General features: G+C 32.1%; 3 protein-coding genes and 4 long non-coding RNA genes across 8 annotated transcripts in view; 6 read left to right on the top strand and 1 right to left on the bottom strand.

Annotated features, from left to right (window-relative positions):
• Positions 1-6,873: 6,873 nt before the first annotated feature.
• LOC143057639 (uncharacterized) lies at positions 6,874-12,385 on the bottom strand. The gene is made up of 3 exons (XR_012972762.1): positions 12,115-12,385; positions 8,604-11,312; positions 6,874-7,364 (listed from the first exon to the last, which is right to left on the bottom strand). It is a non-coding gene; the product is annotated as an uncharacterized LOC143057639 (long non-coding RNA).
• An 8,360-nt stretch (positions 12,386-20,745) lies between these two features.
• Positions 20,746-38,984, top strand: LOC143057638 (protein SCO1 homolog, mitochondrial-like). The gene is made up of 8 exons (XM_076230992.1): positions 20,746-20,908; positions 23,576-23,842; positions 24,379-24,469; positions 27,412-27,609; positions 28,698-28,790; positions 34,627-34,742; positions 36,481-36,629; positions 38,938-38,984. The coding sequence occupies exons 1-7, from the start codon at positions 20,846-20,848 to the stop codon at positions 36,607-36,609; spliced, it is 957 nt and encodes a 318-aa protein (XP_076087107.1). The 5' UTR covers positions 20,746-20,845; the 3' UTR covers positions 36,610-36,629; positions 38,938-38,984.
• A 7,551-nt stretch (positions 38,985-46,535) lies between these two features.
• Positions 46,536-73,068, top strand: LOC143055851 (uncharacterized). 2 transcript variants are annotated; one of them, XM_076228902.1, is made up of 7 exons: positions 46,536-47,044; positions 63,729-63,880; positions 65,327-65,554; positions 67,104-67,211; positions 67,468-69,887; positions 71,031-71,128; positions 72,651-73,068. In XM_076228902.1, the coding sequence occupies exons 2-7, from the start codon at positions 63,814-63,816 to the stop codon at positions 72,802-72,804; spliced, it is 3,075 nt and encodes a 1,024-aa protein (XP_076085017.1). In that variant the 5' UTR covers positions 46,536-47,044; positions 63,729-63,813; the 3' UTR covers positions 72,805-73,068. The 2 variants fall into 2 exon arrangements, with proteins under 2 accessions (XP_076085017.1, XP_076085018.1); XM_076228903.1 differs by lacking the exon at positions 46,536-47,044 and adding an exon at positions 63,064-63,325.
• A 1,553-nt stretch (positions 73,069-74,621) lies between these two features.
• LOC143055852 (uncharacterized) lies at positions 74,622-78,566 on the top strand. Its single transcript, XM_076228904.1, has 3 exons — positions 74,622-75,341; positions 76,485-76,582; positions 78,100-78,566. The coding sequence occupies exons 1-3, from the start codon at positions 74,640-74,642 to the stop codon at positions 78,251-78,253; spliced, it is 954 nt and encodes a 317-aa protein (XP_076085019.1). The 5' UTR covers positions 74,622-74,639; the 3' UTR covers positions 78,254-78,566.
• Positions 78,567-91,181: 12,615 nt separating this feature from the next.
• LOC143056929 (uncharacterized) lies at positions 91,182-93,640 on the top strand. Its single transcript, XR_012972568.1, has 3 exons — positions 91,182-91,343; positions 92,129-92,265; positions 93,416-93,640. It is a non-coding gene; the product is annotated as an uncharacterized LOC143056929 (long non-coding RNA).
• Positions 93,641-96,624: 2,984 nt separating this feature from the next.
• Positions 96,625-115,906, top strand: LOC143056930 (uncharacterized). Its single transcript, XR_012972569.1, has 4 exons — positions 96,625-96,829; positions 103,907-106,506; positions 108,400-108,482; positions 114,302-115,906. It is a non-coding gene; the product is annotated as an uncharacterized LOC143056930 (long non-coding RNA).
• Positions 115,907-129,239: 13,333 nt separating this feature from the next.
• Positions 129,240-144,179, top strand: part of LOC143056114 (uncharacterized) — a 19,318-nt gene continuing 4,378 nt past the window's right edge. The window contains exons 1-4 of the long non-coding RNA XR_012972247.1: positions 129,240-129,323; positions 131,080-131,226; positions 131,463-131,690; positions 135,712-135,819. This is a non-coding gene — a long non-coding RNA (uncharacterized LOC143056114). The remainder of the gene's footprint in view (positions 129,324-131,079; positions 131,227-131,462; positions 131,691-135,711; positions 135,820-144,179) is intronic.

Raw genomic sequence — 144,179 nt, forward strand, 5'->3', positions numbered from 1 at the left:
GTTATGTCTGTAAACTATGTGAATATAGATATTTGATATTTAAAAACTATTTATGACAAATATTCCATGTAAAGGTCTTGTAAGATACGGAGAAAATACCAAGAAATAATAAACAATCTTTATGATATAATAACGTACCAGGAATTATTTCCCGATGTTAACTGTAAACATTCAATGTAGATAGTGTAATGATAGTTTAAAACATTTACTTTTAAAAACTTTCTTGCTGTCGTAGCAAAAAAAATTAATTCAGATGTTTACATGTACAATTTGTTTGAATCACATTATGGTATATATGTTACAGTGAATAGGTGAAATTAGGAATTACATGTCATCACTAAAATGTAGGGATTACATGTAATTCCTGAAACTGTCCAGTTATTACAAACATGTACCAGTAATTACTAATTTTAAAACGAATTTTTACAGCTATTTACTAACCTTGCCAACGACATTTATTCTTCTATTCTTGTAATACTTTAAGCAAATAATGCTTATCAGCACATTATTATGTGATTTAAGGATATTAGTTTAAAAAAAACCACACAAACATAATGTACCCTTGCTAAATATATTACTATATTTGAAAAAAAAAAAAACAATTTGAAAATGTTTTATTTCTGTGATACGTTATTTAACATATGCTGAGCACTTGCTATGCAAAGATCTTTTTTAAAAACATATATTGAACTGTGTCAATTAACTGAATTCCATTGAAGTGATCTTTAGTTGTTTAGCAAGCAAATTTTGTTTTTAAAACGCAAAAACTAACACGAACGATGATAAATCTTAAGACAAAAAGGAGAATAACTTAAAAATTGCCAGAATCTGTTTAGGGATTGCAGCTATCTAAGAAGTAACCTATACTTATATCCTAAAATATCTGCAATTGGTTAAAACATTGTGAGCCAAACTCCGTGTTGAAGGTCGTACATTGACCTTTAATGGCATGGGCGTATCCAGCCATTTTAAAAAGGGGGTTCCACACCCCAGGAAAAAGAGGGGATGGATTCCATCTATATATCCTCATTCAAATGCATTGATCGTCCAAAAAAGGGGGTTTCCAACCCCTGAAACCCTTCCCCTGGATCCGCCACTGAATGGGTTATTTTTACAAATTGTGGCTTTGAGGGAGAGTTCTGTCATTGGCACTCATACCACATCTTGTATCTATAAACACTCTTAAATAAAAAAAAAAACCACCCATTATCATTTCAGTACATTATAACTTTCATGTAGTTTTTAGTCACAGGCACTTGTCTCAGAAATTTATTTTCCTATATATACCTTAATATAACATTAAGGTATATACGGAAAACAATTTCTGAGACAAATGCCTATGTTTTAGCAGTGTTATTTTGTTTGAGAGATGTTATTTCTTTTGGCAGTTTCAGTTTGGAGCCTATCTTAAAAGTAATTAAAAGAATAAAAATACCGAACTTAATGGATATTTAGTGTCGTAAAGTCCTCTAACTTTTACCGTCAACTGGTAAATTCAAAAGCTGAAACACATCAAATGAATAGAAAACAAACAGTAATAATCCTGACTTGGAACATGTAATAAATTTCCCTGTGTAGACAATGGTGGCGTTTATAATTCCTAGGTAGTAGGTGCTACAAGTAGCGCAGGATCTGCTAACCCACCAGCAGTACCTAGGGTCAACCACATAATGCTGTGTGGTTCATTTTCATAAGTCTTTAGTTATATGTATCTTTGATATTGATATTTTATAGCGTGTCTTTCTCTGTTGTGATTGTGTCGAATAAAAATGAAAATGGAAATGTGAAATCTAACAAAGAGACAACAACCCTACCAAAGAGTAAAAAACAGGTGCTGGTCACTAATGGGTCGGCGTATTTATACCAGTAACTTTTACAGAATTCGAGAACAATGATATCATCGGCATACATGAATAAAGACAATTCCTGTACTGCAAAGGGGGATTTGCCATTGCTTCAAAATTCCATTTCAAAATCATTCACATACAATGAAAATCCTATTTTGTATTTTGTCTCTCTTTAAATGAATGTCTACGAGAAAACCATGCAAAATCAAAAAAAAATTATGAAAGGGGTTGTGGAATTTTCAGCTGATTTTGGGTTCCTAGTAAAGTATTAAGTACATCTAATAGTTCTATGGTTAAAAAATGACAAATTAATTTCAAATTATGTGCATACAGGGCAATTCTAGTTTAGTACCAAATTTGCTGGAAAATGTTGTTGAAAATTGACATTTTGGGTTTTTTTTTATTGAATAGTTCAAAGTATCATATGGCAAAAAAAATTGTTTGGCCTTAAAATTCAGACTTTCTACTAAAATAAACTGTAATTTTGATCTTATTTCGACCTTTATTTTTGTTTTTATTTTTATTGACATAATTGTGTTTTTTTTTAAATTTGAATTCAGCCTGTACTGAAAATGTCCATAAAACCTCAAAAGTCACTCAAATTGAAAAAATATTTTGTTAAACGTTATGGTTCACTACAAACTAGTATTCCTTAACGGGATTTTGGTTGCAAATTGATATAAGCTTATTTGAATAAAAGATGAAAAACTGAAAAATATAGCTAAAATTATCTCCCTTACAAAAACTCTTCAACAATAAAAGGTCGATTTATTGTCAATAACAGAAGGAGGGAAATCAACAAATGTGCAGAAGGATAGGAAATAATGGTATTTATGATGAATATGGTGTAGCCAAAAACTTATTTTTATTGAAAGAGTGTAACAAAGACATAGCAAACCAAGTGGCAAAGACATTCCCACTGCCACTGAGATAAGTCTGATCCTGATCTGATCAGATAGTCTAGACATGACTCATGAGGCTAGACTATCACTATCATGTCTAGATTTCAGACTCACATTTTAGAAATAGGCATATGCTGCAAACATGGACAGGAGTTGGATTGCAGTAGACAAGAAGACAAAATGAGTTGCTGCCATCCTTTCATGATCCTTCCAAAATCTAGCAACGGAAATTCCAAAGCAAAACTTTCAGTTTCAGTTGGTTCTGGTAAGTTTGTTAAATTTTTTTTGTGGTTAGAAAAAACAATTTGACACCATAAAAAGACCTACTATACAAACATCACATTAAATCATAAGTATAGGAAGAAGAGCATAGACCATTTCTCTTTGGGGGAAAAAAGGGGGGGAGGGGTATTTACATAATTTTCTTGAAGCAAACACTGATTTAATTTTTATTGACATACATTTATAATGATTTAAAATTCTTCTGAAACTAAAAGATTTATGTGTTTGCCTTCTAAATTTTAAAAGAAAAACTTTTTTCTCTCTCAGTCTCTCAAGAGATCTATAATAATCATGATAAAATATATATTCTATTACAAAGCCCTCCGGTATCAGGTCTGTTCGCCCTGAGTTTGTTTGCCAAATTGTCAAAAGAGTCCATTGACTCTCTTTTTTTTCTCCTAATTTAAAAATAATGGTTGCTTCAACATGTTCAAATCTATATAAAAAAAAGGAGAAACGAGAAACATGTATAAATTACATAAACATACGAAAACTACTGTACATTTATGTCAACTAAAAAGTTGTGTGTTAACCGCACTACCCTTCCCTACCTTTATTTTTATCACTACCCTAAGGATTTTTGTGACAGGTTTTGATTAAGCACTGTTAAAGTCACAATATAGCTCCCAAAGAGTTGTGAATTTCCTGTCTTTATTCATTCCTTTACCAGTAATACATGTACATTGTACAATGCAGCTAGATTGATACAATATATGGTTCTCAAACTCTGACAAAAAATTGTTTTACAGACTATGAGCTGGTTTTTTTTTCTCTCTAAAAATTGGTTACTGTGAGACTTTTTCTTTACATTTCCTTAGTGCAGGTCATGTATCACAGTTATAAACATGGAAAGAGAACTTGTAAATGTCTTTACTTCTATCGTTAATAAAATAAAATCTGAATAGAATATGCTTACAAATGTATTCCAAATTAAAGGGCCCAGAAGGGGCAACATGAGATTATAACATTACAGTTACTCAGATAAAAAAAATCAAAATAACAATACCGAAGAAATGAATTACTTGATGATTGGATTGATATTATAGCATTTATGACATTTACACAAATTAATTATCATATCTACAAAAAAAAATTTTTCAATGACAATGAACCAATGCATGTTGTTAAGCCAACTTAATGTACAATGTACATGTAGATGTAACTCACTGTACTGATCATGCAAATGTACAAATATACAATATTTTATTTCTTATCAACAGGTTAATGTTGAAGATGGAAAAGCACGAAAATAATGTTAAAATGAAAGCAGATATGATAGGAGATCATATAGGTAAATATATGATATAATTGATAAAAAAAATGAATCAAACAAGTCATAACAAGAGACTACTAAATAGACAGCAAATAAGACCTGTGTTGTGGCATTATTTGTGAAATATAATCATATATAGAAATTGGAAATTGACCAGTTACATTTATTATTGTAAGAACATGATAAATAATCAATAAATTAGATTAACCCTTCAATTTTAAAAGTTCAATCTGGTAAACAAAAAGTAAAAATAACACACAGAACATTCAAATTATTATTTTATGATCAATTAAGGGCCATATCAGTACAATTTACACAACAAAATTACTCATCATTGGAATTTTTCTCTTTATAAGAATTAAACCTAGAAAAAAATATGCGTTCTTGTCAGCTTGACAGATCCTCATTTATAGTAAACATGCATTTATGGTAAACCTGAAGACTACATTTGTATTTTTCATTTTTGAAAAAACACTTTTACCATTATTACAGCTATTTTCCTAATGCGTGTAGAGTAGAACTTTGGTAGGTTTGCTTGCTCTGTTTGTATAAATATTGATTCAAGCTTTGTAATTAAGGTTGATATCTTCAAACAATAAATATAGGCATATTTGAACCTTTATGGAGTACTTTTAAATTTGATTAGACGTTATGTCAATTGCAATTGTACAATATACAAACAAACCATGCAAGCTAACCGAAGTCTTAGATTTACATTCCGTAGGAAATAAGCTGTAAAATTAATTATATATTTGTTTCCAATGCTTATTGTTTTACCAATTTCAAATGTTTTGGCTTGTTTTTAAATTGGTCTATATCAGCTAAAGGGTCAAAAGAGTCCAAAGTTAAACTTGATTTCATAAAACAATTGAATAATTGGTGTTCTTTGATATTATGCAAAATTAAATGGTGTATTGTACTTTTTTGGGTTAAATACTTCTTTTATGTTTAGATTTTTAATATTCGTTTTCACATTGCAAAAAAGATCACGGGGGCAAAAAAAACTTTGTTAGCTTATTAAAATATTATTGAAGTTTTTTTTCTATGCTAAATGTTAGCATGTTTAGATTTATGATTTGGGCTCAGTTTTCAAGTTGATTCAAATTGGGGTCCAAACTTAAACTTTGTTTAAATTCATTAAAAATTGCATATATGGGGTTCTTTGATGTGATAAATCTAATCATGTCTTTTAGACTTTTAGATTTTGGATATTGGTACAAGTCCAATTTCAAAGTCATCAGTTCGTTTACCACATTTATTCTGTGTCAGAAACCTACATGTATAATGTGTCTAATAATTCATCACAATCCAAATTCTGAACTGTATCATGTGAATCATGTTTGAATGTAGTGTCTATATAGTGTCCCCCCCAACATGATGATCATGAAGGTGCAATCTATGCATTTGTAATAGAATGTACCCTTGAGCTGTTTTATTCTCGTTGTTTAAGGTTGTACAGAGGCATTACATTCATTTCATTTGAACTTTTGTGGATATTTGTCTCATTTGCAATCAATACTCATCTCCCTATTTTTGTATTGTCATAACGTCATAAATACAAGATGAAATCTGCAAAATTAACTTCATTACAATTAAGTTTGCTGTAGCTTGGAATAAGAAAAAAATCAAATTTAGGTCCATTTTTAGCTAGTATACTCTATTTCTTATTCTATGTACTGGAATGTCAAAGTTGTGATAATCTAAACACATTTTACACTAAGACCAAGTTAATAAGTAATTTCTTTTTTAGGAAATTTCAATCATTTAATCGATAACAAGAATAAAACAAAAACACACAAAACTACATATTGGATAGACTTAAAATGTATAGACTGACAGAAAGTAAGAATTTACAACGAACACTTTTGTTCCAGTGCAAGCATGCACAAATTCCGAAAAAGATGAGCTTCCGATAACTCTTACATTTTTAGCGGTCCATTGAACCTTGAGCCATCGAAGTTTGACTGTAGTATATTTTTTTTTATTTCTGTGGTTGTTTATCATGTCTATATGTTAGCAAGTATTTATCTATCATGTAGCAAAAGTGCAGAAGTTTGTACACAGACACATAATCCATGGAGTGGCAAATGCCTGGAACGACTTATCTCTAATTATTACAAATGCATAGATTATTCAATTGTTTTATGAAATCAAGTTCAACTTTGGACTCTTTTGACCCTATAGCTGATATAGACCAATTTAAAAACAAGCCAAAACATTTGAAATTGGTAAAACAATAAGCATTGGAAACAAATATATAATTAATTTTACAGCTTATTTCCTACGGAATGTAAATCTAAGACTTCGGTTAGCTTGCATGGTTTGTTTGTATATTGTACAATTGCAATTGACATAACGTCTAATCAAATTTAAAAGTACTCCATAAAGGTTCAAATATGCCTATATTTATTGTTTGAAGATATCAACCTTAATTACAAAGCTTGAATCAATATTTATACAAACAGAGCAAGCAAACCTACCAAAGTTCTACTCTACACGCATTAGGAAAATAGCTGTAATAATGGTAAAAGTGTTTTTTTCAAAAATGAAAAATACAAATGTAGTCTTCAGGTTTACCATAAATGCATGTTTACTATAAATGAGGATCTGTCAAGCTGACAAGAACGCATATTTTTTTCTAGGTTTAATTCTTATAAAGAGAAAAATTCCAATGATGAGTAATTTTGTTGTGTAAATTGTACTGATATGGCCCTTAATTGATCATAAAATAATAATTTGAATGTTCTGTGTGTTATTTTTACTTTTTGTTTACCAGATTGAACTTTTAAAATTGAAGGGTTAATCTAATTTATTGATTATTTATCATGTTCTTACAATAATAAATGTAACTGGTCAATTTCCAATTTCTATATATGATTATATTTCACAAATAATGCCACAACACAGGTCTTATTTGCTGTCTATTTAGTAGTCTCTTGTTATGACTTGTTTGATTCATTTTTTTTTATCAATTATATCATATATTTACCTATATGATCTCCTATCATATCTGCTTTCATTTTAACATTATTTTCGTGCTTTTCCATCTTCAACATTAACCTGTTGATAAGAAATAAAATATTGTATATTTGTACATTTGCATGATCAGTACAGTGAGTTACATCTACATGTACATTGTACATTAAGTTGGCTTAACATAATGCATTGGTTCATTGTCATTGAAATTTTTTTTTTTGTAGATATGATAATTAATTTGTGTAAATGTCATAAATGCTATAATATCAATCCAATCATCAAGTAATTCATTTCTTCGGTATTGTTATTTTGATTTTTTTTATCTGAGTAACTGTAATGTTATAATCTCATGTTGCCCCTTCTGGGCCCTTTAATTTGAAATACATTTGTAAGCATATTCTATTCAGATTTTATTTTATTAACGATAGAAGTAAAGACATTTACAAGTTCTCTTTCCATGTTTATAACTGTGATACATGACCTGCACTAAGGAAATGTAAAGAAAAAGTCTCACAGTAACCAATTTTTAGAGAGAAAAAAAAACCAGCTCATAGTCTGTAAAACAATTTTTTGTCAGAGTTTGAGAACCATATATTGTATCAATCTAGCTGCATTGTACAATGTACATGTATTACTGGTAAAGGAATGAATAAAGACAGGAAATTCACACTCTTTGGGAGCTATATTGTGACTTTAACAGTGCTTAATCAAAACCTGTCACAAAAATCCTTAGGGTAGTGATAAAAATAAAGGTAGGGAAGGGTAGTGCGGTTAACACACATACTTTTTAGTTGACATAAATGTACAGTAGTTTTCGTATGTTTATGTAATTTATACATGTTTCTCGTTTCTCCTTTTTTTTATATAGATTTGAACATGTTGAAGCAACCATTATTTTTAAATTAGGAGAGAAAAAAAAGAGAGTCAATGGACTCTTTTGACAATTTGGCAAACAAACTCAGGGCGAACAGACCTGATACCGGAGGGCTTTGTAATAGAATATATATTTTATCATGATTATTATAGATCTCTTGAGAGACTGAGAGAGAAAAAAGTTTTTCTTTTAAAATTTAGAAGGCAAACACATAAATCTTTTAGTTTCAGAAGAATTTTAAATCATTATAAATGTATGTCAATAAAAATTAAATCAGTGTTTGCTTCAAGAAAATTATGTAAATACCCCCCCCCCCCTTTTTTTCCCCCAAAGAGAAATGGTCTATGCTCTTCTTCCTATACTTATGATTTAATGTGATGTTTGTATAGTAGGTCTTTTTATGGTGTCAAATTGTTTTTTCTAACCACAAAAAAATTTAACAAACTTACCAGAACCAACTGAAACTGAAAGTTTTGCTTTGGAATTTCCGTTGCTAGATTTTGGAAGGATCATGAAAGGATGGCAGCAACTCATTTTGTCTTCTTGTCTACTGCAATCCAACTCCTGTCCATGTTTGCAGCATATGCCTATTTCTAAAATGTGAGTCTGAAACCTAGACATGATAGTGATAGTCTAGCCTCATGAGTCATGTCTAGACTATCTGATCAGATCAGGATCAGACTTATCCCAGTGGCAGTGGGAATGTCTTTGCCACTTGGTTTGCTATGTCTTTGTTACACTCTTTCAATAAAAATAAGTTTTTGGCTACACCATATTCATCATAAATACCATTATTTCCTATCCTTCTGCACATTTGTTGATTTCCCTCCTTCTGTTATTGACAATAAATCGACCTTTTATTGTTGAAGAGTTTTTGTAAGGGAGATAATTTTAGCTATATTTTTCAGTTTTTCATCTTTTATTCAAATAAGCTTATATCAATTTGCAACCAAAATCCCGTTAAGGAATACTAGTTTGTAGTGAACCATAACGTTTAACAAAATATTTTTTTCAATTTGAGTGACTTTTGAGGTTTTATGGACATTTTCAGTACAGGCTGAATTCAAATTTAAAAAAAAACACAATTATGTCAATAAAAATAAAAACAAAAATAAAGGTCGAAATAAGATCAAAATTACAGTTTATTTTAGTAGAAAGTCTGAATTTTAAGGCCAAACAATTTTTTTTGCCATATGATACTTTGAACTATTCAATAAAAAAAAACCCAAAATGTCAATTTTCAACAACATTTTCCAGCAAATTTGGTACTAAACTAGAATTGCCCTGTATGCACATAATTTGAAATTAATTTGTCATTTTTTAACCATAGAACTATTAGATGTACTTAATACTTTACTAGGAACCCAAAATCAGCTGAAAATTCCACAACCCCTTTCATAATTTTTTTTTGATTTTGCATGGTTTTCTCGTAGACATTCATTTAAGAAATATTGAAGTGATCAAGAATTCCTAATGGAGTTAATCCAGAAAAGCGCTTCGGACGTTTGAAATTTATAAAGTGAAAAAATATATGGGTTCTTGAATTATGTCAAAAGTATTAAAACAAAATTATCAAGTCAGTAAATAGCTGTAAAAATGGCAAGAAAAATCAGTGATTACCTGTAATCACTGAATCAATCAGTAAATACATGTAATTACTAAATTGACTAGTAATTACAGGTATTTACTGAATTGTTTAGTAATAACATGTAATTCCTAATTTCATCTATTTACTGTAACATATACATATACATGATATATTTACACGACAGTTTAGAAATACTCAATAGCATTATATATATTATGTCTTGTCTCTTATATAAATCTGACTGTCTTCGTTTTGCCATCGTTCTAAAGTGTACAAAAGGTAGCCGTAAAGCGTGCGTTCAACATCCGGACATTTGATATAATCGTCATGTACACACCATTCGTGTTTGCATTCTGGAAGTGATTGATACTTTTGTTTAATGAACCTTACACACGGAATCATACCTAATAGTATTTTCCGCCTATATTCTTCTTCGTATAATAAAAGAGGATCATTTACAGACTTCAGAACTAAAACTAAACAAGCCATTATTTCAGTCTTAGTGGGAAAAGTTACATTAAAATCACAATTTTCGAGAGCACACTGCAGCGATGTTACGTCTATTGAACTATTGGAGGAGTAAAACGTATTTGCTATATAATCGCAAACAGCATTTAGTTTAGTATCCATATCAAAATGTAGACTATTCTCTGTACTTATACTACTATTCTCACTTTCACATTCAATATCACTAATACTCATCTGTGAATTGTCGTCATCTGAGACGGGAGTTCTGGGAGGATATGTAGTCTTTATTACTGAATGTACGGCTGACAAGCGACGTTTTGTAGTATAATCAAATTTGTTATAAACATTGAGACGTTTACGTACTACCATCCATGCAATTATGCCTGCCAAGCAGTCCTCTTTAGATACAAGCATGCACAAACCTTTCTCTCGATCTAAAACTCTTTTACATTTAAAACGTCGGTGTCCCTCATGCTTAATGACAGAAATAGTCAATTCGTTCCAATAAGGAATTGTTGTCAACACCTCGTCTTCAATTATTATTTCAACAAGATATTTAACTTGCTTCCCATTGTAATTCTCATAACAAGATAAACAGTAAAGTTTATTTTTGTCTTGATATAAAGGAGCATTTCGAGTATAGATATCCATTTTAGGAAAAGTCTCGTATCGCGCAGTTGTTATTAGAAGTCTTGCAACAGAATAAAAATCCATGTCTATTACTTCAATGAAATAGATATTCCAGTTCGAGACCTCGTTCATCATATATTTGGCGTCAACCATAAATTTGACACTTCCATGTGAGGACTGATCGTTAAAAGTATTTTTGTTGAAATTTTCATTTTCGGAACCGTCGCAGTAAAAACACACAGCATTAATATCTTTTGATTCAAGGACAGAAAACTCTTTATATGTTTTTGCTTCTAATTTTTCATTTCTAAAGCACTTGAGTGATGTATCGAGATGCAAAACAGTTGCTAAGTTACCGCATTCCATATACTGTTGTTCTCCTGGTAAATCTGTTAGATTGCTCAGCTTTCCATTATGTGGTCTCCATATACTATGGAAACCAGTTCTTAGTAACTCTTTTGTCGATGTCATTCTAAAATATATAATTTTGATAGATTGCACTGTCTGTTGAAAAGTTAAGCAAAATGGGAATAAACTCGTCATAGATAGATACCAGGATTATTTTTTTAAGTTTATATCAGCATACAAACTATATTGTATTATGATTATGGTTGTCTCTTGATACCCTATCATGAGGTCCCATGGTACCGCCGTAAGTGCAGGGGTTGGGATAGTGGCAACGGTGCTCAGGCAGTGACATCATTTCGTTTGTTATCGTGGGGATCAATAGCCAACCAGCAGTGTTATCGTCCAATTTATAACACATGTATAATACGCGGTTTTAGTCGAAGATGTTAAGACGGTACCCCTTAATCCGCTTTTGGTTTCGATTTCTTTCACCAATGGCGCATAAGACTGAGTCTACATAATTTAGGACTGAACGCTTTAATAATTGTTTGTACGCGGATGTATGATCATAATTTGATGTGCTTACGTCATACCAATACTATAGTGTCTACTACAAAACTATATATGGTGCTATTTTCTATTACGTTAGTCTCACTCTATTTTCGTTTTATTTCTTAAAAACTGTGTGGTTCTTTTGTTTTAATAAAATATATCTGTGAAAAGCAGTAATAGAATATGAGTGTATATTTCAATTCGCGATCTTTCATACAGCGAACTGTTTGTAGCTTCCACTAACATATTTAATTACTATATACATGTAAATGTCGAATTAATATTTAATACATGTATGCATAATCTCATTAAACATAAACCTTCTTTACTTTAATTCATATGTTTATATAAAGTAATATAACATTTAATCTTACCTGATAAACTGCATGTGCGTTCCCTTAATTTACACCTATATAGATACTAGTTTGAATACACATTATCATGTGCTTTCAACCGTTTATGCTGAATATATACCCGTATCAAATCGACTTTCAAATATATATATGGACTTTTTTCTTTACTAAAGCACTGAAATGTGGAATATTCTTTGTCATTATATTAAGATATATTTAAAGGGCAAAACTATTAAATTTTATGATCTTTAAATTATGTAACGTTTCTTTATACATACATGTACATGATGCAATTTACATACAATCAATCACTATTTAAAAAACGAGAAAAATCTATAATTATTACGTTGAAAATTCACATAACTTGTGACTATGAATCAGTTGTATTTTAAACGTAAAGATAACGGTTGTAAGATTACTCAAGGCATATAATTTCCTATTTCATCATAACAGTTTTAGGATTGAACATGTTGAATCTATTTATACTTTTATGTCTTCTGAAAACTTTTAAATGGTTATATATTATTATATAGTCAGTTATATATATAATTGTTTATTTCACTTGATTTTACTCAGAGGTAAACAAAAAAGGAGGTGGGGGGGGGGGGATAAACCTTTCGAATTTTAATGGTACAAGATTTCCACATCTAGTAGTTAGCACCAATTTTCAATGTACTAGTAATCAAAACGCCATTCAACCTTTAGTTCCACATTTCGGCAGTTGGATTAAAACCAGCCCCCACTATCCACTAGCGTTTGTACAAGCTGTGATGATGTAGCTTTCTTAAAGTACACATATGGAGTTATAGCTTTTTAACAGTACACATATGTATATGTGATGCTGTATAGCTACATATAGGATCTCGGTTTTGCAATAAAGTAGATAATATACTAGATCCGGCCTTTCAACGCTTACAAGAACAACATGTGATCTGTTTTATTCAGATGTAATGTGATCAACCAATTTTGGATAAACCTTAGATGAATCATTTTTAAAATGTGAAAAGACAAATCCGCGAGGAGCGGCAAACATATATATTGACGTGCCCATCGGAATGCTTTTCATCTATCCAAGCTAAATTAGTAAATCTCTATCGCTGTACAATTTTAGGAAATTGTTTGATTTATTTTTTAGAACTAAATTCTAGTGTTCTTATATTACCTGAAATTACTGAATTATTTCCAAAAGAAATCAATAAAATAAGAATACGGGTGCACCTTTAAAAATCTGTCAATAATACCGTACTGACAAATATATAATTTATTAATAAAACAAGAGTGTGTATAGATATCTATCATCCATTGTAATTTTTGCAGGGATATTTTAACAAAGTTCGCGTCATATCAATTATAGATTTTATTATTGTGCTTTACATCCAAGCTCGTTTCAAAAAGATATATACCCAGACTCGCATAAAAACGATTACCCCCCTTTCCAAACACACACAAAAAAAAAAAAAAAAAAAAAAAAAAAAACAGCAGCTCAACCTTTCCCATTTTGTGTCAGCAAAACTTGAGGAGGTTGAAATATCTACTGATACTGAATATAGCAGAATATTGTTTGTTCATAAATATACCGAAAAATATAAAACATAAAAATACTTCTAATATTATAAAACTAAAAATACTTTAAACATTAAAACTTACCTTATATATTGACCAGGTTAAATGAATTATGTGTTATCTAAAGTATTTTATTTATTAATCTCTTTCGTAGGTCACATACTTTAAAGTTTATATTCGTTTATGTATATTAAAATAAAAAATCAATTGTTTAAGGAAAACGTGAAGCTCTTTGTAGCTTTGAAGTTATCACATTTTCTTAATTTATTTAGATGGACACGTTCAAATTTTCTATAAATGGTTCTGACTGTGACATTTAAAAAAAATATATAGGTTGATTTCACAAATTCCTTTATTTTCTAACTATAGATTGAAATTTTCTAAACGTCAACTCAGGTGCTTGTCTTCATGGCTCACTTAAACTGTTTAAACTCTACTTAATACATATATACATGTGCAGTACACGTACAAATGTATATTAAGTATACTCAACTAATCAAATGAATTAAAGAAGACATTTACCGGTCACCAAGTCTTTATACATGCCTTATTATCTTAGACTCATCCGTGACGTTCGAATAAAAAAAGTTATAAAAAAGCAAGCAAGGGTCGTGTGTATGCGAAGCGGTCGGATAGAACTGATTATACCTTTTATTGAACATTTTGAAATTAATAAATGAATAGATGAATGTACAACAACAAAACAGAAAAAATAGACATGTATATACATACAAAGAAGTTTTCTATATTCGAACGTTGCACTTCAGTTTACAGAATTTTTTTTTTTTCAATATTGTCATAACATATCAACGAATTCAATATTCAAAAATGTTCTATAAAAATTGTATGCATCTATAGAGCGCACCTGCAAAAACAAAACAACTTACCGTCCTAGTTGTATACGAATTTACTAACACATTTTGTCTAAAAATACAAAATATGAAGTAAATTTATTTATCTCTATACATAAATATTCAATTATTTATTGTGTATTCCGTTGTCATGTTCGCTGTCCAGTATTAGATATACATATATGTCATCAGCCTGTACTTACTGTCACTTTTCTGAATACATACATAATAAATCAGTAAAATTGCTTTTTGTCTTGTTTGAATAGTATTTTTTTGTGCGATCGAAGCAGGCAATAAACCACGACACATGTATGTTAGGACGTCTTATCTTCATACTTTTCCCCGGAATTCGTTTTCTTTAGAAAAAAATCCGAGAAAAGCTCAAATGAATTTTGTTTGATGCTTGTACGCACGCCTGTGGTGTCGCGTAGCTAATAAATTTATTCACTGGATTTTCGTTGAAACTGGCAAATTGTTCGAAATTCTAAAATTTCATTTTTTTTGTAACAATAATATACGAATTTTTTGTGCGATATTGTAATTGTTTTGTAATGAATTGTGCCGTTATTTTTCACGTTTCGTTTGTTTCATTTTTGACATTTCGTGGTTTTTCTCATTGTTGAAGTCCGTACGGTGAGCTATAATTGCTACATTTTAACTCTGGTGGTTTTACAGTTCAATTGTCTCATTGACATCATAACAAATCTCATCATCTTTATATTATTTGTGAATTTCAATAGGTATTTTTTTTTAATTTAATGAAAAAGAATTGTGTATAGGAGAGAATTTCATAGATTTTTTTAGCCCCCCCCCCTTTTTATCTAAACTCTGCTGTTTTATTTTATTTTATTTTAATTTCAGTTGTTTAAAAAGAAGAAGAAAAAAAATATGATTATCAGTAAACTGGGAAACTGATAATTAAGGGGGCTCGCGGGTCGGGATATTGGGCGCATTGCATTTGCGTCAATTTTTAAAAAATCCAATCTTTCACTTGCGCCACAAGGTTATATTTCATTTGCGTCAAAAATTAACTGCTTCATTTGCGCCATTTTACAGGTAATACAGGTAATATATAACAGGAAAGGAATTCTCATCGCTCTATCGTGAATATTAAAGATTTGTTTATACAGTATTACTGTGACTACAATAATAGTAGTCTCAGAGAAATACCCCTGGATAATTGATTCAGTTCAATCATACTCATTTCTAGATTTCTAAATACAAAACTGAAAATCACTTAGATTTAGATATATCTAGTGTTCACATTTAAGATGTACATGTATCAATATGGACATTGTCAATTCAGAGACAAACTAAGGAAATAACTCTCATCCGATGTTCTGAAAAAATTGTGACAAGTCATTTAGGTGTCCTAAAAGACTTGCAAAGGTAGACTAACTAGTAAAGGCATAATAACAACTGATATGGAACACAAAACAATTATAAAAACTTTGAACAATCGCAACCATGGGGTAAACCAGCAGAAAGTATAATCTCAAAAACTCATTGAAAGGTATACTTATGGATTTATGATGACTTATTTCTGAGGAATATGTTTTCACTAACAAGAACTTTATTACGGAAGCCGATAAGGGCCATTCAAAAAAAAAATTTTATGTCGTAATTACGACATAGCATGTCGTAATTTCGACATAACATGTCGTTACAACGACATCGCTATGTCGTAATTTCGACATAATATGTCGTTATAACGACATCGCTAAGTCGTAATTTCGACATAACATGTCGTAATAACGACATCACTATATATATTAAAGAATATGTATTATGATTGCCAAGACACTAAATGACACAGAAATTAACAACTATAGGTCATATCATAATGCCCCCAATAACTAGAAAAGCCCCCGCATAATCAGCTATAAATGAGGGACGAAAGATACCAGAGGGAGAGCCCCCGAAATGCTGTGTGGCAGACAGTGTTATTAATTAATTATTAGCTCCCTTGGTAAAACTCCAAATTTCATATTTAATGTATTTCATTGTTAAATAATTTACATGAAGCTGAATAAGTATATATCTGTTAATTGCATAGCTTTTGCTATTTGAATTCATCGATTAAAGATATTTATTTATATTGTAAAGTTTAATATTTGTATCGTCGCAAAATCTTTGGTCACCTTCTTTGGTTACCTTCTGTGAGAAACATATATATTTTATAGATCCTGATTGAAAGTAATAAGAAACCGGGACTATAAGAACTAATGTCATGTCCTATCAAGGCAAGCAAAGCTCTCCACCTCACTTGAAAGAAGCGCACAACTCCATGGTTTGTTGTAATAAGGGTGAAAGGACGTATCGATTGCTCTGTATTTACTGTCATGGGCACGATGTTCCTAAAACACGACAATACACATAAAAAGCGGCGTCAAAAAGGGTTTTTGATTAATTTTTACAAGTTTTATTCGTATTTTTATATGTTGGTTGATTTATTCATTATATTACAAAATTTTTAAAATTTCTGATTCTGGTTCTGTTCGTTTTGTGATGTCATTTTATCATAAATTACCTCAAGTTGTGGAAATCTATTTAATAATGTTTACCCTTTAAGTTATTTCAACTAAAAATGCATTACTGTCGCAAGTAATGTGGAAAAGAAAGATGGGACGGAAGTAGATATAGGAAGATGTGTTACAGTTTTCCATAAAAAAAGATATTTTTTTTTAGATGTACGAAACTTTTATCATATGATGTTTAACTTTCAAGGTGCATATCATCTGTCATTGTAAAATTTCTATATCTTAACTCAACCCCAATACAAATATATCTGACACTCTGCAAGTACATCGAACATTTTTACCCTTGGTTAAATTTGAATAGAATTGTATTTTCCCTGGTACATAAGTTGTCGAAATACACCCCTTCAATTACTTGAACCTTGGCTTGAGAATTATTTCCGCAAGTCATCTATAGTGTTTAATTTCTGATATACATTTTAAAATATAGTAATCTACTCCTGGATCGTCCGCGAAAACGGCTTAAATAATCCCGGGTTTTTAAAATTCGATGAAACGGTTTTCGTCGCTGTTTGGGATTTGTCTTTCAATTACTAGTACCTCCATTTCATGCACAAGTTTATATTGACGAAAAGTTCCGGCTTCGCTAGTACAGGAATTTATTTCATCACGACAGTTATAACATGAATAGCAGGACAAATCGCGAAGTAAAACACTCCGTGAACTGGTATAAGTCTTTTAATATTGGTGATTGCACCTTACTGAAGTGACGACTTTAAATGATCTATGGAGTACTTCCACAATATAAATTTCAATTCGAATTTTACATTTAGAGGACTGTCTTGGTGTCTAAAATTTGTCTTTGCAAAAGTTGGACGAAGTTCATGTAATGAGATGTTTTTCCCCATTTCACCATTCTTTTAAATAAATCGTTAAAAGCTATAAACGATTAATAAAAATTGCAAAATTTAACCTGTGTCGAACCTATGTCCCCGGGTGGAGTCTATAGCAACATGCGCTATTCTTTTTTTTCGGCAGCAATCATCAACCTGTTTTTTCAAATTTCATAACACGATTTGTTTTAATTATCATGATCATTTAATTGAAACTTTAGCACATGTAACGACGGAAATTAGCGTCTTTCAAACTTTCGACGTTTGGACAAATTGGCTACTTTATCAACAGTGTTGGTTTTTTTAACATTTTTTTTTAATTAATACCTGTATTAACCTGTATCATGCGTATTTACATGTAATATTGGCGCAAATGAAAGGTTTTATTATTGGCGCAAATGAAATATAGTTTGTGGCGCAAATGGAAGATTTATTTGGCGCAAATGAAATGCCAATTGGCGCAAAAGCAAAGCACCGCGCGGGTCTATATCCCCCTCTCCCTTTCACACCGGTCAAGCTTACCGGTGAAACCAATTTCAAGATTTTTTGGGACATTTAGACTTGTTTAATCGCCATTTGCTGACGTACAGATGTGGTTAAGTGCTCAAATTAATACTCAGATAACCAGCAATGCGATTTAATGTGCATCAAACCTCTATCATTATTAGTTAATAAACAAGTCGCCCCTTACTGTTTTGTAATTTTTCTGTAAAAACCATTTATTTTTCTTCGAATTTTGAGGGATATTCTCAAAAAGAAGTGCAAAGAAAACTGCTCTTTTAAGAGGATTTATGTCTTTTTTCAATAACTGTGCAGTGAGTTTTTGAAGAATAGTATTAAACTAATAGTTCTAACTTGTACACTAGTTGCAAATGTAATTTTTAGTGTAGCAGCGCAATCACAAACTTGAATTACGCTAAAAATCTGAAGTCATTTCTTAAAGATATTATGAGAAAAGAGACAAAAACCGCTAAAATATTCTGAATTTTTTTTTGCAAAGTTGAAATAGATGTAACAAAACATGGTTTCGTAAGTGTTGCGGTATACTAAAGTTGAAAACACTTTTGTTTGAATAAAGGAACATGTATATTTCAATGAAAAAATGACAGTTTAAAGAGTGGATTCCTCCTAGATTTGCGTAAAAATCATGCATTTGGCAACAAAAAATTATCATCTGAACACATAATTCCAAAAAGAAAAAAAACTGGGTGAGAATCTTTATATTATTATTATTTTTTTTAATTTCTTCCGTAGTAGTAGACTTAAGTACTTAAATTTCGATAAAGTCACTACAATGCCAGTGGCGCAGGGGTACGCTGATCTATTCCAAGGCACTAAGATTGAGAGTTCGAATCTCACTGTCGGAGTTGGAAAAATAATTTCCTATATTAAATGTAATTTAACTTTACTTTACTTTCAATTTCAAAAAGGAAACCTACGAAATTTTTTTGAATTTTTTTTTAAAAGAATGTGTGTGTGCAAAATTGCCCCCCCCCTTTTTACCCCCTTTGCTCCATCGGGCTCGGTCAAGGGTGTCCCAGATCAAGCTAGCATTGGTAATTCAATGAATTTTCCCTTGTAAAAACAAAGTTTAGGTTGCTGATTGATTGAAAACGAATTAGACAAATAACTAGGGTCCAAGTTTGAAATCGGACAAAAAGAGCGTCTAAAATTAATTATTTTGAATGTTACGGACATCGATATTTCAAGGCCTATAGCACGCTATGCGTCTATTTATACCACTATGATAACTTATATGGCTTCAACAGACTCGAGGCATTATGTTTCCATCAAAACGTGACCCTATTAGCCCACCAATATGTCTCTGCACGACTTTTTGCCCCAGGATTTCGTATTTTTTCACTTTTTCTCCAACAGTCACGTGACTTTTGGAAATACACCACGTGACCAAAAAATGACGAATTATCTTCAAACTTAATTTTTTGAAATATTTTACCAATTATCTTTCATTTGAGCCCAACATGGCATGTGTATGACCATTGATGCGAATTCTGTATTCATTTAAACTTCGATAATGTATTTTCGATAAGTAAAGGTCTAAAATGCATGAAAGGGAAAGGGTTAATAGTAAATTCATGTGATTTTGAGTATATATATATTGAGTTAACATAAATTATCACAGAAAAACCGTCGAACTCATTCGAAATTAAAAGAAGAAAAAATTGATAAAAAAGAGGTGGAAGGTTACAAAAGTCTATATGTCTCTATACCGTATGGTAGATACATGTTAATTCTAGTTAATTTATGTTCATACATTAAAGAAAAACGCGAAAATGATTAAACTCACATAAAAATAATAAGAAATAACGGATTTACCAAAAAGGGGGAAGGTTAAAAAACCATATTTATTACTTACATGTATGTATATATGGTTTCAAGTGCCGCCAATTAATTTCTACCAGAATTCCCCATGAAGGTGGCGTTTTGGATGTGCACAAGCTAATTAACTATGTAACATGGTAAAACAAATTTGATGTAAATTTCGGTTAAATATACATTAAAATGGAAGTATTGTTGTCCATATGTAATATGGAAGTCTACAAAAGATTATCATTTTTTATTAAGAAAATTGCTAGTTTATTCTAAAATATTTACACATGTATTTCTATGGTTTAGATAGTCATGGTCATTTCTTATAATTTAATTCTAAATTGTTTGTCTGTTTGTCTTTTTCATTTTCAGCCATGGCGTTGTCAGTTTATTTTAGATTTATGAGTTTGACTGTCCCTTTGGTATCTTTCGTCCCTCTTTTATATATTTGAATTTGAATATGGGCCTGTTTCAAGAAGGAAATATTTATTTTAGGTTATCCCTCCGGTTATGTTCGGAAATGTTTATTTTTATTCCGAAGCTTTCGAGGCTTATCGGTGTTTGTTCCTTTACTCCTGTTACAAAACGTGTTATTCAACATCCAACTCTAATACGATTGCCTTACCGAATTAAGAAAATGTCAACTTGGCATGGAATGAAAATATTGATGAGAAATGATTTTAAAGCAAGATGCAGTATTGTGAGTATCTTAATGAATAGTATTTCATCATCCTCTTCCCGATCTTGTACAGTTGTAACCTTGGAATCCGATATATTTTACTGTTAAACAGTTAAATGGATAGTTTATGTGCTTAAAATATAGTTAATCAACGCTTACTATATATGTGTAATTTAATAGAAAATCCACTGTATTTTCCTATGCTCTCACTGATTACAAAAATTGATAGCCAGACGGTATAATTATTTTGACAAAGAGATCTGTGCATAATTTTCTGTCTAAAAACTGAATTTAGTGAACTTCATTTGTGCATTTAGGCCATCATCACTTCTTTCACATGTTGAGTGAGCGTATGAATAAATATGTTGCTATATTGCACTAATTATTTGGCAAGCAATTTGTATATATATTATTGATAATTGGCAAATTGGTGTCATTAGGGAATAGTGGTCAAGTACCTATGAACCAACATTATTTCTAGTTTTTACTGCATAATGATGATCTGGAAGAAGCTTGATGAACTGTAAAAGTGCAGGATGACAGGTGATCCTCTCTATCTGGTAAATGACCTCTTAACATGCTTAAAGGCACACATACATTGATGAACTTTTGTTTTGAAGGACATAACTTGAAAGTTGTCTATATCTCTTTAACATGTTTAAGACAACCTTTTGAATGGAGATATTATTAAAATTTAAATGATTAATCTACATGTAGTCATTGATATCAGGTCCGTTCGCGCCCAATACACTTTCGCACCATACACGTTCGCACCTCGACATTCGCATCCAAAGTCCGTTCGCACCCTACATGTTCGCACCCAATTTTAAAGCAAATTCTAGTTGAATAATTAGAAAATCATGATTGTTGTTTAAATTGCTTTGATGTAAATACTGCATGTATTAAGCTTGGTATGATTAAAAAATTGAAGATTTTAAATGAAAAACACAAAAGATAACTGTTTTTACTGTGACAGCTTGAAAAAAAAACGTTATCAGAATCTCACTTTATTTTGAAACAATGAAATAAACTTATAGCAATACAATAACTAAAACATGATTAAGAGTTATTCAACAAATACAAATACAAATACAAATACAAATATTTTATTGGCACAAACTCAATTACAATAATTGGCAACGGCCCATACAACTAGTATACTAATAAATGTAGTAATGATGCAGCAATTAAACAATATTACATAGCATATCATTGTGCACATTTCGAACAATGAAATGTGCAGTTATAAATATCAATATATATAGGTTAATTTGTAAGAATAGACTACTGACATAAGTATATTGTATGTTATAGCTTCAAATTGTTCATATTACTCATTTATAAGTACATTTTTCCTTAATTCAAATGATTGATTAATAAAAGATGATATTAATCTAATCTAAGTAATCTAACACAACACCAAAAAAATGTTGACCATGTTGACAGAATCTCACTTTATTTAGAAACTGATTATTTATTTTTTTAACAATACACAATCATGACAATCAAAAACATGATTAAGATTTATTCAACACAAAAAAAAAATGTTGTCTCAATTTATTTTGAGACATTAAGATTTAATCAACACAAAAAAAATGTTGTCTCAACATGCTCAATTTATTTTGAGACATTAAGATTTAATCAACACAAAAAAAATGCTGTCTCAATTTATTTTGAGACAACACAAATGGATAATGACAACAAATTATACTTAAAGGAATACACTAGCCAAAACTTGATTACTAAGTCATTATACAGGAAACCAATAAAAATTTGGGCGCAAACGTGTAGGGTGCCAAAGTGAAAGAGTGCGAACAAGACTGGGCGCGAACAGACCCGGATTCGTAGTCATTGTCATGATTGTAGTACAAATATTTACCTCTTTTGGTGTTTTTTTTTACTGTCTTGACCTGGTACAATTTGAAAATTTAATTAAAAAGGTATAAGATGCAATTTTTTTTTGACGTAATTACTTATTTCTAGATAAAATATTGAAATTGTTTAATTTATTCCTGTACAATCTCCTAATACCAGTGAATACAGCAAAAAAAAGATTAAGAATTAATGTGATTGGACAACTGCATAAAATATGCATCTTCGCTAGCCAAGGGTTACGATCCACCCCGTTCTCTCCACCCTTGGCGGATTGAGCTAAAATTTCAGAGACACAAAGTAAGGATTATTATTGGTTGCAGTCGAAACTTGCTGCATCCAATCAAAATGCGCCTACATGTATAACATGATCACGTGTAAATGTAGAAAGTGTTTGTACATCATGAACATTGTTATCACAAATGTTGGCTCAATATGCCAAGGGTGGAGAGAATGGGAGTGGAACGTAACACTTGGCTAGCGAAGATGAAAATATGAAACTAGGAATGCCTCTACATGTACTTCAAACACAATACTGGTATAAAATTTTACTCCAGAATTGTCATCCAGTAAAGTACATTGTTTGTACATGTACATGTTGTACCAGACTTGTTATAAACAGGATGTTTAAGCTATTAAAGAATAAAATTACACATTACAATACAAGGTACCATACATCATGTACATCCAGATGTATTATTACTAATCAGCTAAATTCTACATGTTTGCATGTACATACAACTCTTAAAACACTTACTGTTTCTCTCAATCTAATGAACTATGATTATCCCATGTATATGAATATTTTTTTTTCAGTGGACGAGGAGTTTCATGAATCACTCCTGCACCAGTAAAAGCATATCGGGACATTCTGTGCAAAACTCATTTATACCATTTCATCAGGTTCAATCTCTTTCAAACTGTCAAAAATTATTGCTTCAGAGAACAAGTTCTTTCAATTCTGTGATTAAAAGGTGGAATTCAGATAAAACAAGTGGAAGTCCTGAGGAAGACAAAAAACCTCCAAAGCAATCGGAGGAACCCAAAAAAACTCCAAAGAAATCAAAAAGAGAAGTAGGATCGGTAAGATATTAAATTATTGCATTAAGCTCAATAGTCATCTGGTCATGATTGTTCATATTTCAATTGACCAATAATTTTAACTTCTAGCATCTAAATAATGGAAATGTACATGGTACAATATCTAGAGTTAAACACAAGTAAATCTGTATGATTGAATAAAACTATTTATTTGAATGCTGTATGTTCGATTCCCGACTGGGATGAAAATTTCAGGGACTGAATTTTCGGCTCTCCCTTGACACCATTTGCGAGTATCATGAGTATGGTCTTGAGGAAACGATGATAGTCCGTTGAAAGGGGAAGATAAATTGCTGACCCGTGTTAAGAGAGAGCCATATCTCTTGCACGTTAAAGACATCCTTGTAGATTTTGAAAAAGAGCAGGCTAATGCCGCTACAAGGCAGAACTCGTACCCACAAAGTGGAAAGGGATTAATATAAGTTGCAAAACTTGTTTCCCAATCCACTATAAATAAATATGTTTAAACTAATGCTGTATGTACATAATGTACTCAATGTATTGTTTTATGGTTTTAGCCAGTCACATGGAAAACTCTTGGTCTTACTGCTGCAGTTGGTACAGTAATGTTACTGTATTTTAATCATGTTAAGAAGAAGCGTGAACTAGGTAAGCGTAGTGTTTATATTATCCAATTTGTTATTGTCCTATTAATGTTTTCTATTGTATTTTGCTCCCTGTGTGAGCCAATTTAATGAAAATAAAACATTCTATATATAGCTGGTCATGCAACCTCATACAGAATAATAACATGAAACAATTAATAAAATAGATAGGGGAATATCCCATGTCACTGATATTATACATGTTATACATGTTATAAGTGATTTTGAAATTATTTTTTAGTACAGTTTTATCAAGAATTATCGAAATATATGAGTCATCTACCTTTATTCTTGTCTGAAATTGCTAAAATGAGAAGTGCATTTCAGCATGTTAGGGATAAATAACATCTTTTTTTCGGATGAGTCGAAGTTTTCACGTGGTCCCGAACTTTATTTGCATACAAAAGTATGTCATTCGACTCCTGATGAGTCGAAATTGGATGAGTCGAAATTTCGGTTGAGTCGAACTAAATTTACGGTCCCAAGGTTAACAAAAGCATTCGAAATTCATTTTTTTATCTCGAACTAATACACATATGTCAAAACATGACCTCCGGGATTTAAATGGATTGAAGAGTTAATCTGACAATACACGTGTAATTAAATTTCCGGTCACTGACCACTGTATTGATTTATGACATGCTTTTTCCATGAGTGTTTACCTAAGATTATCTTTTATAGAATTTTTATAAATAATTAGTGATACATTGTTAATGTTCATGAAAAAGTATTTAAATTGTTTACAAAACAATTAATTTGTTATTTACACTAATGAGCTTGGGTGTGTATAAAGTGAGGATTATGGCTTCCGTTGATGATCACCTAAAAACTACCCAAACGGCGTCTTTAATCTTGTTATATATTCTTTTGAAAAGAAAGAGTGAGATAAAACAAAATGAATAGAAATCAAAATTTTCTTAAATCACTTGTATCCGAGAATAAACAATTTTGTCAGCTATTAGCGACCTGAATTACGAAACTGTCGATTTGAAATTACTCTCTTGGAAAAGCCATATGATTTTTTTTTATTGAAACAATTGAATAAGTAAGAAAAAAAGTCATTATACATTAATAATAAAAGACTGTGACATACAAATACGTCGATCTGATACAAGAATATCGATCCCCTTGCCATATTCACCCAGATTTATTTTAGCTTTACCAATCTAAGTAAGAGTTGTGTCCCTTAGATTGTCGAACTTCCGGTGTTCGTTTGAGTCGAACTACGCGTATCTCGAAATATTTCTCTGGTCCGGCTGACTTCGACATAACGAGAGTTGACTGTACATTTATATCATGCTTGAATGAGTTTGTGATAAATAAAATTGAGAATGGAATTGGGAAATGTGTTAAAGAGACAACCACCAAAGAGCAGAAAACAGCCAAAGGCCACCTAAGGATCTTCAATACAGCTAGAAAACCCTCACCCGGAGACCTGCTTCAGTGTGCCCCTAAACAAAAATATGTACTAGTTCAGTGATAATGGACTTCATACTACACTCCGAAATATATAAAAGCTATAATAGTTTATTAAAGGGGCACTAACTACGAGATATATGAAAAACCTAATATATTATTTTTTTTTTTGGCTCAATCAGTAATGAAATACAAATAGTGAAATTATAATTCCCTTTTAGTAGCCAATAAGGTTCAATTTTGTCAAAATAAGCAAAAAAAGCATTGATTATCATTGAATCCGTATTCATGTGAACTTTGATTTAACCCCTTAGCTTGGGATGGATAACACGTGAATTGTATGTGTAAAGTTATTTAAAGGAAGAGAATGTCAACATTGAAAGTGAAACAAAGGTAAATCATTTGATTGACTGATTCAATCCACAAATAAACATTATAATACAGGTAAAAACGAAGATAAACATTTATTTTTTATCTGTAATATGAAATTAAATTGACCTAAAATAATTCAACAGCACGTGTTTGCCTAATCTATTTATATCTATATTTATGTTTACATTGCTTATATGGTCATCTGATGACTATTGAGGTCAACTCGATAAATAATTAGACGGCGTCTAGACTCAAATACACAAGAAACAAAGCTACATATTTTCATGCCTGTGCCTTGTTAATTGTTTTATTTAGACTTTAATAGTTTGGATAAATGTTTTACATTGTTAAAAATCAAATATGAGAATTTGATTAGAATCGGTGAACATGAATTTGACAGCTAGTGCCCCTTTAATAATATTTCAATTTTGCATAAATATCTGTAAACATTATGCACATGGTAATGAATTGAGTACAATTTTTACACAAATCCATACACATGTCATGTCAGAAGACTTACATGACTTAGTTTGATTTTTGTGCTGGAGATTCGTCATTAAGAAATCTTTAAAGTTTGATTGCATACTAGCATGAACAAGGCATAAAAGAGTATCTGTAAAAAAATTTAATATTTGACTGGAAAACAGACCACCCCAACCTCCAACGACATGAACAACTAACATCCCAAGAAAATAGACACCAAAAAAAAAATCCCCAAAAAACATTTTTTGGATTACTTATTCTATTTATATACATGTATATATATATAACTTGGTATAGACACAAACTGTGATGAGTTATATCAGTTAAATGGCTGATGCTCAAACAAATTTTGCATTTGCATTTCTACATACCTGTCAACCCTCTTGTTTTTACTGGGAATCTCTTGTGTATACAAAGAAATATGTAAATCTCCTGCGCAGAAGTGCATGAAGTGTAGAATCTTCCCCAGTAAGATATTTTAACCCAGAAAGACCAGTGTTTGTATTTCTCTGGCATTATCTTCACAATCAATAGACATGTTTGAAGTAAATAAACAATCTGTGATCTTTGAAAAATTTTAGTCAGTAGTTTTTATAAGTAACTGAAGGTTTCCAAGATTGGCAGGTTTATCTTTCTATAAACTCATCAACCATTTGAATTCTCTTTTGATTATAGAATTAGCACGCGAGAGAAATGCATCAGTAGGCAAAGCTGCAATAGGTGGAGAATGGTCTTTAGTCGACTACAACGGTGAGCCAAAGACAGACAAAGATTATCAAGGAAAATGGCTGGCTATTTATTTTGGTTTTACACATTGTCCAGATATCTGCCCGGATGAAATAGAAAAAATGTGTGAAGTTGTAGATATTTTAGGTAAGTATATTTAAAAATATCTGTTGTGTATTTGATTGCTCAAATATTCAAAGTAAAAAATACTAATCAACCCCCACAAATTCAGGTAAGGGAAAACCTGTAATGTATTGAATTTGTAATAATTTGTTTCAAAAGAAGGGGTACACCATGTATATACTGTCTGACCTTTTTACTAATGAAGAAGCAAGCTCAAATGTCCATAACCAATTTCTGTCACATCTGTCTCAACAACTACATGTCATAGCTTTGTGATATTCTACTCCAATCTTCATGTGGTTATGCCATACCCACAACTGTCATATAGGATCTTTGTTAATAGCTAAAAAATGTAGGGTAATTTGAAATACCATCTTGTTTTTAGAAATTAAAGCATTACCGATATGCAATAACACAGTCTATCAGACAATCTTTATAGATAGCGTCACATTCAATGAAATATACAATCACATTACCTTGAGGGAGCCCTAGGGAGACCATTGCTTAATGTCTGACATTTATCAGTTCTTTTAATGGATATGTATAGTGATGTCATGGATCCAAAATAACTTATATGAATCAATCTTAAACGGAACGATATGATTATTTCCAGTTTATCATGTTTATCAATAAGTGGCCAAAATGTGTTTATCCCATTATCATGTTTATCATGTTTATGTAAATAGAAGCTGGGTACAACTATAATAGTTTGTGGAAATATTTTTTTAATTGGAGTTGTCTCCCATTTTACAGACCAGAAAGTGGGGGAAATTCAAATAAACAGATACAGTACTGTATTTCATTTTATCACAAAAAAAAACCAACATAATAAATGTTATGGTTCTTCATTTAATAGCTATGCTTACAGCTGGGATCTGACAACACTCCATTTGACTTTCTATTCTGGTATATTTTACATCAGCTAATACATTTTTGGCCTCAATTCTTTAAAAATGTGTTTCACAATGAAAAATCAAAGGGTACAGAAGGTCGCAGAGAGTAGAACGGAGTGTTGTCAATGTAAGGGAAGTGTTTTACACAGGATCTGTATCTAGATCAGATTGCAATACAAAAGATGTACATTTACATGTGTAAAAATTTATAACTTGCAGGCAAAACAGCTGGTGTCCCAGAACTGGTACCATTATTTGTCACAGTAGATCCAGACAGAGATAGTAAAGAAGCGGTCAAAAAATATTGTAAAGGTAAATAATTCATTGAGATGTTAAACTTTTAAAGCTTTATTTGAATAAAATATCAGTTTAAAGTATTTGTTTGCACATATACAAATATGTAAATTATAGGTGGCTGTCACATTTGAGTCATGCATCTGAGATTAAGATGACCCTTACTGGTGAATAACAAAATATAATGGAAAAAGGAAAATAAATGATTTTTTATAATCTTCTCTTTTACATTGTTTCACAGTTTTATTGTCGGAGCCTTTTATAGCAGACTATAAGATATGGATTTTTCTCATTGTTGGAGGTTGAACTGTGGCCTATAATTGCTAACTAGGACTTAATTTTAATCATATATACCAAATGTCCTCCTATTTTTATAGACAAAAACTTATCTTACAAAATCAGTTATTGCCAGTACTCTTAGATAATTAGTGTGTTTTGTCTTGATGTTACGTGTGTTCAGACTCGATAATTAGTGTGTTTTGTCTTGATGTAACGTGTGTTCAGACTCTTAGATAATTAGTGTGTTTTGTCTTGATGTAACGTGTGTTCAGACTCTTAGATAATTAGTGTGTTTTGTCTTGATGTTACGTGTGTTCAGACTCTTAGATAATTAGTGTGTTTTGTCTTGATCATGTTGATGTAACGTGTGTTCAGACTCTTAGATAATTAGTGTGTTTTGTCTTGATCATGTTGATGTAACGTGTGTTCAGACTCTTAGATAATTAGTGTGTTTTGTCTTGATGTTACATGTGTTCAGACTCTTAGATAATTAGTGTGTTTTGTCTTGATGTTAAATGTGTTCAGACTCTTAGATAATTAGTGTGTTTTGTCTTGATGTAACATGTGTTCAGACTCTTAGATAATTAGTGTGTTTTTTCTTGATGTTACGTGTGTTCAGACTCTTAGATAATTAGTGTGTTTTGTCTTGATGTTACGTGTGTTCAGACTCTTAGATATTAAGTGTGTTTTGTCTTGATGTAACGTGTGTTCAGACTCTTAGATAATTAGTGTGTTTTGTCTTGATGTAACGTGTGTTCAGACTCTTAGATAATTAGTGTGTTTTGTCTTGATGTAACCTGTGTTCATACTCTTAGATAATTAGTGTGTTTTGTCTTGATGTTACGTGTGTTCAGACTCTTAGATAATTAGTGTGCTTTGTCTTGATCATGTTGATGTAACGTGTGTTCAGACTCTTAGATAATTAGTGTGCTTTGTCTTGATCATGTTGATGTAACGTGTGTTCAGACTCTTAGATAATTAGTGTGTTTTGTCTTGATGTTACGTGTGTTCAGACTCTTAGGTAATTAGTGTGTTTTGTCTTGATGTTACGTGTGTTCAGACTCTTAGATAATTAGTGTGTTTTGTCTTGATGTAAAGTGTGTTCAGACTCTTAGATAATTAGTGTGTTTTGTCTTGATGTAACGTGTGTTCAGACTCTTAAATAATTAGTGTGTTTTGTCTTGATGTTACGTGTGTTCAGACTCTTAGATAATTAGTGTGTTTTGTCTTGATCATGTTGATGTAACGTGTGTTCAGACTCTTAGATAATTAGTGTGTTTTGTCTTGATGTTACGTGTGTTCAGACTCTTAGATTTATATAATTAGTGTGTTTTGTCTTGATGTTACATGTGTTCAGACTCTTAGATAATTAGTGTGTTTTGTCTTGATGTAAAGTGTGTTCAGACTCTTAGATAATTAGTGTGTTTTGTCTTGATGTTACGTGTGTTTCAGTGGCGGATGCAGGAATTTTCGAAAGGGGGGTGCTAGCCCAGGGCAAAGGGGGGGTGCAGGGGGGGTGCAAAACATATGTCCCGATTCAAATGCATTGATCGGCCAAAATAAAGGGGGGGTGCGGACCCCCGGAACCCCCCCTCTGGATCCGCCACTGTGTTCAGACTCTTAGATAATTAGTGTGTTTTGTCTTGATCATGTTGATGTAACGTGTGTTCAGACTCTTAGATAATTAGTGTGTTTTGTCTTGATGTAACGTGTGTTCAGACTCTTAGATAATTAGTGTGTTTTGTCTTGATGTTACTTGTGTTCAGACTCTTAGATAATTAGTGTGTTTTGTCTTGATGTAACGTGTGTTCAGACTCTTAGATAATTAGTGTGTTTTGTCTTGATGTTACGTGTGTTCAGACTCTTAGATAATTAGAGTGTTTTGTCTTGATGTAACGTGTGTTCAAACTCTTAGATAATTAGTGTGTTTTGTCTTGATGTTACGTGTGTTCAGACTCTTAGATAATTAGAGTGTTTTGTCTTGATGTAACGTGTGTTCAGACTCTTAGATAATTAGTGTGTTTTGTCTTGATGTTACGTGTGTTCAGACTCTTAGATAATTAGTGTGTTTTGTCTTGATGTAACGTGTGTTCAGACTCTCAGATAATTAGTGTTTTGTCTTGATGTAACGTGTGTTCAGAAATTATTGTAAAATCACAATAAATAATCTTTCAAATTTGTCCATCGTTCTAAACCCAATAGATTTCTGAATTTACAGATTTTTTTTGTCATCATGTTAATCAGAATTCCAATAGATTTTACAGTTGTTATTTACATATTGTGCTGTCACAACATGCATAGGGTTGTCCCAATGTAAATGGAGGGCTGAGTCTTCACAAACTTTTTCAACCTATTACATTTTTGGTTTGGCTATCCCGAGTCATGGGCCAGTTATTTAGTGTTGATTGATGGATTTTTTTTATCTGTCATATTTGTTTTTAATTACATTTTTATGCCCCATTTATGGGCATTATGTTTTCTGGTCTGTGTGTCTGTTCATCTGTCTGATTGTCTGTCTGTCTGTTCATCTGTCTGTTTGTCCGACTGTCCCGCTTTAGCATGTTTAGGTTTAAGTTTTTGGTCAAGGTAGTTTTTGATGAAGTTGAAGTCTAATCAACTTGAAACTTAGTACACATGTTCCTTATGATAAGATCTTTCTAATTTTGATTTAACTCAAATTAGAGTTTTGACCCCAATTCATGGTCCACTTAACATGGAAAATGATAGTGTGAGTGGGGCATCTGTGTACTATGGATTTCTCTTGTATTTTCATAAATCATGCAGTTAGTTTCATGTTTGAATTGATAAAAAATTTACAACTGACTATACATTATGGCATTTAATCATTGTTAAAGGCCTTACAGAAACCTACATAGTTGCTAAGATTCACCTTATTTGGACTCAGCATGCTAAAGGGGATAGTTGTCTCATTGGCAATCATACCACATCTTATTGTTAAAGAAATAGAAAAGGACCCTTTGATTCTCAATGTATTACATGTTATAGATGTGATTTTTTTTCTGGATGAGTTCCATGAATTTGCAATTTGCAGAAATAATAATGACTGACAGATGGAAAATACTGTAGATTCACTTATTTTCGTGGATTAAGATAACCTTGCATGTTTGTGAATATTTGATATAGTGGTTTTGTCGAAGTTTGCAAATGGGCCTGTAGGAAATTTGTCATTTGTTGAAAATTTAATTTCGTGGATCGTCGAAACCTACGAAATGCACGACAATTGGTATCCAACCATAATAATGTATCTACAATACTCCTGTCCTAGCTATGGTACAAGGTAAAATTGATACATAATATATCAGAAAAAATCTTCTGGTATAAGTCATTTTGTAAGTTGTAACTATTTATTGTTATATATACTTACACTCATATGTTGATATAATTTATCTGAGTTAAAACCCTGTATTTAAAAGAACGCAATGTTTACAAATGTTTTTGTCATTATACATTTGTTATTATTTAGAAATATTATATATCTCATTACTTACTTAATACTTCCTTCTGTCATGTCTTTGCTGATTTCTGGTTTTGCTTATGCTATTTATTTTTAAATCACCATTTATTGTGTGAAAATATCAGTGTACATGTATGAGTATCAAGTTTTTCAAGCATTGTTTTTAGTACAAAAACTACCTCTGTTGAATTTGAATGAAAAATTATTGTAACTTCCTGATAGATGTCAGTGTTCAAAAAAGATTTGTGAATAGAAAATGTTTTAGGTTTTCTATGTTTCTTATTGACACTTTTCTTTTCATTAAATTTATTTCAATGGATAAAGATTTTTTGAGTATATGTATATGATTTTATTTATCAGGATTTTTGTGACAAGTACATTGAGTGTGGTTTTTGGGGAATCAAAACCCTATGTTACTGACTTGATATCTTAATTTTCCAAGGCTGATTACTACCTTTTTTATACACACAATATAGTGCATTGATCATAACATTCTATACATTCTATCCATGAACATTTACAGAAATTTATCAATGGAATAATATACTCAGATATTTAAGTCACAAAACGATGTTACACCTGTCAAGAAAATTACATAACTTTTGCAAGGTGCAGGAATCTAATACCTGTTCTGAAAATATAAATGATGTCATTGTTATGTTGTTTAAGTTATCTTTAAAAATTGGAGTTATCTGCCATTGTCAATAATTCTAGTTGAATCAACTACAACCAATCCTTTATTGGCAATGCAATAAAATTGAGAATGGAAATGGGGAATGTGTCAAAGAGACAACAACCCGACCATAGAACAGACAACAGCAGAAGGTCACCAACAGGTCTTCAATGCAGCGAGAAATTCCCACACCCTGAGGTGTCCTTCAGCTGGCCCCTAAACAAATATATATACTAGCTCAGTGATAATGAACGCCATACTTAACTCCAAATTGTACACAAGAAACTAAAATTTAAAATAATACAAGACTAACAAAGGCCAGAGGCTCCTGACTTGGGACAGGCGCAAAAATGCGGCGGGGTTAAACATGTTTATGAGATCTCAACCCTCCCCTATACCTCTAGCCAATGTAGAAAAGTAAACGCATAACAATATGCACATTAAAATTCAGTTCAAGAGAAATCTGAGTCTGATGTCAGAAGATGTAACCATAGAAAATAACATATTTGATTTAATTCTCACTGATAGATTAACACAATCTTTACCCTTCAATGCTTCAGCGCTTACAAGCACTTTGATTTATATATGTCAGAAGAGAAGATTCACAAAATTGGCTATTATATTTTGAAGCCTTTTTTCATTCTGGTGAAAATAGTTCACATTTTACATATAAATAGATATAACTAGTAATACAAAACAATTTAAATTTTTATATTTAAAGCGCGAGGCTTGCCAAGCTTTTCAAAAAAATTAAAATTTAACTGTTGAGAGGGGAGAAATATCGTAATACATTAAGAGTTATAGTGGTGGAATCTGTTTCTTTAATGACTTTTATTCTTCCTTCTTCCTTTTCAAAGATTTGAAGAAAGTTGTGTACTTTTTATGTGACGTCATCAGGTATGGGTGTCTTTTTCATGACGTCATCAGGCATGGTTGTCTTTTTTCATGATGTCACAATAGGAAAATCAAGAAGAAGCCAAGGAAATTTAACGTTAAGAGTTAAATTTTGGCCGATCATTTGCTGAGAACAGATTTTCACTTGTGAGGAGATTTATTTTTCTCACACCAATCAAGAAATGTGTAAATAGCGCAAAAATTGGAGAAATTGAGTATTAATCTGTAATGATTATATTGAGAAGTAAAAATGTCATAAATGTGATAAGGTGTTGCATTGTAACTTTCACTATTTACATGAAACTTTCAATAATACACAAATTAAAAGTATAGACATATTTCACAACTCAGTGTATATACATGTATGAAAATTTTAGAATGAGGCAGTGTTTTTGACCCTTGACTAAACAATAGTAATAATACTTTATTCTAAAAGCAAGTACAGCTTATAGGATATTAAGGATATATGTTCTTGTGAACTAGGCTTTACGAGTATACAATTTTGCAAGTCAATTTTATTGTTTTATTTTCAGAATTTTCTCCAAAACTATTAGGACTTACTGGTACCCATGAACAAATACAACAAATGACCAGAACATTTAGAGTATATTACAGCAAGGGACCAGTTGATGAAGATGGAGATTATATTGTAAGTACCAATATTGTGGATACCAGTATTATCATGATTATAGTGGCATAACAGGGATGACATTACTTCAGATTTTATTTTTTGGGATACGATTGCTTTCAAGCAATCTGTAGACAGATACCGGTGGCTCAGAGCATTGCCCTCACGTCAATCGTTTTATTCTAAACATTAAGGAACATCTCATATTCTTATGATTGTCTTGCTTTAAAAGGTAAAAACAAACAAAGGGATTGAGCAACTGTCCTATAATGTTCTTTTCATAATCTTCATGTTTGATAATTCCCTTGACTTATATGGGTGTTTTTAACAACACGGAAAATCAGAAATTGAGCAGTATTTATATTTAGTGTTTTTATAAATTTAGAAACACGTCAGAGGGAATTCCCAGTTTTGATAAAATTGAGAGTTCTCTGAATTCCGATAAATCTATTTCTGTCATATAAGAACTGAAGTGGAGTTTTTCTTATATGTTACCGTTATTAAACTGATATTTGAGATTGTACTTCCATAAAGAAATAAAGAACCATCTATATATAAAAATTTAATATACGTTCTTGCTCCAGGGTTTGTTTTGGAAATTATGCGCATGCGTATAGTTTTCTTGACTTCAAGGGGTTTTAGATTGAATGGTTGCTCTGGATTCCCCACTCAATTAATTGATTTATAACTCATGGGATCTTTTCAATGTATGTCTGCTATTGAGGGTTATTGTTGTTGCATAATTTTAAATCATATGCATCATTTAAATTAAAATAAATGAAATTCACATCGTAGAACACCCCTTCAGGCGAAATGGAGTCTTCCATATTATCGTTTCGAGTTGTCTCCCTTCCGGAAGTAACTTCCATGAATTCTGAATCAAAACAAAACGTCGAGTATTAGCTCGTTCTGTCAATAAACGTCGTATTATATTAAAAACGATCGCAATTTAAACCGATAAATGTGTACGGAAAGGAGTCATGATCACTGACCCAAAGGAAATTAAATATTTAAAGAGTTAGAATTAACGTAGAAAAATAGGTGATAAGATACGAAACTTGTGAAATACCTTCTCTCACTCTGAGTCTCAGTGACTGCTGTGGAAAGTAAACTTGAATTGATAGTACAAAAATAAAACACAATAGGCCTAATTACATTGTTCATACACTTTTATCTGGGATTTGTAACTATTTTACATGTACAGTTGAATTAGTTTTGAAAATAATATTAACCAGCTACATGTATACATGTGTCAATGAAACAAAGGCAATAGTATCCCTCAGAGCAATCTGCTCTTTGATTGTAATTAATGATTAGTTTTTTTATCTCACAAACGGCAAACTAATAGTCTATTTAACATCAGTATGTCTACTGTGAGATGATTTAAAGTTCTAGCATGTCTATTTAGAGGGTCACACTCTATGCATAGATATAAAACAAAACTTAAGCACCAGATATCGGATATATTAATATATAGATTATTATAGGATGTCATCTTTACCTTTAATAGTTGGCAGTCGTAATAGTCAGCTTTTTCTCCCGTCAATCCACGTTTGATTTTGGAATTTTACTTCAACAGGCCTGCATTTTTGGCAGGTTTACAACCTAATGTGTAGTTACACTAAATGTTTTAGAAATGATGCTAAAAATATTTTTAATTTTAGTAATTTAATTGTGATCAAAATAAATGTATTAGCATAATTATATGGTCTTGAATTTAGTAAAATAATTTTTAATCCCTCATATATTTACTTTTCAGGTTGACCATACTATTGTGATGTACTTAATAAGTCCCAAAGGAGAATTTGTTGATTATTATGGAAAAGATAAAACTGCACTTCAAGCTTCAAAAAGCATAGCACAACATATGAGACTTCATAGAAAATAACTTTTTTTCACTGTTTTTTATTTAGCTCACCTGGCCCAAAGGGCCAAGTGAGCTTTTCTCATCACTTGGCGTCCGGCGTCCGTCGTCGTCCGTCGTCGTCGTCGTCGTCGTCCGTCGTCGTCCTGCGTTAACTTTTACAAAAATCTTCTCCTCTGAAACTACTGGGCCAAATTTAACCAAACTTGGCCACAATCATCATTGGGGTATCTAGTTTAAAAAATGTGTCCGGTGACCCGCCCAACCAACCAAGATGGCCGCCATGGCTAAAAATAGAACATAGGGGTAAAATGCAGTTTTTGGCTTATAACTCAAAAACCAAAGCATTTAGAGCAAATCTGACATGGGGTAATATTGTTCAACAGGTCAAGATCTATCTGCCCTGAAATTTTCAGATGAATCGGACATTTCGTTGTTGGGTTGCTCCCCCTGAAATGGTAATTTTAAGGAAATTTTTCTGTTTTTGGTTATTATCTTGAATATTATTATAGATAGAGATAAACTGTAAACAGCAATAATGTTCAGCAAAGTAAGATCTACAAATAAGTCAACATGATCAAAATGGTCAGTTGACCACTTTAGGAGTTATTGCCCTTTATAGTCAATTTTTAACCATTTTTCGTAAATCTTAGTAATCTTTTAGAAAAATCTTCTCCTCTGAAACTACTGGGTCAAATTTAACCAAACTTGGCCACAATCATCATTGGGGTATCTAGTTTAAAAAATGTGTCCGGAGCCCCGACCAACCAACCAAGATGGCCGCCATGGCTAAAAATAGAACATAGGGGTAAAATGCAGTTTTTGGCTTATAACTCAAAAAACCAAAGCATTTAGAGCAAATCTGATAGCAATAATATTGTTCATCAGGTCAAGATCTACCTGCCCTGAAATTTTCAGATGAATCGGACAATTCGTTGTTGGGTTGCTACCCCTGAAATGGTAATTTTAAGGAAATTTTGCTGTTTTTGGTTATTATCTTGAATATTATTATAGATAGAGATAAACTGTAACAGCAATAATGTTCAGCAAAGTAAGATCTACAAATAAGTCAACATGACCAAAATGGTCAGTTGACCACTTTAGGAGTTATTGCCCTTTATAGTCAATTTTTAACCATTGTTCGTAAATCTTAGTGATCTTTTAGAAAAATCTTCTCCTCTGAAACTACTGGGCCAAATTTAACCAAACTTGGCCATAATCATCATTGGGGTATCTAGTTTAAAAAATGTGTCCGGTGACCCGCCCAACCAACCAAGATGGCCGCCATGGCTAAAAATAGAACATAGGGGTAAAATGCAGTTTTTGGCTTATAACTCAAAAACCAAAGCATTTAGAGCAAATCTGATTGCAGTAATATTGTTCATCAGGTCAAGATCTACCTGCCCTGAAATTTTCAGATGAATCGGACAATTCGTTGTTGGGTTGCTGCCCCTGAAATGGTAATTTTAAGGAAATTTTGCTGTTTTTGGTTATTATCTTGAATATTATTATAGATAGAGATAAACTGTAAACAGCAATAATGTTCAGCAAAGTAAGATCTACAAATAAGTCAACATGACCAAAATGGTTAGTTGACCACTTTAGGAGTTATTGCCCTTTATAGTCAATTTTTAACCATTTTTCGTAAATCTTAGTAATCTTATAGAAAAATCTTCTCCTCTGAAACTACTGGGCCAAATTTAACCAAACTTGGCCATAATCATCATTTGGATATCTAGTTAAAAAAATGTGTCCGGTAACTCGACCAACAAACCAAGATGGTCGCCATGGCTAAAAATAGAACATGGGGTAAAATGCAGTTTTTGGCTTATAACTCAAAAACCAAAGCATTAAGAGCAAATCTGACAGGAAGTAAAATTGTTGATCAGGTCACGATCTATCTGCCCTGGAATTTCAGATGAATCGGATAATCGGTTGTTAGGTTGCTGCCCCTAAATTGGTAATTTTGAGGAAATTTTGCTGTTTTTTTGTTATTATCTTGAATATTATTATAGATAGAGATAAACTGTAAACAGCAATAATGTACAGCAAAGTAAGAACTAAAAATAAGTCAGTATGACCAAAATAGTCAATTGACCCCCTTAGGAGTTATTGCCCTTCATAGTCAATTTTTAACAATTTTCTTAAAATTTGAAGATTTTCAATAACATTTTCCACAGAAAGTACTGTTATAGATAGAGATAATTGTAAGCAGCAAGAATGTTTAGTAAAGTAAGATCTACAAACACATCACCATCACCAAAACACAATTTTGTCATGAATCCATCTGTGTCCATTGTTTAATATTCACATAGACCAAGGTGAGCGACACAGGCTCTTTAGAGCCTCTAGTTTATATTAAAATGTTTATGAATACCATTATTATTCATTGGGTACAACATACTACTTATTATAAGTCTGTAAAAGTGGGCTCCAGACTAAAGATTCTAAACATTCTAAAGGGACCATCACATACACAAGTAAAAATTAACTGACAACGCCATGGCAAAAAAAAAAAGAAAAAGACAAACAATGATAAACAAAACACATCATAGAAAAGTCAAGTCTAGGCAACATGAACTCTGTCAAAAACTGGGGGTGATTGTGATTGGTAATGTTAGTAAAAACTAATGCATGAGTCTAATTTGGTACCTCGTATTCAAGGAAAAGAGGAAGGTATTGTAAACAAAAGGAGTAGGTCCGGTAAGGACCGATTTTGGCCTCAAATTTCAGATTCATCTGACAAAAAATTTTGACCACTTTTTAAACACTTAAGTGTCTATTTCATTTGAATCAATTAGTTTATGTAAAAGATTTGAAGTGATTTAGTCATTAAAAACGATCCGATTCAAGCTCAAATATGAAAAATCAACCAAATATGCCGAAAAATGTCACTTTTCGGATGGTTTTTGTCCAAAATGAAAGTGGCCGCATCCGTGTTCATCCTCAACCTTTATATATGTTATGTTTTATCATAAAATACAACTTCCATTTCAATATTAAGGATGAACACGAATGCGGCCACTTTCGTTTTACACGAAAACCGTCTAAAATTTAACTAAAATGCTAGAATTTTGAAGAATTCAGTAATTTAGCATGACTTTAAGGTGCCAGTACCCGATATATGTTCATTGTATAGTCAAAAATAGCCCATATTTATGTAGCAGAAGCACTCTACTGTTCAATAAATAACTAAAAGTTTACATTTTATCAACTTTGATCAGTTTATCAAACTGCGATATTTTGAGGCCAAAATGGGCTCTTACTGGACCTACTCCTTTGAACAAAACAGTCATAATCTATGAAACACATTCCATAACAAACAAACAACTGGTTGCAGTGGATGGACAGCAGTATTTACCACTTCCAAATTTTCGACATGTATTTCATTTAAAGCCTCATATTCATAAAATGTTGGAAATCACATTTTAAATTTTTCTTGAGCCTCTTCTGTTTTTAAGTGGATTTTCCAAGTATAAAGTTATCAAAGGTACCAGGATTATAATTTAATACCTCAGATGCGTGTTTTGTCTACATAAGACTCATCAGTGACGCTCAGATAAAAAAAGTTGTAAAGCCAAACCAGTACAAAGTTGAAGAGCATTGAGGACCCAAAATTCCAAAATGTTGTTCCACTTATGGCTAAGGTAATCTATTCCTGGGATAAGAAAATCCTTAGTTTTTTTCGAAAAATTGAAAGTTTTGTAAGCAGGAAATTTATAAAAATGACCATATAATTGAAATTAATATCGGTCATTGATTTGTTGATGTACTGCAGGTGGGAGGGCGGCTGCCAAACAGTGTCCTTTCAATAGCATGAAAAACCTTTTGAATAACTTTTTAAGATGTTGTTTCCTGAGACTAAATGATGGTCAAGTTCAAGTTTCACAATTTTATTTTTTCTCGTTGTTGAGTTATTGCCCTTTCTAATATCCTTAAGTGGTACTTTTTAGCTCACCTGGCCCAAAGGGCCAAGTGAGCTTTTCCCATCACTTTGCGTCCGGCGTCATCGTCCGTCGTCGTCCGTTGTCGTCGTCCGTCGTCGTTAACTTTTACAAAAATCTTCTCCTCTGAAACTGCTGGGCCAAATTAAACCAAACTTGGCCACAATCATCATTGGGGTATCTAGTTTAAAAAATGTGTGGCGTGACCCCGCCAACCAACCAAGATGGCCGCCATGGCTAAAAATAGAACATAGGGGAAAAATGCAGTTTTTGGCTTATAACTCAAAAACCAAAGAATTTAGAGCAAATCTGACTGGGGGTAAAATTGTTTATCAGGTCAAGATCTATCTGCCCTGAAATTTTCAGATGAATCAGACAACCCGTTGTTGGGTTGCTGCCCCTGAATATGTAATTTTAAGGAAATTTTGCTGTTTTGGTTATTATCTTGAATATTATTATAGATAAAGATAAACTGTAAACAGCAATAATGTTCAGCAAAGTAAGATTTACAAATAAGTCAACATGACCGAAATGGTCAGTTGACCCCTTTAGGAGTTATTGCCCTTTATAGTCAATTTTTAACCATTTTTCGTAAATCTTAGTAATCTATTACAAAAATCTTCTCCTCTGAAACTACATGGCCAAATTAATCCAAACTTGGCCATAATCATCTTTGGGGTATCTAGTTTAAAAAATGTGTGGTGTAACCCGGCCAAGCAACCAAGATGGCCGCCATGGCTAAAAATAGAACATAGGGGAAAAATGCAGTTTTTGGCTTATAACTCAAAAACCAAAGCATTTAGAGCAAATCTGATTGGGCTAAAATTGTTTATCAGGTCAAGATCTATCTGCCCTGAAATTTTCAGATGAATCGGACAACCTGTTGTTGGGTTGCTGCCCCTGAATTGGTAATTTTAAGGAAATTTTGCTGTTTTTGGTTATTATCTTGAATATTATTATAGATAGAGATAAACTGTAAACAGCAATAATGTTCAGCAAAGTAAGATTTACAAATAAGTCAACATGACCGAAATGGTCAGTTGACCCTTTAGGAGTTATTGCCCTTTATAGTCAATTTTTAACCATTTTTCTTAAATCTTAGTGATCTTTTACAAAAATCTTCTCCTCTGAAAATACTGGGCCAAATTAATCCAGACTTGGCCACAATCATCATTGGGGTATCTAGTTTAAAAAATGTGTCCGGTGACCCGGCCAACTAACCAAGATGGCCGCCACGCCTAAAAATAGAACATAGGGGTAAAATGCAGTTTTTGGCTTATAACTCAACTTATGACACGGGTTATGTTCTTCTCATATATGTTATGATGGTATGATACTAAACCCCTAACGGGAAGGATTGTGCCTGATGTTCATATGATGAAATCATAATCTTTCAGTCAGTTTAATTGAAGTCTGGAGCTGGCATGTCAGTTAACTGCTAGTAGTCTGTTGTTATTTATGTATTATTGTCATTTTGTTTATTTTCTTTGGTTACATTTTCTGACATCAGACTCGGACTTCTCTTGAACTGAATTTTAATGTGCGTATTGTTATGCGTTTACTTTTCTACATTGGTTAGAGGTATAGGGGGAGGGTTGAGATCTCACAAACATGTTTAACCCCGCCGCATTTTTGCGCCTGTCCCAAGTCAGGAGCCTCTGGCCTTTGTTAGTCTTGTATTATTTTAATTTTAGTTTCTTGTGTACAATTTGGAAATTAGTATGGCGTTCATTATCACTGGACTAGTATATATTTGTTTAGGGGCCAGCTGAAGGACGCCTCCGGGTGCGGGAATTTCTCGCTACATTGAAGACCTGTTGGTGACCCTCTGCTGTTGTTTTTTATTTGGCCGGGTTGTTGTCTCTTTGACACATTCCCCATTTCCATTCTCAATTTTATTATCTTGAATATTATTATAGATAGAGATAAATTGTAAACAGCAATAATGTACAGCAAAGTAAGACCTAAAAAGAAGTCAACATGACCAAAATGGTCAATTGACCCCTAAGGAGTTATTGCCCTTTATATAGTCATTTTTTTAACAAATTTCACAAAATTTGTAAAATTTTACTAACATTTTCCACTGTAACTACTGGGTCAAGTTCATTAAAGATAGAGATAATTGTAAGCAGCAAGAATGTTCAGTAAAGTAAGATCTACAAACACATCACCATCACCAAACCACGATTTTGTCTTGAATCCATCTGTGTCCTTTGTTTAGTATTCACATAGACCAAGGTGAGCGACACAGGCTCTTTAGAGCCTCTAGTTTGTGAATGAGTTATTTCCCTGTGAACAGAAATGATTAGTTACATAGTGCATAAAATATGATTACACTAAGCCTTTATACATAATTTTCACCTATTATCAGCTTACTAAGTATATGGTTAATGTCTTATCTCACAATAATAAGTGGAGTGACAGATTTATTTGAAAATTTCTGTTTTCTAAGTGATGATGATCATAGGCGGATCCAGGGGGTTGGGGGTGGCTGGGCCCAAAAATTGGTTGATTATATAGGGAATCATTAAAGCATGACTGGAGCTGGCCCCTTATGAAAAGTTCTGGATCCACCACTGATGATTAAAAGTTATTTAGGAGTTGTATAAAATACAGGTAGAAATTTACTGTTCATTATTCGACATTTTGAAGATAAAAACAGATAAGTTTAAAGATTTTTGAAAGTTATTATATTAATGATAAATGACATTTTTTCTTTTTTTTCTTGTTTTGGTAAAGAAGAATTTTGTGGTAGGTTTGTTTGTACTCTGTAAAAACTAATTTTCTGAATGCTATGCTTTTGATGTAGTGAACATAAATTGAGTATATATAGGGTTCTTTGAAATGATGAATCCAAACCTGTATTTATTGGGAGTAAATATTTTTGACATGCTAGATTTGTAAACCTTCATGTATTGTTTTAATATCTGGATAGAAGCATAGATATAGCAGCTGAAGAAAAAAGTGTGATTTGAAAAAAATGTGAATTTTACTGACTAATCATCAACTAGACAGAGTAAGATCTCTTCAGTACAATTAAGACTCAGTTTTGTTTAAAATTTAGGAGTTGAATAGTTTACAAGAAATTAAAAAAATAATGAACAGGTGCGGAATGTCCCCCAGGACAACATCTAGTTGTACTTAAAAGTATAAAAAAAGAAGATATGGTGTAATTGCTAATGAGACAACTCTCTCCATAAGAGACCAAATGGCACAGAAATTAACAACTATAGGTAACTGTACGGTCTTCAAAAATAAGAAAAGTCTGTACTGCATAGTCTGCTATTTATACAACACTTTTTGTTCATATGAAAATAGTAAACAAAAAATAATATTTATATAAGTATTTCACAGTTTTGCCTAGCTGCAAGCTTACAGTAAAGAACAATTGATTTATATGTGGTTAATTTACTCTCAGGAGGTATTATATGAAATGATAATTGCCTGTACACTTTAGCCTGATTTTGGTTTTAAAATACACTCACATGCTGATCAACTGATGTACGTCAAACGTGAATCCCACACCAGAGTTCATGTTTACCGAATCATGTGCCCTTCAGGGTGAGGATTCGGTCCCAGTACTTAAAATCGTTCAATCCTTTATGGGTGGATTTAATATAGGCTAACAAAATCGTATTAAAAAAGGCAATGAATGAGGTTGCTTTATTTTATATTCTGGTATGCCTTTTTGTGCTTCCTTGTTACATATTTGTTTGTTTTTATAGTGATTAAGATAATAACGCAATGTTGACTGCTGTACCCCTATTGTTGTCATATTTACCTGTCTGTTTTGTTCACACATCGTTGTCAATATAATGGAATTGATGCGACTGGCATACAAGTGAGAGATTTAGCTTGCTTAAAAACCAGGTTCAATCCACTATTTTCTACGTAAGAAAATGTCTGTACCAAGTCGGGAACATGACAGTTGTTATCCATTCGTTTGATGTGTTTGAGTTTTTGTTTTTGTCATTTAATTAGGAACTTTCCGTTTGAATTTTCCCCGGAGTTCAGTATTTTCGTGATTTTAGTTTTTTGTTAGTTTTTTGTTGTTTCAGATGTGCCTTCCCGTCGTTCTTTTATTTAAATTTTATATGTGATTCTGACACCCATTACCATGTGGACATAGTATATGATTCTGATACCCATGATATTGACAGAATTCATTCTATTAGGGTAACAGATTTTTATGCCACATTTATGGGCATTATGTTTTCTGGTCTGTACGTCCGTTTGTTCATTAGTCTGTCCGTCCGATCGTCCCGTTTCAGGTTAAAGTTTTGGTTAAAGTTTTTGGTCGAGGTAGTTTTTGATGAAGTTAAAGTCCGATCAACTTTAAACTTAGTAAACATGTTCCCTATGATATGATCTTTCTAATTTTAATGCCAAATTAGAGATTTTATCCCATTTTTACGGTCTACTGAACACAGAAACTGATAGTGCGGATAAGGCATCCGTGTACATGGGACACATTCTTGTTTTCCATACTGTAATTTAGATTACAAGGTTCACAGATTACCTTCTGTGATATGCTTTACTTTGCAGTAAATCAGGAAGAAGTATTTCATCTGCTGATTCAACCCATAAGTAAATTAAACACCTGTATGTGTTATACAGGTAAACAGATGATTAACATTTGAAAAAATCTAATTCATGATCATGATGATGTATAACGAAATGGATCTAAAACATCGATATTAAATATTTTTATTATATAATTGATGTTCTTGTTTCATGTGTATATCGAGTCACACGCCCATCGATAGTCTTCGGTGGTCATTTTGATTGTGAATTAGATGTCGTCTAATCCTAAAATGATTCTGTTCCACATGCTCATACCTATTTCTATTTCATGGTAAGCTTATTCCTACAAAAGTTTAGTAATTGGGGTAAATATTTCAGTTCATTATAAACAAATCAAAGAGTTACACACATACATGCTACATACGTAAATGTATGTAGTGTCACCTGTCTATAATTATTGAATAACACATTTTTATCTTTAGATTATATTATTAACGGAATAAACACAGAGTTTATTGAAGAGATTGAGAAAGAAGTCTTTCCCTCCTCCCATTTAAAATCATGTCTAAAATGTCTATTTAAGGATTTTCACTTGGGATATTTTTTTTGGTTCTTTGTATAGATGTTTCAATATTAATCGTAATCTGCTTCCACCCTTATATTAAGACCGTTATTATAGAAAGGAGTAGCTTCAGTAAGACCCCTTTTTGGCCTCAAAATATAGCAGTTTTACAAAATTGTGAAAATGTAATCGTTTAGATATTTATTGCAAAGTAGAATGCTTCTGCTACACAAATATGGGCTGTTTTTGACAAAACAATGTACATATATCGGATACTAGCATCATTAAGTCATGCTAAATTACTGAAATCTTCACAATTGTAGCATTTTAGTTAAATTTTAGACGGTTTCCGTCTGAAATGAAAGTGGCCGCATTCGTGTTCATTCATAATATTGAAATGTAAGTTGTATTTGATGATAATACATAATATATATAAAGGTTGAGGATGAACACGGATGCGGCCACTTTCATTTTTGACAAAAATCATCTGAAAAGTGACGATTTTTGGCATATTTGATAGATTTTTCATATTGAAGCTTGAATCGGGGCGTTTTAAATGACTTATTAAGTTAAAATCTTCCCCATTGACTAATTGAATCAATTGAAATAGACACTTAAGTGTTTAGAAAGTGTCTAAAATCTTTCGTTAGATGAACTTGAAAATTGAGGCCGAAATCGGCCCTTACCGGACCTACTCCTTTAATTATATTCTTTCAAAATTTGAATTTATTGAATGATTACACTATGTGACATAACATTACTAGAAATCAATACGCATGAGGCTAATAGTCAATGAAGCTATATATAGGTTAAAGCGCAATAACCAATCACTCTGTCCTTGACTTATATATACAAGTTTAGTGAAGCAAAATTAATTGTTTATTCCCTTGCCATATGTTTTATTTGTAGCATTTGAATGAAAATACTTACTATTTAACGGAAAAACTGTACATTGACAAAGTATCAAAAGTTTATTTCTGAAGAATGGAAAATTTAAATGTGATAATATTGTACATTTTTCCTGTTTAATTCTACATTATTTTAGATAACACAAATTATGCAATGGGATATCCGGATTAAAATTTGCAACTTCGGCTAATCAATTGTGATTTTTATTACATGTACTTGTATTCAGATGAAGACAACTGATAAAATATACAATCTAAGTACAGCAGCTTAATTATGAGGGAACTATGTAAATTCTTTTTCAGGAGTACATCGATCATTGCATATCAAATTGACTCAACCTATGTAGATTCCATTCAAAAGAGGGGAATGACAGAATCTGCTGATATGTGGAAGTGATTGCATGAATTTATGCTACACCATGATTGACAGAAAGTTGATTTTTACTCTTTGATAAACATATTTGCAGCTTCAAACTAAATCAGGAAAGGGCAAAAGAGAAAGTTATTATTGCAATACTAAGGTTCGTTGTTTTTAATTATTGATAAAATTCTTGATCAGCTTATTATTAATGAATGATCCGACGTACTATAAGTTAGTAACATATAATGTATACGATCCCTTTGTTGGAGACTGGGTCAACAATCTTTGCTCTCTGATGATATTTTCAATGACAGAGACTTCTTGGTCTTTCAGATGTATAAAGGATACATAAGAGTATTAATGTCTGCCTTTAATACCAGACACAAGTTGGTTCCTTTTTCCTTTTTCCTTTTTCGATATTCAAATTTTGAAAATATTACAAGTCCAAACTGAATTTTTTTTTTCCTTCAAAATTTTTTTTCCTCAAAATTTTTTTTTCCTCAAAATTGTTTTTTCCTCAAATTTTTTTTTTCCTCAAAATTTTTTTTTCCTCAAAATTTTTTTTCCTCAATTTTTTTTTTCATAAATTTTTATTTCCTCAAATTTTTTTTTCCTCAAATTTTTTTTTTCCTCAAAATATTTTTCCTCAAAAAGTTTTTCTTCAAATTTTTTTGTCATTTCCTTATTCGTTTTCTTTTCCTTTTTCGATTATCATCCTTATTTGATTTCCATTTCCTTAGTCGATTTTCATTTCCTTATTTGATTTTCTTTTCCTTATTCGGTTTCTTCTTCCTTTTTCAATATTCATTTCCTTTTTCGGTTCCTATTTCCTTATTCGGTTTCTATTTCCTTATTGGATTTTCATTTCCTTATTCGATTTCCATTTCCTTATTCAATTTTCATTTCCTTATTCGGTTTCTTTTTCCTTTTTCAATATTCATTTCCTTATTCGGTTTCTATTTCCTTATTCAGTTTCTATTTCCTTATTGGATTTTCATTTCCTTATTCGATTTCCATTTCCTTATTCGATTTTCATTTCCTTATTCGGTTTCTTTTTCCTTTTTCAATATTCATTTCCTTTTTTGGTTTCTAGTTCCTTATTCGGTTTCTATTTCCTTATTGGATTTTCATTTCCTTATTCAATTTCCATTTCCTTATTCGGTTTCTTTTTCCTCCTTCGGTTTCTTTTTTTTTTTCAATTTTCATTTCCTTTTTCGGTTTCTATTTCCTTATTCGGTTTCTATAACCTTTTTCGATTTTCATTTCCTTATTCGGTTTCCATTTCCTTTTTCGATATTCAAATTTTGAAAAATATTACAAGTCCAAACTGAATTTTTTTTTTCCTTCAAATTTTTTTTTCCTCAAATTTTTTTTTTCCTCAAAATTTTTTTTTCCTCAAATTTTTTTTTTCCTCAAAATTTTTTTGGCTCAAAATTTTTTTGGCTCAAAATTTTTTTTACTCATTTTTTTCCCTCAAAATTTTTTTTCCTCAAATATTTTTTTTTCCTCAAAATATTTTTCCTCAAAAAGTTTTTCTTCTAATTTTTTTGTCATTTCCTTATTCGTTTTCTTTTTCCTTTTTCGATTATCATCCTTATTCGATTTCCATTTCCTTAGTCGATTTTCACTTCCTTATTTGATTTTCTTTTCCCTATTCGGTTTCTTCTTCCTTTTTCAATATTCATTTCCTTTTTCGGTTCCTATTTCCTTATTCGGTTTCTATTTCCTTATTGGATTTTCATTTCCTTATTCGATTTCCATTTCCTTATTCAATTTTCATTTCCTTATTCGGTTTCTTTTTCCTTTTTCAATATTCATTTCCTTATTCGGTTTCTATTTCCTTATTCAGTTTCTATTTCCTTATTGGATTTTCATTTCCTTATTCGATTTCCATTTCCTTATTCAATTTTCATTTCCTTATTCGGTTTCTTTTTCCTTTTTCAATATTCATTTCCCTTTTTGGTTTCTAGTTCCTTATTCGGTTTCTATTTCCTTATTGGATTTTCATTTCCTTATTCAATTTCCATTTCCTTATTCGGTTTCTTTTTCCTTATTCGGTTTCTTTTTCTTTTTTCAATTTTCATTTCCTTTTTCGGTTTCTATTTCCTTATTCGGTTTCTATAACCTTTTTCGATTTTCATTTCCTTATTCGGTTTCCATTTCCTTTTTCGATATTCAAATTTTGAAAAATATTACAAGTCCAAACTGAATTTTTTTTTTCCTTCAAATTTTTTTTTCCTCAAATTTTTTTTTTCCTCAAAATTTTTTTTTCCTCAAATTTTTTTTTTCCTCAAAATTTTTTTGGCTCAAAATTTTTTTGGCTCAAAATTTTTTTTCCTCATTTTTTTTCCCTGAAATATTTTTTTTTCCTCAAAATATTTTTCCTCAAAAAGTTTTTCTTCTAATTTTTTTGTCATTTCCTTATTCGTTTTCTTTTTCCTTTTTCGATTATCATCCTTATTCGATTTCCATTTCCTTAGTCGATTTTCACTTCCTTATTTGATTTTCTTTTCCCTATTTGGTTTCTTCTTCCTTTTTCAATATTCATTTCCTTTTTCGGTTCCTATTTCCTTATTCGGTTTCTATTTCCTTATTGGATTTTCATTTCCTTATTCGATTTCCATTTCCTTATTCAATTTTCATTTCCTTATTCGGTTTCTTTTTCCTTTTTCAATATTCATTTCCTTATTCGGTTTCTATTTCCTTATTCAGTTTCTATTTCCTTATTGGATTTTCATTTCCTTATTCGATTTCCATTTCCTTATTCGATTTTCATTTCCTTATTCGGTTTCTTTTTCCTTTTTCAATATTCATTTCCCTTTTTGGTTTCTAGTTCCTTATTCGGTTTCTATTTCCTTATTGGATTTTCATTTCCTTATTCAATTTCCATTTCCTTATTCGGTTTCTTTTTCCTTATTCGGTTTCTTTTTCTTTTTTCAATTTTCATTTCCTTTTTCGGTTTCTATTTCCTTATTCGGTTTCTATAACCTTTTTCGATTTTCATTTCCTTATTCGGTTTCCATTTCCTTTTTCGATATTCAAATTTTGAAAAATATTACAAGTCCAAACTGAATTTTTTTTTTCCTTCAAATTTTTTTTTCCTCAAATTTTTTTTTTCCTCAAAATTTTTTTTTCCTCAAATTTTTTTTTTCCTCAAAATTTTTTTTCCTCAAAATTTTTTTGGCTCAAAATTTTTTTTCCTCATTTTTTTTCCCTCAAATTTTTTTTTCCTCAAATATTTTTTTTTCCTCAAAATATTTTTCCTCAAAAAGTTTTTCTTCTAATTTTTTTGTCATTTCCTTATTCGTTTTCTTTTTCCTTTTTCGATTATCATCCTTATTCGATTTCCATTTCCTTAGTCGATTTTCACTTCCTTATTTGATTTTCTTTTCCCTATTCGGTTTCTTCTTCCTTTTTCAATATTCATTTCCTTTTTCGGTTCCTATTTCCTTATTCGGTTTCTATTTCCTTATTGGATTTTCATTTCCTTATTCGATGTCCATTTCCTTATTCAATTTTCATTTCCTTATTCGGTTTCTTTTTCCTTTTTCAATATTCATTTCCTTATTCGGTTTCTATTTCCTTATTCAGTTTCTATTTCCTTATTGGATTTTCATTTCCTTATTCGATTTCCATTTCCTTATTCGATTTTCATTTCCTTATTCGGTTTCTTTTTCCTTATTCGATTATTTATAGTATAACTAATCGCCGTATTTGTATATCAAAAATAAGACAACGCGTGACCGAACGACGCATGGATTAAACGAGCTGATACGAAATATGATACGGATTTTGCCATGTATTATACGCTTTATCATATGTTTCAACAGAAGAGTATTATATGAACTGTTTTCTGTTCCATAGCACTGGGTTACCTTCAGTTCTAATTCTGAATATGAATGAACTTTACAATATGAAAACGACGTTCGTGACGTCACATACAATATGAAAACGACGTTCGTGACGTCACATACCAAACAATGACGTCATTAAACAAAATTTTGAGAAAAAATTTTCATAAGTAAAAAAAAAATCCAAAACTGACTTTATGTAAAAAAAAAAAAAAAAAAAAAAGTAGGGGTGTGATAAAGGGTATGCGATAAAGGGTAAGGGTGTGATAAAGGGTATGCGATAAAGGGTGCGCACCAAAGTTGCGCGATACGGATTAAACAGCATGCTATTTATCAAACATGCAAAACTACTGTATTTACTACTAAACATATGATAAAAGGATATATTGACCTGAAAGAAGTATATTGACTGAGAACGTAGTCCGAGGTCGATATACTTCTTTGGGTCGATATATCCTGTATTGACCTCATACAAAGGCTAAATTTGTTATATTATTAATTTCCGACCATATTTCTATCAAAATCGTCATTTGATTTTGTTGGAATTTTATAGATATCATATTGTCTCCTTAACAATACAAAATATTAGTTGTTATTTCAATTGCTTTTTTTTTGTTTGTTTGTCATCTTAAGTATTTGAAGATTTTTTCCGTCAAATAATCGATCACAGATATCATCTGTTTCAAAACGTTAAGATCATTTAACAATATCCTGAAATTCAATACATGACGTCACAAAGTTTATCGGTTTTTATATTTTCTAAAAATAACCGTGCAATATGCTTTTTGCCGTACAATATGCTTTTTGCTATCCGCCGTTTTCTCTCTACCTTTCGAAAATATAGTTTAACATGTGACTATCCCTAAACGAATCAAATTTGTTAAAATATACAAATTAGTACCGATTATCAGGTTATCTGCATGTTGATATCGTAAAATATCAGCTGCGAGACATAATATGAAGCTTTTTGTCGAGTGAGCGTAGCGAACGAGATCAAAAAGCCTTCATATAATGTCAAGCAGCTGATATTTTACAATATAAATATGCAGATAATCTGATAATCGATTTATCGGGCTATATTTGCGTGTTTCGGAAGTGTTTTCTTTGTTTCACCAGCACACAAAAGATGACTTGATAAGTTCGGGTTTAAGTTATTAACGTCGGTTCAAACATTATGACGTCGCTGATATGTCAGGGTCAAAGTTATTACGGTCGGGTCAACGTATTTGACGTCACAAAGACATGATACGGAATAATATTATTTATCGGTCGTCCCACTGTCTATATCACTCTGTTCAGCTCTTTATATTATTCCGTATCATGTCTTTGTGACGTCAAATACGTTGACCCGGCCTTAATAACTTTGACCCGGACATATCAGCGACGTCATAATGTTTGAACCGACGTTAATAACTTAAACCCGAACTTATCAAGTCATCTTTTGTGTGCTGGTGAAACAAAGAAAACACTTCCGAAACACGCAAATATAGCCCGATAAATCGATTATCAGATTATCTGCATATTGATATTGTAAAATATCAGCTGCTTGACATTATATGAAGGCTAGTTGATCTCGTTCGCTACGCTCACTCGACAAATTTCCTTATTGGGTTTTTATTTCATTGTTATAATATTAGATTTCCATTTCCTTATTGGGTTTCTATTTCTTTATTCAGTTTCTATTTCCTTATTCAATTTTCATTTCCTTATTACTCTTTATCGTTAAAAAAGGGTTCACCAATTCAGACAAAAATGAGATCTTTCTAGTATACAATGAAAAACGAACTGGAAAGTCTATATGAGACATCAAAATGTTGTAACAGTGGCGGATCCAGAAGGGGGTTTCGGGGGCTGGAACCTCCCTTTTTCGGCCGATCAATGCATTTGAATAGGGACATATAGTTGGAACCCGCTCCCTTTTTAAAATGGCTGGATCTGCCCCTGTATAAGATGTGCATTTATAAGCTGTTTCGTAAGAACAAATGTCCCTACGTAACAATACATGATAGATTATGAAATGCCAGCGTATTCCCGAGTTTGATATTACATGCCCCGTTTTTGGAAAGATTAGAACTTGTTCTAAATCTTTACTTAGGCACCAGCCTCCCTAACAACAGGACAGGTTAGCTACTGTTACTAAATGTATTCACACTGAAATATAGTTCCCTATGGTTCTCATGTATGTGCACATAATACACATGTAAACTGAAAAAAACTGGGTATATTATTGGATCAGTTCATTCAAGAATGTATGTCATTAAGGTGTGTTGATGTGCAGGCTTTTTAAAAAAACATGTTGATTAGGTAACTGGGTATTGATTCAACTAGTATGATTGACAACTGTCATTATCACTAAACAATCAAAGACAAGGTGGACCTTTAATTACAATGCCCCACCTCCTAAACTGCCAATCAAATTGACCACATTACCTATCAACCTCAGTCTTACATAATTAATCAGACCACTCAATATACATATAATTCTTAATACACAAGCATTTGACCTCATAATTGAATACACAAATGTGTATATTAGATGTTTGATATTTATAAGGATGATAGATTTATTTATTGCCAATTACTTTTGATCTACATTACATAAAGTGATTCTGTAAATTATATCTGAAAGATAAATGATTAATGGATTAACAAATGCAAGATCTTAAAAAAAAATGAAATATGAATATAAATATGAATAAATAAAAGGTATTCAAGTAAGGCCTATAATTTACTTGATAAATTTCCAATAATCATCTGTAATTAATCAACAATTAGATTAATTTTAGTACACTTTTTTTTTTATCAGAAATTGAATTGAAACAGTTTAAAAATTTTAAAACTTTTAATTATAACAAACCATTGTTTATTAGTTTATTTCCCATCAATCATTATGTCTATTTTAGTAATTTGATTTTTTTTTTAGAAGTGAATATATATTTTTGCAATCAAGAAAGAATCCACATTTCAATAAGATAAGTTATTTAATTGGTTTACGTTGAAAAAGTACATGTTCAATGCCCTGTGTTGAAAAATACTTTAAAAATTGATCAAAAGGCACTCTAAAACTTTTAATCTTCAATGCCATATAACCTCTGTTTCAACTTGGTTGGTAACATTTACTAGAAGAATTTTTGCATTTTTTACTCCTTTTACAGAAGCGACAAATGACAACCTCAGTAGCCAGGTCAATAATTTTCTATATATAGATCGGAATTCCTTCTAGTTATTTAAAAGACTCTGATTAATATCGGTTAGGGAAATTTTTTCCGGAACTTTATATAAATAAAAAAAGAATAGGATATAGATAGCAATTATCGTGACTAAGTGATGAAAACATCGGGTTATTCAATGAAATATGACTTATAGTGGAGGGGGCATTAAGTTTTTCCAGCTTTGTCTGTGTGTATGTCCGTACGTCAAAAAATTAGTTTTTGTTCTTTTATCTTGAGTTTGCCTCAACAAAATGTTAAGAAACTTATACACAATCCGTATTACAACAAAATACAGATCACATTTGAATTTTGGTGGCGTCATTTATACCATTCTAGGGTTATGCGCCTTAACAAATTAAAAAAAAATACTGATTTTTGTGTTTCCGTTTTCTTTCATAAGTTTGCCCGACATCAAAATCAAGACATATACACAATACATTTGCAGTAAAGAAACAGCGTCTTTATTGCTGTTCTCTTGACAAATACATTGAGATCTTTTACACAGAGAAATCATGCCCGTTTCAATGAAAGTTGAAAGACAGTCCCTAGCACCGGTTTGAGCACAATTGTTTGCTAAAGTCAATATCGTCACAGTTGTATGTGGCATAGAAGACACACATATGCGAGGCAATATGAACAATTTAATATGAACAGCTGGCAAAGGCTACTTGGCAAAATCTGTCATGGATTGCCCGACTATTTCACTTATACATTAGTATAAAACGAGACACATTTAAAGTGAAATACAGGGTAAGTTACTAGAGGTTGTATGTATATATGTAATCCCTCAAAAATGAAGTTTTAGGTGGTATGTACATATGATTAACTAAGAGTGTTCCGTCCTGCCTGTCGGTTTGTCCATAGATCTGGGAAGTACTAGAACACTCCATTATGTAGGTGGTCTTTTTACCGGGCACAGAAAAAAATCCATCATACTTGTCATTTTTACCGCGCTGAAGTACGTCCATTATTCATTATTCAAAATTCAATAATGAACTAATTCACTATTCACTATTCAATGTTAAGTAATGAATGATAAAATAGTTTAGGTTTCATTATTCAAGTTGGAGCGGTAAATAGTGAAATAAAAATAACTGACACTGTAGCTAAATTCCGTATTTTTAAATTCGTCATTTTAGTGTTATCAAACGATCATTCACATTATTATAAAAAAACACTCTGGATATCTTTAATTTCATTTATTTATTTAGTTTCGGAGGATATAAACTTATGGCCTTTTCTTAACTATTTTTAAAAGAAATTCCATGTATGAACAACCTGAATACCAAAACATATGTATATATATATCAAAATTAAAATACTCTACGTTGTCTTTTTTTATTTTCTCTGGACCTTTGCTATTCTTCATCCTCTGATTAAAGATATAACAAGTTGATTGTGCAGCAATGACCATTAGAGGGGTCACGGAGGACCTAAATGACAAAACACGCGTGAAAATTAAGGAATAGCCAATTTTGAATAATGAAATGGATATTTTGAATAATTGAATGGACTGCTGTTACCCTTCAGCCCCTGAATAATAGATAAACCTTATAACTCATTCGTAAGCTTATTAAGAGAGGAGCAAAAGGTATATAGTCAATATGTTCCGCAACGCATATAAGAGGAGTACCGACGGACTTAATATCGAAATACGCGTGAACATTGAGAAATAGCTTATTTTGTATAATGGAACGGACTGCTGCAACCCGTCAGCTCCTAATTACGATAAAAATTATACACCAATAAAAAGCTTATTGATAGAGAAATACACTGGTAATAAACAATATGTGCGGCAATGACCATTAGAGGGGTTACGGAGGACCTAAATGCCAAAACACGCGTGAAAATTAGGAAATAGCCAATTTTGAATAATGAAATGGATATTTTGAATAATTGAATGGACTGCTGTGACACTTCAGCCCGTATTTACAGATAAACTTTATACCTCATTCGAAAGCGTATTAAGAGAGGAACAAAAGGTATATAATCAATATATTTCGCAACGTTCATAACAAACGACATTGTGTGTACTCGATTATGCTTTCAAACAACCGTTGCAAGTAGTAACCGTTGCAACGAACGGTTTGTGATTAAGATTTATTTCCCTTGAAATTGCACAGACATAAACAAGCTAAAAATAAAATATTTTCATATTTTTTTCAAATAATCGCCTGTTATACAGATACAACAGTTTAAATTGAATAAGTTGGCAATTTTTTGAAGTAGACTTTCAAAACCATGATAGAATAAGAGCTATTTTAACATATAAAATCGGCCTTACTGAAAATGTATATTATGATAAACATAAATACAAAACCTTTTTTAATACAAATGTTTAACAAGGACTGTGAAGGTTTTATAAATTCACAATTCTAATACAACAATTGGATGTTTTAATAGCCAGTCAAGGTCGTTGAAAACTTCTAGTTGTTGTATTACAACTGTGAAACAAGGACTGTGAAGGTCTATTAAATTAACCAATTGTGAGTGTCCACTTAAACATAGTACAAGATATGCGTACTGCATACGCGAAAGCTGAAACTATGCATTTTATTAGAAACAAATACATATTTAAGATAGATTAAGTCCGATGCCTGGTGTTAAGAGAAAGTCATGCTCTTTGTACGTTAAAAACCCTTACAACAACTCTTTGAGGGGTTCGTAGGTTACCTGATGCAAGGCAAAATTCATGTCCCTATCCAATATACCCTCATCTTCCTGTGGCAGTCAAAATCATCATCCCGGATGGCATCAATTATTACGAGACCTACCTATTGTATTTATTGTTAAATTGTTCTCGTCCTGAATATTCATGAAATATTTGCCACTGAACGTTGAGAAACCAACAATCAATCAATCAATATATTTTCAGCATTTTCAAAATAAATCGTAATACACACGTATGCGATATTTAACCAATAAAGGTGGTAGGAAAGCTTCAATTAAAAGATCGTTTATAAGATATTTAAAGAATACAATGTCAGTACAATTTAATTAATAATTATTCTAGTCTTTTTAATTCTATGATGATTAATTATTTAGTCTAGGATGCATGATTTCGTTTATTATTTGTTTTTGGCTTTGAACTAGCTGTTAATAACTGGAAAAACTCTCAGATATGTACCAGGCCACGTACGCTCTGTGTTTTAGCAAGGTGTATTTCTATTTGTATCTCATGATCTGAGTTAAGTCAGGCTTAAGTCTTTTTCAACTGATTTTTATAGTTCGCTCTTATGTTGTACTGTTACACCACTGTCAAAGTTACATGTTTAACGCCGCCACATTATGTATGTATATGTGCCTATCCCAAGTCAGGAAACTGTAAATTAATTCAGTGGTTCTCGTTTGTTGCTGTGTTACATATTTGTTTTTCGTTCATATTTTGTACATAAATTAGGCCGTCAGTTTTCTTGTTTGAAATTTGTTAGCACTTGACATTTCGGAGACTTTTAAAGCGGACTATGCGGGATGGGCTTTGTTCAATGTTGAAGGCCGTACGGTGGTCTATTATAGTTGTTTATTTCTGTGTCATTTGGTCTCATGTTGAGAACACATGCACTTGCCTCAGACAAGTGCCTGTGGTGGAGAGTTGTCTCATTGGCAATTATGTCATATCTTCCTTTTTATATTGGTGTTTTTCATCGACGACAGAATAGGCAAATATGTCTTATTTATCAATAAATTGTCAGTTACTTTTATTTGGAATGCATTTCAAGAAAAAAGTCTCAAGTTGTTGATAAAATAAAAACATGAGAAGAGTGTCCTTTTCTCACTGAGTCAATGCAAAATCTCAGGTTTCCAATCATCAAAACAGAATCTTTTGATGAAACGACTGAAATTTATTGTTTAATATTTAATGTCTAATTTCAAAATCATGCAAGAAATAATTATACAATGAAATTAACACAAATTTGACACGTTAACGAATATAGATAAGAAACAAAAGAATAATACCAATACCAATCACAAACGCAAATCTATATTTAGAATATTAAAGTCATGTTAACTCAGTTCGTTTAAGGTCTGTTTGATTCATTCTCTTATGTACCACTAAATAATTTCATAGGGAATCATAAACAAAGTGTTCTAGAAACGTTGAAATCGTTATCAAATAAAACGTGACGTTAGTTTTTTTGCTGATATGCATTTCAATTCTTTTGATGTTATCATGATGAATGAAATGACCTCATTCATTAAATGATTTCTCCAAAACAGCACCAACCGTTGAGTTACGTACCAACCGTACCAGATACGTAGCAAATCGGGAAACCTCTAGTAGAAGAGTACCGACGGACTTAAATATCAAAATACGCATGAACTTTGAGAAATGGCTTATTTTGAATAATTGAACGGACTGCCTTAACCCATCTGCTCATATTATACTATACAATTATGGCCCGTTGAAAAGGTGAATATCCAAAATTGTCAACACGAGAAGGTTATTTCATTGAGGGCGCAGCCCGAAATGAAATTACTTTTAAGGGTTGACAATTTTGGATATTCATCGATTCTAAGGGGCCACAATTGTTTTATTATACCGAACTAACAGTGGAAGGGCATTTCGAACACTTACTATAGTGTCTATTTTGTTAACCTTACACACAGACTGACGTTTGAAAATACATTTGTGTTAGAATTTCTCGAATTTACAACAAAAGTAGAATCTTTTTGTAAAATATTGATGGCCCTGAAAAGGACCGTTTATAAGAGATAATATCCGCTGCTGGCACTCTCAGCTCTATTTATATCCAATGCCTTATTTCCTCGTCTCTCGATGGGCTTCCAGTGTAATGTGAACGCTGCCATTTTGTTTATTTACGTCTGTGACGTCATTTTCATGGGAGGTAACTCAAGTACAAATCAACAAACTCGAAAGGTTATTCACCGGTGAATAAAAGGTTATTCACCGCTGGTGTAAATTTTTAGGGTTATTCGTTCTTCCTTGTAATTGAATGAAAATTAACTGAATTATTCCATGTCACGTGATAACGTTTCACCCAATAGAACTATTTGAAATATATGTAAGGTATAATAAACCAAATTAAAGCCTATTAGCAGCCGATCAAAATAGCAGCCACTTCAGTTTTTCAAAATTTGAATATCGAAAAAGGAAATCGAAACCGAATAAGGAAATGAAAATCGAAAAAGGAAAAAGAAAACGAATAAGGAAACGAAAAAAAGTCTTCTGAAAAAAATTTTGAGAAAAAAAAAATTTTGAAAGAAAAAAATATTCAGTTTGGAATTGTAATATTTTTTTAAAATTTGAATATCGAAAAAGGAAATGGAAACTGAATAAGGAAATAGAAACCGAATAAGGAAATGAAAATCGAATAAGGAAAAAGAAACCGAATAAGGAATGATAATCGAAAATGGAAAAAGAAAACGAATAAGGAAATGAAAAAAAAATTAGAAGAAAAACTTTTCGAGGAAAAATATTTTGAGGGAAAAAAAATTTTGAGGAAAAAAAAAATTTGAGGAAAAAAAATTTTGAAGGAAAAAAAAATTCAGTTTGGACTTGTAATATTTTTCAAAATTTGATATCGAAAAAGGAAATGGAAACCGAATAAGGAAATGAAAATCGAAAAAGGAAATAGAAACCGAATAAGGAAATAGAAACCGAAAAAGGTAATGAATATTGAAAAAGGAAAAAGAAACCGAATAAGGAAAAAGGAACCGAATAAGGAAAAAGAAACCGAATAAGGAAATGGAAATTGAATAAGGAAATGAAAATCCAATAAGGAAATAGAAACCGAATAAGGAACTAGAAACCGAAAAAGGAAATGAATATTGAAAAAGGAAAAAGAAACCGAATTAGGAAATGAAAATCGAATAAGGAAATGGAAATCGAAAAAGGAAATGAAAATCCAATTAGGAAATAGAAACTGAATAAGGAAATAGAAACCGAAAAAGGAAATGAATATTGAAAAAGGAAAAAGAAACCGAATAAGGAAATGAAAATCGAATAAGGAAATGGAAATCGAATAAGGAAATGAAAATCCAATAAGGAAATAGAAACTGAATAAGGAAATAGAAACCGAATAAGGAAATGAATATTGAAAAAGGAAAAAGAAACCGAATAAGGAAATGAAAATTGAATAAGGAAATGAAAATCGAATAAGGAAATGAAAATCCAATAAGGAAATAGAAACCGAATAAGGAAATAGAAACCGAAAAAGGAAATGAATATTGAAAAAGGAAGAAGAAACCGAATAAGGAAAAGAAAATCGAATAAGGAAATGAAAATCGAATAAGGAAATGGAAATCGAATAAGGATGATAATCGAAAAAGGAAAAAGAATAAGGAAATGAAAATCCAATTAGGAAATAGAAACTGAATAAGGAAATAGAAACCGAAAAAGGAAATGAATATTGAAAAAGGAAAAAGAAACCGAATAAGGAAATGAAAATCGAATAAGGAAATGGAAATCGAATAAGGAAATGAAAATCCAATAAGGAAATAGAAACCGAATAAGGATAGGAAAAAAAAATTTTGAGCAAAAAAAATTTTGAGCAAAAAAAATTTTGAGGAAAAAAAAAATTTGAGGAAAAAAATTTTTGAGGAAAATTTTTTTTTGAGGAAAAACAATTTGAAGCAAAAAAAAAATTCAGTTTGGACTTGTAATATTTTTCAAAATTTGAATATCGAAAAAGGAAATGGAAACCGAATAAGGAAATGAAAATCCAATAAGGAAATAGAAACCGAATAAGGAACTAGAAACCGAAAAAGGAAATGAATATTGAAAAAGGAAAAAGAAACTGAATTAGGAAATGAAAATCGAATAAGGAAATGGAAATCGAATAAGGAAACGAAAATCCAATTAGGAAATAGAAACTGAATAAGGAAATAGAAACCGATAAAGGAAATGAATATTGAAAAAGGAAAAAGAAACCGAATAAGGAAATGAAAATCGAATAAGGAAATGGCAATCGAATAAGAAAATGAAAATCCAATAAGGAAATAGAAACTGAATAAGGAAATAGAAACCGAATAAGGAAATGAATATTGAAAAAGGAAAAAGAAACCGAATAAGGAAATGAAAATTGAATAAGAAAATGAAAATCGAATAAGGAAATGAAAATCCAATAAGGAAATAGAAACCGAATAAGGAAATAGAAACCGAAAAAGGAAATGAATATTGAAAAAGGAAGAAGAAACCGAATAAGGAAAAGAAAATCGAATAAGGAAATGAAAATCGAATAAGGAAATGGAAATCGAATAAGGATGATAATCGAAAAAAGAAAAAGAAAACGAATAAGGAAATGAAAAAAAAATTAGAAGAAAAACTTTTTGAGGAAAAATATTTTGAGGAAAAAAAAAAATTTGAGGAAAAAAAATTTTGAGGAAAAAAAAATTGAGGACAAATTTTTTTTGAGGAAACAAAATTTTGAGGAAAAAAAAAATTTTGAGGAAAAAAAAAATTTGAGGAAAAAAAATTTTGCGGGAAAAAAACATTTTTTAGGAAAAAATAATTTGAAGGAAAAAAAATTTTGAAGGAAGAAAAAAATCAGTTTGGACTTGTAATATTTTTCAAAATTTGAATATCGAAAAAGGAAAAAGGAAAAAGGAACCAACTTGTGTCTGGTGCCTTTAATTGCTCTTTTGAATTCTGCTAGATATATCATAAATATAATCACAACACATTACAAATGAATATTCTGATGAATATTTATTGATGATTTCTTTTAATTAAAATGTCATTTAACTCATAACTTACGTTAAATGTACTTCATGGCATGTACAAACAACTAAAGATGTAACTTTTGGACTTACATCAATTCTGATGATAACTTTTCTCTCATTTACCTTATCTTATTTCTCTTTCCAATATTTCATACCTTCCTTCTAATTTATGGCTTCTTACCATATTCACACGGTCGATGAGTTCAATTAGCAAGATTAATGTCTTCAAACGGTTATTAAAATTAAAGAGCAAGAGCTCTTGATGAGAAATTACGTAAATAGTTATCAAAGGTACCAGGATTATAATTTAGTACGCCAGACGCGCGTTTCGTCTATATAAGACTCATCAGTGACGCTCAAATCAAAATATTTATAAAGCCAAACAATTACAAAGTTGAAGAGCATTGAGGATCCAAAATTCCAAAAAGTTGTGCCAAATACGGCTGAAGAAATCTATGCCTGGAATAAGAAAATCCTTAGTTTTTCGAAAAATTTAAACTTTTGTCAACATTTTCCTTTTTTTTTTTTTAAACTTTATACAACCCATATTAGTTCGTAAATTCTTACAGTTTATAGTGGTCCTTTAAATGTTTCTTTATTCGATTACAAAAAAGTCTGATTGCTCTGGGAGTTATTTCTCCTCATTTAAGAAAGGGTCGGCATTTGAGGTACTTTATTTTCTTTTTCATGGAATGGTTATCTTTCCTATTGAACTTTTGTAATTATGGTTAACATTTGTGTATATCATAAATCCAATTAAAGAGTTTGATTAATTCGGTAATGATGAAGTTGACAGCTTATACCCCTTTAGTGATAATGACTTTGAAACTTATGGTTTTATTTTTACACAACTGTTTTATGTTTGGGATAACAAAGGACATCTCTATAATTGTTGAACAGCATATTGTCATATTTAGATTTCATATTTAATTTGCCGTTTAATTCCTTTTCTATTGAAGAAGAGACAAAATCACATGTCTTAATTTAAAATTGGATTATGGTCAAATTTGGATATGTTTCATCATATTATAGGATATGAATGGTCTAATCGTCGTCAACTCTTCTCGCTGACGTTGGTGTCAAATACACGAATAGGTTAATTGCCATTCGACATATCGTATTTTTAAGGTACCAATAGACAAATATCGTATACACTTTATCATAATATATATTTCAGCATCAATCGTCAAGATCCCCGTCTTTATCCTAATTTTAAAACAAATGTTAAATAACTTCTATTTTTATTTAATTTATTTCTTTGAATAATAGTTGCGTTGTAAATGTATAACATATAGGTCAACCGGGCGGTAGTAAAGTAGTAGGCAATGAAGTTATTTGTGGGTTTAATAACACTTAATGATCCGTTAATTTGTCCTTGACTTTAATTTTAGTATAGTGTTGTAATATATAGTTGTTTATTAACTTGTTGGATAGTTAAAAATCAATATTTTATCATTTTTTAAAACGACAAACATTGATAATTAATATGCAACAAAAGTGATTTTTTAAGAATATTAACTCTTAAATGTGATGCGTTCCCTTGTCAACAACACTTTACTGCTAACACCAGACTATTTGTAATATAAAAATTCAAGTACAAAAAAGGATATCCGGAGTAAATGTTGCAACGTTGGTTAATAAATGCGGGTGTATGTGCACTTTGAGTAGACGGCTGCTGATTTGATACATAAACTAGTGAGTAACTGTAGTTGTTTCAAATAAAGTAAATCTTATCAGAGGTACAATATAATTTAAGTAACAAAAAAAGTCATTCAAACAAGATGAACAATAGGATCTGTCGATGTTTATATTAATGATGATTGGAGTCTATGCGACACTGTAATTGACATACAATTAACTTCTACGTTATATTAAAAGTATTTGCAACTTCAAACCAATTCAGGACAGTAGCAATACAGGAACTTATTACCACCATACTAAGGTTGTTTTTATTTTATCAATTAATCAACTAAAGGATATAAAATGTTTTAGTTGTATGGTTGGATTTATGTGTGAGAAGCGCGCATATACTCTAAATTGTTCTCTAACTAAAGAGATTTTGTTTATGAATTGTGTAATAGCTTATTATCTTTTACAGCATAATAAAAGAAAACGTAATAGCTTCAGAAACTTTAATTTTGGAACAAGAGATAACGAACAGGAAATAACCAAGAGACATCAGAATGGAACCAGTGGTTTTTGACAGTTATAACATTCTGACAAGGGAAATTGCATCAGGCTTATCTACAGGTACATATTTTTTTGTTCGGTATCAAGACTAATTATAATACGTACACATCTGATACACCGTATACTACTAGTGGTGCGTAAACTGTCTTCCATTCGTTTGATGTGTTGAGTTTATGATTTTGCCTTTGATTAGGGACGTCCATTTTTGAATTTTCTTCAGAGTTCAGTATTTTTGTTATTTTACTTTTTTTATTTGACAGAGTATCTGATTTAAACACTCATGTGTTCATGTCTCATATATAAATAGCTTTCGTTGTTTTGGTTTGTGCCTCGTCGATGGACGTAGATCCATTACTGCGTTTCTGACGGAAAGTAATCATTTAGTATTTTCGTTGAATATTACAGTGTCGATTACACTACTGGTGAACAGAATCACCAGCTCAGTCGACCTTTCTTGGGTACTGAAATGATATTTGAAAATTCAGAATGTTTTAAAAGTTCAACTCTTCGATGCATTTATATATTATGTCGGTCACATTTGGCAAACCAGATGAATGCATGTTTAGGTCTCTTCACATATATGGCTTTCAAATATTTTTGTTAGAGGTTGCATTCCTATAAATATTGACAATGTAATTTCCCATAGGAACTCCTTTTACGGCTAAAACTGTACTACTTTTACTATGAAGTTTTGGGAATCTTATCCAAGAATTAAATGTTCATATGCACCTCAATTTTTTTCAAAGGTCAAAATATAGAGCTGTGCGGCATATTTGCAACGTTTATATGCCCTGAATTTCTCCGAGTTTAGACTAACACTACCCCTTCCCCAAATGAAAGGTTACCACAGATTTCAATGTAAACACTATGCACATGTTTATTTACTGGTAACATTGCCAAGTTATATCTCTGTAAGATGGAACACAGAGAGCATAACTTGGAACCAGTATGTAAACAAAATTAATTTTCTATGAATATTCAAGTTCTCCCAAAAAGAAGCGTGTTTTGAAAAAACATCTGTATTTGCAAAGTGCAACCTATAGTGTTCCGCATTTTCATACAATATGCTGACCAAAAGAAAACGAAACATTAATTTATCCTAAAAACAGCAAATTTTACCGGTACTTGGCGTTAAACTTTATTTTCCACCAACTAGAAATCCTGTAAACCAATGTGACAGTGTCAACATATAAACTTAAATCATGTATCTGGCATTGTTAAATGTTTTGTTATACTCATAGTTGCTTCATAGGGCATGTAGGTAGCTATGACGTTTTAATAGTAAAATGTGGTACAATGTATACACGCATGTCACGATATGCTTATTTTGTTGACGTTCCTGGTCCAACTTTGATTTCAGTTCATACAATACAAATTTTATAATCCCCCTTTGTTGTTTGTTTATAACTTATGACATTTAGACTGAAATCGTAATAATTAAACTTATCTTCATATCAATCTAATGCAAACTCACTACAACATTAAAATGTTATCTTATATCTTTAGAAAATGTTAAGACAATAAAATTTATTGTGAGGGAGTTTGGAAAAGGAGTACTTGAAAATATTATTTCGGGGGCAGACCTTTTACAGCTCCTGGAGGAAAGAAGCTGGCTCTCTGCGGAACGAGTTGAAAGGCTATCAGAACTTCTACAAACAATTGGAAGACATGACTTGGACAATAAAGTACAGATGTACGCAGATTCTGCAATCTCAAGGAATCTCTCTAATCATGGTGAGTTAGCACTTTTCGATCTATATTTGTTTTTTGATAAATTAAGGTAGCACAATACAAAGATTTTTTCACTCCCAATCAGACAACTTTAAACTGATGTAATTCATTTCATCCTTCTTTATATTTTATAAATGAGGTACCAAAAGAAAGAAGAAAGATTAATCTTTCAAATTGTGATAATTTCATTATGACATAATTATTACATAATTAATTATTATGTAATTAGTCGCAATATTGTGATGTCCACACTTGAATGAATTTAGCGTCTTTGTTTTTCATAGCATCCCAAAATATTTTATAGATTCTTGTACAACACAGCTTGACCTCCAAAACTATGTCTCAGATTTCCAAAAACATCAATAGAATTTTTTTTATACCCAATTGAACTCAATGGTCTCTAATGAATTGATGTTGCAAACTTCATTGAAGATTTATGAGAGAATGAAATACAATAGGAAAAATCTGAGACACAGTTTTGGAGGTCAAACTGTGTTGTGCAAGAATCTATAAAAATTCATAGGATGCTATGAAGAACAAAGAAGCTAAATTCATTCAAGTATGGACATCACAGAATGGCAACTAATTACATAACAATTAATCATGTAACAATTATGTCATAATGAAATTATCACAATTTGAAAGATTAATCCTTCTTCTCTCTTTTGGTACCTCATTTATAAAATTTAAAGAAAGATGAGTGGAATTACATCAGTTTAAAAATGTCTGATTGGGGATGAAAAATCTTTGTATTGTGCTACCTTAATTATAAAGTACAATGCACTTTGAAACAAAAAAATATCCATGAAAGCAATAAGAAAAACTCATCAATTAGAAAATTGCCCAAATTTACTGACTCCAAACAAAATTATTGTATCGGTTTGATAGATATATGAATTTATGATAAAATTTGTTAAAAAAAGTGTTCCTTTCTCAGATTTTTTCAAAAACTCTAACAATAAGCAATGCTTCTTAATTTTGTCTAGCAAGAGTGCTAGCTTCCGTCTTTAAAATATTGGATGGATCATTAGGATATAGCTTGATATTCAGATTATTCTATGTATCTCTGTTCCTCTCCAATGTAATGTGTACTGTAAATAAAGGAGGAAGGCAATCTTTTAATTATTGTATTTATTCAATAAAATAGCATCTTTAGCATCAACACTAACATTTTCTGGCTGTGCTAATAAAAAAGAACAAGAAAGTTATATGTGATAAAATTACTTGATCACGCTTTTTAAAGGAAAAAAATGTAAGTAACACAGCCGAAAGAACATATTTCTATTCGAACTGTTCAAAATATTCATAGTCATTTTACATCAAACTTATGACAAATAAAGAAGCATTTTCATATAATCTTAAATAAATACTTCTTTTTTTTTGTAATTACACTTATTGTCAATATGTGTCAGCATTTATATTTTAAATGTACACATTGTAGCTATTCTAAACCAATGATACCTATTTGACAGAACTTTAAATTTTTTATGCAAAATGTGACTGAAATCATAACATGCATAATTACATTTAGTAATATCTATTTTTTCTGCAGGTTATTATGGAATATATGGTATGCAGATTAATGAAAACTATGTGGAGACATCCATGTACAAGAACATTGTAGACCATCTGCAGCGTCATAATACTGTGATTATGAAAGGTAAACCAGGTTTAATTACGTCACATTCTTTTTATGACTGTTCCAAGTCAAGATCCGGCAATTCAGTGGCTGTTGTTAGTTGTGTTCTCTTGTATTTCTTCTACTTTTACTGTTTTGTCTGATTTATGATTTTTGTTATTCGTAATACAATATTAACAATAGTTATGCTTTCTTTTTTCTTTAAAATATCGAACAGCCATGTTTGCTCATTTTCTGTTTTGATCAGAATTTATCAATTGAATATTTTATTCTGTAGGTCCACCTGGAACATGGAAGTCACAACATGCTTTCAAATATGCCCACTACTTTTCTGAAGAGAAAAGCACAGACAAATCTTTAATTTGGAGAGTAGATTGTAATACTGATTTAAACATTTTTAATTCCTTTTCTCACTTGATGAATTTTCTAAAAATTCAGTGTGTTAACTCTAAAAACAGAATTACGGAATCAATAGAAGTTATGCTGTCGAGAGCATTAGACGCACTTGCAAATGATAAATATAAAGAATCGAAGCATTTATTCATCCTTCTTGGATTCACTAGTACATCGCTGCCAAAGGAAACAATACAAACTTTATTACAAGGCATGAAGGAACATACTAACATCTTTGTTATAGCAACCGTTAGTGAATCTCTGTCAAGTGATTTCAATCCCAACGTCATTGAAATGCGTGGGATGTTGGAGAAAGAAGCTATAGACTTTCTTCATGTCCCTAATACTACTTCAAGGGAAAAAGCGAAAGTTCTAGCAAAAAAACTTAGCTATTTACCCACAGGCCTACTTTTTGCAAGAACATTTATGCAAACAACACAAATAAGTATTGAGTTATATTTAAAGAATTTGGAGACCATAACGAATGGTACCACTGATGATTCATCGACGAAAGCATGTCAGTTACTTATTCAACGGGCAGAAACAAAAATGTCTAGAGAGGAAAGAAAACTGCTTCATTACTTGCCATATATGAACACTGACAATATACCTGTCCTCTTTCTAAAATATCTCTTACCTCGTTTCCTGATAGATGATTCAAAAAATGTGTTGATCAACAACTTTTTGAAGACCCTCAGGAATCATTCATTAATATCAATAAAAGGTGTGGATGATTCTAGAGTAGTTGCAGCTCATTCTTTCACGCTAATGATACTAAAATCGTCCGAAACAAAAGAAAAGAAAACAGAGTATTTAAACACACTACTTGACTTTTTCGTTAGTTATCTAGACCTTGATGCTCGCTTGCTTGAAGTTATTCATAGAAATGTTCTATTTCTTGATCACGCAGAAGCATTTCTTAGTAATGTTGATATTGAATTTGAATCTCAGTCCAGTGATATAAAAGCTAAGCTATGCTATTTATACACTGCAATTGGGATAACATACCGCCTATATGGTAATACTGAACTTTCTGCTGCAGTGTATCTATCTAAGGCGAAAAATACTGTTTATAAAAGTATTTTAGGATGCAATTCATTCCAATGCAACAAGACAGAAAACTCCTACGATACAATAGAAGAATATTTAAATGGCAGCAAGGCTTTAAGAAAACACTGCAAAGACATATTTCCAAAATTGCTAAGCAACAGTAACGAACTTTCAAAAATGTTTATAAACAACTTTGTTGAAAACAAGTGCAGAAGTTCAAGAAGTATTAGTCTATTGTGTAAATATAGCGATATAGATATCGAGAACGTTAACAATAATCAACTCTCTGGTGTAGAAGTAGATCATCTCCGAAGTAAAAACTTGATAATGGATGCTGAGCATATTGCCGAAACGTTTTATATTGAACTTCTGATCAGGATTCTCTATAACGAAAGTAAAAACACGTGGTTGGTTGAAATGTCAAAAGATGAGTTTTCTGCAGGAAAAAGAACTTTAATGAAACGGTTGTCTAGTGCTTATTTTCCGGTAACCCCTGAAAGCTTAACGCAACATCAACTAGCCCATAGACTTACATATCTGCTGAAGAAACACATGGAGTCTGTACATATGACTAGTACTCAGGCTATAGGTCCTGAGGTAAAACAAGTTCGTATGTTTTGCCCAGTGTTTAGTCCTGTTACCCATCGAAGTGGCATTATGTACATGGCACGTTCAATTTTTGATGATGAAAAGTTTCCTACTCTACTTGATGAAGCTATAAGGTTATTAGACAACATAGACAAAGGCATTGAAGGGAAGGGATTCACTGAATTCGGAGTTGTTAAACGCATTGGGGAATCGAGTCTTTTTCACTCAGTAATGACAGACACGCTAAAAATGGAATGCTATGAAAAATTAGCCAAAGCTGTTCAACCAGAAAAGAAGGAACTTTTACAGAAAGCTATTGCCATTGCAAAACGATTAGAATGTCAAATAAATGACATGACATCATGGAAAGCTCTGTCTGGAATCCATTTAAAGATTGCCAAACTTTTCATAAGAACCCAAACAGACGATAATATAAAGAAAGCAAAATATCATTATAAAAAGGCATACGATCGCGAATTTGAAAGTAATAATACAAGATTCACTCGATTTCATCAAAGGGCTGTTATTCATTATGCTGAATGTTGCATACAATTTCCTAAGTCTGATGAATTGACAGATGCCAGGCAAATATTGTTCGATATAAAACGTCGGATAGGAGCTGATGCACTGTTTGAAGATGAAATTAAAAAGATAGACTATAGTTTGGTAAGTTTATTAACACCTAATATTTAGCTGTGAAATCGTATTAACAAACACATCTAACCATACACAAGCAACAAAAGGCAAAAAGGCATGAAATGTAAATAAATGTAAATAAACATAACATTTTCAGAATTTAGAGGTAGTTTCAGTTGTGATAAAGTAGTGTCCTATACCTTAATTCAATTCCAATCCAGGTACATTTTTAATGAAATAGCTGACTATCTTGCAACTTTCAATTAAAAGAAAACAAGTTAATTTCGTTAAATAACTTCTCTTGTACTAATTTTAAAATGTAATTAAAGGTAAAAATTTATATAAAGGGATCTAAAAGGTAAATATAGTTAACGGACAGTCACTTCAAGCATCACATGTTGAACTTACCTACGCATTGACATTTGTTGCGAATTGATTGAATAAAACAGTACTATGACCTAAAATGGTTTACTTACAAATTGTGACTAGGATGAAGAGTTGTTTCATTGGCACACCATCTTCTTATATCTAAATAGTTTTGTCGTATACCAAACAGTATAGATATAAGAACATTTGGTTCGTCTGTTTGTAAAATTAAGAGTGATTGTTATATGTAATGCCGGTTTCGAGGAACTGCCTTTGCATTTCATGTTATATTTATTTCTAAATTTCAAATTTTGTAAGTACTAAATGATGTCTGTGTACTTTTAAATAACATTAATATATATAGGATGAATGAACTTTCGTCGGTTTATTAAACGACCTTCTTCCATGATCATCAGATAGTTAGTAAACAAGTTTGTACGTATTTTTTTTCTTGAAATGAAAAGTATACCATTCAGTTTTCTAATGAAAAACTTCGTTGGATAACAAAAATACATGTCGGATTCTGAAAATATATTCATGGGGTTGCTGAACATTTTGAAATACAATCAAATACTGTCAGTGTTATATATTTGTATATCTCTGTTAACAATGATTAAGTTGAAAACCTACTGTCATTATGCAAACAGACCATACGAATGTACCAATATCACTTTCTTATCGTTATATATTTTATGTGAAAAAAATTAGTTTAAAGCCAGTAACCACTATCTTTTTTCCTAGACTAAACTTTTGAGGGAAAATACTCATATACGTTTGATATGACAATTATTTCATTTTCTGTACCAGAAACAGCTGTTAAAGAATAAGAAGCCTGTTTCAACTTTTATTGGTGATGATGACACAATAACAAGGGAAGATAAAGGAGTTCAGACTGTATCTTCACAGTAAGTAATTCAGAACCTCATTGATGAAGAGATTTTTTAAAATTGTTAAGAGACAATCCTTCAGAACCTATTGAAAAAGTCCCGTATGAGAAAATAAAATGTGAGTCTTTCAGAACCCGATTGTAATGTAACACGTTGAAGAATATGCCAAGAGACTTCATTCGAAACATATTGCATAAGTGTACGTTGAATGAAAAATTGAGAATCAAGAATTATTTTCTTTGCCTTTAAAAACCAGTCGATAATATTCCAATATACACATCAGGTGTAATCGAGCGACCGTTTAAAAACTTTGATAAACATAAATGAATGAATACATGCATAAAGAATGTTCATTGCAATCATATCTTCAATAGTTTTTGTTTAGGACCTGAGAAATTTTCGCATTGAGATTAATTCCTATTTCTATCAAATTCAATGTTTCGGCTTTAGGAAAAGAAGGGACGACCTGATAGATTCAGTGCACCAAATCTAATTACGAACTTGTCTAAATTAAAGACGAGTAAAGGAACAAAGATTTCGTTGTTGTTCTTCATCGGACTTGCAAAATGGATAAAAAAAACTCTTTTCATTGCAACTTCAAGAAGCCCCAGAAGAGGATTTTTTCGAATTATTTGCTAGATTTATGCCATTTTAAGTCTTAATTTTTCAGATTAACTCCATTATTTCCTTGTTAAATTCATAAAAGAGTTAAAGAATTTAGAGAAAAATATTTAAAGGGAAATACAAGAAATCACCAGTGTATGAACGAACTAGTAATAGTGTATGAATTTGCTAAATAATTTTTATGGAAAGACAAAAAGCTACAGACAACAATCCGACCGAAAGAAAAACTAAAGGCTCCAAGGAGTGTGTGTCGCTCACCTGATATTTATATTTACAATTGATGCATGAAATAATGGAATCGTAATACTTTAGCTTTTGTTTCAGAGATATAAGTCAAAACTGCATGCCCCCCCCCCCCCCCCCCAAGTTCAGATTAGAAGAGTTTTGTAAGATAACAAAAAATTACCAAACAATTGTTAAAAATTTGCTATAAAGGACAATAAATCCTTCAGAGGTCAATTAACCATTTTGGTCAAGTTGACTTAATTGTAAATCTTACTTTGATGAACATTATTGCTATTTACAGTTTTACGATTTGTCTGAAAATTTCAGGACCGATAGATCTTGACCTGATAAACAATTACCTTTACATGCTTTGGTTGCAGAAATATAGATTTTAAACTAAATACCCAAATGTTGATTGTGGCCAAAATTGGTTAAATTTGGCCCAGTTGTTTCAGAGGACGACAGACTACGGACGCTTAGTGATGAGAAAAGCTCACTCGACCCCTTGGGCAAGGTGAGTTGAAAAGGGGATACATTTTTTTGGTAATGGTCTATTAAGAACATGCTTTGAAATTTAGTCATTATTCTCAGTTTATTTTTATTGTTACTTGCCATAAGTTACATTATTCCAGTGTTTCAAATTATATTAAGTATCATAAATATTACTAATTTAGTTCTTATTACTTTATAGGGATGGCTATCAAAAGCGGTTCTGTCAAAAAACGAGAGATCGACTGATATCGGATAAGAAAAGAGTCCAATCTGAATTACAAAGAATTGATATGGAAATTGAGGAAGTTGAAAAAGAATTACAAAAGATGAATTCTTTTTCAGACCATAAATAATGTCTAAAAATGAAAAAGGAAGAATTGAACATAACTCACATGTTTGTAACTATATATGTGAATAATCAATTTATTTGAATAATCATTTTAGATCTCTAGAACTTAATAAAATGACAACAGAAGATAAGAATGTGGCAATTGATTATAATTATTTCAATTGTCATATATAGAACAGTATGCTTGATATTGAAACTGCAACATGTCCTGCTTACTGTTATACTATTACGTTTGATGTCATTATAATAATTACGTTTTCATTATATATGTTGCATTTGGTGTCATTATAACAATTAAAATGTCAGGATAATTAATTGTAATATTTGATGTCATTATAACAACTTCAATATAAAATTGAAGGTAATATTTAATAACATTATAATAATTGCAATGTTAAGATACATGTAAATAAGATGACTTTATAATAATTGCTATTGTAAGGACTCAAGCACCACAGATGAGTCTTATGTAGACGAGAAAGACGCCTGTCGTTCACAATTTCGATATGAAGATAGTACGAATTTTTCATAAGTGGGGGCCCACTGACTTCCTAAGAAGGGGCCCGCTCCATTCAAGGTTCAGTGATTCCCTTCCAAAAATCCGCCTCTGAATGTATCTGTTATGATGTTTTTTGATAAATTTACTGTTACGAAAAATGTTACATTTTATGGTCCAGAATTCAATCGTGTTTTATTAAATAAAAGTTGTTGTAATAATATTTTCTCCATTGATAAAAAAATCATTCATTTCCTTTTGCAAACACATATACTTTTAGAATAATACACATATGTATAGGGGAGGTAAGTAACACTCTGATAGTATGTCTCGTATTTCATAATTTCACAGGGGAGGGAATACAATTTGAAAGCAAGATCTAATTTGAATTTTACTCGTTTTTGGTCAAATGATAAGATATGAGGCACAAATCCTCATACATTTTAAAATAATCACTTCCATCTCTAAGGTCTATGACAGCGTCTAAGTGGTAAATAGCTGATAAATATGCGTATGCCTATTTTGATGATTTAAGAACAAAGATCTAAAACCAGTCATTCAAAGACCACATGAGAGTACCGTCACATGGAACTTGATTGATATGCTTCATCTGACGTAGGAACCGATCAAACAATGTTAACATTCTATAAAAAAAAATCAACCTGGTTCACTGATCACAGGAAGTACTATACACACACACATATATATATATATATATATATATATATATATATATATATATATATATATATATATATATCAGTCTAAAGACTAACAATACTGATACATAATGTATGTATGTATGTATAATACATCATACATTATGTATCAGTATTGTTAAAACTTGTGACACTTGAAGAAGGCCATTTGTTGAGCCGAAATATTTGTCAACACGATTTAATAACAACATTTTCGTATTATAACATCTTATATCAGTACCGTTGTGCAAATCTTTAGACTGATATAATTTTTTCCTTATCTGCATAGTATCGCCTATTCTAGACGATCCGGTACATAGTTAATTTGCTGGTTGGTCGTTTTTATAGACTTTTAAATATGTATTATGCGGATGAATAACATTTTAATTGTATAAGATATAAATGTGATACGACTCGTGTGAAACCAATGCCAGTCAATATGACACTTGTTTTTTAACTCTACTGTTGATTTGCATGTATACTTCTACCGACGGATCAATGAAATTGAAAAGTTTGAGGGCATACAGAACAAGATGAACCCTGCTACATGATTATGAAAGTCATGTCTTAGGTCCAGAATATTAGCAGTGTCTCCTCAACATTTAATTTTTGTGTGTCGCAAGTTCATCAAAAACTGTGGAACACATGGAGTCTGTACATATGACTAGTACTCAGGCTATAGGTCCTGAGGTAAAACAAGTTCGTATGTTTTGCCCAGTGTTTAGTCCTGTTACCCATCGAAGTGGCATTATGTACATGGCACGTTCAATTTTTGATGATGAAAAGTTTCCTACTCTACTTGATGAAGCTATAAGGTTATTAGACAACATAGACAAAGGCATTGAAGGGAAGGGATTCACTGAATTCGGAGTTGTTAAACGCATTGGGGAATCGAGTCTTTTTCACTCAGTAATGACAGACACGCTAAAAATGGAATGCTATGAAAAATTAGCCAAAGCTGTTCAACCAGAAAAGAAGGAACTTTTACAGAAAGCTATTGCCATTGCAAAACGATTAGAATGTCAAATAAATGACATGACATCATGGAAAGCTCTGTCTGGAATCCATTTAAAGATTGCCAAACTTTTCATAAGAACCCAAACAGACGAAAATATAAAGAAAGCAAAATATCATTATAAAAAGGCATACGATCGCGAATTTGAAAGTAATAATACAAGATTCACTCGATTTCATCAAAGGGCTGTTATTCATTATGCTGAATGTTGCATACAATTTCCTAAGTCTGATGAATTGACAGATGCCAGGCAAATATTGTTCGATATAAAACGTCGGATAGGAGCTGATGCACTGTTTGAAGATGAAATTAAAAAGATAGACTATAGTTTGGTAAGTTTATTAACACCTAATATTTAGCTGTGAAATCGTATTAACAAACACATCTAACCATACACAAGCAACAAAAGGCAAAAAGGCATGAAATGTAAATAAATGTAAATAAACATAACATTTTCAGAATTTAGAGGTAGTTTCAGTTGTGATAAAGTAGTGTCCTATACCTTAATTCAATTCCAATCCAGGTACATTTTTAATGAAATAGCTGACTATCTTGCAACTTTCAATTAAAAGAAAACAAGTTAATTTCGTTAAATAACTTCTCTTGTACTAATTTTAAAATGTAATTAAAGGTAAAAATTTATATAAAGGGATCTAAAAGGTAAATATAGTTAACGGACAGTCACTTCAAGCATCACATGTTGAACTTACCTACGCATTGACATTTGTTGCGAATTGATTGAATAAAACAGTACTATGACCTAAAATGGTTTACTTACAAATTGTGACTAGGATGGAGAGTTGTTTCATTGGCACACCATCTTCTTATATCTAAATAGTTTTGTCGTATACCAAACAGTATAGATATAAGAACATTTGGTTCGTCTGTTTGTAAAATTAAGAGTGATTGTTATATGTAATGCCGGTTTCGAGGAACTGCCTTTGCATTTCATGTTATATTTATTTCTAAATTTCAAATTTTGTAAGTACTAAATGATGTCTGTGTACTTTTAAATAACATTAATATATATAGGATGAATGAACTTTCGTCGGTTTATTAAACGACCTTCTTCCATGATCATCAGATAGTTAGTAAACAAGTTTGTACGTATTTTTTTTCTTGAAATGAAAAGTATACCTTTCAGTTTTCTAATGAAAAACTTCGTTGGATAACAAAAATACATGTCGGATTCTGAAAATATATTCATGGGGTTGCTGAACATTTTGAAATACAATCAAATACTGTCAGTGTTATATATTTGTATATCTCTGTTAACAATGATTAAGTTGAAAACCTACTGTCATTATGCAAACAGACCATACGAATGTACCAATATCACTTTCTTATCGTTATATATTTTATGTGAAAAAAATTAGTTTAAAGCCAGTAACCACTATCTTTTTTCCTAGACTAAACTTTTGAGGGAAAATACTCATATACGTTTGATATGACAATTATTTCATTTTCTGTACCAGAAACAGCTGTTAAAGAATAAGAAGCCTGTTTCAACTTTTATTGGTGATGATGACACAATAACAAGGGAAGATAAAGGAGTTCAGACTGTATCTTCACAGTAAGTAATTCAGAACCTCATTGATGAAGAGATTTTTTAAAATTGTTAAGAGACAATCCTTCAGAACCTATTGAAAAAGTCCCGTATGAGAAAATAAAATGTGAGTCTTTCAGAACCCGATTGTAATGTAACACGTTGAAGAATATGCCAAGAGACTTCATTCGAAACATATTGCATAAGTGTACGTTGAATGAAAAATTGAGAATCAAGAATTATTTTCTTTGCCTTTAAAAACCAGTCGATAATATTCCAATATACACATCAGGTGTAATCGAGCGACCGTTTAAAAACTTTGATAAACATAAATGAATGAATACATGCATAAAGAATGTTCATTGCAATCATATCTTCAATAGTTTTTGTTTAGGACCTGAGAAATTTTCGCATTGAGATTAATTCCTATTTCTATCAAATTCAATGTTTCGGCTTTAGGAAAAGAAGGGACGACCTGATAGATTCAGTGCACCAAATCTAATTACGAACTTGTCTAAATTAAAGACGAGTAAAGGAACAAAGATTTCGTTGTTGTTCTTCATCGGACTTGCAAAATGGATAAAAAAAACTCTTTTCATTGCAACTTCAAGAAGCCCCAGAAGAGGATTTTTTCGAATTATTTGCTAGATTTATGCCATTTTAAGTCTTAATTTTTCAGATTAACTCCATTATTTCCTTGTTAAATTCATAAAAGAGTTAAAGAATTTAGAGAAAAATATTCAAAGGGAAATACAAGAAATCACCAGTGTATGAACGAACTAGTAATAGTGTATGAATTTGCTAAATAATTTTTATGGAAAGACAAAAAGCTACAGACAACAATCCGACCGAAAGAAAAACTAAAGGCTCCAAGGAGTGTGTGTCGCTCACCTGATATTTATATTTACAATTGATGCATGAAATAATGGAATCGTAATACTTTAGCTTTTGTTTCAGAGATATAAGTCAAAACTGCATGCCCCCCCCCCCCCAAGTTCAGATTAGAAGAGTTTTGTAAGATTACAAAAAATTACCAAACAATTGTTAAAAATTTGCTATAAAGGACAATAAATCCTTCAGAGGTCAATTAACCATTTTGGTCAAGTTGACTTAATTGTAAATCTTACTTTGATGAACATTATTGCTATTTACAGTTTTACGATTTGTCTGAAAATTTCAGGACCGATAGATCTTGACCTGATAAACAATTACCTTTACATGCTTTGGTTGCAGAAATATAGATTTTAAACTAAATACCCAAATGTTGATTGTGGCCAAAATTGGTTAAATTTGGCCCAGTTGTTTCAGAGGACGACAGACTACGGACGCTTAGTGATGAGAAAAGCTCACTCGACCCCTTGGGCAAGGTGAGTTGAAAAGGGGATACATTTTTTTGGTAATGGTCTATTAAGAACATGCTTTGAAATTTAGTCATTATTCTCAGTTTATTTTTATTGTTACTTGCCATAAGTTACGTTATTCCAGTGTTTCAAATTATATTAAGTATCATAAATATTACTAATTTAGTTCTTATTACTTTATAGGGATGGCTATCAAAAGCGGTTCTGTCAAAAAACGAGAGATCGACTGATATCGGATAAGAAAAGAGTCCAATCTGAATTACAAAGAATTGATATGGAAATTGAGGAAGTTGAAAAAGAATTACAAAAGATGAATTCTTTTTCAGACCATAAATAATGTCTAAAAATGAAAAAGGAAGAATTGAACATAACTCACATGTTTGTAACTATATATGTGAATAATCAATTTATTTGAATAATCATTTTAGATCTCTAGAAGACTTAATAAAATGACAACAGAAGATAAGAATGTGGCAATTGATTATAATTATTTCAATTGTCATATATAGAACAGTATGCTTGATATTGAAACTGCAACATGTCCTGCTTACTGTTATACTATTACGTTTGATGTCATTATAATAATTACGTTTTCATTATATATGTTGCATTTGGTGTCATTATAACAATTAAAATGTCAGGATAATTAATTGTAATATTTGATGTCATTATAACAACTTCAATATAAAATTTAAGGTAATATTTAATAACATTATAATAATTGCAATGTTAAGATACATGTAAATAAGATGACTTTATAATAATTGCTATTGTAAGGACTCAAGCACCACAGATGAGTCTTATGTAGACGAGAAAGACGCCTGTCGTTCACAATTTCGATATGAAGATAGTACGAATTTTTCATAAGTGGGGGCCCACTGACTTCCTAAGAAGGGGCCCGCTCCATTCAAGGTTCAGTGATTCCCTTCCAAAAATCCGCCTCTGAATGTATCTGTTATGATGTTTTTTGATAAATTTACTGTTACGAAAAATGTTACATTTTATGGTCCAGAATTCAATCATGTTTTATTAAATAAAAGTTGTTGTAATAATATTTTCTCCATTGATAAAAAAATCATTCATTTCCTATTGCAAAAACATATACTTTTAGAATAATACACATATGTATAGGGGAGGTAAGTAACACTCTGATAGTATGTCTCGTATTTCATAATTTCACAGGGGAGGGAATACAATTTGAAAGCAAGATCTAATTTGAATTTTACTCGTTTTTGGTCAAATGATAAGATATGAGGCACAATCCTCATACATTTTAAAATAATCACTTCCATCTCTAAGGTCTATGACAGCGTCTAAGTGGTAAATAGCTGATAAATATGCGTATGCCTATTTTGATGATTTAAGAACAAAGATCTAAAACCAGTCATTCAAAGACCACATGAGAGTACCGTCACAGGGAACTTGATTGATATGCTTCATCTGACGTAGGAACCGATCAAACAATGTTAACATTCTATAAAAAAAAATCAACCTGGTTCACTGATCACAGGAAGTACTATACACACACACACACACACATATATATATATATATATATATATATATATATATATATATATATATATATATATATATATATATCAGTCTAAAGACTAACAATACTGATACATAATGTATGTATGTATGTATAATACATCATACATTATGTATCAGTATTGTTAAAACTTGTGACACTTGAAGAAGGCCATTTGTTGAGCCGAAATATTTGTCAACACGATTTAATAACAACATTTTCGTATTATAACATCTTATATCAGTACCGTTGTGCAAATCTTTAGACTGATATAATTTTTTCCTTATCTGCATAGTATCGCCTATTCTAGACGATCCGGTACATAGTTAATTTGCTGGTTGGTCGTTTTTATAGACTTTTAAATATGTATTATGCGGATGAATAACATTTTAATTGTATAAGATATAAATGTGATACGACTCGTGTGAAACCAATGCCAGTCAATATGACACTTGTTTTTTAACTCTACTGTTGATTTGCATGTATACTTCTACCGACGGATCAATGAAATTGAAAAGTTTGAGGGCATACAGAACAAGATGAACCCTGCTACATGATTATGAAAGTCATGTCTTAGGTCCAGAATATTAGCAGTGTCTCCTCAACATTTAATTTTTGTGTGTCGCAAGTTCATCAAAAACTGTTTGTAGACATTTTTATACATAAAAAAACCAACATGTGGTATGACTGTCAATGAGACAACTCTCCACAAGAGACCTCATGACACAGAAAATAATAACTATAGTTCACCGTACGTCCTTCAACAATGAGCAAAGACTTTACCACATATTAAGCTATAAAAGTGCCCAAAATGACAAATGTAAAACAATTCAAACGAGTAAACTAATGGCCTAATTTATGTTTCGATTTTTTTTTATACCGAAAACAAATATGTAACACATCAACAAATGGCAACCACAGAATTACAGTCTCTTGACTTTTTTCAGGCACATATATACAGAATTGGGAGGGGGGTGTATAAAACACGTTAGCAGGATTTCAACCCTCTCCTTAACCTGGGACAGTGGTGTAAGAGTACAACATAAGATTCGAACTATAAAAATGGTTAAAAAAGCATTAACTCGTCAGATAGATACAAATAGAAACACATCTAACATAAACACATAGTGGACGTGACAGTGTACTTGTATATCCCAACAACAACAAAAAACACTAAGTACTGATCTGAGACTACTCTCAGTTACTGCAAGCTAGTTCAAAGCCACAAACAACCAATGAAATAAAAAATCATGCATCTTTACATGTTATACTAAATTATCAATAAGTACACATCCAATTAATTTAGTGTAAAGACGTCATAAACAGCCGTAGAAAAACATGAACTTGTTATGCATACTTGTGGTAACTTGTGATGTTAATAATCTGTCTCATTTACGCTATTTAAAATTCATATCGACTTTCAATTGGTTAACAACCATATAACAAATATACGTTTCACACCCGCATTTGTTCAATTGAAATAAAAAGACACTGAATTAAACTTATTATCAGCTATCAAAATGAGAATACGATATTAACCGGAACATTTTATTTGAATTTAATGTTTTCGTTTCCTGTATTATATATAGGCTATTTACATGTGACGAACAATTCTATTTTCTATACGTATAAATAATGACTGAACGTAGAAAGGGTTAATGCAACGATTTTGTCTTTAAGGGCGCATTCACACGTTTTGTTTCATACCAAAGTTAGAACAATTGAAAACACATATTACAGAATATGTTGTACATGTCTTACTGTAGTAACTGATTGTCAACTCACTAACTTCAGGGAATAATCTTGTGACTTAAATGCCTCCTATGAACAACAAATCATTATGGTTGCCATGAAAAAAGGCCGTGTGTGGAAACCTCGGCACCAAATGGATATCTAATTTGTTTTTCTTCGTCACTCTGGTCCACGAATTTCAACATGACTGTTGGCATTTGGCGTCAAATTTGATAGGAGGAAACTAGAGTAAAAACAAATCAAGGGACTAAAAAGGTTTATTTACGCGCTAATAAAAGGATAATTCATCGCAAATTTATATCACTTTTAAAAGCAATTAAACACTTCTTTAATAAAAATGATAATTTTCAAAAATTGTTCATACTGATACTGTACGGGTCTTTATTTTGTGGTGTTTATCCTCATTCAACAGACGGTTATCTATATTTATACTGCATTGGTTGGGTTTATTTCGTAAATATAGTAACATAGCTATATTTTGTGCAATATCAATTTCATCATGGAACAATATGTCAGGGGTTAATTAAGGGATGGAAATAAGCTTAAAATTTGTGTTCCAATTTAAATAGCTAGCAATGCATTAACTAAAGTTGCAGTATAAAAACAAAATTAGGTCAATGTCATAAAAATATAAAGTTTTAGTACTCGGCACTAAACTGGGGAATTGCTCGGTAGAACCTCGCCCTTAACCAGTTTCCTAGCCCCATACAAAAAAGTTGACCTAATATTGTATGTCGATCATCTGTATTGGCCATCTAGCCAATACACCAAATTGCAAGCAAATAGACAATACAGGATAATATGTCATGTAAACACCCATTTCAAAACATTTATAATAGTAAAAATTCGGTTTTAGTTCAGGCAGATATATACAGTCGCTAACTTCCTTAATTTATTTATGTATAAATGACGTATATATCATTATGAATTTTGAAACGTTTCAGCTGAGTTTGCGTGTTAAAAGAACTTAAACAATGTTATCGTTATTCATATTAAGCATGGTAGATCGTTATTTAGAAAATACAAAGCATATAATATTTAAATAGCTTTAGCAAAAAAATATAGGACAAATGACGTCCACAAATGAAAGAAACGGCTACAGGAAGAATTCAAACGTTAAATTCGGTTAAGCCGCATTGACTTGAATGGTTCTAAGTATAAATATTTGGAAGAGAAAGGAAGATTATAACAACATTCTAATTTTACAATAAGCATTTCAGGTTGCTGAATATATACTAAATACATAATTGTCTCCTGAACAAGGACATGTAACATGAACAAATAAAACAAAGATACGCGTTTTTTTTTATATATATCGTCATGTTATGTTCAGGCATAAAAAGAAATTATTTTGAACATTTGCGATTCGAACAGATAAGAGAACGTGTACGTAATAGTGATATTTCATTAAGAATCGGAGCTTGAGCTCTGTATTAATTTATAAAAGCTAAACTTACTTGGTTGCTGTACAACTGGAAGTGCAAATAAAACAATAAGGAAGCTACAAAAACATTCAAATCTTCCATACGCCATTGTTTTTGAAATAATAATGGCATTGTGATTAAGATTACGTTCTTTATAGTAATGCAGTATCCCAAACATATTTCAATTATATAGCTTTCGTTAACCTTAAAAATTGAATCAATTTAAAATGGGTGTTTAGCAAGCTTAAAATGTATCTCATTTTGATATATTTTCAATTGTCAAATCGGTATGCGTGTTTGTTATATACCAATGTTCGTGGATAAAGAAAACCTGTATGTTAGTATTTGATATCGTGGTTTTACTGATGTCTGCATACAAGCCTATAGAAAATGTGTCATTCATTGAACATTTAATTTCGTGGTTTACCTATACCCAAGAAAGCCACGAAAATTGGTAGCCAAAGAATAATAATGAATCCACTGAACAACAATTAACATTTTCTTCAATTTTAATAAACATAATTATAATTTGTTGCGGTGTTTGTGTGACTTGATAAACATCTGAAAGACATGGAGATGTAAACTGTCAATCTATCGCTATTGTCACCCTAACTACATTTTGTACCATTTGTTTTACCAGTTTTTGAAATTTACTGTAAACACTGTAATAGATAGACCAATACATCTGACCGGTAAAAAAAGTATGACAAGGTTTTGGTCTACGCCGTTAAAGTTCCACCCAAATAGTATTGTTACATAACATCAATGTCATCAAAAGGACAAGTATTAAATATGTAATCTATACAGTCTCATTAAAACAATAAGTTGATATAAACTCATCATAGATATCAGGACTAAATTTTTTATATACGCCAGATGCGCGTTTCAATATTTTACAATCTACAATAAATAATGACAGAAAACGACACAAAAAAATAGAAAACAAATGGTTTATAAGAAATTTAACAATTGATGAAGGGCGCGAAATGTCCCACAGGACAACATCATGCTGCACTGATAAGGTATTTAACATGAATCTTAAACAAATGTATACGGTTAAGGGATATTACTAGACCCATTTATTAGATGTTGATAATTGTATGGAATGAGTCATGATACAAGTCAACACTATTAGTTACACTAAAAGGGGATACAATAGTATGCAAGGATATATAATTTTTTGAGGGGATATTTAGAGAGTTGAGTAATTAAATTTAAAATGTCATGTTCAGAAGCCAAACATGGTACGTGACACATCATTCTGAAATGATGCATTTATATCACCAATATCAAACGTCTATTGCAAATTATAAAAAGGTAAGGACCATGATAAGAAAAGAAAACTTTGGCTCAAAACTTAAAGCTTGAAGCGATATGTGATTTACAAAGTATACATTCATGTCAAATATCATAATAAGTTAATGTAAAATAGAATAAAATGATAAAACATTTTGACGGAAGAAGCTTGAATGCGAACTAAACTAGAAATTTTGTTTAAGATGAATAATGGTCTTTACAGTATATACTGATTTGCAACAAAAGAAACATAATTCTTTTGGTTATTTCTCAAGTTTGTTACAGGAGATTATATTAAAAGTTATTTGCTCCAGAACCAAAATAAAAGAATGGTCCATTTAGGTTTATAAACAATGAACCAGAACAGACTTTTAAAAACCTTATGGCGGCGATAAAAGTTCTAATTTCGGAAATAATTTTGCAGATCACAATGTCATCTTAACATTGACAATGCTTATTTAAAACGGTAGATTTCAACTTTCAATTTTGAAAGCAAATTAACAACAAAAATGCTCCGAGGAAAAAGACAAATATAACAAAGGTGCGTTTGAGTCCATCAAATTCGTATCTTAGGAGCATAGCTTGTTTAGCATAAATTTTTGTAATCTAGAAACCAAACCGATTCACGTAAAAAAAAGAGATAATTTTATGCAAACTCCACTTGTAAAAATAACAACAATCTTCGTGATCTGTTTATTTTTTTGAAGGCTTACCATGTCTATCTTATATCATCCTAGTGAGGTTAATCTTAAATTTACGTTGAGTATTATATCAGTTGGTAGTTTTGAAATAACAGATGAGTGTTTTTCTATACTTCTAACATCATGCGGGACAAAGACGAATGTCTAGCTAACATTCTCTCAAAATCTTCTTGCATTTATATGCACAAATTATAGTAAATTGGACTGTTCTATATTATTTACAATTGGAAAATAAATTTAATATTTAAATTTAAACATAACTAACACTGACAAATACGAAAATTCGTTTCCACGAGTTTCCACGAGTTGGTTGACCGTTATAGAATAACTGTTTCACAAATGATACCGGATATGTTCCTTACGTCGTAACTACAATCCCCTTCCCTTTTATGAATGTGACCTACCGAATTAGACTATTTACCTGATTTGTTATCACATAAGCAACACGACGGGTGCCACATGTGGAGCAGGATCTTCTTTCCATTCCGGAGTACCTGAGATCACGTAGTATTTGGTGGGTTTCGTGCTGTTTATTCTTTAGTTTTCTATGTTGTGTCATGTGTACTATTGTTTGTCTGTTTGTCTTTTTCATTTTTAGCCATGGCGTTGTCAGTATATTTTCGATTTATGAGTTTGACTGTCCCTTTGGTATCTTTCGTCCCTCTTTTCTTTTGCTTGTCTTAAATCAAATAGTGTTGGTGTGAAACTATATGTATTTTTGAAGTTATTATTTTATCATGTTTATGTTGGTATATCATTCTCTCAATTGTTTATATCTATTTGATATGCTCCAATTTTCACTAGAGCCATGATAAAGTGTTTTCTTTTATTAGAAAAGTCAATTATCTAAATCTGAAAATGTCATGTTTAAGTGAATTGTTTATAAAAATTCCAACATGACATTTTTTCTAATTTTGGAAATTGCAAAATAAAAGTAAATAATTAGGTAAGCATTGTTTGTTTTGAATAATAAAGAATCTATATAATCTTTTGTTAGTACTACGTATTCATCTATTCGAATTCTTCCTTCTTCCTTACTTCGCGAAAGTTTTGTGATTTGATTTAATTCGATGGATCAGCTCCAACATAGTACATCATTTTGGTGTACAGAAGAATTCCCAGGTATATATATATTATTGTTATATGTAACAAGAACCCAAGACAGCGCCACAGGAAAGAACAGTTTGTACATTTTGTATTTAGCGAAAAAACCAACTACCTGTATTGAATTATTGGCGTATTAGTAGCCTATAAACTACTTTTGGTTTCAACATGTTCAAGTAGATTTAAAACATAATCCGTTTCTTCATGTTCTTTGTCTCACGGTTCAGAACTTGTTTAAGAAACTGGTGCTATATTTGTTTCTTGATCCCTTAACTTATCAATCCTTCTATGTTTTTTTCTGCAATTTGATAAAGCAAACTGTTTTACATCTGTTGTTTTTAATAATTGATTAATTTTGGTTTCGTATCGGGGTTTTCAGATAAGCCATTTTCAAATAAATTTTCCAGTTTGTTTTTATGTTGTGATATAATTTCACTCTTTCAAGTTCTCACAATAATGTTTAAAGCTAGGTTCACACTGCCGGTCAGAACAACTGTATGATCCCGATTGTCCAAATTTCCACGATCAAACTCAACCAAATTCTTGGTCGGGTCTGGTTACGACTTCTACCCGACCGCCATCCGACTGTACACGATCTTAAATCGACCCTTCACGACTCATTACTGACTTCATCATGACTTCATCCCGACTACAAAATGAATACTTATTCGATAATTCCGATTAATTCACGATCTTTACACGATCTTTACTCGACTATCTAGACCAAATCAACCATTCACGATCTCAGTCTGATCTCGACCAGACCAGATCGACTAGATCGTATATGTGTCGTAGGGATAATCGGGAATTGGTCGAGTATGTATAATTTTAGTATAAAAACGTCCGAAGTTTTTATTCCCCTCAGCTTCGGAGTAGTCATTAAGTTTAACCCTTGTCCGTACGTACGTCCAAACATTACAGTTTCCGTTCTCTAACTTTATTTTGCCTCAACCAAATTTTATGATACGCCGTATACACAATGCCTATTACCATAAAACACAGATCAAATGCGAATTTGGGTGGCCGTTCTTGCGTAATGACCCTTTATAATGCTATGTGTGCTAGCTGGACACTTTCTCCAATTATTTGGTTATATTCTGTATAAGGTCCGAGTAAAATCATATATTTAAAATATCTACATAGAGATAAATCAGTTGGATTTGTGGGCAAGGTGGTAAGAGCTCAGAGAAACAGGTTAATAGTAATGACGGAGATTGAAGAGTGCATAGAAGATGGTTTGGACAGCAACGGGCGCCGAGAAATCTAGGTGAGGCAGTGGCTGACACGATGAACACTGTGTGGGCAGTATGCGAGACTTGCATTTACTCAACAAAGAGGAACCCAATGCTTATTAAAACTTCCTCATAGTGGACACTGATATGTAAGGGTAGTTTTATTGCTCTTTTTTGAAAATGACAAAATGAGATGTGTCTCTGGATTAGTACTTATAATAGACAGCAATATACAAAAACTTTACCACCCCTTGTCCTTGCTATCTTACAAATAAAGCGTAGCGTTTGTGTCATATATTGTGCATAAGTAGGTTATCAGTATTTTTCATAGATTTGATATCCAGTATTTAAAGGGTTAAAGATATTTATTTTCTTTTTGCTTTATGGCAACAATCTGCATGTATTTGCTAAGCAATATTGCACAAGAGAGCAAATATGTTACAAATTTCCTCAAAATTTTACCAATAGTAGAATTTCAATCCCCTGGAGTGATACCTTTTCTGAAATTGTTTACAACTTTACATTTATATCTATCAAGTGATCAAGAGTGCATTTCTTTCTAACCAAAGTCTGGTAAACGTTGTGTGCAGTTTGTTATAGTTTGTTAAACGTTACAGAAGTAGAAACAAATGCATCGTTTAATCAGAGTTTGCTGACCCTGTTTAAACTGTTAAAAACGCATGCGCATTTTGTTGTTATTGGAACTTATTACGCGGGGAAAATAGCCTCCGTAGAAATAGACACAGATGACATCGCTCCTCTATGCATATTTAATTTTATTGGCAGTTCTTCATCTTAATCAGATGACTGTATGAAGATAGAGATGATTTTAAAAAGAGGTATGTTTTTGCTTGTCATAACTCAAAATATTGTCTAAAATTACTCAAATTGTCTTTCATAGCTGTTATTTTTTATGAAAAAAAAGGAGGGTGATACCTAAATTTGAGTAATTTTATACATTGTGTTGAATTTTTTTATAAGCGAGAACACGTTTATATAATTAGATAATTGATTTAATGTTAAAGTTAGAAGACAATTCATCGTTTTAACTAACAAACGACGAACGACAAACTGTAGACGCATTTGCAGCGAGTGTATAGTTTGCTTTCTCTCATTTTTGTGTGAAATTACGTCAAAAAGTTCGAATGAAGAAAAAAAATGATTGCTATGTGACCTATAGTTGTTATAAATAATTTCTGTGTTATTTGGTGTTCGGTGACGAGCTGTCTCATTGGCAATTGTACCACACTAGTCTCCTTTTTTATTTATACTACAACCATTTCTGGACAAACTCAAAATACGGACAGACAAAACAGAAACTAGTCCATAAAACAGGTAAACTATAATTCTGATGTTCTTAAAAACCAACTTTGAATGATAACTTAGTCATCAGCAGTCTAATAATGAATGTTATTGTACAATTTCTTTCATATTAGAAAAATCTGCCGGTGCCAAAATTGCATGATTTTCTTCCCTCCCGAAACACCTGAGTTCTTCTCAGGTTTCGTTGGGTTACGTGTAGCTAAGTTTTTAGTTTTCTATGTTATGCATGTGGACTGCTGTCTTTGTCCTTTGGTGTGTTTTGCCTCTCTTTTAAAATGTTACCTCTACGTGTAAAAGTTTAGACACGTACTGTACATGGAGGAATTTTTGTACAGTTAAAACAATGTTGCCATTTCCCTCGGTTTTAGTTTGTTATCCCGATTTTGTTTTTTTGTCCATGGATTTATGAGTTTTGAACAGCGGTATACTACTGTTGCCTTTATTTGCCAATATATTTTTCGGAAGCAGAGTTAGGAGAGTTAATCAGATCTGCACACACGTTTAGAGAATCGTGTAGCAGTCATGTGTTCTCGTGTATGGCCGAGTAGAGATCTAAGAGTGGTCGAATGTGGTCGCGAAGGGATCGCGTATTGGTCGAATTGGTCTGGGATAAAATAAATATAGAAGTCGAAGTGATCTGGAAGCGATCGGGCATTGGTCGAGTTAATCTGGAAATGATCGGACATTAGTCGAGCAAAGGTCGAAATGATCGAGTACTGATCGGTAAAATTTTGTATTCCGACCAAACTCGATCTCTACACGATCCTTTCCCGATCAATTCGACCGTTACACGACAAATTCTCGATCTCTTCTCGACTGAATTGCTTCTCGATTCTTACTCGAATGTGTTTTACATGTCAAAAACTCTCGGGTAGAAAGTCTGATCGATAAAGAGCAAGGTAGACTGTCCCGAGCATGCTTGTCGATTGAGTCAGACCAGTCTCCCGATCACGCAATTTGTCTTGATCGGGGTTGATCGAGTTGATCTGATCGGCAGTGTGAACCTAGCTTAACCCGTCACAATCTTAATGTGCCGATCTGTAATTCGTAAGCTTGCCTTTTAAGTTTATTATATTCGAAATGTGGTATTTTGTAGCGTATAAATTAGTCCATTATCTTTCTTGTTAAAATGTTTCACTTTTTTTTTATGCCGAGGCCTTTTTATGCTGACTATATGACATGAATTGTACTCATTGTTGAAAATCGTAGGGTAATTGATTTTTTTATTCATCATTTAAACTCTAGAGAATAGTTGTCGAATTGACAATCCTTTCATATATCCTTTTTTATCACTATTTTGTGCATTTTTCATTTGATCTTTTTTTTGTGATAAGTTTTTATATGATGCTACTCGAAACCAAGGAGGCACGTGGCGTTGCTAATGAAATTGACAACGTCGTCAGAGGTAAAATAGCGATTAACAGATTATCACTGGTTATCTCAACTCGATTGCTTTTCTCGCTTTCGCTGTACCGGCTCAAGCGAGAAAATCACTCTCGTTGAGATGATCAACGATAATCTATAAATATTTACAAAAAAATAACCATCAATGCTGACAGAGCAAGGGTTTAACAGGCAGTCAAGGTCATAAGAAACAACATAGAGAGATAATCTAAGGCCGTACGGTGATCTTAGAGTTTTTATGTCTATTTCATTTGACCTCCTGTGAAGAGTTATCGCATTGGCAACCATATCACGTATTCTTTTTCCTACATATCCTGTACCACGTCAGTAGTATGGCAGTGGTTCAGTTTATATGTACTTTTTCTCTTTATTTGTTGCATGTCAGTGTTCCTGTTGTTCCTTTGTTTTACTCTGTTGTGCTGTCCTACGTTTGTTATTTGTTCGTTTTTGTTCTGTGGTTAGTCAGCACTTCGGTGTTGAAATTAATATCAATTATATGGTCATTTTTCTTATAGTTCGTTTCTATGTGTGTTGCATTTTGTTTTTGTTGCGCTTCAGTGTTTCTGTTGTTTCGTTGTTTTCCTCTTATAATTGACGTGTTTCTCTCTGTTTTAATTGTATCCCGGATTTGTTTTCTCGCAATCGATTTCTGACTTTTGAACACTGGTATACTTATGTTGCTTTATTTATATAAACCGAAATCCCCAAAAGAACCTAGTTTCAATACAAAAAATGCGCTCTTAATATTTGAAGAATTGGCAAAAGTTATAGATTGATAAAAAGCAAAACATTTTTTTACCTTCTGTGATGTAAATATGCTTTTAAATCTTCGTTTCAAATTTTTGATATATTTTAGCTTAATACTTCTGAACGAAAAAAAATTGATAGTACTAGACACTTTTCTTTAAATCTTCTAATCCAGGAAAATTATGTTACCATTAAAATTTAGAAAGCGTTTTGGTATATCTCGCGAAAAAATCTTACGTTACAACTCTTAACAAACATATAAGCATCAACTTCTTAACAAAAATACCGAACTTCAAGATAAATTCAAAAGGGGGAAGTCCATGTACGCTGACAAATTCAAAATTTGACTATATTAACCAACTGAACTTAGTCTAAAGGAAAACCCCAAAAAGCATCTTCACCGACATTTTAGTATTGATTTGCAATACCTTTTGAAACTAAGATTTTATCTACTAGTATATATATTTTGTATATGTTTTAAAAAACTTAACCGATATGAACCTTTAAATATAATAATAAAAATACTTTTTTCAACTTCCTTGTCAACATACAATACAATTGACGAAATACAAACATAATATGTTTGAAAGAGGAGATTTAATGACATTTACATAGGTAAGTAAGTAATGTTGGTTTCTTTTTAGTTCATATTCCAAATTTCAAACATTTCCTTCTTCCTTTAAAAAATGAAAGAAGTAATTATCTTTTATAAGTATTTTCTCTTGAATTGACGCACTTAGTTGAAAAGGTCCTTCTCGTGAAATGTCGCATCTTATGTTTTTTATATAAGCTTTGGATTTCAAATATTTTGGCCACGAGCATCACTGAAGAGACATGTATTGTCGAAATGCGCATCTTGTGCAAGAAAATTGGTACCGTTAATTTTATTATGGATTGTTTATTCTACAAGGTAGGTTTGTAATGAATATCATATAAACACATTATTCTATTTAAAACGCTCGTTAAATTGAATAATGATATAAAATAAAATCATATCAAGTGTGTAAAATAAATCCTGTTTTATATTTGATATTGTTCATGTTTAGTATATAGTTAGCTACGTATTCCTAGCAGAGTTTACTTCTTATTTGATCTTTTTGCCTTATTTTAGCTCTTCAACATCAATTTTAAATACTCTCTTCTAATCAGCCAGTTGATTAACCAGACCCTAAAATTTACATTAATTTAGCCGCACAAGTCAGTTAAAATATTTTAATGAATTAAGTGATTGACTTGTGACTGTATAAATAAACTCATCAGTCATCATAGATACAAGGATTGAAATTTTGCACACCAGGCGCGCGTTTTGACTGCAACAGACTCATTAGTGACGCTCGAATAAAAAAAGCATTTATAAAGGTCAAATAATGTACAAAGTTTAGAAGCATTCAGGGTTGAACATTCTTAACCTTTTTGCCAAATACAACTAAAAAAACCCAGCTATATATTCACGCGGTATAAAAACGGTGTACAAATAAATGAAACGTGTGATGTTTTCTAAATGTGTCATCAAATAAGAATATACAGATAATGTCAAACATGCATACCTTTGACGCAGTATTGTGATAGTTATTGCATAGAAAATACAACACATGCAGTTGCTTATAAAACCAAATATTTGTCGAGCATGCGCTTGAAAATTTATATAGGAATCAATTAAATTGTCGTTAGTTTAACCGGGATTTTACATTAAAGGATCATTGACATCTTGAGTAGATTTCCTAGACATAATCTTCAAATTATAACATCATCTCAGAAACGTATCATGGAATCGATTGTAATTGACAGTTATCGGAGTTTGACAACCGAAATAGCACTTGGATTATCTGCAGGTAAATGCATGACATCAGAACACATATGTACATAATTATGTTGGCTTCAGTCTTTTCCGTCAATGAGTCTTAAAATTGTATGCTGAAATTTGAGATATAAACACTTTTTTTTCAAATTTGTATCAGTCGACTTATAGATTTACTTCATTTTGACGAAGTTTATTGAATTAAATAATTTTTCATTTTTATATAACTAAACGATGATTTTTTATATATTACTTATATAATGAAAAATAACCGAATACCATGAAGTCTTTATACAGGAAAAAGACTTTATCCAGCCTTCCTTTACCTCATACATTGAACCTTATAGAATATTCCCCTACAACCCTTTTCATATTAATCCTCGAAAGTGCAAAATCTTATTATGAAATTCAAACAAGAAAAGGTACTTTATTATCGATATTGAAATATATTATTAATTTGTATATTTTAACACAGAAAATAATGAATATCGTCGGTTTTGATATAACTACTTCTTGAACTCATATATCGGCCAATGAAGTTCTATATAGCTTTCAAGAAAGAAAGAGGATCGATATTATTGGAAATGAAGTGGAAATTATAAAAACAAGTCGACATTACTAACTTAAGATCATTTGTAATGGTATTAGCCAAAAGAAAGAGAGGCAAAAGATTCTAAAATACATTCAAACTCACAAGTAGAAGCCCATTGGAACGCTTGGTTTAATAGCTTCCTTGTGAGCAGAAACCCGCTATAAAGAAAATTATGAAAGGAAACGCAAACCCTGGAATATTATAAAAGATGTACATTCCATATGCAGCCGCCGCTTGAATGCTGCTGTCTAGAATTTTGAAGTTTGCAAAAAAATTGCTATATACGAAGAATCTATCAACATTCCAAAATTTAAGATTCATAATTCCCATGTATGGTCTAAATTTTTACAGAAATAAAAATTCTTTGGCATTTTAGTTGTGTAATGTCATGCATATTTTTTACACGTCTAGTAAATGCTCGCGATTGTTAAAAAGATATTATACGCAGCAATACAGTTACAAAAATATAGAAACCAAGGAGAACCATATAAATATTGCCTTCTAATTGATGAAACATTATCACTCTTTCATTACTAGTCATAAGTTTATCTGTTGTAGTATTGCCAATGTCATAGTTTTCTTATATTTATAGAAAATACTAAGATCATTAAATTTCTAATAAGAAACGATATTGGAAAGGGTGTTCTAGAGAAAATTGTTACAGGAACAGATCTTGTACAGCTGTTAGAAGAAAAATGCATACTGTCAGCCGACAACGTTGAACAACTGGTAAAATATCTGCAGACTGCAGGACGTAACGATCTCGGTAAAAAGGTTCAGCAATATATCGAGTCTGCAATATCCAGGAATCTGTCAAATCATGGCAAGTTTTATATATTTATATATTATATGTTTTATATATAATGTTCAAGTATTTATAATTTTAATTATGTTTAAGTCATGGAAAATCCAAATTACAGTTCTCAAATAAAATAAAAATGAAAATATGGAATCCTGAAGTTTAAGTGATCCTTTGTTTCTTTTATGAACGATTGTTTGGGCCTCAACATATTCAACTAAATCAACAAATGACTGACAATTGTAATAATTGTCTTAACAGTAGTGTGTTTACAAAAAATATCATGTGCATGGTGATTAGAGTCATAACTTGTTTTATTTGCTTAGTTCACAATTAATATTGTAAAACGACTGGTTTTGCATATAATAAGGTGAACATTAAGTAATAGGTTCTATAAGTTGTTATATTCTTGTTCTGTTATCATCTTTCTTCTCCTCTTACCTTCATAACCTGAATAGAAAGTTTGGATATGAAATTTTCATTCGCATTCTAGTATTCTTTTAAAATTGAACAATATAAAAAGGATAACAATCTATTTCAGATTCATAACTGTATATTCTTGAAATTATGTGCAATAATAAGAAAATTGAGATTATAAATGACTAATTATAAGTAATTTCCACATACTGCGTCCTCATTATTCATATCAGTTATTTGTGTTTAGTTTGTAAGGAATTATTAAGTTACTAACATTAAGATTTAGTTTCTATATATCTCATGAAGAAAAACAGTTCGGCAATTCTAACTATTTAAAAGTAGGTGACTGTTAAATTTCGAAGATGAGGCAAAGTGAAAAAGATAATATCAAAATGCACTAAGCATCCAATTTTACGGACGCCACCACGAGTTGGTTGTCCGTTATGGAATTTTTGTTTCAGAGATTATATCAGATATGTTCCTTGTGTCTTTACTACAATTCCGTTCACTTTTCACGATTGTCGATTAAAAACATTTTCAGGGTTTGTAATAACATGAGCATTACGACGGATGCCACATGTAGAGCAGGGTCTACTTACCCTTTCGGAGCACCTGAGATCAACCATCATTGTTTGGTGGAGTTTGTGCTGCTTGTTCGTTAGTTTTCTATGTTGTGTCTTGCATGTGTCTTGTGTACTATAATTTGTCTATTTGTCTTTTTCTTTTTTAGCCATGGCGTAGTCAGTTTATTATCGATCTATGAGTTTGAATGTCCCTCTGGTATCTTTGGTTTCTCTTTTTTATCCTCCTGTATCTTTGTAAAATCATCACACATCACTGGTATTTATTTAAATTGATACGCACATTGTAAAAAGTAGCAAAGTGAAAAATTTTGTTATCTTTTGTTGTAAACTCAATTATCGCAAAAGAAGAAAAATGTTCCTTAAATTTACCTCTATTGTGTGTTGCACATTTGTAGATTACTTGATAAAAGATTTGGTGACATTAGTTAGTTATCTGATAGAATGACAATTTTCTTCCAGTGACTGTGGGGAATTCGATACCTTATATTTTTAGATCTGTAAATAAAACCAATTTGAATAAGTATTAAACAATATACGAATACATTACTTGTATCGCTTCCATTTACCAGTCGAACAGTAACTTGTCTTTTCGGTGTATAAGTAAACGAAAGACATAGTTTATTGATTTAAATATTTCTATAATTTGAATATCTACCGGCATTTCATTTTTTTTAAAGTGTATTAATGTCGTTGAAATGATTTTTTTTTTATTATATGTTACATGTGTTATTAAAATCCAAAATATTCATTCTGTTCTGTTGAATTCTTTAAGTAGCACTTCTGAATATAAACATAATCCAATGGCCCATGCCAACTCCTTCTACCGCTTAAAATGTGCATATTCTTCTATGATTGAATATCCTTGAAAGGAAATTTCAGAGGTACTACTGTATTGTCCAAACAAAGGGTTGTGCAGCATATTTTTAACCTTTTCTCTTTATATGTCTTGAATATCTACAAGTTTAAACTTATACTTAAATATATACTTTCCGTAACTTTGCTTTGAGTCCTTCTGATAATTTGAAGTGTCCGATATGCAACAGTTTGATTTAAATGCAATATGTTTCAATGCGATGAAACATAGATATCGTATCTAGGAACGAGAAGGTAATCAAAAGAAAATATCTATGAATATCAAATATCTTCACAAAAGAGGCTTAGTTCGTGAATCAGCTGTATTTACAGATTGTGACCTTTTATTCTCAAGTATAGTATAATTTATACATTTAAATCAGTGAGTAAAAACGACACTTACGGAACCAAATCTACTGCACCAGATGGCTTTTTGACAATAAATGTATTTATTTTTTTGTGATTTTAGAGGCCAAAATATATTACAAATCCTTAATTCTAACAAAAAATGACAAACTTATAAACCAAAAGTAACAAACAATTATAGCCAAAGTCAGGCAATGGGACCGAAGTTTTGCTTGACCGTTCCACAATCTGGTTTGATACACTGATCGGAGATTTCAAAAATGCTCTTCATTTATCTTAATTGCCAAGTTGTGTTCAACTTTATCCTGTAATGTTTTTATCAATACCAATGAAAATAATTGTTTTCAATTTCTGAATTTGTTCTCGTGATGTCATTTAAGAAAGGCGCTTCGGTAGGATGAAATTTACCATGTGTTATTTTGATTTTTTGATTTTGAAGCAGTGTAATTAAAATTTTAATTTAATTCTTAAATCTTGAATTTATGTGCGTCTAATTTGCTATTGTATTGGTTGACGTCTTCAAGTATTTAAAATTCTAAGCTACATTGAACACCATATTTGATTCCTCACATACATTTATGCTAATTCTAATAACATTAAAGACAAATTAAATAATAGCTATTTCATCATTCATTTTCCAGTACTCCGTGGTGTCGTTACATATGCTTATGGTCTTTTTGCAATACATTTCAATAATAAGTCTAAAACGTCTGAAGACTTCAATCTCTCACATACTCTAAAATATCTCCAAATTTATTGGTTCAAATATTGGTCAACTGACGCAATAACTCCTTTCTTGTATCAACATAATTTGGTGAAATGTTTGTGAAAATAAAATCAATAATCTAATAATATTTATAACGATTCATTTTTGTTTTAGATTACTATAGGTTGCATGGAATGCATGTAATTGAACAATATACTGAAACGTCAGAATACCGACAGTTATGTCAACATATGAAAGCTAACAATGCAGTTATTTTGAAAGGTATGTAATCCACAGTTTACGCATCGTAAGGAATTCAATTGATATCTGAAATGATACTTATCAAGCACATATTTATCAACAATGGAATTGACCATCTAAGGAAACCGTGAATTATTCAGAATAACTGAAACAGATCTTGACATTTTTCATTGCAGTAATTTCAGGCATTTAAGAGTTGTTAAGTTTAAAATTACCGTTTCAGTAACAGTAACAGTTACTTAGTACTGGTGTTTTAAAGTTTATTATGTCTTTCCTCCATTCTGTATTTATTCTGATTATTGTTTTTATTCCTCTGCCAAATTTCAAAACCTGGTTTGTGGTTTCGAAAGATGTCGCTTAGATATTTGGCATCTGACATCGAACAGCTATTGATTTTGCTTTTGAGACTGACCCTGCTCAGTCGAAGACTTTTTATTGTAAAAGCTATCTCCACAAGCACTGTTGTTTTGTGGTGAGATCTCCTCCGTAACTGTAAAAGAAAGCGACAAATTTATCTAACCAAATTGCTCGCTATATCATCAGGATGTTTTTCCAATTTTGACGGAGGAGATACGGAGACTACATATGAGAGTTATTTCCCCAAATGCGTTTGAAATAAGTGATTTGTATTTGGAACTGGTTAACAATAAGTGATAGAGATCTAGGGTCTGTTGATTTGAAGTCCTTGGTCCGAATAAAGGAAAAGTAGGTCAAGGTCTAAGGTAAAGGTATAATTCTAAATTTTGACTGTTCCTTGTTTCAATATTTCCTCTGTCAACTTTAATTTCGGGTCCTCAATACTCTTCAATTTTGTATTTGTTTGGCTTTTTAACTGTTTTGATATAAGCGTCACTGATGAGTCTTATGTAGACGAAACGCGCGTCTGGCGTATTAGATTATAATCCTGGTACCCAGGGTTTCCCCTGGATCAATTATTTTTTTCGCGACCTCTTTCGCCAAAACAATATATTTTTCGCCACTTTATTAATTTTTTCGCCAAGTAACATAAATATATTTTTCCTGTTGTGCCCTTTTGTACTAAGAAGTAATTTTTACATCAAAACAAAAGCTTTTATCACATGAAATTGATCCCTCATTTCATGTGTAGTCATTACATTGGAGGGTTACTCTCATTCGAGGGGTTGTTCCCAGCCTTTTGGATAGATTTTTTCATAACGACAGTTTTCTTTTCTTGACCATCGTAAATGAAAAAGTTGAGACGTACAACTATGCTTGAAACATGTACATGTGTCTCTCAAACGCCTTTATTAAAGTCAAAGGATAAAAGAGTTAAACTTTTAAATCGGAGATTTTTCTCGCTTTTGAACAATTTTCGTCACAACAACAGATTTCTTTTCAAAACTATCTTTAAAGGGAGAAATGTCAAAAGTTTGCTTCAAACACGTGCGTCGCAAAGATGTAAATAAATTCTGTATGTGACATTTATAGCGGAAGCCATTTGACCATATCATTTTGTGAAACAATTCAATCAACACCTTTATTAATTAGCCCTTTGTTGTCGATAGCTATAAAATGCAATCAGCTGATTATTGATTTTCTGTCTAAATCTTAATGAGGTCAAGGTGAATTCCGAGTATTGTTTGATCGGATAAAATCCGAGAAACTCGAAAAAAGTAAATAAACAAGATGGAGGAAAATAAATCGGTTTATATATTTCTTTCGCCAAATTCTTTCGCAAATGACGAATTTTTATCGCCACAATTATTATTTTTTCGCAAATTGCGAAAATGGCGACCGCCAGCGGAAACCCTGCTGGTACCTTTGATAACTATTTTACACCAGTGGGTCGATGCCACTGCGGGTGGACATTTCGTCCCCGATGGTATCACCAGCCCAGAAGTCAGCACTTCGGTGTTGACATGAATATCAATTATATGGTCATTTTTATAAATTTTCTGTTTACAAAACTTTGAATTTAAAAAAGAAATAGGATTTTCTTATCCCAGGAAGAGATCACCTTAGCCGTATTTGGCACAACTTTTTGGAATTGCGGGTCCTCAATGCTCTTCAATTTTGTATATGTTTGGCTTTTAAACTGTTGATATGAGCGTCACTGATGAGGGTTATGTAGTCGAAACGCGCGTCTGGTGTATTCAATTACAATCCTTGTACCTTTGATAACTATTTACACCACTGGGTCGATGACACTGCTGGTGGACGTTTCGTCCCTGAGGGTATCACCAGCCCAGTAGTCATCACTTTGGAGTCGACATGAATATCAATTATATGGTCAATTTTATAAATTTCCTGTTTACAAAACTTAGATATTTTTTTTAAATTAAGGATTTTCTTATCCCAGGAATAGATAATTACCATAGCCGTGTTTGGCACAACTTTTTAAAAATTTTGGATCCTCACTGCACTTCAACTTTGTAATTGTTTGGCTTTAAAGTTTTTTTTATCTAAGCGTCACTGATGAGTCTTATGTAGACGAAACGCGCGTCTGGCGTATTAGATTATAATCCTGGTACCTTTGATAACTATTTTACACCACTGGGTCGTTGCCACTGCTGGTGGACGTTTCGTCTCCGGGGGTATCACCAGGCCAGTAGTCAGCACTTCGGTGTTGACATGAATATCGATTATATGGTCATTTTTTTTATAAGTTTCCTGTTTACATTACAAAACGTTGAATTGTTTGAAAAACTAAGGATTTTCTTATCCCAGGAATAGATAATAACCGGTTATCGTTTGTTTATGTGTTACATAATTGTTTTTCATTAATTCTTTTTATATAAATGAGGTCGTTAGTTTCCACGGTTGAATTGTTTTACATTGTGTTATCGGGGCCTTTTATAGCTGACTATGCAGTATGGACTTTGCTCATTGTTAAAGGCCGTACGGTGACCTAAAGTTGTTTTAAAATGTCTGTGTCCTTTTGGTCTCTTGTGAAAAGTTGTCTCATTGGCAATCATACCACATCTTCTTTTCTTATATTAGCCGTATTTGGCAAAACTTATTTGAATTTTGGGTCCTCACTGCTCTTCAACTTTGTAATTGTTTGGCTTTAAACTTTTTTGATCTGAGCGTCACTAATGAGTTTTACGTAAACGTAACGCGCGTCTGGCGTATTGAATTATAATCCTGGTACCTTTGATAACTATTGGACCGAGAATGATTCTATCTCAGGTTAGTTGATACTTACCCCAATTTGCTACAATATTAAGCCATAGGGTCTTTTGCAAACTGTAAGTTACCATGTGACCGTGAGAAACATCAACCGAAAGTGACCTTGGGCAGCTATTTTGCACTGATTTCATAGAAGAGTACCTAGAAACTAATATTTTTAGCTCAGCTGGCCCAGAGGGCCAAGTGAGCTTTTCTCGTCACTTGGCGTCCGGCGTCCGTCGTCGTCCGTCGTCGTTAACTTTTACAAAAATCTTCTCTGAAAATACCTTCAAATTTTACCTTACTTGGCCACAATCATTATTAGGGTATCTAGTTAAAAAATTGTGTCCGATGATCCGCCAAACCAACCAAGATGGCCGCCATGGCTAAAAAAAGAACATAGGGTTAAATGTAAATTTTGGCTTATAACTCTGAAACAAAGCATTTAGAGCAAATCTGACGTGGGGAAAATTTGTTAATCATATCGGTTTTCGGTTATTATCTTGAATATTATTATAGATATAGATAAACTGTAAACAGCATTAATGTTTAGCAAAGTAAGATCTACGAATAAATCAACATGACCAAAATGGTCAGTTGACCCCTGAAGGAGTTATTGTCCTTTATAGTAATTTTTTACCAATTTTTCGTACATTTTTGTAATCTTTTACAAAAATCTTCTCCTCTGAAAGTTCTAGGATAAATTTAAGCAAACTTAGCCACACTCATTATTAGGGTATCTAGTTTAATAAGGTGTGCGGTGACCCAGCCATTCAACCGAGATGGCCCCCATGGCTAAAAATAGAACATATATGTAAAATGTAAATTTTGTCTTCTAACTCTGAAACCATAGCATTAAGAGCAAATCTTACAGTGGTTAAATTGGTTATCAAGTCAATATCTATCTACCCTGAAATTTCCAGATTAATTGGTTTTCGGGTTGCTGCCCCCCATTGGTATTTTTTATGGAAATTTTGCCGTTTTTGGTTATTATCTTGAATGCTATTATAGATAGAGATAAACTGTAAACAGCAATAATGTTCAGCTTAGTAAGATGTACAAATAAGTCAACATGACCAAAATGGTCAGTTGACGCCTTATGGAGTTATTGTCCTTTATAGTCAATTTTTAACAATTTTCATCAATTTGGTAAATTTTGGTAAGCTTTTATAAAATATTTTCATCTGTAACTAAAGGGCCAAGTTCATTCCAGATAGAAACAATTGTAAGTAGCAAGAATTTCAATAAAGTAGATCTAAAAACACATCATTATCACCAAAACACAATTTTGTCATGAATCCAACTGTGTCCTTTGTTTAATATGCACATAGACCAAGGTGAGCGACACAGGCTCTTTAGAGTCTCTAGTTTTAGATATGCATACATGAACCTATCATTTGAGACTGGAAGTGAATTTTACTAAACGGGAAGTACATTATATCTCTCATATTATTATGAGTTTGACTGTCCCTTTGGTATCTTTCGTCCCTCTTTTACAGGCAAAGTATATAGAACCTATATATTTTTGAAATCAGTGTGAATAAAGCTATCATGTAAGACCGGAAGTAAAAATTTTTTTACCGGAAATTGTCGAATATCTCCCTTATTACAGGCATAAATATATAGAAACATTTATTAATTGGTATAATGAAACCTAAGCTTGGACGTCAAAAGTAACTCTGAGTAAATCTAAAGTAGATTCTCATCAATAATTTATAAAATTGATGTGGACAGGTTTTCAATTTGTTTTTTAATTTCCTTTTGTTTATATCATTAGTTTAACAAAAAAAAATATACAAGTCATCATGTGATCTGTTTCAGAATTTTTGTGCGGATTAAATCAATCAACAACATTGGTCTTCTGTCTGGCACCTTTTATTTTAAACATCTTATACTGTCAAAATTCTCACAATTAAAGCTATTACATATATTATTTTGACTAAAAGAACAGTTCCAAAATGAATATGAAAATGAAATATTGATTAATTAATATTCATCCGTCGCTTTCAAATATTGTGACCTGAGCGTTCCTAATGAAGGTTAATCCAGAAAAGCGCGTCGAACGCATACTATTTATAACGTGCTGTTTTCATTTACACAGAACCGGTTCATTACCTCTGCTGATGGACTATCGTCAGCCCAGTATTCGGAAATTTATTATTTATTCTAATTAATAAACAGTCTTTTTAAAATTATCCATTACTAAATTTATAATTGTTTGAAAAAAGGTTTCAACTCCATAAGGCAAAATTTGACTTTGGTTGATTTCGCAATTTTTATCAGGTCCTTATTGTCCTTTTTGGCACTATAGCTCTTCAACTGTTCCCGTTGTGGTAATCCTTGGCTTTCAAATATTCTGCTTTGAGCGTTCCTAAAGAAAGTAACTTCATAAAACAGTTTTGGACGCATTACATTATAACGTGCTGTTTTAATTTTTTTTGCTGCTTATTTGACAATATTTGTTAAAAGAAAGGCGAAGGTTACCAAAGGGGTATTTAATCTCATGAACCGGAAATAATTTTACAACGCCATGACTTGACTCGATCAATATTTAAGTTTGTCATAAGACTCTTCATTGTACCATGCTAATCATTGTGTACACAAGACGAAGCTTTCTTTTACAATGCTTTTAACTTGTGATGCGCAATATAGTTAAAGGCCCAATAAAAAACGAAACTGAAGAACATTGATAAACCAAAATTACGAAATGTTTTTCCAAATGCTAATGTTTTGTCATTCTTATTTGTCTTGATTTATATCTTTTGACCTTGGTTTTGTTTGTTTAATTGAACTTTTGATGTGATTTTCTTTTAATCTTAAATTTTATTTACCAATGAAAAATACGAAATGTCGAAAACTGAATGAATAGAGACTGGGTTGACACACTTCACAGAACCACATATTTACATTCAGACATTTCAGATACTTGAAATCTAAAGACAGTTTAAGAAAGACGTCTCGTTTGTCTAGTGTTTACGACAACCAAAATAAAAGACAAATAAGTTTAATAAGTATTTGGTGTTTAGTATGGCGTTCATACTTGCTGAACTAGTATATATATATGTATTAAGGGGCCAGCTGAAGGACGCCTCCGAGTGCGGGAATTTCTCGCTGCATTGAAGACCTATTGGTGACTTTCTGCTGTTGTCTGTTCTATGGTCGGGTTGTAGATCTTTGACACATTCCCGATTTCCATTCTCTTTATTATAATAACATATTTACGTGAAGTAGTTTCCAAAAAGGTTGAGAAATTAAGATAAGATAAATCTACAAACTGGATATTTACAAATGAAGCAATAAAAAACAACAAATATCGATATAAAGGCTACTAGTTATTACATAGATATAGGAAGATGTGGTGTGCGTGCCAATGAGACAACTCTCGATCCAAATAACAATTGATAAAAGTAAACCATTATAGATCAATGTACGGCCTTTAGCACTGAGCCTTGGCTCACACCGAACAACAAGGTATAAAGGGCCCCAAAATTACTAGTGTAAAACAATTCAAACGGGAAAACCAACGGTATAATCTATATAAAAAAACGAGAAACGAGAAACACGTATAAATTACATAAACAAACGACAACTCCTGTACATAAGATTCCTGACTTAGGACAGGTGCAAACATTGCAGCGGGATTAAACGTTTTAATGGTACCAAACATTCTCCCTTCTTCTGAAACAATAGCATAACATCACAATATAGACAATCACACGATAACATAACCATAAGTATAGTGAGACGGGAATATAGCAATTATCAACTTTATTAGGAATGAGATGTAATTTATCAAATAGACACTTTTAGAAAGCTCCAAATGATAGTGAAGATTATCAATAGACAAATATTTGTTTTCAAGAAATCCTGGGAATTTTGGGGAAAGATGTGGTTTAGATTTGTTGCGGCAAAATATACTTACAATACGGATTATTTTAATCTTTGCACATATTTTTTCATTAATTACAGGTCTACCAGGAACATGGAAGTCACGGCATGCTTTTAGATATGCACACGAATTTTCAAAATTGAGGGAAAAGGACAATAATTCATTAATTTGGCGGATAGATTGTAATACTGAGTTAAATATCTATAATTCGCTTTCCCATTTAATGAATTTCTTAAAGATACAATGCATCAACTCAGAACTGCAGATAAAAGATACGATCAACATTATGTTATTGCGCGCAGTTGCAGTTTTGGAAAACGACAATTACAAGGATACAAGACATCTTTTTATTCTGCTTGGTTTCATATCCCCACAGAAAATCCTTATCAAAACGTTCCTGGAGACGTTGAATCAGTATGACAACATATCTATCATTGTAGCTACGAGCGAATCTTTATCCAATGACTTCGACAACATTGTTCTTGAACTTCATGGAATGACAGAGGATGAGGCTGTAAACTATTTAGAAGTTGATGATTCGGTACAAGAGAAAGCAAAAGAATTGGCCAAAAAATTGAGCTACTTGCCAGATGGTCTTGCATTTGCCAAAACGTATATACACACAACAAAAATAAGCATAGGCAGTTACCTTGAACGACTTGAAAGCAGAGACGATTCTGCTTCTAAAAGTGCTTGTAAAATGCTTATTGTACAAGCGGAAAAGAATATGTCGGCCGACGAAAAAGATATTCTGCACCTCATGTCATATTTGAACACAGATAATATACCTCTCTTCATTCTTAATTCTCTTTTGCCCAAGACATTAGAAAAAGATGAAAAGAAAATAATAATGGACAATTTTCTCCGAACCTTAGAAAAATATTCTATGATTGTAATTAAGGGCAATGATGAGCAGCGAGTAATAACTGCTCATGGATTTACGTTCATGGTTATGAAAGCATCAAAGACTAGTACCGAACGAAATTGTCATCTGAAGAAACTTCTGAATTTCTTTATGTGTTTTATAGATCTAGATGCAAGATTGTTAGAAGTTATTCACAGAAACGTTCTTTTATTAGAACATGCAGAGGCCTTTTTAGCACATTATGAAGGTGATTTCCCGTCTTTGTTACATGAAACGAAAGCAAAACTTTGCTATATATATTGTGCAGTAGGGATCACATATAGATTGTATGGAAATACTGAATTGTCCGCTAATACGTACCTAGAAAAGGCAAAACACGCTATGTATGACACATTCTTAAGTGGTCTGCAACACCAGTTTTCCGATATTAAGAATGAAGATCCTTACAAAACAATGAATGATTATCTAAATGGAAGCGAAGTACTTCAAGGTCGCTGTAAAAACATGTTCACGTTGCTGGTTGAAAAAGGGAAAAATCTCCCTCGTGAATTCGTCAACACATTCATAAGAAACAAATATAGAAACTCAAGGATCATTGATCTTTTCCAAGAGTATGGCAATCTTTGTACAAACGAACTGCAAAATAATCAACTAACGAATGAGATAGTCAACACTCTAAGAGGTAAAAACCTGATCATGGAGAGTGAATATATTACAGAAACATTTTTAGTCGAACTAATGATTAGGATTCTTTATAATTCTAGTAAGAACAAATGGCTGATGGAAATTTCCAAAGACAGCTTCTCAAAACCGGAAACGGGGAAATTGCGTTCTAGACTTTCCAGCACATTCTTTCCGGTTACTACAGAAAGCTTAAGGGAACATCAGATAGCACACTGTCTTACACAGCTATTACAACAGCATTTAAGTAGCTTCCATACCAGGAACACTGGAAAAACATCCACAACAGATACTGTCAGATCATTTTGTCCTGTTTTCAGTCCGGTAACACACCGAAGTGGTGTATTATATATGCTGAGATCGTTTTCCGATCCCAAACTGTTATCATCTTTACTTAAAGAAGCGATTGAACTATTGGACAGCCTCGATTCTGATATAGAAGGTATAGGTTTTACTGAGTTTGGAGTTGTAAAACGTATTGGAGATTCAAGTCTCTTTCATTCCGTAATGATAGAAAGAATTAAAATGGAATGTTATGAAAAACTATATAAACTAGAATGTATAGATCTGGACACACCTTTGAAAGAAGAAACAAAAAAGAGAATAATCGTCAACAAAACTAGTCTTTTACCAGAAGAAAATATTGCACAAAGTCAAAGATTGTGCGAAACGGATTTATCAAATATAAAAGGGTCAATGAAAAGCGAAAATGCAAAGAAGCAAAATATACCAGACATTGAAATTGGTCTTCAAAATGCAAACTTAAAGAAAGCATTGTCAATTGCAGAGGAGCTAGAGAAGAAAATTGACGACCTGACATCCTGGAAAGCTTTATCAGGAATCCATTTGAAAATTGCTAAAGTGTTTAAACTAATAGAAACAGAGGAGAACATTCGGAAAGCGAAACATCATTATAAAAAGGCCTACGATCGAGAATATGAAAGCAATAACACAAGAATTACCCGTTTTCATTTAAAGGCAATCATTCATTACGCTGAATGTTGTATTCAGTTTCCGAATGAGAAAGACTTGCTTAAAGCAAAGGAATTATCGGAAGAAATGAAACATCGATTTCGACTGGTAGAAACTGGTACTCTTTTTGACGAGGTGATAGGAGATATTGATAGAGCTTTGGTAAGTTAAGGATTTCATTTTTAAGCTCAATACTTTGATCCAATACGTAAGTACATTTAACAATTAGTAGGACGCAGATATTGTTATCAAAGGTACCAGGATTATAACTTAGTACGCCAGACGTGCGTTCCGTCTACACAAGACTCATCAGTGACGCTCATATCAAAATATTCATAAAGCCAAGTACAAAGTTTAAGAGCATTGAGGATCCAAAATTCTAAAAATGTTGTGCCAAATACAGCTAAGGTAATCTATGCCTGGAATAAAGAAATTCTTAGTTTTTCAAAAAATTCAAAGATTTATGAACAGGAAATTTATAAAAATGACCACATTATTGATATTCATGTCAACACCGAAGTGTTGACTACTAGGTGATACCCTCGGGGACGAAACATAACAACACACTTCGCATATATGTAATTACAAACTTCAAGCATAGAAAGGCGGTTATATAAGGCAGGTGTTACTTGTGAAAAGGAACGAAGTCATCAAACCTTTACCCGCTCACAGCAGACTTGTGTGTACAAAAAAAAATTGTAAAGGAAATCCAAGTAGAATGAATTGTGAAAAAAGAATAATGATTACGGAAACGTATCCGATGTTGATCCCATTGTTCTGAATTTTATGTATGGCATCATTTTAGATGGCACTGTAGTATTACCTGACCCATAACTGATAATGATAGCTTTTTGTTAGGACTTTCACCACTTTTTAGCACTGCCAAAAATTCTACATACACAGTTAACTGAAGAACTTTCATTATACTAATCAGAAATTAATTCGAATATATATCATAACCGTTTACGTTTTTTGCTATTTTTAAAAACCTAAGGCCACTAGTGCTTTTAGGTTTTTAATCATGCAGTTAATACAAAACTACAAACAAATCTCAAAAATTCATTTTCACGTGTACGTAAAATTATTTCATATTTTTCTACACCTAATACATCCCTCAGTTTGAGAAAGTATGTTTAGTCGATACTGTATTTTTTGTCCAATTACACTGTTCAGATACATTGACTTCGATAGGTCACAAAAGAGCAACCTAAATTCTGGAATGCAAATACTACCGTGCTATCTTAAATGAAGTTGTCTCGTTAAAAGTTATATAATAATAATATTACATGTTATCATCAAAAGGGAAATGTTCTTAAGAATACAAAAATCTGATTTTAACAAAGTGCTTAAGGGTGTACTTAAGTGAGGTGTTGGAATTTGTGTCAAATGTTCGGATTCCTTGGTGTTTTTTCATACAATAAAATGTAAAATATTTTGCCCCATAACTCATTTATTTTTTCATATAAGACTTAATAGCTCATGAAAGGTCAATTACCAAAATTTTAGAAGATTCTTAATTTTCGTTCTTTTGTTTTGAGACCTTATAATACCAATGCAAATATAAGGTAAGAGTCCGAGTCAGCCTTTTACCGCCATATTTTAAATCTCAAATATCTCGAAAAGGAGGTCCATGACCTATCAATACTTTTAGCTTATTTTTACCTTAATTGATGCTCTACCAGCTTATGGTTTCAGTTTAAGCTTCTTAATTTATTAATTTTCACCTAACCTCACCTAAGTACATCCCTAAAACAAGTTGTTTTTCTTTCTTTCCCATGATTACCCGTTGAATATAAAAAAAAAAGCTGTACATTTTAAGTCATCTCCATATTATTATAGATTTAATCACAGTTTAATTGAAAGTATTTGAAGTAAAAATGATATTCACGAGGCGTTTATCGATCTTTAGTTGTAATCTTGCATTTATATGCATTACAATAAAATGCATGCAATCCTTCTGAATTGATAGTACCTTGGTTTGACAACTACTTTTAATTGATAGCAAGTTGTTTTAATTTTTTACAATAATTGCATTATTTAATTTCTATTTCACAGAAAAAACTCTCCGAGAAAAGGCAATCACGTGAAAAATCTGAAACAAAAGACAAACCAGAATTTGATACCAAATCAATAAAGGAGTACGTACACGCTTTTGTTAGAAATTTCATGCTATGAGAAATATTAACATGAGGCGCGAGTAATGTCTCGATGACTCTAAAGAAATGTTGCTATTTATATATTATCGCTGGTCATATCGACAAGACTGATTTTCTCGCTTGAGCCGGTACTTCGAAAGTGAGAAAACCATCCAGTTGAGATGACCAATGATAATCCTTTTACCGCTATTTTGCCGATGACGACGATGAAATTTATCTAAGGAAAATTTCGTAAAGAGCGAAAATATTTGTTATTTAATTTTCGTTAAATTTCTTTTCCATTGATTACCTTTTGAGAAACATTCAATAGTAAAAACTACTTCTTGTGTAACCTGAAGACGTGTATATTGTCTAACATGTCTGCAATTCTAGGTGTATTACGAATGAATTAAACTTTGCGATAAAAGAGGGACGAAAGATACTGAAGGGACAGTCAAACTCATAATTCTAAATTAAACTGACAACGACATGGCTTAAAATGAAAAAGACAAACAGACAAACAATAGTACACATGACACAACATAGAAAACTAAAGAATAAACAACACGAATCCCACCAAAAACTAGGGGTAATCATAGGTGCTCCGAAAGGATAAGCAGATCCTGCTCCACATGTTGCACCCATCGTGTTATAACTTTCATTTATGTACTAAAGAAGTTCTATACATAAAATATTGTCAAGACAAATTTTACGTACATATATATATAGGAAGATGTGATGTGAGTGCCAATGAGACAACTCTCCATATAAATAACAATTTAAAAAAGTAAACCATTATAAGTCAATGTACGGCCTTCAACACGGAGCCTTGGCCCACACCGAACAACAAGCTATAAAGGGCCCCAAAATTTCTAGTGTAAAACCATTCAAACGGGAAAACCAACGGTCTAATCTATATAAAAAAACGAGAAACGAGAAACACTTATAAATTATATAAACAAACGATAACTATTGTACATCAAATTCCTGATTTAGGAACTGGGATTAAACGTTTTAATGGTATCAAACCTTCTTCCTTTTTCTGAAGCAATAGCATAACATCACAACATAGAAATACACACGATAAATTATCAATTGGCAGGCTTAACTCAATCAAAAAACGTAAATTACTACACTATGAACGAATAAATTTCGATATCTGCGATATCTGAATGCAAATACGCAGTTAATAAAATATTAGGGACAAACATTCAAGGCCAAAAAAGCAAACAAACAAACAAGTCCAAACAAAGCTAGACACCAGGGCAAAATATTTAACCCTTCATATAGAATAATAGGTAGTTTCGTTTTTGATACTGACTATATCATGTGGAATATCTAGACGAGCCCGTTAGGTATAGTCAGTATCAAAAACGAAACTACCTATCATTCTGTTTATCGGTAATTATGACGTCACACAATGTATTGCCATATTTTCAAGGACTTGCTTTCCAACTGATACAGTCAGTACGTTGATACTCGAAAATATTAGGCAGTAAGATCAAAGGAAAAATATACGAATTACCGATAAAGGTAAATCTTGACGTTTATACAAATGTAGTGAGTGAAAATTAAAAGATATTCCAAATAATCAAAGCAGGTATATAGACAAGTTCCATATTAACATAAAAAAAAGCATTATAAACAGTATCAACAGGTAGAATTATCAAGAAAATAGGATTTGAAAGTACTCGCAGCTACTGAAAGCTAGTTAAAAGCCAAAAGAAATTAGTAATAAAAAAATCATGCATCGGAGACTAAAATCAACTAAAACACATCCCAGGGATTTAGTATTTTAACGTCATGAACAGTCAGAGAAGACATGACTTGTGCAATGCCAAAAATAAATGTATCGACAGGTAGTAGGATAGTGAGGAGCGACTTCTATAGAGATAAAAATTAACGTGTCTGTGTCTATACATCCCGTCTCAAAAGAAGATACAATTTAGTTATGTTTTAATTTGCTAATGACAAAATCGATATTAGTGACAATGTAAACTATATTAAGAGATCTAATTACAATATTGGTACGATAACCCTTACTTATAGATTTGTTTAAAAGTTCGATAAGTTTACACGGATCACATAGTGATTTCCTCGCTTTAAGTACAATATTACCATGAAAGGAGTAGGTCCGGTAAGGACCGATTTTGGCCTCAAATTTCAGGTTCATCTTACGAAAGATTTTGACCACTTTTTAAACACTTAAGTGTCCATTTTATTTGAATCAATTAGTTTATGTGAAAGATTTTAACTGATTTAGTCATAAAAAACGCACAGATTCAAGCTGAAATATGAAAAATCTACAAAATATGCTGAAAATTGTCACTTTTCAGATGGTTTTTGTCAAAACTGAAAGTGGCCGCATCCGTGTTCATCCTCAACCTTTATATATGTTATGTATTAACATAAAATACAACTTACATTTCAATATTAAGGATGAACACGAATGCGGCCACTTTCGTTTTACACGAAAACCGTCTAAAATTTAAGTAAAATGCTAGAATTGTGAAATTTTTAGTAATTTAGAATGACTTAATGGTGCTAGTACCCGATATATGTGCATTGTATTGTCAAAAACAGCCCATATTTATGTAGCAGAAGCATTTTACTGTCCAATAAATAACTAAAAATTTACATTTTAACAATTTTGTAAAACTGCTATATTTTGGGGCCAAAAAGGGGTCTTACTGGACCTACTCCTTTAGGATGTGAAATACCATTTTTAAAAAGTTGTTTACAGGTGCAGCCAAATTTACTAATCAAATCTTTGTATCTATGAAAGAATTTAGTAAAAGTTTTAAGTTATTTATGGTATCGAAATCCCTGACACAACAATTTCCCAGTAATGCATTGATTACGTTCGTTAAAATCTATGACATCAGAACACACACGGTCAAACCGAACGAGTTGGGATATATAAACAACGTATGATGGAGTCAAAGGCACATCGCCGTCTAAAAAAGGAAAATTAACAATAGGAAATGAAAAATCGTCTCTTTTGTCGTGAATTTTAGTATGAAGTTTCCCGTTTGAATTTGAAATGTCTAAATCTAGAAAAGGACAACTGCTGCTGTTTATGTTAGATTTAGTTAAAGTTAGTTATTTTGGGTAAATTTCGGAAGTATATTTAGAGAACTCTGGATTATTCAACGAAAAAAATATCATCCAGATAACGGTAGGTATTTTTGAATGTATCAACCAAATATAACGATGATGGGTCTTTACTGAGTTTGGTCATAAACTGAGATTCATAGCAATATATAAATAAATCTGCTATTAAAGGGGCATAGTTAGTGCCCATAGGAATACCTACTACCTGACGATATACTTTATCGCCGAAACGTACATAAATGTCATCTAGCAGAACATTTAAAGCTTTAATCATATCCGCACATTTCCAGTAAGTGTATCTAGCTTACTTTCCTTTTTCGTTATAGAAAAGGCTTTAAACGAGTTACAGAAATAAAATTACAATGAGATTTTTCGAAAGACCATTTTATCAAATACAAAAACTGTTTTTTATAAGATTGTGCGGAAGTGTAGTGTACAGAGTAGAAAAATCATAACTGTCAAAAGAATTATAAGGACCATTAAAAGCATGTATTTTATCTAAAACCTCTAAAGAATGTTTAACACTCCAAAAATAATTAATACCATTATTTTCATAAGCTTTATTACAAAAGTTAATAACCAGTTCTTTTCAATAGTAGTAAGGGAGGTAGTTTAAAGCACTCATAAATAAGTAGTAGCACACTTTCTACGAAGCGGAGATGAAACGGAATTGAAATGTTTGTTTGTGTAATTTCGGTACCCAGTACATGGTAGGGACTTTCAAATGTTTGGAAGATGCTTTAAGCTGGGTAGTGGCAGTGGTATGCTTGTTAACGATATGCACATTTGTTGTAATGTTGCAAGTCTATGTATCAACGTTTGGGATACATGTTCAAATTAATTCAGTGGAGAAAGAAAGATCTGATTGATAAATATCATTAAATCTCGTTTTATCATAACAGTTGAAAGATGTAATAGCAGTAAAAAGTAAAATCACAGAAATACTGAACTTAGAGGGAAATCTAATCAGAAAGTTCACAATCACAAGGCAAAATCAAATAACAAAACACATCAAAAACGAATGGACAAGAACTGTCATATTCCTGACTTGGTACAGGCATTTTCAAATGTAGAAAATGGTGGATTTAACCTGGTTTTATAGCGCTAACCCTCTCACTTTGATTACAGTCTCATTAAATTCCGTTATATTTACAATGATACGTGAACTAAACAGACATAATAAAAAAAATAGTCAAAATATTGTTACACCAGTTATTGGTTATATTGTTATAACGAAGAGGAAACTGGTTCAGAGTACCGAAGAACTTCAATTTTCTAATAAACATTTTTTTACAAGGAAATAAATAAATGTTTATGTACTTATGTGATGAATTACTCTCATAAGTCAATTCATGACATAAAAACAACACACATATATATGATTTATAACCGCGTCTGGCGTATTAAATTATAAGTCTGGTACCTTTGATAACTATTTGCATGTAACCACGTGTGACGTTACCAAAACAACTCAGTGGCGGATCCAGAACTTTTGGTAAGAGGGGACCCACTGACTGACATAAGGTGGACCACTCCAGTCATGCTCCAAGGACTCCCTATAAAAACCAACCATTTTTTTACACCACGGGATCCGCCTATGCAACTGATATAATATGGCAATTTTTTTTTGGCATATACTGTACCGTAAAAAAGTCAATATCAAAAAACAAATAAAGCGTTAAAATTACAGATTAAATGTATAATTATAAAATTTAAAATATAAAGACAGTACACAATCAAATTATTCTTACATAATGGTGGGTTGGCCCCCTCCGTAAACAAATCAATATGCTATCGGCATTTACAAATATCAACACAGTCGTGCCAATAACGGTCGTGTACCAGTCTAACGTAATGGTCAATGAACAAGTTATCATACATCGAGTAAGGACCGAGAAGCAAGTCACTCGAGAACAGATCGAGAATTCGTCGAGTAGCGGTCGAATTGATCGGGAAAGGATTAACTCGACCAATGTCCGATCGCTTCCAGATCACTGCGACTTCTATATTTATTTTACCACAGACCAACTCGACCAATACCCGATCCCTTTGCGACAACATTCGACCACTCTGAAATGATCAGACATTAGTCGAGCAAAGGTCGAAATGATCGAATACTGATCGGAAATTTTGTTGTATTCCGACCAATCTCGATCTCTACACGATCCTTTCCCAATCAATTCGACCGCTACTCGACGAATTCTCGATCTCTACTCGAGTGACTTGCTTCTCGGTCCTTACTCGATTGTTTTTTACATGTCAAAAACTCTCGAGGAGATGGTCAGATCGATGACGAGGAGGGTAGACTATCCCGAACATCCTTGTCGATTGAGTCAGATCAGTCTCCCGATCACGTTATTTGTCTTGATCGTGCTTAAACGAGTTGATCTGATCGGCAGTGTGAACATAGATTATTTAATAGGTGGATGTCACATGGTCCAAATTTGATTGACTCCCTTTTATCAATACTATATGTGCGATATTCGTCATAAATAGGTAATATGTCGCTCAAGGTTTATATCTATAACCATGATAATAAAGCATTTAATAAATTCATTTCGGTGAATTGAATGTTGATAACAGGAACAAATTATATTTGGTTTACGTATCAATTTTCAAAAATTTTGGTTTATTCTATTCTTGTTTATTTGCTAGCTGTTGTATGATAACTGCATATAATGTTAAGTGGTCAAATATTTGTTTTACAGTGATGGTGAAAAAGGGTTTTTGGTTGATTTGAAACGAAAAAGAGATCGGCTCAAAAAGCGTCGGAGTATACTTATTGAGGAGTACAACGAATTGAAAGACGATATCGAGAGGCTTGATTTGGAAATAGACTCGGTAGAAAAAAAAATCGCTGACATAGAAATCGAATAACAAAAGTCACAGATTAATAAATAACGCTGCAAATTGTGACATTTTTATATTTGCACAATAGAACAGGGAAGATACCTTAAAATACCAAGAGAAGAAAGATTATGCAAAAACTGTAAGCAAATTGAAGATGAAATGCATTGCTTTTTATATTGTAATAGAAACCATAATAATAGAAAAGTTTATTTAGATTTTTTGAAAAATGAAAATATCCACTTTATTTTAAATGTCATGGATAAAATAACATAAAAATTATATACTCAACCCAATTTCACACGTGAAGGTAAATAAGCTAGGTGAATTGGCAATTGTATCCCCCCCCCCCATATTTGCAAATGGACGTTCCTGAAATGAATAGTTAAGCGCCTGTAGAAAGTCCAGTTGAATACATATTTTTTAACACGCTGTAAGGGCGTAAATATATAAGCTTGTTTTTTACTAATCATTAATGAAGTTTTCAATTTCAAAAAAAAAGAATTTAAAAAAATTGTGTTAATTTATTATAGCTCCTCATTGTGTGGTCTTTACGTCTTGTAATACATGTAAATGACATGTATATCACGTTCTTCAGGGAGAAACAGAAAATGCCTATTAAACATTTGTTCTGCACTATAAGAGGCTGGAACCTTTAAAAGGGACCAGCAAGTTTGTTTAAAGAAGCCTCTTTGGAAACATAATGTAACAACAGTTGTATAGGAAAAGAGTATAATCAACAAGAGCATCCTTTTTTTTCTCGCAAAGTTGACCTTATTTTTCGTACACAAATTATAACTTTAATTTTAATACAGTGGTTGAAATGAGCAGAAACAGATTTACGGTACCAGGGAACCGCCGCCGTATCAAGCTACATGTAAAATATTTAATGCATAGACTTTTACAAGTTCTACTGCTAACGTTATCTTGCTATGGCCCATTTGAAAGTGCCCGGGGCCATGCCAATGACAGTATTCTAGGATATCATTATTTAGAATGAAACTAGTACTTGTGAAATTCATGTTTAGTAATGTTCATGCCTTATATTTATTAAGAAAAATAAGTTAAATGTGTTCTAACCCGAAATTCAAATGATTTCAAGTTTTCATATACTGCTGAACCATTTTATCAGGTGCAAAAAGTGTTGCTAATTTTGACATATCTTTTAGCTTTGAAAGGGGACACGATTTATTTTAGACCAGCGTCACATATATTTTGTTATGTGAGAGCTTAGACGTATGTCCCTTTCGATTATTTTGAACAGAGAAAAGCAATAATTTGAGTTCTAAACGTACTTAATCAAATGTGTCCTAAATATCTCAATTTATTTAGGTGCATCTCAGATTATTTTTTGAACAATCAAACAAAGTATAATTGATGTTCATTTTTTGTTTTCTCTCTCTCTTGACCTTTTTCATTTGTATATATATTTATTTCAAAGTCTGCCAGTATCTATATTTATGTACAGTTCAATAACTGTATTATTTGATTTGTAAAAGGATATTTGCTTGTTTCTGAATACTAAATATTTATTTCAACTGTTTTATATTGTTATGTTATGATTTATCTGTCGTGAATGATTATTGTTTAAATTAACTTATTGAAAGTACTTGTGATACGTTTTTGTTACAAAATTTAAAACTGAATATAAAGATCTAGTTACACTGTCAAGTTTTACTACGTTTTTAAAATTCGACGTTTCAACTTTGTTTTGAACAAAAATGTCCCGTTATTTTGAAAACTAGGTTTTACTAGGTTTGTGAGCTAGTACGCTCTTACCACCTTTTGCTACGTATATAGTATATGTACGTAAAGACCCACTTTTTCACCGCGCATTGATACGTTTCGATACGTAGTAAGCACGTTTTGTTGCGTTCCACTAAGCTTTGATACGTATTTAGTAATACAAGGTTTCTACTTCGTTTCAATTTGCTCTACGTTTGTTGTTGAATTTTCAAACCAAACGGAACAGGTCCAGTTTTGAACTAATGATCATTACGTTTCGATACGCTTCGTTACGTATATTCCCGTTTCGCTACTCTTTCAAATCGTAGTAAAACGAAGTTCTTGAAACATGACAGTGTGGCTGGGGCTTTATAAAGGCTCAAACGCTCCTTGTTGATATATGGAAGTAGTGTACGGAACAATTTGTCTACAATGCAAAAACAATGTTACAAAATTGAATCTTTATTGAAAAATTATATATTGTAAAATTATATTTTGTGAATGTTGATAACAGTAAATTTCTTATTCATGTTGTAATATATGTATATGTTCCAGACCATATGAGTATTTGGACCGTACGCGTACGGTCCGGACCGTATATGTATACTCGTACGGTCCGACCATACGCGTACGGTCGGACCGTATGAGTATACGCGTATGGTCCAGTACGAGCTGACCATACATGTGATTGGATCATATGGGTTATATTTAAACAATTTATCACAATCTTTAAACTTAGTTTTACAAATTTTTATTATTACAATTAGATGGATAAACTGAACAAACGAACAATTGAAATTAACCATTTGTTTAATTGTATTTCTGAATCTTATGTTGGTACACTCGCCCAAGGTGACACTTGCTACAACGAGTAACGTAATATTTTTTACAATTAAAAATTAGGGGCGGATCCAGCCATTTTAAAAAGGGGAATTCCAACGACCAGAGTAAAATGGGGGGGGGGGGGTTCCAACTATATGCTCCCATACAAATGCATTGATCGTCCAAAAAAAGGGGAGGGGTTCCAACAATTATGTTTACTTAAGATATCTTCAATTTCAGTGATCATAATTCAGTTAATGTATAACTGATTGATATGCTAAATACAAGAGATCAACAGAGTTGATTAGCGTGATTTTTTAAAATAGTTAGAATATAAAGTTTTTATTCCAATCACAATTGAACTTTTTTATATTAATTTGAGAATTAAGTTATGTTGATCTGTAATATTCATTTGAAATTAATAAACTTGACCAACTTCTTAATATTAATCAGACCGTACGCGTACGGTCCGACCGTATGAGTATTTTGAAAAAGTACGCATACGGTCCAGACCGTACGCGTACGGTCCAAATACTCATACGGTCTGGAACATATATACTACAAGACCTTATTGTTAACTACTAGTTGAAAAAATGTTATCCTGTTGAATGAAAGAAAACAATTATTAATGAATTAATTATTGTTCTTGCATATTTGATTTGGCCAGCTGTCAAATGCGGCGACGAATAATAGCATGGAAAAGACATGGAATAGTATCGACACAAATATGAATTCTTCAAATATCGACCTAAAATCAAATTGTGTTTTTTGTCGACGTAGGACATCGCAGGACTGCAATAAAACTATCATAAGACACCTATTGGATATATATATATATATATTATATAAAAAATCACGAGACTAAATTAAAAACCGATGATCTTTTCACAAAAATGAATATCCTAACTTAGGTATACTGAAATTGATTTTTTCTGGTAATATTTGTTTGAGAAATGAGTCACTGAGATGTATTATTGCAATATAAAAAAGCGAGATTTGGAATGATTGCAAATCTACAACTATCCGTTAGAGTCATAATGACATGTATTTGGTGATTGGCTTAAAATAATCATCGTGCGGCCTCTAACAATGAGCAAAAATTCATACCGTATAGTCAGCTATAAAAGACCTCGACATGACAAATAATGCAAGTGAAATAACGGTTGGATTAATGATTAATAATAATATAATAAAACACATGACAGACTCACCGTGTAGAACGCCACATGCGGGGTGTCGGCTTTGTTTGACATGGGGTGGCAATTTTGAAGCGACGAAAAAGTAACAAGGTAAGTTCAAGCATCAAAATTTCTTATTTTTAGAACTCTCAGTACCATATAATGTATTGCACGGAAGGAATGGCAACATAATCTATTTCCTGAAAGCAGAAGCAATCGTTTCCAGTGCTCAGTTTTCTCCAACACCTCGCCCTAGTTTTCCGTGTTGCAGATTTTGAGGCTTTATATGCAAATTTCAATATAAAAAAAACTACTTTACACAGCTACCCTCCGTATCATTTATATAGAATTGTATTCCTCTCATTGACTTATACCAAATACCAGTTTCTTAGTTAAAATTAATTGGTTTTAAAACTGTTATTCATCAAAATATAAAGTGTCGCTCGGGGTGTCAGATTTTGCGTCGCAAGGGGTAGAGGCTTGTCATAAAAAATACATATTTGCATGTAAATTAGTCTTCATATGATACATTTTATTTCAAACACATCTACTTTACCATGACGAAACAAGGATTTTTCATTTTGCCTATTTTTGGTCTTATAAGATATATGCTTTTGATTTCATTCACATCTACTTTACCATGACAAAATAGGGGTTTTTCATTTTGCCTGTTTTTGGTCTTATAAAACATGTGCTTTTGATTTCATGGATTCATAGTAAAAAAGGGCATCATATCATATCATATCATATCATAGTCAGAGTAGACCTTCAAAGTAGATATGATATGATTATTTTTTTTGGTTACACATCTATCATATCATATCTACTTTGAAGGTCTACTCTGACTATGGTATGATATGATATGATATAATAGATGTGTAACACAAAACGGATAGTTCTAGCTAGGCGATTACGAACGAAATAAATGTCTTGAATTATTTTTTCTTGTAAACCTGTTCCGTTGTATATTTGTGTACAAGTCGATGTTTTCTCATTGACAATTGTAGTATCATCGTTTTCGGGATTACTTGAAGTTGTGTTGTCATTCGCTGAAAAAGATGCCGGTGAGTGTTTCATTGGAGAGAGTGTTCTAATTATTTTAGGAGTGATGGATTTTTGCGGCGTGCACGAGTGATTTTTAGATGAACCTGGTGATGAACTATGATGCATTTTGGCTGGTGGAGGCTTCGGGCATATCTTATATTGAGGACTATTTTGTGATTTTCTACCATGTTTTGGTTTATTGAGCCATAGCCTTGACTTTTTTACCATGATAGCGACTGAAAAGGAAAAGAAATCGTTTACCAGCTTGAAAACTAAATATTTTGAGCCATTTTTTTTTACTATGAATGAAATCAAAAGCACATGTTTTATAAGACCAAAAACAGGCAAAATGAAAAATCCTTATTTTGTCATGGTTAAGTAGATGTGTTTGAAATAAAATGTATCATATGAAGACTAATTTACATGCAAATATGTATTTTTTTGAAAGATGTAATAGCAGTAAAAAGTAAAATCACAGAAATACTGAACTTAGAGGGAAATCTATTCAGAAAGTTCATAATCACAAGGCAAAATCAAATAACAAAACACATAAAAAACAAATGGACAAGAACTGTCATATTCCTAACTTGGTACAGGCATTTTCAAATGTAGAAAATGGTGGATTTAATCTGGTTTTATAGCGCTAACCCTCTCACTTTGATTACAGTCTCATTAAATTCCGTTATATTTACAATGATTCGTGAACTAAACAGACATAATAAAAAAAATAGTCAAAATATTGTTACACCAGTTATTGGTTATATTGTTATAACGAAGAGGAAACTGGTTCAGAGTACCGAAGAACTTCAATTTTCTAATAAACATTTTTTTACAAGGAAATAAATAAATGTTTATGTACTTATGTGATGAATTACTCTCATAAGTCAATTCATGACATAAAAACAACACACATATATATATGATTTATAACCGCGTCTGGCGTATTAAATTATAAGTCTGGTACCTTTGATAACTATTTGCATGTAACCACGTGTGACGTTTCCAAAACAACTCAGTGGCGGATCCAGAACTTTTGGTAAGAGGGGACCCACTGACTGACATAAGGTGGACCACTCCAGTCATGCTCCAAGGACTCCCTATAAAAACCAACCATTTTTTTACACCACGGGATCCGCCAATGCAACTGATATAATATGGCAATTTTTTTTTGGCATATACTGTACCGTAAAAAAGTCAATATCAAAAAACAAATAAAGCGTTAAAATTACAGATTAAATGTATAATTATAAAATTTAAAATATAAAGACAGTACACAATCAAATTATTCTTACATAATGGTGGGTTGGCCCCCTCCGTAAAAAAATCAATATGCTATCGGCATTTACAAATATCAACACAGTCGTGCCAATAACGGTCGTGTACCAGTCTAACGTAATGGTCAATGAACAAGTTATCATACATCGAGTAAGGACCGAGAAGCAAGTCACTCGAGAACAGATCGAGAATTCGTCGAGTAGCGGTCGAATTGATCGGGAAAGGATTAACTCGACCAATGTCCGATCGCTTCCAGATCACTGCGACTTCTATATTTATTTTACCACAGACTAACTCGACCAATACCCGATCCCTTTGCGACAACATTCGACCACTCTGAAATGATCAGACATTAGTCGAGCAAAGGTCGAAATGATCGAATACTGATCGGAAATTTTGTTGTATTCCGACCAATCTCGATCTCTACACGATCCTTTCCCAATCAATTCGACCGCTACTCGACGAATTCTCGATCTCTACTCGAGTGACTTGCTTCTCGGTCCTTACTCGATTGTTTTTTACATGTCAAAAACTCTCGAGGAGATGGTCAGATCGATGACGAGGAGGGTAGACTATCCCGAACATCCTTGTCGATTGAGTCAGATCAGTCTCCCGATCACGTTATTTGTCTTGATCGTGCTTAAACGAGTTGATCTGATCGGCAGTGTGAACATAGATTATTTAATAGGTGGATGTCACATGGTCCAAATTTGATTGACTCCCTTTTATCAATACTATATGTGCGATATTCGTCATAAATAGGTAATATGTCGCTCAAGGTTTATATCTATAACCATGATAATAAAGCATTTAATAAATTCATTTCGGTGAATTGAATGTTGATAACAGGAACAAATTATATTTGGTTTACGTATCAATTTTCAAAAATTTTGGTTTATTCTATTCTTGTTTATTTGCTAGCTGTTGTATGATAACTGCATATAATGTTAACTGGTCAAATATTTGTTTTACAGTGATGGTGAAAAAGGGTTTTTGGTTGATTTGAAACGAAAAAGAGATCGGCTCAAAAAGCGTCGGAGTATACTTATTGAGGAGTACAACGAATTGAAAGACGATATCGAGAGGCTTGATTTGGAAATAGACTCGGTAGAAAAAAAAATCGCTGACATAGAAATCGAATAACAAAAGTCACAGATTAATAAATAACGCTGCAAATTGTGACATTTTTATATTTGTACAATAGAACAGGGAGGATACCTTAAAATACCAAGAGAAGAAAGATTATGCAAAAACTGTAAGCAAATTGAAGATGAAATGCATTGCTTTTTATATTGTAATAGAAACCATAATAATAGAAAAGTTTATTTAGATTTTTTGAAAAATGAAAATATCCACTTTATTTTAAATGTCATGGATAAAATAACATAAAAATTATATACTCACCCAATTTCACACGTGAAGGTAAATAAGCTAGGTGAATTGGCAATTGTATCCCCCCCCCCCCCCATATTTGCAAATGGACGTTCCTGAAATGAATAGTTAAGCGCCTGTAGAAAGTCCAGTTGAATACATATTTTTTAACACGCTGTAAGGGCGTAAATATATAAGCTTTTTTTTTACTAATCATTAATGAAGTTTTCAATTTCAAAAAAAAAGAATTTAAAAAAATTGTGTTAATTTATTATAGCTCCTCATTGTGTGGTCTTTACGTCTTGTAATACATGTAAATGACATGTATATCACGTTCTTCAGGGAGAAACAGAAAATGCCTATTAAACATTTGTTCTGCACTATAAGAGGCTGGAACCTTTAAAAGGGACCAGCAAGTTTGTTTAAAGAAGCCTCTTTGGAAACATAATGTAACAACAGTTGTATAAGAAAAGAGTATAATCAACAAGAGCATCCTTTTTTTTCTCGCAAAGTTGACCTTATTTTTCGTACACAAATTATAACTTTAATTTTAATACAGTGGTTGAAATGAGCAGAAACAGATTTACGGTACCAGGGAACCGCCGCCGTATCAAGCTACATGTAAAATATTTAATGCATAGACTTTTACAAGTTCTACTGCTAACGTTATCTTGCTATGGCCCATTTGAAAGTGCCCGGGGCCATGCCAATGACAGTATTCTAGGATATCATTATTTAGAATGAAACTAGTACTTGTGAAATTCATGTTTAGTAATGTTCATGTCTTATATTTATTAAGAAAAATAAGTTAAATGTGTTCTAACCCGAAATTCAAATGATTTCAAGTTTTCATATACTGCTGAACCATTTTATCAGGTGCAAAAAGTGTTGCTAATTTTGACATATCTTTTAGCTTTGAAAGGGGACACGATTTATTTTAGACCAGCGTCACATATATTTTGTTATGTGAGAGCTTAGACGTATGTCCCTTTCGATTATTTTGAACAGAGAAAAGCAATAATTTGAGTTCTAAACGTACTTAATCAAATGTGTCCTAAATATCTCAATTTATTTAGGTGCATCTCAGATTATTTTTTGAACAATCAAACAAAGTATAATTGATGTTCATTTTTTGTTTTCTCTCTCTCTTGACCTTTTTCATTTGTATATATATTTATTTCAAAGTCTGCCAGTATCTATATTTATGTACAGTTCAATAACTGTATTATTTGATTTGTAAAAGGATATTTGCTTGTTTCTGAATACTAAATATTTATTTCAACTGTTTTATATTGTTATGTTATGATTTATCTGTCGTGAATGATTATTGTTTAAATTAACTAATTGAAAGTACTTGTGATACGTTTTTGTTACAAAATTTAAAACTGAATATAAAGATCTAGTTACACTGTCAAGTTTTACTACGTTTTTAAAATTCGACGTTTCAACTTTGTTTTGAACAAAAATGTCCCGTTATTTTGAAAACTAGGTTTTACTAGGTTTGTGAGCTAGTACGCTCTTACCACCTTTTGCTACGTATATAGTATATGTACGTAAAGACCCACTTTTTCACCGCGCATTGATACGTTTCGATACGTAGTAAGCACGTTTTGTTGCGTTCCACTAAGCTTTGATACGTATTTAGTAATACAAGGTTTCTACTTCGTTTCAATTTGCTCTACGTTTGTTGTTGAATTTTCAAACCAAACGGAACAGGTCCAGTTTTGAACTAATGATCATTACGTTTCGATACGCTTCGTTACGTATATTCCCGTTTCGCTACTCTTTCAAATCGTAGTAAAACGAAGTTCTTGAAACATGACAGTGTGGCTGGGGCTTTATAAAGGCTCAAACGCTCCTTGTTGATATATGGAAGTAGTGTACGGAACAATTTGTCTACAATGCAAAAACAATGTTACAAAATTGAATCTTTATTGAAAAATTATATATTGTAAAATTATATTTTGTGAATGTTGATAACAGTAAATTTCTTATTCATGTTGTAATATATGTATATACTACAAGACCTTATTGTTAACTACTAGTTGAAAAAATGTTATCCTGTTGAATGAAAGAAAACAATTATTAATGAATTAATTATTGTTCTTGCATATTTGATTTGGCCAGCTGTCAAATGCGGCGACGAATAATAGCATGGAAAAGACATGGAATAGTATCGACACAAATATGAATTCTTCAAATATCGACCTAAAATCAAATTGTGTTTTTTGTCGACGTAGGACATCGCAGGACTGCAATAAAACTATCATAAGACACCTATTGGATATATATATATATTATATAAAAAATCACGAGACTAAATTAAAAACCGATGATCTTTTCACAAAAATGAATATCCTAACTTACATGTAGGTATACTGAAATTGATTTTTTCTGGTAATATTTGTTTGAGAAATGAGTCACTGAGATGTATTATTGCAATATAAAAAAGCGAGATTTGGAATGATTGCAAATCTACAACTATCCGTTAGAGTCATAATGACATGTATTTGGTGATTGGCTTAAAATAATCATCGTGCGGCCTCTAACAATGAGCAAAAATTCATACCGTATAGTCAGCTATAAAAGACCTCGACATGACAAATAATGCAAGTGAAATAACGGTTGGATTAATGATTAATAATAATATAATAAAACACATGACAGACTCACCGTGTAGAACGCCACATGCGGGGTGTCGGCTTTGTTTGACATGGGGTGGCAATTTTGAAGCGACGAAAAAGTAACAAGGTAAGTTCAAGCATCAAAATTTCTTATTTTTAGAACTCTCAGTACCATATAATGTATTGCACGGAAGGAATGGCAACATAATCTATTTCCTGAAAGCAGAAGCAATCGTTTCCAGTGCTCAGTTTTCTCCAACACCTCGCCCTAGTTTTCCGTGTTGCAGATTTTGAGGCTTTATATGCAAATTTCAATATAAAAAAAAATACTTTACACAGCTACCCTCCGTATCATTTATATAGAATTGTATTCCTCTCATTGACTTATACCAAATACCAGTTTCTTAGTTAAAATTAATTGGTTTTAAAACTGTTATTCATCAAAATATAAAGTGTCGCTCGGGGTGTCAGATTTTGCGTCGCAAGGGGTAGAGGCTTGTCATAAAAAATACATATTTGCATGTAAATTAGTCTTCATATGATACATTTTATTTCAAACACATCTACTTTACCATGACGAAACAAGGATGCATAATTTTTCTCTCTCTCATAAACCTGTTAAGTTAAACGACAAAGTATAGCCCGACAAACCATGATCTGTTTATGCAGCTGGTACCAAACAAAGATAACTATGTCCAACTACTGTCATCTTCAGAATCTTTGTAAAAATATGAATCCTGTGGCCATGCACACCTTCAGTATGTGTATGAACATCCTACAAAATATCAAAGCTGTGTCTCAAATACTGTAGGAGGAGATAACAGGACAACTAATGTATTCTTATCCAGACGGACGGACTGACGGCAAGGGTTAAATTAATAGACCTCCCGGCATTATATCGTGGGAGCATATAAAAGATCTAAACAGCATTCATAATATTATTTTGAATCTAGTGAAACCGTGTAGCTTCAAACATGCTTTCCCTGTCTACCAGATAAGTCAAAGGCAAAGTATACACTAGTACTGTGCTTTGTGATCGCGAAGTCCATGATTTGTGAAAAAAATAGTTTTGATCGTATAAGATAATATACTAGGAAATGCACATTCACATTTCTTGGAAAGTTTCATGAATTCTGATCAGGAATTTAGCGTTAAGCTGGGGTCACACATTCACGATTTTTACTATCGTCCTTGACAGGACCATTCCCGATTAAAATTTATTAAAAGTCTGATTAAGATCCTATGAATCGTGGATGGAAATTCAAACTTTAAATAAAATTCGTAAAAAAAAATAAATTTAATCACGACAATTATCAGATATTGTTCAGGAAGCGTCGATATTCAACCGTTTCCAAGCGAATTTATCCCGTTCTAAATCCGCTTCTAATCCGATTTGTATCTTTCGCCAGGTAAAATTCGACCGAGTCTGTCACGACTGCGTCCCGATTCTACCGAATGTAATCCGACAGAGATCAGATAGTGACAAGACAGTGAACCAACGATGACGAAAGCTATCCGTTCGAAAACTGTCGGCATACTCGGGATGGATAGGTACTGTCAGAACGTAATCCTATCACGGTCCGCTCTATCGCATTGCAAACGGCTTTGTCTGGTCTCAGTCGTATTGTATTCTGTAATTGTCGGGAATCTGACGTGGGTATCATTGACGAATTTATAATTAATAACGGGACTGTTTCGGAACGGTTTAGGCAAAAACGGTTCGCAATCGACAAGATCTGGATGCAATCTTAATTCGATCGTTTACAGCAGAATCTGTCACGACATAGGCACGATTGTAATCCGACTAGACAAAATCGGCTGAGTTTCCCCGAATGTTACGGGACGCCCCTAATTGTCGGGGTGATTTGCCGAACTATTCGGACCCTTCCTGACCAGTAGGAATCTGTCACGAACTAAAACGACTGCGTTCAGACAATAATGGGACATTCCAGATAATTGAGGATACTAATCCGACTTTTTCACTTTTCGAGTCGTATCGCTTTCTGATCTCAAACGGGAGCAATATATAATCGGCAATGTGTGAACCCCGCATTAGAGTCGAACATAAAAGTATGCTGCAATTTGTGTAGGACTTACGTCGACAATCTAATTAAAAACCAATCTCTCATTGCTCCCGTTTTCTGATATGTCGCAGAAAACGGGAGCAATGAGAGATCGGTTTTAATTAGATTGTTACGTCGACGTCGTGTTAAAGGGATCCCAAAAATCAATCGGATGTGGAAATAGTAAATAGAAGACAATAAAAGAACACCATATAATTATGATTCTGGAAAAAGTTTCACAAACAAATTTGCTTAGCGATTTAAGATTATAGCGCGAAATAAAAATATGAACGAAAGAAAGTTACTTCTGTTTATAGCTTTTGCAATTTATAAGATTTAGATTGATTATCATTAAATGTTGGTTGTTAACCATGTTAGCACAACATTCATCACCACTAGCGTTTATCGTGGCAGTAAGTTTTTGTTTAATTTTGTAAAGGAAGCCAAAAAGATTGTCAACCTTCGGCAGGAAAATTAACAATCCAAGTCAATTAAGATCGGAGTCGAACGCACCTGTGTCACGTGCGAGTTTTAATGATGACAGACTGAACAAGTAAGTTCGTCTTTCAAAATATGAAGTGTGATTTCATGTGAAAGTTTTATGATAATATAAATGTTCAATTAACATGGGATTTTAAGGTGGTAAATGTTCTAGCGTTCACCAATTGTAAAATTGTTTACATCTGCATAGTTGGTTTTAATTGAGAACAATAATGATTCTAAAACTACATGTATTTAAATCATTAGCTTTATTTGTATTTGTTGTTAAACTTTATTAACATTTAAAATGAACCCAACTTTAATTTGTATTATAATGATATTACCATATTTTAGCACAACGTTTATTTATAATGAAAGAGGGACGAAAGATACCAAAGGGACAGTCAAACTCATAAATCTAAAACAAACTGACAACGCCATGGCTAAAAATGAAAAAGACAAACAGAAAAACAAAAGTACACATGACACAACATAGAAAACTAAAGAATAAACAACACGAACCCCACCAAAAACTAGGGGTGATCTCAGGTGCTCCGGAAGGGTAAGCAGATCCTGCTCCACATGTGGCACCCGTCGTGTTGCTTATGTGATTACAAATCCGGTAAATTGTCTAATTCGGTAGGTCACATTCATGAAAGGGAAGGGGATTGTAGTTACGACGTAAGGAACATATCCGATATCATTTGTGAAACGGTTATTCCATAACGGTCAACCAACTCGTGATGGCGTCCGTAAAATTTACGAAGGGATGATTTCAACTTCACCATTTGGAACTCTTGGTTTAATAGCTTCTTTATGAGCAGTAACCCTCTATCAAGAAAATCATGATAGGAAATGCAAGATAGGGAATATCGTAACAATTGGGAGATATATACCCCGTATGCAGGTGCTGCTGGAATGTTGCTACTTAGAAATGGAAAGTTCACAATTGGAAAGTTGAAATCATCTCTTTTGTCGTAAAGTTTTGTTTTCAACCGACCCTCATTGTCAATTTCTAGATGTAAGTCAAGATAAGAAGCCAACTTAACTGTATCTGTAGTATCCTTTATCTCCAATTCGATGGGATAGATGCGTTCCACATAGTCACCAAATTTTGAATTGTTTAGTGAAAGAACGTCATCTATATAGAAGAGTTAAAGGATATTGCTAACTTCTTATCTTTCTTCCTAAGAAGTTCCTGTATGAAGTCAGCCTCATAATAATAAAGAAACAAGTCGGCAAGTAGAGGGGCACAGTTTGTTCCCATTGTAATGCCGACAGTCTGTTGAAAAACACGTCCTCCGAACGTTACAAATATGTTGTCAATCAAGAAATCAAGCATCTTGATATTATCTGTTTCAGAGAATTTTTTGTTTGAATCAGAGTGATTCTTTACAAAGTATGATTTATCCCTCCCTAAGACAAGATACTTGTATCTACGTTGGCCATTTTGTAAAGTTGAACGTAAAATTTATAATGAACTACAAATGTAATTTACGAAAGATGATGCAATGTCGTTCTATCTTGTGCAGACATCGTAGGTTAATCAATATTGTGAGGCATTTCAACCTTCTTTAAAGGGGCAATGCGAAAATTTGAAAATTCTTCAAAGATTTAAAAATTATTTAGATAGATACCATAAACCTTTCATATTTGGATCCACTAAACAGTAAAATCGCAAAAATACTGAACTCAGAGGAAAATTGCAAAAGGAAAGTCCAATTTCAAATGCCAAAATCAAAAGCTCAAACACATCAAACGAATAGATAACAGCTGTCATATTCCTGACTTGGTACAGACATTTTCTTAATATGTAGAAAATGGTGGATTGAACCTGGTTTTAAAGCTAGCTAAACTTCAGAATACACAAATGTACGATAGTACAATAAAACAACGACGGGATGTACATTTATAAGTATAGAGCTAGAGCATATAATGTATAAAAAAAAAAAACAACATAAAAAGTCATATAGACAAAGCACATTAGCAAAAAATGAAAGACAATAATACAAAAAATGTTTTACAATAGACCACTGTGTACATAATTTCATATATGTAATATACATGACATATACTATTTGATTTCTTTTTATATATTTTAATTCTAAAAGGATGTGGCAACTTTTATTGTTTTATCCTGTGAGTTACACAAGTAAGGGGGGAGTCCTTGTTGTTGTTATTAATTTCATGAGATTTCACCATTAATGTTTGCAGTATCATATTCGAGAAGCAACGGGTATACTGTCACCTTTATCATTTGTTAATAGAGACCCGGTGTCCTTTAACGAAAAACATGCTGATGTAAATATTCCTTAATTGATAGCTATATACTATATAGATTGCTTTTTTTATAATGCTTTTCGTTGTCTAATACATTACAGTTAACCAATACATAGGAGACTCGAAGAGTTGCTAGTGACATACAAACTTGTTAGTGCTTTGATAACAAAAGCCGTAAGTGAACGGCTTGTCCGTCCGTCCGTTCTTCTGATATCCGTCAACAAATATATAATAATTGGTGCAACTCGCTATCGTCAAAACCCAATGTTGTTCACACATGAAACATGGTAATTCCCAACTACCAGAAGATGTGAGCAACGTCCATACTTTTATGCGTATATTACATTGGATAATGTAGCGCATTTTTAAAACCACATATTTAAATAAAGCCATAAGAAAGAGGTACAGAAAATTTGATTGTTTATGTTTAACACATATAGACATTATTTTTACATTGTTATTTGTATGGAGAGTTGTCTCATTGGCACTCACACCACATCTTCCTATATCTATTAAGATAAAAAAAAAATGCATGATAAACGTCAATAGTGTAGCAATCCAACGGTATACCGGTAAATAACACAAGTCATATACAGAACAACATATAGCTATAGTTTTCAACAATAGAAAAGTGTATGCAGTATTTCAAACTCTAACAAGACTACGGAAGAATAGGAAAACGTATTTGAGAAATTATTTCCTAATTACAGTTTAAAAACAGTTATTTATATATTTGCATTTGATACAGTGCATTAATAATGATGTATATTTTAAATTCCATTTGAGAAAATCTATAGAGCATAGGCTTTGGGTATTTTTACCATCAAATTTTATTCAAATATTTTTCACTTTAAATGATACCGTAGAATTTCTTCAAAATGTATGCATAGGATGTATAGTTTAGTGACAGCAAACAAAAAATGAAAGCAAGATAAAGAAGGAACAGTCACCGTTATTTACTTTCAATTTATGCATTATTGTTACCGGACATCGAATCATGAAGTCAGAGGCATATTATTTTTTTTTATCTTTTTCTTTCTTTTTATCTTTGTTTTGGTCAATGTTAGAAAACTATCAACGTTTTGTATTGAACACAACATATTTGAATAGCTCGGTAAACCTCGTCCTTCCCCAGCCTATTAGCCTCATACAAAAAAGTTTATTATTTCTAACATTCATGTAATATTGTCTATGTATGCGCAGTTCTTTCGGCGATGAAAAAATCTAAGACCTTTTGGCATGGACCAGGGAATAAGTCCATGATTATGTACAATGTATACAACACAACACCTTCACAGTACGCTCTAGAAGTTGTACATGATTGAAAATGCAAAAGCATGTCAATATTCTTGTTGCACAACTGAGAGATCTAATATAAACAACACACACAACAATATTTCTGGATTTTTGTTTATCTCCAGTCGCACTTAAATTTTCGTATGCATGCATACCGTGTACAATTGTAAATAATTAGAAATGGGGGAAAATCGAATCGAATTCATCATATAAGCATTAATCAAATATCTAAGGCCGTTTTTTTCAGTAAATTTTATCAGTTTAAAACGAAAATGTCTGTGTTTTTTGTTAGATATCGAAAGATATTTATACACATGTTAAACTCTGTTACATGTACACTATGTTGAATGTAATTCGGTCAACATAAACAATATTTTAATAAATGATACATCGTGCCCACTGGATAACATATCTGACAAATAGACGCTTGGCTAAGAGTCCAAAGTGCAAATATCAATATGTTTACTCGTTTACATTACAGATAAATCGCCAACTATAATCGTTTTTTTTTAACCTTTTGGTGCCATCGTCTATGCATATTATCTCTACCCTATATACGCCATGGATTCAGTTGTGTTTGACAGTTATCGGATTTTGACAAAGGAAGTAGCTCTAGGATTATCTCCAGGTAAAATTAGCTTTTGCATTAGGGTTAGTTCATACTTATCTTCCCAATAAATACATATAATTGTCACTTTTTTTGGCGAAAAACGATAAAAATTTAACCAATTTGACCTAATAGTAGCCGAAAATGATTGTTTGACGCAGGACGGTAAAAGACATTCCAACTATCTAGAAGTAGTAATAGAATTCACTGCGTAAAATTTTTATGGAATTTTATCAATTTTAATTTGAAATTTTCAGAAAATATCAAGGTCATTAAATTTCTTATAAGAGATGTTGGGAAAGGTGTTCTAGAGAAAATTATAACGGGAACAGATCTTGTACAACTATTAGAAGAAAGATGCATGTTGTCTGCGGGAAACGTGGAACAACTTTCAAAGTTATTGCAGCTTGCAGGACGTAATGACCTTGATAAGAACGTTCAACAGTATGTTGAATCAGCCATTTCTAGGAATCTGTCAAATCATGGTAAGTTTTTAAAACTTTATAATAGCAGAAAATGTGAGTACACTAAGTAAAAGTATCCGTCCTTGGTCTTATTTAGAATTTAGAATTTTCATCATAAAAAACAAGATAGAGGTATTCTAGTAATATTGTGGACAACCGCAATATTTATGTTGGTTGTACTACTGAATCATTTAGCTTTTACTTATTTGTCATGGGCTATCGATAACAACGATTCTATGCTCAGTCTGTCAGAGGTCTTCCAGTGGAGATTTAAATAGATTGATAGAGTTACGTTCATGCATGTGCACGAGAAGAAGAAAAGAATGTTTAAGTATTCAACATTAAAATCACCGACAAGTTTTATTACTCTGCTACTTATTCGTATTATTTGACTTATGCGTTTAGAACCTTAAAGTTTGGCGACCACATAGTTTAAATGTCTATAACGATGTGATACTTCAGCGTTACAGAGAAACTCGCAACTTTTCTAACCTAGTCAATTGAAATCATGAGACGTAAAGAAATGGTCCCGTCAACATTATGAAAACGATTCAATATTCATAATTCAGCATATATTTCAATTGACAGACATATGGGTACCATATAATCGTTCAATCTGCAATAGAAAAAATACTATAGAATATCCTCATTATCAAAAACTTTTCAAATGTAGATTAAACTTGTTTTATTTGAGATCTCATAGACATAACTTTTGTTCATATACTTTATAGGGTTATCGAATTGTTTCATATTCTTCATATCGGGACCTTTTATAGATATACATGTATATCACTCCTAATCCGCGAAAATTGGAAGGACATCGAAAAATATTCTTAACTATCTAAGATCTTTCCCGAGCCACCTATACTGGCTTTCTGTAGTCCCAAAAGCCTTAAAAGACTACAAATGCTGTGTATCTGCTACAGTGTAAATGTCTTAAATTTAGCAAAATGGCGAGTCATATCAGTTATTTCATTTAAGAATTGAATGCTGCTTTTTGTAAATTTATTGGGATGTAAAAGCGTTGACCGAATTACATTTTGTATGAAGCGCGGAAGCGCTTCATACTAAAAATGTGCGCACGGTCAACGCTTTTATAACCCTATAAAGTTACAAAAAGAAGCATTCAATACTTATAATTACATTTTTTTAGCTAGAATCATGAAAACACGATTTTTATCAAGTTTTCATTTAATTTATCTGTGCACTTTATTGTGGGACCTCGTGTCATCATGAATGATAAATGTTATTGTCTAATACAATTGTTTCAGGAATAGCACGAGATGTGCAGTTGGCCAATCAGAATAACGTATTATAATGAAACATACATCTAATGTAACTATAAACGAATGAACGACCATCGTAGCGACTATAAATGCAAACTAGACCTTCATTCAGTCGATTTTCAAGATCCCCTTGCCACATTAAGGCAGATCTCAATCAAATATACCTTTGTCAATCCCCCCCCCCCTAATCAGTACCAAATTGCGTTTAACTTAAGATGTTTAAATTTGCAGATTGTTGGATGTTTGTTTCATTGACATTATACCACATCTCTGTGTTTCAATATTATGCAGTCAATGAACTTTGGTTCCTTCGCAGTAGGTCTTTACGAGTTGTGGCAGGTTTTGGACGATATCAATAATTGAATGTATGACGAAAGTCTGAAAACGTACTCGATCTTTAACCTAACATATGAAAAAATATCAATATGTCAACAAGATGAGTTACAAGTCTAACATACTTGAAGGTGATAAAGCGAACAAAACACTTATGTATTTGTTTTAAAAATAACCTTGAAACATTCCTGTTGTTAACGTTAACGACCCCAATGATTTCCACAATGTCATGACGATTTTACAATATACTAGTATCATATAAATTGTTTGCCTTTACTTAAAAATCAACCGGATATTTGATTACAAGTAAGATTAGTATTGATTTAAGAATACTGTAAAACTTGTGATTTATTTTGGTCAATCACTAATGAAAGTGAAATAGTTAAATTATAATTCGCGTTTAACAGCCTGAGTGTGTCAAAACAAGCTAAGAAAAATCGATGAAGAATTTTCCACATGCAAGTGAATAATGCGACTACATCATATCTGTATTCATGTGACCTTCAATTTAAGCCCTAGGCTAGAAATGGACAAGATGTGTTCAGTTATTAAATGATAAATAATGTCAACATTGAAAGTGAATCAAAAGTGCACACGCTGAAATGTCTCGCCTTCTGTACATTGATATTATGTTGATAGTCCTAAATATACAGCTTTATTACAACTGTCACATAAACTTAACTTTAACAAAAAAACTAAACATTGACAAATGATCCATGAAAATGAGGCCAAGGTCAGATGAACCATGCCAGGCAGGCATGTACAACTAATAATTCTTCCATACAACAAATATAGTTGACCTATTGTTTATAGTTAAAGAAAAATCAGACCAAAAAACAAAAACTGAGCAATGAACTGTGAAAGTAAGTTCAAGGTCAAATAAAACCTGTGCGACTGACACATAGATCTTAAAAGATTTCCATACACCAAATATAGTTGACCTATTGTATATAGTATTAGAAAAAAAGACCAAAACTCAAAAACTTTAACTTTAACCACTGAATCATGAAAATGAGGCCAAGGTCAGATGACACCTGCCAGCTATACATGTACACCTTACAATCATTACATACACATGCGGGAATTTCTCGCTACATTGAAGACCTGTTGGTGACCTTCTGCTGTTGTTTTTTTTTTATGGTCGGGTTGTTGTCTCTTTGACACATTCCCCATTTCCATTCTCAATTTTATACCAAATATAGTAGACCTATTGCATACAGTATACGAAAAACAGACCAAAACACACAATCTTACCTGTAATCACTGAACCATGAAAATGAGGTCTAGGTCAGATGACACCTGCTAGTTGGACAGGTACACCTTACAGTACTTCCAGACAACTAATATACTAGACCTATTGCATATAGTATCTGAGATATGGACTTGACTACCAAAACTTAACCTTGTTCACTAATCCATAAAATGAGGTCGAGGTCTAGTGAAAACAGTCTGACGGGCATGAGAACCTTGCAAGGTACCACATACCTAATATAGTTATCCTGTTCTATATAATTAGAGAGTTAGAGAGAATCTAACACTTCAAACAAACTTACCTTTTTTCAAGTAGTCACTGAACCATGAAAATGAGGTCAAGGACATTATACATGTGACTGCCGGAAACTTCGTAACATGAGGCATCCATTTGTCAAGTATGAAGCATTCAGGTCTTCCACCTTCTAAAATATAAAGCTTTTAAGAAGTTAGCTAGCGCCACCGCCAGTCAGTTCCCCTATGTCGAGCTTTCTGTGACAAAAGTCGCAGGCTCGACAAAAACTGTAAAACATTTGATTCGATCTACAAAAACAATCTAAAAAATATATATAGTTTTGGTTTTCTTTTTGTGTGACTACATGAATACGAGCCATTTAAAAAGTTGTCCATCCTATACTTTAACACCTTATCTGCATATGACTGTTTTTGTTTTTTTTTTTAATTTTAACAATCCAATGGTGGCGGCGGCGGAGTAACTATTTATTTGAAACTACGTATTTCTGAATAGTTATCAAAGGTACCAGGATTATAATTTAGTACGCCATCCGCGCGTTTCGTCTACATGAGACTAATCAGTGACTCTCATATCAAAATATTATAAAGCAAAAAAGTACAAAGTTGAAGAGCATTGAGGATCCAAAATTCCAAAAGGTTGTTCTTAATACGGCTATGGTAGAAGACCTACATGTAGATGTTTTAAACCTTTACGTGTTATGAAGTTTCCGTTTCTCATATGTCCATTTTTTTTGGCTATAAAGTTCACTGACTGATACGATTCTGATAAATTCTTAACGTTTGTATATTATGCTTTGCGTATTTCCGATTAAGTTAAATCAATGTGATTTAGCTTTTGAATATGCCTTTCGATAAGAGACTATCCGTTTTGAAATGTTCTCGGTGTTCGGTATTTTGTTATTTGTATCATTTTTCAGGTTATTACGGGTTACATGGAATGCACGTTACTGCTAATTATGAAGAAACAAATGATTACCATTTATTGTGTGAACACATGTCAAGGAAAAATTCTGTTATTTTGAAAGGTATGTGCAACTAAGATAGTCAGTAGATATACAAGTAATAAAGGATTGAAATGGAACGAAAATGTTATGGAAGTAAATTTTATGTTTTGTGGACTCGTGCATGGCATAGATAGTTTTGGTTATTAGTATAGAACGCCATGACTGCCTTATGTTTATGATCATCATTTTATGCAGTGGTCACAGCATATAATGCAGTGGTCACAACATTATATGCAGTTGTAACATTATATGCAGTGGTCACACCACTATATGCAGTGGTCACAACATTATATGCAGTGGTTAACTATATGCAGTGGTCACAACAATATATGCAGTAGTTACATAACTATATGCAGTGGTCACACCATTATAATAATATGCAGTGGTCATACCATTATAATAAATATATGTAGTGGTCACAACCTTATATGTAGTGATCACAACATGATATGCAGTCGTGCCAACATTAAATGCAGTTTTCGGAACATAATATGTAGTGGTCACAACATTAAATGCAGTTGACACAACACTCCCAGTAACCGAGGACAGTGGTATAAATGTACAACATAAGAACGAACTGTCAAATTCAGTTTAAAAGGCTTAACTCATCAGATTGATACAAATATAAAAACATCTAACAAAAACACAGAGTGGACGTGGCCGCGGTACTTGCATATCCCAACAAAAAAAATGGAAATCTTTTTGTAACGGAGCACTTTTTTGAGTATATTGAAGGTCCGCACTAATTTTTTGTCACCATAACACATGCACCAAAACACCGACACTCGTTATTTTGTCAATATAATTGTAATATAATTATATAAATGGAGAACTACAAGTATTGTTTTACTGTGAATTTTCTCGTTGTTGTTATTGGCGTTCTAATTCTTCTCACATACAAGCTTGTCTATAGTCTGGGGATTCCAGTGATTTTTGCTAACAAAATGTTTTCCATATCCCATATATCAGAGGTTGCAAAATTCATATCTAAATATTTTTTGTTATCTGTAAACTTATCACTGAAGAGACATGTTTTGTCGAAATGAGCATCTGGTGCAAGAAAATTGGTACCGTTAATTTTATTACTACCACTGGGTCGATGCCTCTGCTGGTGGACTATTAGTCCCCGAGGGTATCACCAGCCCAGTAGCCAGTACTTCGGTACTGGCATGAAAATACGGATTTTTTGTGTTATTAAAATTTGCTGTAACAAAACGATAGAAATTGTTATAAATTAAGGAATGTATCTCCCTCATGCAAAGCTCTGATTCCTTTTACGGATTTGGCTATACTTTTTGGACCTTTTGGATTATAGCTCTTCATCTTTTATATAAGCTTTGGATTTCAAATATTTTGGCCACGAGCATCACTGAAGAGACATGCTTTGTCGAAATGCGCATCTGGTGCAAGAAAATTGGTACCGTTAATTTTATTACTACCATTGGGTCGATGCCTCTGCTGGTGGACTATTGGTCCCTGAGGGTATCACCAGCCCAGTAGCCAGAACTTCGGTACTGGCATGAAAATACGGATTTTTTGTGTTATTAAAATTTGCTGTTACAAAACGATAGAAATTATTATAAATTAAGGAATGTATCTCCCTCATGCAAAGCTCTTATTCCTTTCACGGATTTGGCTATACTTTTTGGACCTTTTGGATTATAGCTCTTCATCTTTTATATAAGCTTTGGATTTCAAATATTTTGGCCACGAGCATCACTGAAGAGACATGCTTTGTCGAAATGCGCATCTGGTTCAAGAAAATTGGTACCGTTAGTTTTATTACTTTTGACGGGGGATCTTGATTGTTTCTGTGGGGCTTCTTTCTCCTGTATATCATGGCTCACGCACGGGGTAAAAATCGGAAAATTGTCGAAATTTATTGCACTTTTGAATATATAGCATAGTCCGAATCATATACTTAAAAAGATAACAATTCACAAAAAGCTTGTTTTACACTGCAACTTTCTGTACCATGTCTTTTTAAATTAATATTGCAAATCGTATATGTTTAAGATTTTTTTCAACAGCATTAATAAAGCTTGTTTCCATAATGCACTGAACACTTTACTTTGACAGATATTTGGTTCTCCTTGAATTTTGGAATACTTAAAGTAAATATATGTTAAGTTGTGAATATGAGGAAACTGATCATCAAAATAAGATAAGAATAAGTTAAAAATGTCCCTGGTGTGGAAAAAAATGGTGGTAATTAGATCATATTTCTTTATTTCCTTATTTCAATCAGAGTTTTATATATTGTATTTGGCTTTAATTATTACATGACTTCATTGATAACTGTTTTAATATGTTTGCTGGGCATCATCAATTTGATATGGAATCGCTAATTTCAAATAAAGAGTTTACCGAATCTGAACCATGACAATCACATAGTTTTACATGAATCCTCACCATCACCATCGCTGATCATCACCTTCATCAACAAAAAATCGTATAATGTTGTGACCATCATATAATGATGTGACCACTGAATACAATGATGTGACCACTGCATGTAATGATGTGACCACTGAATATAATGATGTGACCACTGAATATAATGATGTGACCACTGCATATAATGATGTGAGCACTGTATATAATGATGTTAACACTGAATATAATGATGTGACCACTGCATATAATAATGTGACCACGGAATATATTGTTGTAACCATCATATAATGTTCCGAAAACTGTATATAATGATGTGACCACTGCATACAATGTTCCGAAAACTGTACTTAATGTTAGCACGACTGCATATAATGTTGTGACCACTGAATATAATGATGTGACCACTGCATATAATAATGTGACCACGGAATATAATGTTCCGAAAACTGTTTATAATGTTGTCACGACTGCATATAATGATGTGATCACTGCATATAATGATGTGATCACTGCATATAATGATGTGACCGCTGAATATAATGATGTGACCACTGAATAAAATGATGTGACCAATGAAATAGTGATGTGACCACTGGATATAATGTTCCGAAAACGATATTTAATGTTGGCACGACTGCATATAATGTTGTGACCACTGCATATAATGATGTGACCACTGCATATTATAATGTGACCACGGAATATATTGTTGTGACCATCATATAATGTTTCTAGAACTGTATATAAGGATGTGACCGCTGCATATAATGTTCCGAAAACTGTATTTAATGTTGGCACGACTGCATATAATGTTGTGACCACTGAATATAATGATGTGACCACGGCATATAATAATGTGACCACAGAATATAATGTTGTGACCATCATATAATGTTCCGAAAACTGTTTATAATGTTGGCACGACTGCATATAATGTTGTGACCACTGCATATAATGATGTGACCACTGGATAAAATGATGCGACCACTGCATATAATGATGTGACCACTGAATATAATGTTGTGACCACTGGATAAAATGATGTGACCACTGCATATAATGTTCCGAAAACCTCATTTAATGTTGACACGGCTGCACATAATGTAATGACCACTGCATATATCTACCGATACGTTGAAGTCTCCTTGCCCGCATTTTGTATGCAATAACGTTGGAATTGTTGTGCTGGTTAAGAAAATATAGAATTTCTACCACTTAAGAGCTTTCGTTGACAAAGTTTATGTTTTACAATAACACTATAAGTGGTATGTTTATAATGATTTGATGTATGAAAGAGGAGAACAAATAACTTTATTTCAGAAAAGTGTTCAGAAATGAAAAGATAAGATTTTTAAAAGAGACATTGCAACTTAAGTTTTATGAATGTACTAAACCTGTTTATCTAACCTCCTATACATTTCTAGGAATATGATTGGTTAAATACGTCCGCGTGGATACCGTTTTATTCAATATTAGGTTAGTAGGGAGGCGGGGCCTATTTCATACGTCCCTTCATGAAAGCAAAACGGTACTGAGAAAAAATCTTAAAGGTTTTAACAGACGGAAAAAATGATAATGATGATTGAAATAAATTCATTAAACACATTCAAACCTAAAAAGTTGTTATTATTGGCATCTGTTTTTGTAGGATTAATGGAAGTAGTTTCATAATGCTAACGGTATTGAAGACTTGCTAATTTTTATATATCACTAATCTTAATTTCACACGTTCAGATAGCCGGTAAGATAAATTCTTTACATAGTGTGCTAGTGACGTAAATAGTTATCAAAAGTACCAGGATTATAATTTAGTACGCCAGATGCGCGTTTCGTCTACACAAGACTCATCAGTGACGCTCATATCAAAATAGTTGTAAAGCCAAACAATACAAAGTTGAAGAGCATAGGGGATCCAAAATTCCAAAAAGTTATGCCAAATACGGCTAAGGCAATCTATTCCTGGGACAAGAAAATCCTTAGTTTTTCGAAAAATGCAAAGTTTTGTTTTAGTTTTGCATATATGGGGTCAGAAAATTCCATATATGTCGTATCAGGTCAATACCACACTATGTGACTAATCATATTGTTCTAAATATTAAAAACACTTTAAACACAATTTGTAGTTTGCTACATGTTTACTGTTTAATTTACATTAGATATACTCTTGTTTGAGTTGAAAAAGATTAAAACAATTCGTCCAGTTTCGTTTTACAAAAGAAAATTGGAAGCGTTGATACAAATATCTTGTTTTACGAATCATATTTTGTAACATGACACAGTTGGACGGCAAACGCCTGAATCGGACAGATAAAGGTCAACCTTTCGACACAAAAAGGACCCGTATGTCAAATGTTAACGCCCACAAACAACGCCACCTATATTTTTTTCAACGGCATCTTTGAGAACGATGTCCCGTTCTGGAGTAAATTAAAACATTAAACTAACCAAAACATAGAAAAGTAAGTGTAAAAACCAAATTGAAAGATATATTTGCAGATGACTGGTTATGCATGATACGCTGGCGATGTGCGCAATGTGCTTTAATCCAAGATTGAAAATTCCTACGTCAAAATGGCGGGTTTCAATGTTTACAATTTCTCATCTATTTATAATCTGACACAATTTCGTATCCAATGATTTATTAGCAATTTTAACATAATTGATCTTTGGAGATCATCCAATTACATTTACCGTTAGAAAGTGGCTACACGTTACCAGCCATCGTTACAAAGTAGCCATGTGTTTTGTGGGCACAGCAGACAAACACGTGGTAGATTGTTTATGTTTGACAGTTTGTTTACCTCTATTGCACGTTGATGTTACTATATACTTAGCAATAACCTTTATCGTGTTATACTTTTAAGAGTTATATAATACATCGTGCCTAAGAAACAGGTCTAGCGAGGTGCAGGGACTTCCTTTACTAGGTCTTTAAATAGTAAGGGTGTAATGATGTTAACAAATTACATTTCAGCATTTTTTTTTTTGCATTTGATATATTTCATACACATGTACACAAAGAACAATAGAGTAAAATAAAATAAACATACATGGGTTTAATTCCGACCCTAGGATATACATGTTGATACTCATCATAGGTTGAAACAAATAGAGCAGATTGCAATTGACATTCTAATATATTAATGTCTAAAATCCTGATTGATGGGACCAAGTCCTCAACATATTTTTGTCGAGCCTGCAACTTTTGTTGCAGAAAGCTTGACATAGAGATAGTGATCTGGCGGCGGCGGCGTTAGCTCACTTCTTAAAAGCTTCATATTTTAGAAGGTGGAAGACCTGGATGCTTCATACTTTGTATATAGATGCTTCATGTTACGAAGTTTCCGTCAGTCACATGTCCAATGTCCTTGACCTCATTTTCATGGTTCAGTGACCACTTGAAAAAAAGTTCAAATTTTTTGTAATGTTGAATTCTCTCTTATCATAAGTAATAGGATAACTATATTTGTTATGTGTGTACCTTGCAAGGTCCTCATGTCGGTCAGACAGTTTTCACTTGACCTCGACTTCATTTCATGGATCAGTGAACAAGGTTAAGTTTTGGTGGTCAAGTCCATATCTCAGATACTATAAGCAATAGGGCTAGTATATTTGGTGTATGGAAGGACTGTAAGGTGTACATGTCCAACTGGCAGGTGTCATCTGACCTTGACCTCATTTTCATGGTTCAGTGGTTATAGTTAAATTTTTGTGTTTTGGTCTGTTTTTCTCATACTATATGCAATAGGTCTAATATATTTGTTGTATGGAATGATTGTAAGGTGTACATGTCTAGCGAGCAGTTGTCATGTGACCGTGACCTCATTTTCATGGTTCAGTGGTCAAAGTTAAGTTTTTGAGTTTTGGTCTTTTTATCTAATACATTTTAAGAAAAAAATTTATTGAAAATATAATAATAAGTTGTAAAAAAATTGAAAAGTTAAGCACAAGTACAAACTTTAATTGGCTTTTTATTCAAGAAAATCTAGAGGTAATGAAAAGTGTTGCAATTTAAAATAAATGTTTTGAAAACTATCAATAAAGTACAGATATTATTTTAATTAAGACTTTGAGAATATTTGCCTGTTAATAGAAGATATAATTGTTATGCCCTTTTTTCTAATATATGTGTGGCTCTGATCTGGCTGTGGTTTCAAATCCAAGAATGGACTTGGTTATATTCATATTTATCTCATGTATAACATTACTTTGCTCTTCATGGCCTTTTTAATTGGAATAAAATATCTTATCTTATCTTATACCACATCTCTTTATTTCAGTACTTTATTAGTATTTTATGTTTTATTTAAAATATTTTAGATAATATCATGAGGTTTTTTTTTATAAAAGTAAATAATGTGATTAAATTGATTATCTCAATTAAAATAACTGACATTCTGATTTGATACTATGAGATTATTCTGATATCTGAATAATAAATATCTTATTGTTGTCCTTTTTACAAAAAATCATGCACATACTTTATTTAAGTCAGTTTTGTTTTTGTCTGAGACTACTATAACATGGGAAGTGACAAATCTGTATGTTATATACATTGTAGTAGTCTCAGGTTTTTGTTTTTGTAGTTCAATTGACTATGCATTTTAGAGCAGGTAAATATGAATTTGGATTAAATTTGAAGTTGATTCAGTACATTTTAGGACATAATACCACTATTGTATTTCAACAAAGCATTTTCAAACTTTATTTACTGGTCAGCTTAGCTTTATTATTCAATCAATGATTTAATTGAAAGGATTCAACAGTTGGTTGCAGGACTTTTGAATTCAAATATAAGAAGAAGAAAAATAAAGCAAAATTTGAAATAATACATATAATAGGAATTATGAGAACTTCATGATATCAGATTGCAATACAACTTTTGTTCAGTTATCTTTGTGTTGATTATCACATATGTTTTAAATCCCTTTCTGATTCTTTTGATGTGCAGATATTTTTCTCTTGATTAAGGCAAGCAACATAACTTGTACATCTTATAAAGGTTCTTATCTCAGGGTGAATCCAGACAATTTTAAACATGGGTGGTGGTATTCTTAACCAGGGATAAAAAGGAGAGTTAACTATATGATCCCATTCAAATGCATTAATCTTCCATAAAAAGGAGGTTTATATCACCAGAGCCCCTGTAATCCACCACTGTATCTTAAAGCAAGGTACAATAAAACAAAAATTGTACATGAACTTCTGTCCACTGCACATTCATTTTATTTTCATTCAAAAGTAATGTTCACAATTTTAAAGACTATATTTCCTTTGTTTCCATATTCAGTTTGTTTTCATGTAATGAAAAGTTCAATTCTATTGTAACACAGGTTCTGCTGACAACTGATAACCCCTCTTGTATACTCCTATGTACCAAAAGGGTGTTTGAGAATATACAATAAGTCCAAGTTCAGAGAAAAGTCAGTTAAATGTACAATTTTCTTCTTTGGAAGTCTGTGCAATAACATGTAAGTACTTGAAAGAAATGTCATATTCAACCTTTCCATGACTATGTTAATGTTACAACAGTAGATGAACATGGAATATTGAAAAGTTATTCAAGAAATCGTCAAAATATATCTGCAATCATTAATTTTACTCGAATTTACTGTTGTGAACTTGCAATATCCTACAATGCGAGTATCGAGTTATCTCCCTTTGATCTCTGCTTCGCAACGAATAAGCTGACACAATTGCGTATCCGGGGTTTTTGTAATCTGATAGAGTAGAATAAGAGCCAAACAATGGTTTTACTTCATATTGTATACCCCTCAACACGTTACCAAACCTATTTAAGGAATTATTAAGGATTTTCCGTGAACTTACGCAAATTTTCAGAAAAAAAGTTTCACTTCACTCGTGAATTTATAACATTTTTTTTTAAACAACACTTTTTAATAATAACTATATACAATAAGGAAGCTAATTCAATCAAGAATTGAACACTTTGGTTTTTATTAATGTACGAGTACAAATAAGAC

This window comes from Mytilus galloprovincialis, chromosome 13, assembly GCF_965363235.1.
Source record: "Mytilus galloprovincialis chromosome 13, xbMytGall1.hap1.1, whole genome shotgun sequence".
NCBI lineage: Eukaryota > Metazoa > Mollusca > Bivalvia > Mytilida > Mytilidae > Mytilus > Mytilus galloprovincialis.

Bases quoted from the DNA above. Each gene is read 5' to 3' on its own strand.
- LOC143057638 (XM_076230992.1), top strand. From the start codon at position 20,846: ATGTCAACTTGGCATGGAATGAAAATATTGATGAGAAATGATTTTAAA. The intron at 23,843-24,378 runs GTAAGATATTAA...TTATGGTTTTAG, and splicing joins CAAAAAGAGAAGTAGGATCG to CCAGTCACATGGAAAACTCT. The intron at 27,610-28,697 runs GTAAGTATATTT...TATAACTTGCAG, and splicing joins TGAAGTTGTAGATATTTTAG to GCAAAACAGCTGGTGTCCCA.
- LOC143055851 (XM_076228902.1), top strand. From the start codon at position 63,814: ATGGAACCAGTGGTTTTTGACAGTTATAACATTCTGACAAGGGAAATT. The intron at 67,212-67,467 runs GTAAACCAGGTT...TTTATTCTGTAG, and splicing joins TAATACTGTGATTATGAAAG to GTCCACCTGGAACATGGAAG. The intron at 69,888-71,030 runs GTAAGTTTATTA...TTTCTGTACCAG, and splicing joins AAAAGATAGACTATAGTTTG to AAACAGCTGTTAAAGAATAA.
- LOC143055852 (XM_076228904.1), top strand. From the start codon at position 74,640: ATGGAGTCTGTACATATGACTAGTACTCAGGCTATAGGTCCTGAGGTA. The intron at 75,342-76,484 runs GTAAGTTTATTA...TTTCTGTACCAG, and splicing joins AAAAGATAGACTATAGTTTG to AAACAGCTGTTAAAGAATAA. The intron at 76,583-78,099 runs GTAAGTAATTCA...ATTACTTTATAG, and splicing joins GTTCAGACTGTATCTTCACA to GGATGGCTATCAAAAGCGGT.